This window comes from Mustelus asterias, chromosome 20 (assembly GCF_964213995.1).
Source record: "Mustelus asterias chromosome 20, sMusAst1.hap1.1, whole genome shotgun sequence".
Lineage (NCBI taxonomy): Eukaryota > Metazoa > Chordata > Chondrichthyes > Carcharhiniformes > Triakidae > Mustelus > Mustelus asterias.
The window spans coordinates 81,864-220,429 of NC_135820.1; the positions used below are offsets into that span (position 1 = coordinate 81,864).

Genomic DNA, 138,566 nt, shown 5'->3' on the forward strand with positions numbered 1-138,566 from the left:
CACCAATCACATGGGTATTCGCGCATCACATGGATATTCTCCGATCACACGGATATTCTCCAATCACACAGATATTCTCCGATCACAGGGATATTCTCCAATCACACAGATATTCTCCGATCACACGGATATTCTCCAATCACACAGATATTCGCTGATCACACGGATATTCGCTGATCACACGGATATTCGCCGATCACACAGATATTTGCCGATCACACGGATATTCGCTGATCACACGGATATTCACCGATCACACGGATATTCTCCGATCACACGGATATTCACCGTTCATACGGATATTTGCCAATCACACGGATATTCACCGATCACATGGATATTCGCTGATCGCACGGATATTCACCGATCACACGGATATTTGCCGATCACCCGGATATTCTCCGATAACACGGATATTCTCCGATCACCCGGATATTCTCCGATCACCCGGATATTCACCGATCACCTGGATATTTGCCGATCACCCGGATATTCTCCGATCACACGGATATCCTCCGATCACATGGATATTCTCCGATCACACGGATATTCGCCGATCACACGGATATTCCTCGATCACACGGATATTCTCCGATCACATGGATATTCTCCGATCATACGGATATTCGCCGATCACACGGATATTCGCCGATCACACGGATATTCACCAATCACATGGATATTCGCGCATCACATGGATATTCTCCGATCACACGGATATTCACCAATCACATGGGTATTCCTCGATCACACGGATATTCTCCGATCACACGGATATTCACCAATCACATGGATATTGGCGCCTCACATGGATATTCACCAATCACATGGGTATTCGCGCATCACACGGATATTCACCGATCACATGGATATTCCTCAATCACACGGATATTCTCCGATCACACGGATATTCACCAATCACATGGATATTTGCGCATCACATGGATATTCTCCGATCACACGGATATTCACCAATCACATGGGTATTCGCGCATCACACAGATATTCACCGATCACACGGATATTCGCCGTTCACACGGGTATTCTCCGATCACACGGATATTCTCCGATCACACGGACATTCTCCGATCACACGGATATTCTCCGATCACACGGATATTCACCGATCACACGGACATTCTCCGATCACAGGGATATTCTCCGATCACACGAATATTCGCTGATCACACGGATATTCGCCGATCACACGGATATTCACCGATCACCTGGATATTCGCCAATCACCTGGATATTCACCGATCACCTGGATATTCACCGATCACCTGGATATTCGCCGATCACCCGGATATTCGCCGATCACACAGATATTCTCCGATCACACGGATATTCGCGCATCACATGGATATTCACCGATCAACTGGATATTCACCGATCACCTGGATATTCTCCGATGACACGAATATTCTCCGATCACACGGATATTCTCCGATCACACGGATATTCTCTGATCACACGGATATTCTCCGATCACACGGATATTCACCGATCACCTGGATATTCGCCGATCACACGGATATTCTCCGATCACACGGATATTCCCGGAACACACGGATATTCTCTGATCACACGAATATTCGCCAATCACACGGATATTCTCCGATCACACAGATATTCTCCGATCACACAGATATTCTCCGATCACACGGACATTCCTCGATCACACGGATATTCTCCGATCACACGGATATTCTCCGATCACATGGATATTCTCCGATCATACGGATATTCGCCGATCACACGGATATTCGCCGATCACACGGATATTCACCAATCACATGGATATTCGCGCATCACATGGATATTCTCCGATCACACGGATATTCACCAATCACATGGGTATTCCTCGATCACACGGATATTCTCCGATCACACGGATATTCACCAATCACATGGATATTCGCGCATCACATGGATATTCACCAATCACATGGGTATTCGCGCATCACACGGATATTCACCGATCACATGGATATTCCTCAATCACACGGATATTCTCCGATCACACGGATATTCACCAATCACATGGATATTTGCGCATCACATGGATATTCTCCGATCACACGGATATTCACCAATCACACGGGTATTCTCCGATCACACGGATATTCTCCGATCACACGGACATTCTCCGATCACACGGATATTCTCCGATCACACGGATATTCACCGATCACACGGACATTCTCCGATCACAGGGATATTCTCCGATCACACGAATATTCGCTGATCACACGGATATTCGCCGATCACACGGATATTCACCGATCACCTGGATATTCACCGATCACCTGGATATTCGCCAATCACCTGGATATTCACCGATCACCTGGATATTCACCGATCACCTGGATATTCGCCGATCACCCGGATATTCGCCGATCACACAGATATTCTCCGATCACACGGATATTCGCGCATCACATGGATATTCACCGATCAACTGGATATTCACCGATCACCTGGATATTCTCCGATGACACGAATATTCTCCGATCACACGGATATTCTCCGATCACACAGATATTCTCTGATCACACGGATATTCTCCGATCACACGGATATTCACCGATCACCTGGATATTCGCCGATCACACGGATATTCTCCGATCACACGGATATTCCCGGAACACACGGATATTCTCTGATCACACGAATATTCGCCAATCACACGGATATTCTCCGATCACACAGATATTCTCCGATCACACGGATATTCACCGTTCACCCGGATATTCCTCGAGCACACAGATATTCACCGATCACACAGACATTCTCCGATCACAGGGATATTCTCTGATCACACGAATATTCTCCGATCACACAGATATTCTCCGTTCACACGGATATTCTCCGATCACACGGACATTCACCAATCACATGGGTATTCGCGCATCACATGGATATTCTCCGATCACACGGATATTCTCCGATCACACGGACATTCTCCGATCACACAGATATTCTCCGATCACAGGGATATTCTCCGATCACACGAATATTCGCCGATCACACAGATATTCACCGATCACACAGATATTCATCGTTCAAACGGATATTCGCCGTTCACACGGATATTCACCGATCACATGGATATTCGCCGATCACACGGATATTCGCCGATCACATGGATATTCACCGATCACCTGGATATTCACAGATCACACGGATATTCACTGATCACACGCATATTCACTGATCACACGGATATTAATCGATCTCCTGGGTATTCGCCGATCACCCGATATTTGCCGATCGCCTGGATATTCACCGATCACACAGATATTCACCGATCTCCTGGATATTCGCCGATCACCCGATATTTGCCGATCACACGGATATTCGCAGATCACACGGATATTCACCGATCACACGGATATTCGCCGATCACACGGATATTCACCGATCACACGGATATTCACCGATCACCTGGATATTCTCCGATCACACGGATATTCACCGTTCATACGGATATTTGCCAATCACACGGATATTCACCGTTCACATGGATATTCGCTGATCACACGGATATTCACCGATCACACGGATATTTGCCGATCACACGGATATTTGCCGATCACACGGATATTCGCCGTTCACACGGACATTCGCTGATCACACGGATATTCGCTGATCACACGGATATTTGCCGATCACACGGATATTCGCTGATCACACGGATATTCACCGATCACACGGATATTCACCGATCACATGGATATTCCCCGATCACATGGATATTCACCGTTCATACGGATATTTGCCAATCACACGGATATTCACCGATCACACGGATATTCACCGATCACCCGGATATTCTCCGATCACACGGATATTCACCGATCACCCGGATATTCTCCGATCACATGGATATTCTCCGATCACACGGATATTCGCCGATCACACGGATATTCCTCGATCACACGGATATTCGCCGATCACACAGATATTCTCCGATCACACGGATATTCACCAATCACATGGATATTCGCGCATCACATGGATATTCTCCGATCACACGGATATTCACCGATCACATGGTTATTCGCGCATCACACGGATATTCACCGATCACACGGACATTCGCCGTTCACATGGATATTCATGAATCACACGGATATTCGCCAATCAGACAGATATTCTCCGATGACACGGATATTCTCCGATCACACGGATATTCTCCGATCACACGGATATTCGCCGATCACATGGATATTCACCAATCACATGGATATTCGCCGTTCACACGGACGTTCACCAATCACATGGGTAATCGCGCATCACATGGATATTCTCCGATCACACGGATATTCTCCGATCACACGGACATTCTCCGATCACACAGATATTCGCCGTTCACACGGATATTCGCCGATCACACAGATATTCACCGATCACACAGACATTCTCTGATCACAGGGATATTCTCTGATCACACGAATATTCTCCGATCACACAGATATTCTCCGATCACAGGGATATTCTCCGATCACACGGACATTCACCAATCACATGGGTATTCGCGCATCACATGGATATTCTCCGATCACACGGATATTCTCCAATCACACGGACATTCTCCGATCACACAGATATTCTCCGATCACAGGGATATTCTCCGATCACACGAATATTCGCCGATCACACAGATATTCACCGATCACACAGATATTCACCGTTCACACGGATATTCGCCGTTCACACGGATATTCACCGATCACATGGATATTCGCCGATCACACGGATATTCACCGATCACATGGATATTCACCGATCACACGGATATTCGCCGATCACGTGGATATTCACCGATCACCTGGATATTCACAGATCACACGGATATTCACTGATCACACGGATATTCACTGATCACACGGATATTAATCGATCTCCTGGGTATTCGCCGATCACCCGATATTTGCCGATCGCCTGGATATTCACCGATCACACAGATATTCACCGATCTCCTGGATATTCGCCGATCACCCGATATTTGCCGATCACACGGATATTCGCTGATCACACGGATATTCACCGATCACACGGATATTCACCGATCACCTGGATATTCTCCGATCACACGGATATTCACCGTTCATACGGATATTTGCCAATCACACGGATATTCACCGTTCACATGGATATTCGCTGATCACACGGATATTCACCGATCACACGGATATTTGCCGATCACACGGATATTTGCCGATCACACGGATATTCGCCGTTCACACGGATATTCGCTGATCACACGGATATTCGCTGATCACACGGATATTCGCCGATCACACGGATATTTGCCGATCAGACGGATATTCGCTGATCACACGGATATTCACCGATCACACGGATATTCACCGATCACCTGGATATTCTCCGATCACACGGATATTCACCGTTCATACGGATATTTGCCAATCACACGGATATTCACCGATCACACGGATATTCACCGATCACCCGGATATTCTCCGATCACACGGATATTCACCGATCACCCGGATATTCCTCGATCACACGGATATTCGCCGATCACACAGATATTCTCCGATCACACGGATATTCACTAATCACATGGATATTCGCGCATCACATGGATATTCTCCGATCACACGGATATTCACCAATCACATGGTTATTCGCACATCACACGGATATTCACCGATCACACGGACATTCGCCGTTCACATGGATATTCCTGAATCACACGGATATTCGTCAATCAGACAGATATTCTCCGATGACACGAATATTCTCCGATCACACGGATATTCTCCGATCACACGGATATTCGCCGATCACATGGATATTCACCAATCACATGGATATTCGCCATTCACACGGACGTTCACCAATCACATGGGTATTCGCGCATCACATGGATATTCTCCGATCACACGGATATTCTCCGATCACACGGACATTCTCCGATCACACAGATATTCTCCGATCACAGGGATATTCTCCGATCACACGAATATTCGCCGATCACACAGATATTCACCGATCACACAGATATTCGCCGTTCACACGGATATTCTCCGATCACACGGATATTCTCCGATCACACGGATATTCTCTGATCACACGGATATTTGCCGATCACACGGATATTCTCTGATCACACGGATATTAACCGATCGCACAAATATTCGCCGATCACACGGATATTTGCCGATCACACGGATATTCACCGATCACACGGATATTCACCGTTCACACGGATATTCGCCGTTCACACGGATATTCACCGATCACATGGATATTCGCCGATCACACGGATATTCACCGATCACACGGACATTCCTCGATCACACGGATATTCACCGATCACCTGGATATTCACAGATCACACGGATATTCACTGATCACACGGATATTCATCGATCACCTGGGTATTCGCCGATCACCCGATATTCGCCGATCACCTGGATATTCACCGATCACACGGATATTCACCGATCTCCTGGATATTCGCCGATCACACGGATATTCGCCGTTCACACGGATATTCGCTGATCACACGGATATTCGCTGATCACACGGATATTCGCCGATCACACGGATATTTGCCGATCACACGGATATTCGCTGATCACACAGATATTCTCCGATCACACGGATATTCACCGTTCATACGGATATTTGCCAGTCACACGGATATTTGCCGATCACACGGATATTCACCGATCACACGGATATTCACCGATCACACGGATATTCATCGATCACCTGGGTATTCGCCGATCACCCGATATTCGCCGATCACCTGGATATTCACCGATCACACGGATATTCACCGATCTCCTGGATATTCGCCGATCACATGGATATTCACCGATCACACAGATATTCTCCGATCACACGGATATTCACTAATCACATGGATATTCGCGCATCACATGGATATTCTCCGATCACACGGATATTCACCAATCACACGGATATTCACCGATCACCTGGATATTCTCCGATCACACGGATATTCACCGTTCATACGGATATTTGCCAATCACACGGATATTCACCGTTCACATGGATATTCGCTGATCACACGGATATTCACCGATCACACGGATATTTGCCGATCACACGGATATTTGCCGATCACACGGATATTCGCCGTTCACACGGATATTCGCTGATCACACGGATATTCGCTGATCACACGGATATTCGCCGATCACACGGATATTTGCCGATCAGACGGATATTCGCTGATCACACGGATATTCACCGATCACACGGATATTCACCGATCACCTGGATATTCTCCGATCACACGGATATTCACCGTTCATACGGATATTTGCCAATCACACGGATATTCACCGATCACACGGATATTCACCGATCACCCGGATATTCTCCGATCACACGGATATTCACCGATCACCCGGATATTCCTCGATCACACGGATATTCGCCGATCACACAGATATTCTCCGATCACACGGATATTCACTAATCACATGGATATTCGCGCATCACATGGATATTCTCCGATCACACGGATATTCACCAATCACATGGTTATTCGCACATCACACGGATATTCACCGATCACACGGACATTCGCCGTTCACATGGATATTCCTGAATCACACGGATATTCGTCAATCAGACAGATATTCTCCGATGACACGAATATTCTCCGATCACACGGATATTCTCCGATCACACGGATATTCGCCGATCACATGGATATTCACCAATCACATGGATATTCGCCATTCACACGGACGTTCACCAATCACATGGGTATTCGCGCATCACATGGATATTCTCCGATCACACGGATATTCTCCGATCACACGGACATTCTCCGATCACACAGATATTCTCCGATCACAGGGATATTCTCCGATCACACGAATATTCGCCGATCACACAGATATTCACCGATCACACAGATATTCGCCGTTCACACGGATATTCTCCGATCACACGGATATTCTCCGATCACACGGATATTCTCTGATCACACGGATATTTGCCGATCACACGGATATTCTCTGATCACACGGATATTAACCGATCGCACAAATATTCGCCGATCACACGGATATTTGCCGATCACACGGATATTCACCGATCACACGGATATTCACCGTTCACACGGATATTCGCCGTTCACACGGATATTCACCGATCACATGGATATTCGCCGATCACACGGATATTCACCGATCACACGGACATTCCTCGATCACACGGATATTCACCGATCACCTGGATATTCACAGATCACACGGATATTCACTGATCACACGGATATTCATCGATCACCTGGGTATTCGCCGATCACCCGATATTCGCCGATCACCTGGATATTCACCGATCACACGGATATTCACCGATCTCCTGGATATTCGCCGATCACACGGATATTCGCCGTTCACACGGATATTCGCTGATCACACGGATATTCGCTGATCACACGGATATTCGCCGATCACACGGATATTTGCCGATCACACGGATATTCGCTGATCACACAGATATTCTCCGATCACACGGATATTCACCGTTCATACGGATATTTGCCAGTCACACGGATATTTGCCGATCACACGGATATTCACCGATCACACGGATATTCACCGATCACACGGATATTCATCGATCACCTGGGTATTCGCCGATCACCCGATATTCGCCGATCACCTGGATATTCACCGATCACACGGATATTCACCGATCTCCTGGATATTCGCCGATCACATGGATATTCACCGTTCACACGGATATTTGCCGATCACACGGATATTCGCTGATCACACGGACATTCTCCGATCACACGGATATTCACCGTTCATACGGATATTTGCCAATCACACGGATATTTGCCGATCACACGGATATTCACCGATCACATGGATATTCGCTGAGCACACGGATATTCACTGATCACACGGATATTTGCCGATCACACGGATATTTGCCGATCACACGGATATTCGCCGTTCACACGGATATTCGCTGATCACACGGATATTCACCGATCACACGGATATTCACCGATCACCTGGATATTCTCCGATCACACGGATATTCACCATTCATACGGATATTTGCCAATCACACGGATATTCACCGATCACATGGATATTCGCTGATCACACGGATATTCACCGATCACACGGATATTCACCGATCACCCGGATATTCTCCGATCACCTGGATATTCTCCGATCACACGGATATTCGCCGATCACACGGATACTCTCCGATCACACGGATATTCTCTGATCACACAAATATTCGCCGACCACACGGATATTCTCCGATCACACAGATATTCTCTGATCACCGGGATATTTGCCAATCACGCGGATATTCTCCGATGACACGAATATTCTCCGATCACACGGATATTCTCCGATGACACGAATATTCTCCGATCACATGGATATTCTCCGATCACACGGATATTCGCCGATCACACGGATATTCCTCGATCACACGGATATTCGCCGATCACACGGATATTCACCAATCACATGGATTCACCAATCACACGGATTCGCCGTTCACACGGATATCCCTGAATCACACGGATATTTGCCAATCACACGGACATTCCTCGATCACACGGATATTCACCGATCACGCGGATATTCTCCGATCACACAGATATTCTCCGATCACACGGATATTCTCCGATCACACAGATATTCTCCGATCACACAGATATTCTCCGATCACACAGATATTCTCCGATCACACGGATATTCTCTGATCACACAAATATTCGCCGACCACACGGATATTCTCCGATCACACAGATATTCTCTGATCACCCGGATATTTGCCAATCACGCGGATATTCTCCGATCACACAGATATTCTCCGATCACACAGATATTCTCTGATCACACGGATATTCTCTGATCACACGGATATTCACCAATCACATGGGTATTTGCGCATCACACGGATTCGCCGTTCACATGGACATTCGCCGTTCACACGGATATTCCTGAATCACACGGATATTTGCCAATCACACGGACATTCCTCGATCACACGGATATTCACCGATCACGCGGATATTCTCCGATCACACAGATATTCTCCGATCACACGGATATTCTCCGATCACACAGATATTCTCCGATCACACAGATATTCTCCGATCACACAGATATTCTCCGATCACACGGATATTCTCTGATCACACAAATATTCGCCGACCACACGGATATTCTCCGATCACACAGATATTCTCCGATCACCCGGATATTTGCCAATCACCCGGATATTTGCCGATCACCCGGATATTCTACGATCACACAGATATTCTCCGATCACACGGATATTCACCAATCACATGGATATTTGCGCATCAGATGGATATTCTCCGATCACACGGATATTCACCAATCACATGGATATTCGCCGTTCACACGGATATTCCTGAATCACACGGATATTCGCCAATCAGACAGATATTCTCTGATGACACGGATATTCTCCGATGACACAGATATTCTCCGATCACACAGATATTCTCTGATCACACGGATATTCTCTGATCACACGGATATTCACCAATCACATGGGTATTTGCGCATCACACGGATTCGCCGTTCACATGGACATTCGCCGTTCACACGGATATTCCTGAATCACACGGATATTTGCCAATCACACGGACATTCCTCGATCACACGGATATTCACCGATCACGCGGATATTCTCCGATCACACAGATATTCTCCGATCACACGGATATTCTCCGATCACACAGATATTCTCCGATCACACAGATATTCTCCGATCACACAGATATTCTCCGATCACACGGATATTCTCTGATCACACAAATATTCGCCGACCACACGGATATTCTCCGATCACACAGATATTCTCCGATCACCCGGATATTTGCCAATCACCCGGATATTTGCCGATCACCCGGATATTCTACGATCACACAGATATTCTCCGATCACACGGATATTCACCAATCACATGGATATTTGCGCATCAGATGGATATTCTCCGATCACACGGATATTCACCAATCACATGGATATTCGCCGTTCACACGGATATTCCTGAATCACACGGATATTCGCCAATCAGACAGATATTCTCTGATGACACGGATATTCTCCGATGACACGAATATTCTCCGATCACATGGATATTCTCCGATCACACGGATATTCTCTGATCACACGGATATTCACCAATCACATGGGTATTTGCGCATCACACGGATTCGCCGTTCACATGGACATTCGCTGTTCACACGGATATTCCTGAATCACACGGATATTTGCCAATCACACGGACATTCCTCGATCACACGGATATTCACCGATCACGCGGATATTCTCCGATCACACAGATATTCTCCGATCACACGGATATTCTCCGATCACACAGATATTCTCCGATCACACAGATATTCTCCGATCACACAGATATTCTCCGATCACACGGATATTCTCTGATCACACAAATATTCGCCGACCACACGGATATTCTCCGATCACACAGATATTCTCCGATCACCCGGATATTTGCCAATCACCCGGATATTTGCCGATCACCCGGATATTCTACGATCACACAGATATTCTCCGATCACACGGATATTCACCAATCACATGGATATTTGCGCATCAGATGGATATTCTCCGATCACACGGATATTCACCAATCACATGGATATTCGCCGTTCACACGGATATTCCTGAATCACACGGATATTCGCCAATCAGACAGATATTCTCCGATGACACGGATATTCTCCGATGACACGAATATTCTCCGATCACATGGATATTCTCCGATCACACGGATATTCGCCGATCACACGGATATTCCTCGATCACACGGATATTCGCCGATCACACGGATATTCACCAATCACATGGATATTCGCGCATCACATGGATATTCTCCGATCACACGGATATTCACCAATCACATGGGTATTCGCGCATCACACGGATATTCACTGATCACATGGATATTCGCTGTTAACACGGATATTCCTGAATCACACGGATATTCGCCGATCACGTGGATATTCTCCGATCACACAGATATTCTCCGATCACACAGATATTTTCCGATCACACGGATATTCTCCGATCACACGGATATTCTCTGATCACACGAATATTCGCCGATCACACGGATATTCTCCAATCACACAGATATTCTCCGATCACACAGATATTCTCCGATCACACGGATATTCTCCGATCACACGGATATTCTCTGATCACACGAATATTCGCCGATCACACGGATATTCTCCGCTCACACAGATAATCTCCGATCACACGGACATTCCTCGATCACACGGATATTCACCGATCACATGGATATTCTCCGATCACACGGATATTCACCGTTCACCCGGATATTCCTCGATCACACAGATATTCTCCGATCACACAGATATTCTACGATCACACAGATATTCACCGATCACACAGACATTCTCCGATAACAGGGATATTCTCTGATCACACGGATATTCTCCGATCTCACGGATATTCTCCAATCACACGGACATTCTCCGATCACACAGATATTCTCCGATCACACGGATATTCTCCGATCACACAGATATTCTCCGATCACACAGATATTCTCCGATCACACGGATATTCTCTGATCACACAAATATTCGCCGACCACACGGATATTCTCCGATCACACAGATATTCTCCGATCACCCGGATATTTGCCAATCACCCGGATATTTGCCGATCACCCGGATATTCTACGATCACACAGATATTCTCCGATCACACGGATATTCACCAATCACATGGATATTTGCGCATCAGATGGATATTCTCCGATCACACGGATATTCACCAATCACATGGATATTCGCCGTTCACACGGATATTCCTGAATCACACGGATATTCGCCAATCAGACAGATATTCTCCGATGACACGGATATTCTCCGATGACACGAATATTCTCCGATCACATGGATATTCTCCGATCACATGGATATTCGCCGATCACACGGATATTCCTCGATCACACGGATATTCGCCGATCACACGGATATTCACCAATCACATGGATATTCGCGCATCACATGGATATTCTCCGATCACACGGATATTCACCAATCACATGGGTATTCGCGCATCACACGGATATTCACTGATCACATGGATATTCGCTGTTAACACGGATATTCCTGAATCACACGGATATTCGCCGATCACGTGGATATTCTCCGATCACACAGATATTCTCCGATCACACAGATATTTTCCGATCACACGGATATTCTCCGATCACACGGATATTCTCTGATCACACGAATATTCGCCGATCACACGGATATTCTCCAATCACACAGATATTCTCCGATCACACAGATATTCTCCGATCACACGGATATTCTCCGATCACACGGATATTCTCTGATCACACGAATATTCGCCGATCACACGGATATTCTCCGATCACACAGATAATCTCCGATCACACGGACATTCCTCGATCACACGGATATTCACCGATCACATGGATATTCTCCGATCACACGGATATTCACCGTTCACCCGGATATTCCTCGATCACACAGATATTCTCCGATCACACAGATATTCTACGATCACACAGATATTCACCGATCACACAGACATTCTCCGATAACAGGGATATTCTCTGATCACACGGATATTCTCCGATCTCACGGATATTCTCCAATCACACGGACATTCTCCGATCACACAGATATTCTCCGATCACAAGGATATTCTCCAATCACACGGACATTCACCAATCACATGGGTATTCGCGCATCACACGGAGAATGTCCGATCACACGAATATTCTCCGATCACACGGATATTCATCGATCACACAGATATTCTCCGATCACACGGACATTCTCCGATCACACAGATATTCTCCGATCACAGGGGTATTCTCCGATCACACGAATATTCGCCGATCACACGGATATTCACCGATCACACAGATATTCGCCGTTCACACGGATATTCTCCGATCACACGGATATTCTCTGATCACACGGATATTTGCGATCACACGGATATTCGCCGATCACACGGATATTCTCCGATCACACGGATATTCTCTGATCACTCGGATATTTTCCGATCACACGGATATTCTCCGATCACACAGATATTAACCGATCACACAAATATTCGCTGATCACACGGATATTCTCCGATCACACGGATATTCGCCGTTCACACGGATATTCACCGATCACACGGATATTCGCCGATCACACAGATATTCACCGATCACACGGATATTTGCTGATCACATGGACATTCACCGATCACCTGGATATTCACAGATCACACGGATATTCACTGATCACACGGATATTCATCGATCACCTGGATATTCGCCGATCACCCGATATTCGCCGATCACCTGGATATTCACCGATCACACGGCTATTCACCGATCACCTGGATATTCACTGATGACACGGATATTCGCTGATCACACGGATATTCACCGATCTCCTGGATATTCGCCGATCACCCGATATTCGCCGATCACACGGATATTCGCCGATCACTTGGATATTCGCTGATCACACGGATATTCGCCGATCACCTGGATATTCACCGATCACCTGGATATTCGCCGATCACACGGATATTCGCCGATCACACAGATATTCCTCTATCACACGGATATTCGCTGATCACACGGATATTCACCGATCACACGGATATTCCTCGATCACACGGATATTCACTGATTACATGGATATTCGCCGATCACCCGGATGTTCACCAATCACACGGATATTCTTCCTCTGGCTGCGGTTTTTCAGATCCTGCTGGATATCTGACCTACCATGCAGCTGACTCTGCGGCAATTGCAAATGAGCCTCGAGCGATGAAGTGACACCTCCAACCTGGAGAATTCCATCTTCCACCTCAGCGAGCCTCTTGCTGAGAATCGGCAGTTCATCCTAGTGAGAGTTAATGTTCTGTGCTGAGACACTCTCTTTGTTGTCTGTAACTCTGACGATGCTTGCAGTCATCTCCTTTTAAAATTGAGGATGTTCTCGACATTCTGCAGCGCTGTTGTCATAGAAGTCCACCAGAAATGCTCCATGGACAGAGCACAGAACATACACGACAGGAAAACGCAATTATAAGCCGTATATAAGAGAAAAAGGATTAAAAAATGAGGGGCACCAGAGCTTTCAGGAACATGCCGTTTCACACGTGAACCCCCCCTTCCTTCTCCACCGCCACTGCCATGAGCTGCCATTTTAATGACAGCTCATGACATCCAAGTCTGGTTCCCGACATGACGTGGCGAGCTATCCAATGCGCCATGGGAGTTGGCAGCAGTAAAGTGCGAATGTCTTCCACGCCGGTGGGAAAGTGACCATTTGCGGTTGTCTACATTTTCACATGGCACCAACCATGACACCAAAGTCTCACGTTCCTTCCAACACCAGACTCAGCGATACTCATTGCTTCCCCACTTCCTCGTTTTGACTCACACTGACTCATCAACCCTTTCTAATTAAACACACATAGAGAGCAGCACAGGAAGAGGGCATTCAGCCCAAGCAGAGCGGGTCAGCAATAACTCCCCAGGCGAGCAGACAGGTCCTGGGTAAGTGCCGGAACGATTGGAATTCACTTCCACGACCAACATTGTCCTTTGTTGATGTTGTGACTTTATAAAGACAGATTCCAATGATTGATGCCTTTGAAAGATTTCTACTGATTATTGAGATCTAGCTGTGAGGCTCAAGTCTGTCGTACAGAACATTGTTCTAGATCAAGGGAATTTTGATTTGATTTGATTTGATTTATTATTATCACATGTATTAGTATACAGTGAAAAGTATTGTTTCTTGTGCGCTATACAGAGCATACCGTTCATAGAGAAGGAAAGGAGAGAGCGCAGAATGTAATGTTACAGTCATAGCTAGGGTGTAGAGAAAGATCAACTTAATGTGAGGTAGGTCCATTCAAAAGTCTGACAGCAGCAGGGAAGAAGCGGTTCTTGAGTCGATTGGTACGTGACCTCAGACTTTTGAATCTTTTTCCCGACAGAAGAAGGTGGAAGAGAGAAGGTTCGGGGTGAGTGGGGTCCTTAATTATGCTGGCTGCTTTGCCGAGGCAGCGGGAAGTGTAGACAGAGTCAATGGATGGGAGGCTTGCATTGGCGTGATGGATTGGGCTACATTCACAACCTTTTACAGTTTCCTGTGGTCGTGAACAGAGCAAGCTGTGATACAACCAGAAAGGATACTTTCAGTACTGAGGGAGTGCCGCACTGTCAGAGGGTCAGTACTGAGAGAGTGCCACACTGTCAGAGGGTCAGTACTGAGAGAGTGCCGCACTGTCAGAGGGTCAGTGCTGTGGGAGTGCCGCACTGTCAGAGGGTCAGTACTGAGAGAGTGCCGCACTGTCAGAGGCTTAGTACTGAGGGAGTGCCGCACTGTCAGAGGGTCAGTGCTGTGGGAGTGCCGCACTGTCAGAGGGTCAGTACTGAGGGAGTGCTGCACTGTCAGAGGGTCAGTGCTGAGGGAGTGCCGCACTGTCAGAGGGTCAGTACTGAGGGAGTGCTGCACTGTCAGAGGGTCAGTACTGAGGGAGTGCCGCACTGTCAGAGGGTCAGTGCTGAGGGAGTGCCGCACTGTCAGAGGGTTAGGACTGACGGAGTGACGCACTGTCGGAGGATCAGTGTTGAGGGTGTGCCGCACTGTCAGAGGGTCAGTGATGAGGGAGTGCCGCACTGTTTGAGGGTCAGTACTGAGGAAGTGCTGCACTGTGAGAGGGTCAGGACTGAGGGAGTGCTGCACTGTCAGAGGGTCAGTACTGAGGGAGTGCCACACTGTCAGAGGGTCAGTACTGAGGGAGGGCCGCACTGTCAGAGGGAGAGTACTGAGAGAGTGCTGCATTGTCAGAGGGTCAGTACTGAGGGAGTGCTGCACTGTCAGAGGGTCAGTGCTGAGGGAGTGCTGCTCTGTGAGAGGGTAAGTACTGAGGGAGTGCTGCACTGTCAGAGGGTCAGTACTGAGAGAGTGCCGCACTGTCAGAGGCTTAGTACTGAGGGAGTGCCGCACTGTCAGAGGGTCAGTACTGAGAGAGTGCCACACTGTCAGAGGGTCAGTACTGAGAGAGTGCCGCACTGTCAGAGGGTCAGTGCTGTGGGAGTGCCGCACTGTCAGAGGGTCAGTACTGAGAGAGTGCCGCACTGTCAGAGGCTTAGTACTGAGGGAGTGCCGCACTGTCAGAGGGTCAGTGCTGTGGGAGTGCCGCACTGTCAGAGGGTCAGTGCTGAGGGAGTGCTGCACTGTCAGAGGGTCAGTGCTGAGGGAGTGCCGCACTGTCAGAGGGTCAGTACTGAGGGAGTGCTGCACTGTCAGAGGGTCAGTACTGAGGGAGTGCCGCACTGTCAGAGGGTCAGTGCTGAGGGAGTGCCGCACTGTCAGAGGGTTAGGACTGACGGAGTGACGCACTGTCGGAGGATCAGTGTTGAGGGTGTGCCGCACTGTCAGAGGGTCAGTGATGAGGGAGTGCCGCACTGTTTGAGGGTCAGTACTGAGGAAGTGCTGCACTGTGAGAGGGTCAGGACTGAGGGAGTGCTGCACTGTCAGAGGGTCAGTACTGAGGGAGTGCCACACTGTCAGAGGGTCAGTACTGAGGGAGGGCCGCACTGTCAGAGGGAGAGTACTGAGAGAGTGCTGCATTGTCAGAGGGTCAGTCCTGAGGGAGGGCCGCACTGTCAGAGGGTCAGTACTGAGGGAGTGCTGCACGGTCAGAGGGTCAGTACTGAGGGAGTGATGCACGGTGAGAGGGTCAGTACTGAGGGAGCGCCGCACTGTCAGAGGGTGAGTGCTGAGAGAGTGCTGCACTGTCAGAGGGTCAGTACTGAGGGAGTGCCGCACTGTCAGAGGGTCAGTGCTGAGGGAGTGCCGCACTGTGAAAGGGTCAGTACTGAGGGAGTGCTGCACTGTCAGAGGGTCAGTACTGAGGGAGTGCTGCACGGTCAGAGGGTCAGTACTGAGGGAGTGATGCACGGTGAGAGTGTCAGTACTGAGGGAGTGCTGCACTGTCAGAGGGTGAGTGCTGAGAGAGTGCTGCACTGTCAGAGGGTCAGTACTGAGGGAGTGCCACACTGTCAGAGGGTCAGTCCTGAGGGAGGGCCGCACTGTCAGTGGGAGAGTACTGAGAGAGTGCTGCATTGTCAGAGGGTCTGTACCGAGGGAGTGCTGCACTGTCAGAGGGTCAGTACTGAGGGAGTGCTGCATTGTCAGAGGGTCAGTGCTGAGGGAGTGCTGCACTGTCAGAGCGTCAGTGCTGAGGGAGTGCTGCACTGTCAGAGGGTCAGTACTGAGGGAGTGCTGCACTGTCAGAGGGTCAGTGCTGAGGGAGTGCTGTACTGTCAGCGGCTTAGCACTGAGGGAGTGCTGCACTGTCAGAGGGTCAGTACTGAGGGAGTGCCGCACTGTCAGAGGGTCAGTACTGAGGGAGTGCTGCACTGTCAGAGGGTCAGTACTGAGGGAGTGCCGCACTGTCAGAGGGTCAGTGCTGAGGGAGTGCCGCACTGTCAGAGGGTCAGTGCTGAGGGAGTGCCGCACTGTCAGAGGGTCAGTGCTGAGGGAGTGCTGCACTGTCAGAGGGTCAGTGCTGAGGGAGTGCCGCACTGTCAGAGGGTCAGTACTGAGGGAGTGCCGCACTTTCAGAGGGTCAGGACTGAAGGAGTGCCGCACTGTCAGAGGGTCAGTGCTGAGGGAGTGCCGCACTGTCAGAGGGTCAGTACTGAGGGAGTGCCGCACTGTCAGAGGGTCAGTACTGAGGGAGTGCTGCACTGTCAGAGGGTCAGTACTGAGGGAATGTCGCACTGTCAGAGGGTCAGTACTGAGGGAGTGCTGCATTGTCAGAGCGTCAGTGCTGAGGGAGTGCCGCATTGTCAGAGGGTCAGTGCTGAGGGAGTGCCGCACTGTCAGAGGGAGAGTACTGAGAGAGTGCCGCACTGTCAGAGGGTCAGTACTGAGGGAGTGCCGCACTGTCAGAGGGTCAGTGTTGAGGGAGTGCCGCACTGTCAGAGGGAGAGTACTGAGAGAGTGCCGCACTGTCAGAGGGTCAGTACTGAGGGAGTGCTGCACTGTCAGAGGGTCAGTACTGAGGGAGTGCTGCACTGTCAGAGGGTCAGTGCTGAGGGAGTGCTGCACTGTCAGAGGGTCAGTACTGAGGGAGTGCTGCTTTGTGAGAGGGTCAGTACTGAGGGAGTGCTGCACTGTCAGAGGGTCAGTATTGAGGGAGTATCGCACTGTCAGAGGGTCAGTACTGAGGGAGTGCCGCACTGTCAAATGTCCAGTGCTGGGGAATGCTGCACTGTCAGGTACAGTAAGAAGTCTCACAACACCAGGTTAAAGTCCAACAGGTTTATTTGGCAGCAAATACCATAAGCTTTCGGAGCACTGATCCTTTGTCAGATGGAGGGCACTCCCTCAGTCCTGACCCTCTGACAGTGCGGCATTCCCCCAGCACTGACCATCTGACAGTGCGGCACTCCCTCAGCACTGACCCTCTGACAGTGCGGCATTCCCCCAGCACTGACCATCTGACAGTGCGGCACTCCCTCAGTACTGACCCTCTGACAGTGCAGCAGTCCCTCAGTACTGACCCTCTGACAGTGCAGCACTCCCTCAGTACTGACCCTCTGACAGTGCTGATGTAGAGATGCCGGCGTTGGACTGGGCTGAACACAGTAAGAAGTCTCACAACACCAGGTTAAAGTCCAACAGGTTTATTTGGTAGCAAATACCATAAGCTTTCGGAGCACTGCTCCTTCGTCAGATGGCTGACATTTCCTCTCCACTAATTCCTTGTCAGTAAGTGTCCCTCTGAGCAGAAATATGATAATAAGGAGTTTAACAACACCAGGTTAAAGTCCAACAGGTTTATTTGGTAGCAAAAGCCACACAAGCTTTCGGAGCTCTAAGCCCCTTCTTCAGGTGAGTGGGAATTCTGTTCACAAACAGAGCTTATAAAGACACAGACTCAATTTACATGAATAATGGTTGGAATGCGAATACTTACAACTAATCAAGTCTTTAAGAAACGAAACAATGTGAGTGGAGAGAGCATCAAGACAGGCTAAAAAGATGTGTATTGTCTCCAGACAAGACAGCCAGTGAAACTCTGCAGGTCCACGCAACTGTGGGAGTTACAAATAGTGTGACATGAACCCAATATCCCGGTTGAGGCCGTCCTCGTGTGTGCGGAACTTGGCTATCAGTTTCTGCTCAGCGACTCTGCGCTGTCGTGTGTCGTGAAGGCCGCCTTGGAGAACGCTCACCTGAAGATCCAAGGCTGAATGCCCGTGACTGCTGAAGTGCTCCCCCACAGGAAGAGAACAGTCTTGCCTGGTGATTGTCGAGCGGTGTTCATTCATCCGTTGTCGTAGCGTCTGCATGGTTTCCCCAATGTACCATGCCTCGGGACATCCTTTCCTGCAGTGTATCAGGTGAACACAGTAAGAAGTTTAACAACACCAGGTTAAAGTCCAACAGGTTTATTTGGTAGCAAAAGCCACACTTCTCCAGCTACCAAAAAGCTACCAAATAAACCTGTTGGACTTTAACCTGGTGTTGTTAAACTTCTTACTGTGTTTACCCCAGTCCAACGCCGGCATCTCCACATCAGAAATATGATCACAGGGACAGGACACAAAGGGTTAACCGTTTGTCAACACCTCAGAATAGCAGCTGTTGTCTCATATTGTCCCCTCCCCCATTTGGACTCAGAGTCACACATCAACCCTTTCTAATTAAACACACAGAGGGAGCAGCACAGGAAGAGGACATTCAGCCCAAGCAGAGCGGGACCGCAGTTACTCCCCAGGTGGGCAGTCGGACAGGTCCTGGGTAAGTAACAGAACGATTGGAATTCACTTCCACGATCAACATTGTCCTTTGTTGATGTTGTGACTTTATAAAGACAGATTCCAATGATTGATGCCTTTGAAAGATTTCTACTGATTATTGAGATCGGGCTGTGAGGCTCAAGTCTGTCGTACAGAACATCTTTCTGGTTTAAGATCAAGGGAAGCGCAGGGACATGAGCTTTGGGATGTCCTGAGGTGGTGAAAGGTGCTATAGGAATGCAGACCCTTCATTGTTTTTCTTTCTTAAAGCCTTGTGTCTCTCTGCAGAGCACCTATCATCCCACACAGAATCAAACTCGTCTGTGAAGACATTGTCTAAAAGCAGTTTCTGGTCTCTCGAGAGCTGTCGGACAAGAGGTGAGGTCTCATTAACTCCTTTCTCTTTCAGAGCCTGAGAGTGAGAAGCTGGTGAAATATCTGGGACTGGACAATGATCGGGAAATCTTACTTCCTCCTGTCACTTCTCCAAGGTAATATCATCGCCAGCTTGGACAGATTTATGGTTAATAGCCTTTGTAAAAGATCATTCTTATTGAGCTCTGATTGGGAAGCAATTCAGCAGTGACCCAGTGTACAAACTTACACCCAGTCCCATTCACCCATCACCCCTGCGCTCACTGACACACACTGACTCCCCGTCAGAGAACACCTCAAAATTCAAATTGAAGTACTCATGTTGTATCGCTCCAGGATGTTGCAGTTGTTCATTATTTGATTTGATTTGATTTATTATCGTCACATGTATTGAGATACAGTGAAAAGTATTGTTTCTTGCACGCTATACAGACAAAGCATACCGTTCATAGAGAAGGAAACGAGAAAGTGCAGAATGTAGTGTTACTGTCCTAGCTAGGGTGTAGAGAAAGATCAACTCAATGCAAGGTAAGTCCATTCAAAAGTCTGACAGCAGCAGGGAAGAGGATGTTCTTGAGTCGGTTGGTACGTGACCTCAGACTTTTCATTCTTTTTCCCAATGGAAGAAGATGGGAGAGCATGTCCGGGGTGCGTGGGGTCCTTAATTATGTTGGCTGCTTTGCCGAGGCAGCGGGAAATGTAGACAGAGTCAATGGATGGGCGGCTAGTTTGCATGATGGATTGGGCTACATTCAAGACCTTTTGTAATTCCTTGCAGTCTTGGGCAGAGCAGGAGCCAGACCAAGCTGTGATACAACCAGAAAGAATGCTTTCTATGGTGCATCTGTCAAAGTTGGTGAGAGTCGTAGCTGACATGCCAAATTTCCTTAGTCTTCTGAGAAAGTAGAGGCATTGGTGGGCTTTCTTAAGATAGTGTCGGCATGTGGAGACCAGGACAGGTTGTTGGTGATCTGGACACCTAAAAACTTGAAGCTCTCGACCCTTTCTACTTCGTCCCGTTGATGTAGACAGGGGCATGTTCTCCACTACGCTTCCTGAAGTTGATGACAATCTCCTTTGTTTTGTTGACATTGAGGGAGAGATTATTGTTGCTGCACCAGTTCACCAGATTCTCTGTCTCATTCCTGTACTCTGTCTCGTCATAATTTGAGATCCGATCTACTACGGTGGTGTCATCAGCAAACTTGAAAATCGAATTGGAGGGCAATTTGGCTACACAGTCATAGGTGTATAAGGAGTATAGTAGGGGGCTGAGAACACAGCCTTGTGGGGCACTGGTGTTGAGGATGATCATGGAGGAGGTGTTGTTGCCGATCCTTACTGATTGTGGTCTGTGAGTTAGGAAGTTCAGGATCCAGTCGCAGAGAGAGGTGCCGAGGACCAGGCCATGGAGTTTGGAGATGGGTTTTGTGGGAATAATCGTGTTGAAGACTGAGCTGTAGTCAATAAATAGGAGTTTGACATAAGTGTCCTTGTTATCTAGGTCTTCCAGGGTTGAGTGTAAGGCCAGGGAGATGGCGTCTCCTGTGGACCTGTTGCGGCGATAGGCGAACTGTAGTGGATTCAGGTAGTCCGGGAGGCTGGAATTGATTCGTGCCATGACTAGCCTTTCGAAGCACTTCATAATGATGGATGTCAGAGCCACCGGCCGATATGCATGAAGGCTGCTTGGCTTTTCTTAGGTACCAGGATGATGGTCGTCTTCTTGAAGCAGAGAGGGACCTCAGATTGTTGTAAAGAGAGGTTGAAGGTGTCTGTGAATACCCCCGCCAGCTGATCCGCGCAGGATCTGAGTGCACATCCGGGTACCCCATCCAGGCCAGTCGCTTCCTGTGGGTTGACCTTTGAGAAGGCTGTTCTGACATCTGCAATGGTGACCCCAGATATAGGTTCATCCAGGGCTTCTAGGGGTTATCTCTGTAACCTCCTCCAGCCCGTACACCCATCCCTATCTCTGTAATCTCCTCCAGCCCCTACAACCCTCTCTAACTCTGTAACCTCCTCCAGCCTCTCCCCCCTCCCACCATCGCAAGTGGGAATATTCTCCTGCTATCCACTCCATCAGAATCGGTCAGAATTTTAAAGACCTTGATTAGGTCACCAGATCTCGAGATCGCTCCCTCATTTTCCTTCTACAGGGAATTACCAATCACCAGACCTCTTGTTTTGCTGTTCTCCACAAGTGGAAACATTCTCTCTGTGCCCACTCAATCAGAACCCTGCAATGCTCGAAGATCTCTGCGCTCCTCTAATCCAGCCTCTTGAACATCCCCAAATCCCCATCGCTGCACTATTGGCGGCCGGACCTTCAGCTGCGGGACCCTAAGCTCTCGAATTCCCCCCACTCCATCTCCCCCCGACCCCCGCCCCACCGCTAAACCCTGGTCATGGACAAGTGGGCAGACTCTGAGGATCTCTAATTTAGTCATTTCAGTGGGGAGCTACCTTGACCACAATGCAGAAAGCCGTTAGAACTGACAGGCAATTAAACTGTTGCACTTCCTGCTCAGGTTCAGCAACGGGGTAAGTACAGTTAGGAAGTAACTCACTGAATCATAAACAGGAACCAAACCACTCAGTGTGTGCAAAGGTGTTAACCTGACAGAATTCCCCTGTTTGCTTCTGAACTGTCCTGCAATCAAAATAAGTGTGTGGCTTTTGCTACCAAATAAACCTGTTGGACTTTAACCTGGTGTTGTTAAACTTCTTACTGTGTTTACCCCAGTCCAACGCCGGCACCTCCACACCATGACTGCAATCAAAAGCCATTCGATATCGGAGTGGGATACTCTGGCATTGATCACTCCTGGAATTTTCCAATCCCTCCCAAAGGCAATGGGTCTGGGAAATTCCGGCCTTAGAGTGACTCAGCTGTGGGCTGGCTTTGCAGGAAAATCTCTCCCATTTGTCCCACTTCCTCGCTGTTTTTTAACCCCATTCCCTTTCAAATGCTTCAGCTTCAAGTATTTGGTCATTGAATGAAAATTATTCTCCTCATCTCCCCTTGTCTTGGAGTGTAACCATCAGTGATCAGCCAGACTACCACCTTCTCCCCACTCGCTGGTTTCCCCTGAATTCCCCATTGGATTTAATAGTGACTGTCACATATTGATGGCCCCGAGTTGTGGCCTCTCTCCCCCATCGCAAGTGGAGAGATTCTCCTGCTATCCACTCCATCAGAATTGGTCAGAATTTTAAAGACCTTGATTCGGTCACCAGATCTCGAGATCGCCCCATTATTTTCCTTCTACAGGGAATCACCAATCACCAGAACTCTTGTTTTGCTGTTCTCCACAAGAGGAAACATTCTCTCTGTGGCCACTCGATCAGAACCTTTGAGAATTTTAAAGGCCTGTATTCGGACACCCGACTCTCAGTCTTTATCACAAGAGATAAGTGATCCAATCTTTTCCTGATATGTTTACCATACATGAGTGGGATTATCCTTGGAAATCTTCTGCAAGCCCTCCCTAATGCCTTCATATTCCTTTTATAATAGGGTGAACAGAACTGCATACAGTTCCCTCAGAGTGAGGTTCAGGACAAGTTAATATAACCTCACGACCTATGTTTCAATTCTTCTCTTCCTCCAGAAATTACTCACAGTACTTGGCTTGATAGTTTAACCACCTTGATAACCTAGCAATAGAACTGCACACGGTACTATTGTGGTCTAATCAAGATTCAAGGCAAGTTCAACGTAACTTTCCTAATTCTCAATTCTATTCCTGTGTTAGGTTTGGTTTTTTTCTGGCCTTTCCAAACTATGACGTTGCTTTTAGATCCCCGTCTTCTGTTTCCCACCCAGGCTGCCATCTTCCAAGTAAGAAGCAGCCTCCCTCACTCTCACCCGCCCTCGTTCTCATCGTGATAACTCCCATGATCTGCATGGGGGATCATTAACTGACCTCCCAGTTGGGCTCATCGAATACAAGCTCCCTGAGGACTGGTGATTAGCCCACCAGGTGGAGCTCGAATACTGAGCTCTCTATAAGCAGGACCCCGAGAGGGTCCATTAACCTTTTAGTCCCAGCTGGGACCTGCTGTGTTCACCACAAGCTTGTGGTTCTTGTTTATTTTCATTTGGTGCAATGAAAGCTTGGTTCCTTCACAGCTGGAGTAATTATATTGGCGATGAGGTAAAAGGAATGTTTAGGTAATCCTGCTCATCAGATCTTGGTGAGCCTGTATCATTCAGTTTTAGCAATGCCATTCTTTGGGAAGTTGGAGCCATACGGCGCAAGTATTGAGGACGGACCACAGTATGCTGAGAAAATTAGGTACTTCTTTCAAGCAAACAAATAGAAGGAAATACTCGGCAAAAGTCATTCAATTGACTGCGTGTGGGGCTGCAACATTCAGTATTATGAAAAGTCTGATGTATCCGGCAACACCAGAATCCAAGACCTTTGATGAACAAAGAACAAAGAACAATACAGCACAGGAACAGGCCCTTCGGCCCTCCAAGCCCGTGCCGCTCCCTGGTCCAAACTAGACCATTCTTTTGTATCCCTCCATTCCCACTCCGTTCATATGGCTGTCTAGATAAGTCTTAAATGTTCCCAGTGTGTCCGCCTCCACCACCTTGCCTGGCAGCGCATTCCAGGCCCCCACCACCCTCTGTGTAAAATATGTCCTTCTGATATCTGTGTTAAACCTCCCCCCCTTCACCTTGAACCTATGACCCCTCGTGAACGTCACCACCGACCTGGGGAAAAGCTTCCCACCGTTCACCCTATCTATGCCTTTCATAATTTTATACACCTCCATTAAGTCTCCCCTCATCCTCCGTCTTTCCAGGGAGAACAACCCCAGTTTACCCAATCTCTCCTCATAACTAAGCCCCTCCATACCAGGCAACATCCTGGTAAACCTCCTCTGTACTCTCTCCAAAGCCTCCACGTCCTTCTGGTAGTGTGGCGACCAGAACTGGACGCAGTATTCCAAATGCGGCTGAACCAACGTTCTATACATCTGCAACATCAGACCCCAACTTTTATACTCTATGCCCCATCCTATAAAGGCAAGCATGCCATATGCCTTCTTCACCACCTTCTCCACCTGTGACGTCATCTTCAAGGATCTGTGGACTTGCACACCCAGGTCCCTCTGCGTGTCTACACCCTTTATGGTTCTGCCATTTATCGTATAGCTCCTCCCTACATTATTTCTACCAAAATGCATCACTTCGCATTTATCAGGATTGAACTCCATCTGCCATTTCCTTGCCCAAATTTCCAGCCTATCTATATCCTTCTGTAGCTTCTGACAATGCTCCTCACTATCTGCAAGTCCTGCCAATTTTGTGTCGTCCGCAAACTTACTGATCACCCCAGTTACACCTTCTTCCAGATCGTTTATATAAATCACAAACAGCAGAGGTCCCAATACAGAGCCCTGCAGAACACCACTAGTCACAGGCCTCCAGCCGGAAAAAGACCCTTCTACTACCACCCTCTGTCTTCTGTGACCAAGCCAGTTCTCCACCCATCTAGCCACCTCCCCCTTTATCCCATGAGATCCAACCTTTTTCACCAGCCTACCATGAGGGACTTTGTCAAACGCTTTACTAAAGTCCATATAGACGATATCCACGGCCCTTCCCTCGTCAACCATTCTGGTCACTTCTTCAAAAAACTCCACCAGGTTAGTGAGGCATGACCTCCCTCTCACAAAACCATGCTGACTATCGTTAATGAGTTTATTCCTTTCTAAATGCACATACATCCTATCTCTAAGAATCTTCTCCAACAACTTCCCCACCATGGACGTCAAGCTCACCAGCCTATAATTACCTGGGTTATCCTTCCTACCCTTCTTAAATAACGGGACCACATTAGCTATCCTCCAATCCTCTGGGACCTCACCTGCGTCCAGTGACGAGACAAAGATTTGCGTCAGAGGCCCAGCGATTTCATCTCTCGTCTCACTGAGCAGCCTTGGATAGATTCCATCAAGCCCTGGGGATTTGTCAGTCTTTATATTCTCTAACAAACCTAACACTTCCTCCCTTGTAATGGAGATTTTCTCCAACGGTTCAACACTCCCCTCCGAGACACACCCAGTCAACACATCCCTCTCCTTTGTGAATACCGACGCAAGGTATTCATTTAGGATCTCCCCTACTTCTTTGGGCTCCAAGCATAATTCCCCACTTTTGTCCCTGAGAGGTCCGATTTTTTTCCCTGACAACCCCTTTGTTCCTAACGTATGAATAAAATGCCTTGGGATTCTCCTTAATCCTGTCTGCCAAGGACATTTCGTGACCCCTTTTTGCCCTTCTAATTCCCCGTTTGAGTAAGTAGAAATGGTGGCAAATCATTACGATCCTAAACCTTCCGTGATCTTGCAATAGTACAGGTTCAATATAGCCACTAGATTTGCAGCGGAACCAGGAACGGAATTCCTGACGCGGCTAAAAAAACTGGCGGAACATTGCGAATATATCGCAGCATTACCGGGATTGCTGAGACCGTTTAGTGTGCGGCATAAATGATCTAGTGACCCAAAGAAGGCTTTTCACAGAGCCAAACCTAGATTTAAAAAGAGCTGGCTCTCGCTCAGGCCAATGCAGGGAAAGGTGTCCCAGAGCTGCTAGCATCTTTAGATGGCAGCGTCCATAGGCTCGGGCAGTCCCCGACTGAAAACCCAGGTCCCCAGTTGAACATATTCATGAAACCCGGCCTTGGGCTAGGAAAAACAAGCAAGGAAACCAGGAAATCCCGACACTGGCCAAGAAAGAGTTCCACAATCTCAGGAGCGGCCAGCACAACAGCGCTGTGCATGCAGCCAGGGAGCCCACCTCAAGCAAGGATACCAAAGCAAAGAGAGCATGCAACACCCATATCGAAGGGCAAAGCTACCCTAAAATACAACGTACCGGATAAGTCAGGCTGAAGAGGAGGAACTAGCGTTACTAAATTGTGTCACCACACCAAAGGTGGCAGCATTAAGGATACAGCTCCAAGTGAATGAATATCCATTGGATATGGAGGTGGACATGTAGGCAGTGGTATATATTGTAGGAGATTTAGAAGGTTACGACTGAGTATCTCTACATTCAAGTTGAAGGACACTAAGGCAAGATTGGCAATTTATACAGGAGAACCATTATGAGTAGTAGGGACCACCATACCCCAGTCACATATGGGCAACAAAGAGTTCAACTCTCGTTGACAGTGGTACAAGGACCAAGCCCCAGCCTTTTGGGAAGACACTGCTTACAAAAAATCCAGTTGGATTCGAGGATAAGTTTCAAAATGGGCACTGGAAATTTATCTGCGTGTGATGACTTCAGACAGGCTATTGAGGTTGGCTTGCGAGAGTATGAACTACCTGATGAATCCACACCTGGTGCGGAGAGGGGCGGGTCGGGATGGCGACCTTCTCGTGAACCTGCTCCTGGCGAGGTGAGCCATCAACAGGTCCAGACAGCAGGCGATCGACGGGGTCGTCCATCCTGGCTGTCTGCCCCTCTACCGCACCTATATTCGCGACCAGGTGTCCCTGGAGGGAGAGCATGCAGTGTCCACGGGCGCAGTTGACGCCTTCTGCGCCCGTTGGGCACCGCAGGGGCTGGGGTGTATTATTGACCCCAACAATCACATTACGATTTGATGTTTCAAGTTTCCTTTTGACTTTGTTTTTTGTTCGGGCTGTTCCCCCTCCTTTTGGGGAGCTGCCCCTTTTAATTTCTCCCAAAGTTAATTTGAGTTTGTTTACTTTGTTGGTATGAAAAGAAATACCTGATAAGCCCTAATTGATGGTTAAATCAGGGAGCCTCATGCTCCCTTTTTCTTTTGACAGTCACATATTTATTTGCCACAATCAAATGAGTTAACGGTAAGATTTCTGGTAACGTACACGGTCACCAGGTCCACCAAATTTCTTGGCCTCACAACGGTGTGGATCAGCAGCCAGCAAGGTCCTGTCATACTGGATGAGGATGTCCTTGATTTCTTTCTTGGAGGCTTCATCTACATATTTTAAAGCAGGTGTATCAGACTCCCAGCCTGCATTCAGCAGGGAGCAACTGGAGAGGTGGCTGTGTACAGATGGATGGTGTGAAGAAAGAAAGAAAGTGACTTGGTGACGGGACTTTTGCTTTTGTGGAGTGTTCAACCTGAAGGAGGAAGGAAGAGCCATTGCCCCAAAACCTCCAGCCACTGGCACGTGCTCTCTTCTTGGGAGAGGAGAGGGAGAGAAAGAGAAAGAAAGGCCCAAAAAAGACCAGAGGCCTTGGGCCTGGAGGCTCAGGTTCCAGCCTTCATCTACAGGAGGAAGGACAACACCCAAAGGGGAGGAAATTACATCAAAGGACTGAGTTGTGGGGCTGGTGTCCCCATTCATCCGAGGTCTGTGCCTCAAAGGGAGGGGGGGAAAGAATACAGGAACATCGTTTTACAGAGGTGAGGGGTGAAAACAACTTGGACTTTATTGCTGGCCCAACAGGGCTGAAGAGGAGAAGTCCCCCCCCGCCCCCCCCCCCCCCCACCCTCTGCTGCTGCTGCCCCAACACCGGCAACCCCCCCTCCTTCCTCCTGACTGGGGCACCAGCCCTCCTCGGTGCCCTGTCCTTCGTCCTCCCACCTGCCCCTCTGTCCCCCTCTCTCTCCCTCTCTGATATCTGAGGAGAGAGTGCCTGAACCCTCACCCACCCCTCGTTCCCTCTCTGTCCCCCACTACCAGGGCAGAGACACCACCCCGCCCCCCCCCCCCACACCCATACTCCCTACCCTCTCTACCCCCCTCTCTGTGCCTCACGTAAAGGACAGGGAGGCCCCTCACCCAACCCTCACTGCACCCCCCCTGCCCAACGGACATTTTAAGTCTCAATACGCCCTGCTGTACATCTGAGCAGTCTCGGGGTGGGCGTAGCACCAGTGATTACATCATGGCGACCACGACACCGTCGCCGGTGGCAGGGCCCTCCAGGCCCACCCATGCAGGTGTGGCGGCAGCCAGAGACCCCGCCGCTCCCAAGGCCCTGCCACCATTCAAATTGATCACTAAACAACTCGGGGTAAAGTGCTACGCCCACCCCGACATGACCATCGAGGCGTGCGTTCGGGCAATGGCTGGGGTTGTCGGCCCCTCAGCCATTGTCGCAGCCTCGAAGATGTACGGCAAGGCCGTATTCTTCCTGAAGGCCGAGCGGGCGGTCCACCTCGCCCTGGAAAAGGGGCTCACGGTGGGCGGGACGTTCTTGGCGGTGGACCCCCTGGAGGCCACCGCCCATCGAGTGGTCATCTCGAACGTCCCGCCCTTCATCCCCGTGGAGCTCCTCCTCCCCCACCTCCATCTACTGGGGGAGGTCAGGTCCGAGGTGGCCAGGCCCTCCGGCACGTGTACTCCTTCCGGCGCCAGGTATATGTCCGCCTGGCCCGGGAGGAGTGCCTGGAAGGGGGCTTTAATGTCCCCTTCGATGGGGCTACTTACCGGGTCTTCTGGTCCGCGGACAGCGTGCGGTGCCATGCCTGTAAGGAGGCGGGGCACATTAAAAAGAACTGCCCCGTCTCCAAGGCGGCCGCCGACCCCCAATCCAAGGCGGCCGCAGCTGGCGCCGCAGCCCCCTCTCCCCCCAAGCAAACACCACCTGGCCCCCCGCAAGGGGAGACCACGCCGGCAGCAGCCGCCACCTTGGCTGCCGGCGGGGGGGGAGTGGAGCCTCTGCGAGGCCAGATGACCCCAAGAAAAGGCAAGAAAAATGCGACCCCGACCCCCTCCACCCCAGTCACCCCGGCTGCCGGCTCGGGGAAAACATCCACCTCCGGCCCCCCTCCCAAACCATCTCCCGGGCCCGTGGGCGCCTCAGCGTCCTGTGCTGGGCCCGGCGTCGCGGGTGCGCGCGCTCCCGGGTCCGGGTGTGGGGGGGTACGTGACCCCGAGCCGGCACAGACAACAGGGGACGTGACGGGGAGAAAGAAGGGGCGTGGCAAGGTTAAGAGGGGCGGGGTGCGGGCAGCGTCTCCCACCCACGGGCACAACAGCAAGAAGAGGCGCTGCCCCTCGGGAGCCGTGGGTTCGAGGGTTGTGCGCCCCGCCCCCCGTTCATGTCATCGCCTGCCATGCCCCCGTCCCCGCCTGTTTTCTACACCTTGTCCCCAGACCGGGGGCAAGAAAAAATTTAAAACGAAACAGGTGCTGCTGCAGTCCCCCGGACGGGTCTCCCCGAGGCCGGGTGTGAGCGGGGCCCTCGCGGCTCCGTTCAGCCCGGTCGAATTCGACCCGTCCTTCTTCGACAGCTTGCCGGGGGACTGGAGCAGCACCCCAATTTTCGGGTCCCTGGGCGGCGGTGGCGAGGAATTTATCTCCCCCTCTCTGTCCCAACCTTTGATGCTGGGCACCCCCAACATGAATCCGGAGGGTTCTCCGGGCTTGGGGGGTGTCCAGGCATTCGGGACGGGGGGGGGACGGAGCCGCCGCCGCCCACGGACCCACAAACCCAGGATCGAGAGCCCGGGGGGAACCCCTCCTCCGCCGATCCTGGGGGTGGGATCGGGGGGGAGTCAGGACTAGTCGGTGGCTCCGTGCCGCACGCCCTGCGGCGGGGGACTCGGAGTCGAAGGGCGACGGCCCCGAGGAGGTAAGCTGCTCGGTGGTGGGCACGGGGATCATTTCAGGGTCCACCTGTAGCGAGGCAGGGGACTCCCTCGTGCCCCTCACCGAGTCGCCCCTCATCCCCTTTGGGGAACTCAGGGCTTTCATCGAGGACCATTCTGGTCGCCCTGACAGCGTCCGACTGGCCCTCGGCCGTTGGTCGGACCTGGCGCTGCTCGTCCGGTCCACGCGGGCCTGCTCCCAGGCCGCGTCGGACCTGACTGAAAGAGAGCGGCGTCGGGTACGGGAGTTCCTCGACGGGCTCGAGGGGGAGCGGACTGGCGCGTCTTGCGCCAGCGCCCCCCACGCACTTAGATAAGTGGTGACGGTGGCACAATGCTACTGACATGAAGGTAATTATAGCCAGCCTCAACGTCAACGGCAGCAGCGAGCCACTCCGCAGGTTCCAGAACTTCTCGGTCCTCCGTGACGGGAAGTATGCGGTGTGCTTCCTGCAAGAAACCCGTACCATTCCGGGAGACGAAGCCCGATGGCTCCTGGAGTGGCGAGGGGGGGGTCTACATGAGCCACCTCACTCTCGCTTCTAGCGGGGTGGCTATCTTGTTGGCCCCGAATTTTCAGCCGGAGATCTTGGGGGTCAAGGAGCCGGTGCCAGGCCGGTTGCTGCACTTGACGGTCCGTGTGGGGGGCGTGGTCATTCACTTGCTGAACGTCTACGCCCCGGGCGCCGGACCGCAGCAAACGACTTTCTACGAGAAAGTGTCCGCTCACCTCGACACCATCGCTGGGGGCGAATGCATCATCCTCGGGGGGGATTTCAACTGCACCCTCGAGGCACGGGACCGCGCCGGCTTCTGGCAGCGCACCCCAGCGATGATGAAGTTGCGGGACCTGCTCGGGACCCATGACTTGGTGGACGCCTGGAGCCATCTCCATCCTGGCTCCAGAGCTTTCAGTTTCGTGAAGCCTGGAGGCGGAGCGTCCAGAATCAACCGCCTTTACATTTCGAGGGCGCACGTGTCCGGCGTGCCGTCGGCCTCCATACGGCAGGTGCCGTGCACGGACCACCACCTGGTGTGGGCAGAGTTTGCGCCGTCTCGCGTCCGGGGGGGGTCCGCGTACTGGCACTTCAACAACACGCTGCTGGAGGACGAGCGCTTCCTGGACTCGTTCCGTCGATTCTGGGCCGGCTGGAGAAGGAAGCGGGGAGGCTTCCCCTCCTTGAGGCTATGGTGGGACGTGGGCAAGACTCACGTCCGGACCTTCTGTCAGGAGTACGCGAGGGGGTCGACGAGGAGGCGGAAATCCAGGCTCGAGGAGTTGGAGAAGGAGCTTTTCGACCTGGAGGCACGTCTCAGTCAGCCCGACGCGGACCTGGCCCTGCGGCTAGAGTACAGGGAGAAGAAGGGCGCGCTGCGGGACCTGCAACTGGTCGGGTCCCGCGGCGCGTACGTGAGGTCGCGGCTCCAGTTCCGGGTGGACCTGGACCGCGGCTCCCCCTTCTCCTACTCGCTGGAAAAAGGGCGGGCTAACCGTCAGCAGCTCCTTACGCTGCTGGCCGACGACGGTTCCCCCGTCTCGGATCCGGAGGGCATCCGGGCCATCGCCCGGGATTATTACACCTCCCTCTTCTCTCCGGATCCGTCCAGCGAGGATGCCCGCAGACTTCTGTGGGAGGACCTTCCGCAAGTCAGCCTGGAGGGCGTCGGCAAGCTCGAGGCCCCCATCACCGTGGCCGAGCTGACCGGCGCCCTCAATGGCCTCGGTCGGGGCAAGGCCCCGGGGCTGGACGGGCTGACGGTAGAGTTCTTCAGGGCGTTCTGGGACGTCCTGGGGGGCGACTACGCGGGGGTCCTGGAGGAGAGCAACGCCACCGGGGAGATGCCCCTTTCGTGGCGCAGGGCCGTCATTGCCTTGCTGCCAAAGAAGGGGGATCTCCGGTGCCTTAAAAACTGGCGCCCGGTCTCCCTCCTCAGCACGGATTATAAAATCTTTGCCAGGGCATTAGCTTCACGCCTTGGGTCCGTGCTGGACCACATGATCCACCCTGACCAGTCCTACACGGTCCCGGGCCGATCGATTCACGATAACCTCCATCTGGTCCGGGACCTGATCCACCATTCCCAGAGGGCTGGTCTGTCGAGCGCCTTCTTGTCCTTAGATCAGGAGAAGGCGTTCGACAGGGTGGAGCACGAGTATTTGCTCGGGACTCTGCGGGCATTCGGGTTCGGGACGCAGTTTGTCGCCCGGATTCGATTACTCTACTCTGCCGCAGAGTGTCTGATTAAGGTTAACGGGTCCCTGACGGCGCCCCTTCGCTTCGGGAGAGGAGTGCGGCAGGGCTGCCCCTTGTCCGGCCAACTTTATTCTATATGCGTGGAGCCATTCCTGCGCCTCTTGCGGAGGAGGTTGTCGGGTTTGACTCTGCGCGGCCCGGACGTAGGGGTGGTCCTGTCTGCTTACGCCGACGACGTGCTCCTCATGTTCACGGACCCGGCTGACCTGCGGAGGATGCGAGAATGCCAGGCGGTGTACTCCGCCGCGTCCTCCGCCAGGATCAACTGGGCCAAGTGCTCCGGACTCCTGGTCGGTCCGTGGGAGACGGACCCCCTTCCGGAGGAGCTCAGGCCTTTCACCTGGAGCAGGACCAACCTCCTCTACCTGGGGGTCCATCTCTGCCCAGCCGAGGAATCCTGGCCGGCGAACTGGCGGGAGTTGGAGGCCAAAGTCTCCGCCCGCCTGGGTCGCTGGACAGGACTGCTCCGAGTGCTGTCCTACAGGGCGCGAGTTCTCGTCATAAACCAGCTGGTCGCCTCCATGCTGTACCGGCTGGTCACTTTGACCCCTCCCCCTGGCTTTGTCACCGATATGCAGAAAGCCCTCGTGCGGTTTTTCTGGGACAACCGACTGCACTGGGTCGCTGCCGAGGTTCTGCATCTCCCGATTGAGGAGGGCGGACAAGGTCTGGTGTGCCTCCGCACTCAGATAGCGACCTTCCGCCTCCAGACCCTGCAGCGATACCTTTACGTCAAGCCTCCTCCACAATGGCGTGCGATGGCGACGTATTTTTTCTGCCACTTGCACGGCCTCAATTACGACGTGCAGCTCCTGCACATCAACCTGGGGCGTATTCCCACCTCCCTGCGGGAGTTGCCCGTCTTTTACCAGGACCTCCTCACGGTCTGGAACACGGTCGCCTCGCGACGCAGCTCTCCCCCGTCAGGAGTAGCGGCTCTCGTGCGAGAGCCGCTGCTCAGGAATCCGCACCTCCAGCCTTACGACTTCAGGTGGCTGGCGGAGAGGAGGGCCGTGGACGCCGGGGTGACCAGGATCGGGGACGTGCTGGATGGCGGAGGAGCGGGCTGGATGAGCCCCGACGTGCTGGCTGAGCGCGCGGGGGTGACCGTCCGGCGCGCGGCCAAAGCCATCCAAGACCTTAGGACGGTCGTGCTCGGCCCCGAGTGCGCACGCGTTCTGGAGGTGGCGCAGGCGTGCGGTGGGATCCCGTCCGAGCGTTCCCCTGCTCGGACGGAATTTCACATTGGCCCGAAGCCTAGACCTCCCCCCCCGGGTCAGGTGCCCCACTGCGTGTGCCGCCTCGCGGAAATGCCCTCCGTGCCCTTTTCCACCGCGCGGAGGCGTTTCCTGTACGGGCTGCTGCTGCACACCCTTCACTACCGCGTCCTTGCCCGTCGCCCGGATACACCTTGGCGGACCTTGTTGCCGCCGGGCGGCGGAGGTCCCCAGTGGAGGTCCCTCTACGGAGGGATCTCCCCCAATTATCTCGGGGACCTGGGGTGGAGGGTGCTGCATGCAGCAGTGCCATGCAACCGTAGGTTTTTCCGGTACACGGGCTCCCGAGACTGCCCTTTCTGTGGCCTTGTGGAGTCCGTGGACCATGTCTACGTTCTGTGTTTTAGGCTGCACACCCTTTTTGGTTTCCTCAAACACCTCTTATTGATGTTTTGTTTGCACTTCAGTCCCACGCTCCTGATCTACGGGCACCTGGTGCGGAGAGGGGCGGGTCGGGATGCCGACCTCCTCGTGAACCTGCTCCTGGGCCTGGCGAGACGCGCCATCAATAGGTCCAGGCAGCGGGCGATCGAGGGGGCCGTCCATCCCGACTGTCTGCCCCTCTACCGCGGCTACATTCGCGGCCAGGTGTCTCTGGAGAGGGAGCATGCGGTGTCCACGGGCGCGGTTGACGCCTTCCGCGACCGCTGGGCGCCGCAGGGGCTGGGGTGTATTATCGACCCCGATAATCACCTTTTGGTTTGACGTTTTAAGTTTCCTTTTGACTTTGTTTTTGGTTCGGGCTGTTCCCCCTTCCTTTTGGGGAGCTGCCGCCCCTTTTACTTTGTCCCTAAGTTAATTTGAGTTCGTTTACTTGATTGGTATCAAAAGAAATACCTGATGAGTCTGTTTTAAGTTTCCTTTGTGATTGATTTTTGGTTCGGGCTGTTCCCCCTCCTTTTGGGGAGCTGCCCCTTTTAATTTGTCCTTCGGTTAATTAGAGTTTGTTTATTATGTTGGTACCCGAAAGAAATACCTGATAAGCCCTAATTGATGGTTAAATCAGGGAGCCTCATGCTCCCTTTTTCTTTTGACAGTCACATATTTATTTGCTACAATCAAATGAGTTAACGGTAAGATTTCTGGTAACGTACACGGGCACCAGGTCCACCAAATTTCTTGGCCTCACAACGGTGTGGATCAGCAGCCAGCACGGTCCTGTCATACTGGATGAGGATGTCCTTGATTTCTTTCTTGGAGGCTTCATCTACATATTTTAAAGCAGGTGTATCAGACTCCCAGCCTGCATTCAGCAGGGAGCAACTGGAGAGCTGGCTGTGTACAGATGGATGGTGTAAATAAAGTAACTTGGTGATGGGACTTTCACTTCCGTGGACTTATTACACTGAGGGAATAGGAATGGACCCAGAGGTTTTCAAGACAGGCCTTGGAAGAATAAAAAAGGGTCAGGGCGAACATTTACGTCGCCCCAGACGCTCAACCGAGATCTTTAAAGGCAAGGCCAGTTCCATACGCGTTACATGCACCCTCGCTCCCCCCCGCCCTCGCTCCCCCCCCGCCCTCGCTCCCCCCCCGCCCTCCCTCGCATTCACACGCCCTCACTCACTCTCACCCAGCATCGCTCCCACCCTCACTCCCACTCAGCCTTACTCACTCCCACCCACCCTCACTCCCACCCACCCTCATTCACTCCCACCCACCCTCATTCACTCCCACCCACCCTCACTCCCTCACTCGCACCCACCCTCATTCACTCCCACCCACCCTCACTCCCTCACTCCCACCCACCCTCACTCACTCTCACCCACCTTCACTCACTCTCACCCACCCTCACTCACTCTCACCCACCCTCACTCACTCTCACCCACCCTCACTCCCACCCACCCTCATTCACTCCCACCCACCCTCACTCACTCCCACCCACCCTCGCTCCCACCCTCACTCACACCTACCCTCACTCACTCTCACCAACCCTCACTCTCACCCACTCTCACTCCCACCCACCCTCACTCACTCCCACCCACCCTCACTCACACCTACCCTCACTCAATCCCACCCACCCTCACTCACTCGCACCTACCCATCCTCACTCCCATCCACCCTCATTCACTCCCACCCACCCTCACTCGCACCCACCCTCATTCACTCCCACCCACCCTCACTCGCACCCACCCTCATTCACTCTCACCCACCCTCACTCACTCTCACCCACCCTCACTCACTCTCACCCACCCTCACTCCCACCCACCCTCATTCACTCCCACCCACCCTCACTCACTCCCACCCACCCTCACTCACTCGCACCTACCCATCCTCACTCCCATCCGCCCTCACCCACCCTCGCTCGCTCTCACCCATCCTCACTCATCTCTTAGGTCCCTGCGGCTCTGGCTCTTCTTGGGACCTACAGCTGAGGTGAGTGTGGAACCCCTGCAGGGGTCCCGCGGAACCCTGGGGATTCACAGAACCCAGTTTGGGAGGCCTTGCCTTAGACAATTAGGATTAAAAGAGATTCTGTTGACATTGTGGACCAGTGTTAAATAGTGATATTTCTCTCCCCAGTTGGACTGTCACAGGAGTGGAAAGGTGACGCTCCACGAGAGGTGACAGCGCAGGAAGGTGTGTGTGTACAGATTCCCTGTCATTACACTTACCCATCACATTTGGCAAACCAGCCGCGAGTCGGAATCTGGTTTAATAATAAGAAACAGTCATCATCATCGATCGCCTTTCACTCCGAGGATCACAATCAGGAGGCACCACAATTCCGCCATCGGACCCGGCTGTCTGGAGACCTGAAAGATGGCGACTGTTCCCTGATTATAAACAGCGTCACACGGGGAGATGCTGGACCTTATTATTTCAGAATAGAATTTGACGGAAGGAATCGTTACAACTACCACCCTGTAACCCAGCTTCAGGTTTCTGGTAAGTTCTGTGTTATAATTACTCAATAATTCACATTCATCACTCAATTGGAAATAACACAAACTGTGATGTTTACAAATTAACACAAAACACAGCTTATTATAACCCAGTGTCTGATTATCAATAACCTGGTGATAGCTTCCAGTTCAGTCCTGAAGCAACCTCTAATACTCACTTTAATATCAATGATTAAATGTACTGACTGCGTTCATCAATGTTACCGAGTTATCCAATCCCATCGATCTCTCTCATCCTGTTAAAAAATCTTACATCCACAAAAGAAAGACTCACATTTCTATAGCGCCTGTCACCACCTCAGGACATCCCGAGTCGATTCACAGACAATGAAAAAATCCTCAAAATGTGGCCCTGCTGTGGTGATGGAGACGCAGCAGTCAATATGTGCACTGCAAGATCCCACAGACAGCAATGTCATCAATAACCTCATCATCTGTTTCAGGTGCAGGTTCAGAGATTGCTTCAGTCCTGAATTGTACTGACTGCTGCAATATGGGAAACACAGCAGCCAATTTGTGCACAGCAAGCTCCCACAGACAGTGCCTTTCACCACCTCAGGGCTGTCCTGAAGAGCTTCGAAGGCCAGTGAAGTTATTGTCGAGGTGTAGTCACAGTGCAATGTGGGAGTCACAGTGGTTAATTGAGGCACAGGAAGATCCCGCACACAGCAGTGTGAACAATAACATAACCAACTGTTTCCCGAGATTGTTTCAGGACCGCTGAGGACAGGAATGCATCTTAATTTTTGGATGAGAATTCTGAGCGAGTGATGAACCTGTTCTCCCCGAGCTGTGAGCTGTCGCTCCACCCTCACCCCAGTCTGGTCAAATCAAGGGTCACTGAGTAAAAGTGCATTAAGCTGCTGACAGAGTTTCAGCAAGTCTGAAAATAGGAAATTCTATAATGATCACGGTAATCTCTCAATTCTGATTTCCTCCTTATAACAATGCTTTCTCTTGTGGGGCTGTGATTTCTATTTGAACTGATGCTTCATGTTATATTGATCTAAAAGGATCCATTCTCTGTGTGTTAGATTTCACAGATAAACCCACGATATTCCCTGCTGAAATTATTGCAGGAAAGCGTGTGGACATCAGCTGCACCTTCAACACAACGTGCAATGGAACAGCACCTGTCTTAACCTGGGACACTCCCACTGACGTACCTGGGTCAGTCTCAAACACTGTAACTCAGCATGGTGTCACTCTGACCTATACTTCTGTTCTGATCCTCATCCCATCACCCAAACACCACGGACACAATCTCACCTGTAGAGTGAGATATCCATCTGTTTCATCGGAGCAGACCCTCGGACTGACTGTACAATGTAAGTAAGGACATCCATCATTCTTCTGCACAGCAAGATCCCACAAACAATAACATGGTGAGGACCAGATCACCTGTTTTAGACTGACTTCAATAGGCCAGTGAAATGTCTGCTCTGAATATTATTGTGGGGAGGGGAGGTGGGAACTTTGCGTAACTCATACAAAAAACAGCACCTGCAACAATGCAGCACTCCCTCAGTACTGACCCTCTGACAGTGCGGCACTCCCCCAGTAATGACCCTCTGACAGTGCGGCACTCCCTCAGTACTGACCCTCTGACAGTGCGGCACTCCCTCAGTACTGACCCTCTGACAGTGCGGCACTCCCTCAGTACTGACCCTCTGACAGTGAGGCACTCCCTCAGTACTGACCCTCTGACAGTGCGGCACTCCCTCAGTACTGAACCTCTGACCGTGCGGCACTCCCTCAATACTGACCCTCTGACAGTGCGGCACTCCCTCAGTACTGACCCTCTGACAGTGCGGCACACCCTCAGTACTGACCCTCTGACAATGCGGCGCTCCCTCAGTACTGACCCTCTGACAGTGCGGCGCTCCCTCAATACTGACCCTCTGACAGTGAGGCACTCCCTCAGTACTGACCCTCTGACAGTGCGGCGCTCCCTCAATACTGACCCTCTGACAATGCAACACTCCCTCAGTACTGACCCTCTGACAGTGCGGCACTCCCTCAGTACTGACCCTCTGACAGTGTGGCACTCCCTCAGTACTGACCCTCTGACAGAGCGGTACTCCCTCAGTACTGACCCTCCGACAGTGTGGCACTCCCCCAGCACGGACCCTCTGACAGTGCAGCACTCCCTCAGTACTGACCCTCTGACAATGCGGCACACCTTCAGTACTGACCCTCTGACAGTGCGGCACTCCCTCAGTACTGACCCTCTGACAGTGCGGCACTCCCTCAGTACTGACCCTCTGACAGTGCGGCACTCCCTCAGTACTGACCCTCTGACAGTGCGGCACTCCCTCAGTACTGACCCTCTGACAGTGCGGCACTCCCTCAGAACTGACCCTCTGACAGTGCGGCACTCCCTCAGCACTGACCCTCTGACAGTGCGGCACTCCCTCAGTACTGAACCTCTGACCGTGCGGCACTCCCTCAGTACTGACCCTCTGACAGTGCGGCGCTCCCTCAATACTGACCCTCTGACAGTGCAACACTCCCTCAGCACTGACCCTCTGACAGTGCGGCACTCCCTCAGTACTGACCCTCTGACAATGCAGCGCTCCCTCAGTACTGACCCTCTGACAGTGCGGCGCTCCCTCAATACTGACCCTCTGACAGTGCGGCGCTCCCTCAGTACTGACCCTCTGACAGTGCGGCACTCCCTCAGTACTGACCCTCTGACAGTGCGGCGCTCCCTCAGCACTGACCCTCTGACAGTGCAGCACTCCCTCAGTACTGATACTCTGACAGTGCGGCGCTCCCTCAGCACTGACCCTCTGACAGTGCAGCACTCCCTCAATACTGACCCTCTGACAGTGCGGCACTCCTTCAGTACTGACCCTCTGACTGTGTGGCACTCCCTCAGTACAGACCCTCTGACAATGCAGCGCTCCCTCAGTACTGACCCTCTGACTGTGTGGCAGTCCCTCAGTACTGACGCTCTGACAGTGCGGCACTCCCTCAGTACTGACGCTCTGACAGTGCGGCACTCCCTCAGTCCTGACCCTCTGACAGTGTAGCACTCCCTCAGTACTGACCCTCTGACATTGCAGCGCTCCCTCAGTACTGACCCTCTGACTGTGTGGCACTCCCTCAGTACTGACCCTCTGACAGTGCAACACTCCCTCAGTACTGACCCTCTGACAGTGCGGCACTCCCTCAGTACTGACCCTCTGACAGTGCGGCGCTCCCTCAGTACTGACCCTCTGACAGTGCGGCGCTCCCTCAGTACTGACTCTCTGACAGTGCAGCACTCCCTCAGTACTGACCCTCTGACAGTGCGGCACTCCCTCAGTACTGACCCTCTGACAGTGCAGCACTCCCTCAGTACTGACCCTCTGACAATGCGGCACTCCCTCAGTACTGACCCTCTGACAATGCGGCACTCCCTCAGTACTGACCCTCTGACAGTGCGGCACTCCCTCAGTACTGACCGTCTGACAGTGCGGCACTCCCTCAGTACTGACCCTCTGACAGTGCGGCACTCCCTCAGCACTAACCCTCTGACAGTGCGGCACTCCCTCAGTACTGACCCTCTGACAGCACGGCACTCCCTCACTACTGACCCTCTGACAGTGCGGCACTCCCTCAGTACTGACCCTCTGACAGTGCAACACTCCCTCAGTACTGACCCTCTGACAGTGCGGCACTCCCTCAGTACTGACCCTCTGACAGTGCGGCGCTCCCTCAGCGCTGACCCTCTGACCGTGCGGCACTCCCTCAGTACTGACCCTCTGACAGTGCGGCACTCCCTCAGTACTGACCCTCTGACAGTGCGGCGCTCCCTCAATACTGACCCTCTGACAGTGAGGCACTCCCTCAGTACTGACCCTCTGACAGTGCGGCGCTCCCTCAATACTGACCCTCTGACAATGCAACACTCCCTCAGTACTGACCCTCTGACAGTGCGGCACTCCCTCAGTACTGACCCTCTGACAGTGTGGCACTCCCTCAGTACTGACCCTCTGACAGAGCGGTACTCCCTCAGTACTGACCCTCCGACAGTGTGGCACTCCCCCAGCACGGACCCTCTGACAGTGCAGCACTCCCTCAGTACTGACCCTCTGACAATGCGGCACACCTTCAGTACTGACCCTCTGACAGTGCGGCACTCCCTCAGTACTGACCCTCTGACAGTGCGGCACTCCCTCAGTACTGACCCTCTGACAGTGCGGCACTCCCTCAGTACTGACCCTCTGACAGTGCGGCACTCCCTCAGTACTGACCCTCTGACAGTGCGGCACTCCCTCAGAACTGACCCTCTGACAGTGCGGCACTCCCTCAGCACTGACCCTCTGACAGTGCGGCACTCCCTCAGTACTGAACCTCTGACCGTGCGGCACTCCCTCAGTACTGACCCTCTGACAGTGCGGCGCTCCCTCAATACTGACCCTCTGACAGTGCAACACTCCCTCAGCACTGACCCTCTGACAGTGCGGCACTCCCTCAGTACTGACCCTCTGACAATGCAGCGCTCCCTCAGTACTGACCCTCTGACAGTGCGGCGCTCCCTCAATACTGACCCTCTGACAGTGCGGCGCTCCCTCAGTACTGACCCTCTGACAGTGCGGCACTCCCTCAGTACTGACCCTCTGACAGTGCGGCGCTCCCTCAGCACTGACCCTCTGACAGTGCAGCACTCCCTCAGTACTGATACTCTGACAGTGCGGCGCTCCCTCAGCACTGACCCTCTGACAGTGCAGCACTCCCTCAATACTGACCCTCTGACAGTGCGGCACTCCTTCAGTACTGACCCTCTGACTGTGTGGCACTCCCTCAGTACAGACCCTCTGACAATGCAGCGCTCCCTCAGTACTGACCCTCTGACTGTGTGGCAGTCCCTCAGTACTGACGCTCTGACAGTGCGGCACTCCCTCAGTACTGACGCTCTGACAGTGCGGCACTCCCTCAGTCCTGACCCTCTGACAGTGTAGCACTCCCTCAGTACTGACCCTCTGACATTGCAGCGCTCCCTCAGTACTGACCCTCTGACTGTGTGGCACTCCCTCAGTACTGACCCTCTGACAGTGCAACACTCCCTCAGTACTGACCCTCTGACAGTGCGGCACTCCCTCAGTACTGACCCTCTGACAGTGCGGCGCTCCCTCAGTACTGACCCTCTGACAGTGCGGCGCTCCCTCAGTACTGACTCTCTGACAGTGCAGCACTCCCTCAGTACTGACCCTCTGACAGTGCGGCACTCCCTCAGTACTGACCCTCTGACAGTGCAGCACTCCCTCAGTACTGACCCTCTGACAATGCGGCACTCCCTCAGTACTGACCCTCTGACAATGCGGCACTCCCTCAGTACTGACCCTCTGACAGTGCGGCACTCCCTCAGTACTGACCGTCTGACAGTGCGGCACTCCCTCAGTACTGACCCTCTGACAGTGCGGCACTCCCTCAGTACTAACCCTCTGACAGTGCGGCACTCCCTCAGTACTGACCCTCTGACAGCACGGCACTCCCTCACTACTGACCCTCTGACAGTGCGGCACTCCCTCAGTACTGACCCTCTGACAGTGCAACACTCCCTCAGTACTGACCCTCTGACAGTGCGGCACTCCCTCAGTACTGACCCTCTGACAGTGCGGCGCTCCCTCAGCGCTGACCCTCTGACCGTGCGGCACTCCCTCAGTACTGACCCTCTGACAGTGCGGCACTCCCTCAGTACTGACCCTCTGACAGTGCAGCACTCCCTCAGTACTGACCCTCTGACAGTGCGGCACTCCCTCAGTACTGACCCTCTGACAGTGCAGCACTCCCTCAGTACTGACCCTCTGACAATGCAGCACTCCCTCAGTACTGACCCTCAGACAATGCGGCACTCCCTCAGTACTGACCCTCTGACAGTGCGGCACTCCCTCAGTACTGACCCTCTGACAGTGCGGCACTCCCTCAGTACTGACCCTCTGACAGTGCGGCACTCCCTCAGTACTGACCCTCTGACAGCGCGGCACTCCCTCAGTACTGACCCTCTGACAGCGCGGCACTCCCTCAGTACTGACCCTCTGACAGTGCGGCACTCCCTCAGTACTGACCCTCTGACAGCGCGGCACTCCCTCAGTACTGACCCTCTGACAGTGCGGCACTCCCTCAGTACTGACCCTCTGACAGTGCGGCACTCCCTCAGTACTGACCCTCTGACAGTGTGGCACTCCCTCAGTACTGACCCTCTGACAGCGCAGCACTCCCTCAGTACTGGCTCTCTGACAGTGCCGCCACTCCCTCAGTACTGACCCTCTGACAGTGCGGCACTCCCTCAGTACTGACCCTCTGACAGCGCAGCACTCCCTCAGTACTGACCCTCTGACAGTGCGGCACTCCCTCAGTGCTGACCCTCTGACAGCGCAGCACTCCCTCAGTACTGACCCTCTGACGGCGCAGCACTCCCTCAGTACTGACCCTCTGACAGTGCGGCACTCCCTCAGTACTGACCCTCTGACAGTGTGGCACTCCCTCAGTACTGACCCTCTGACAGCGCAGCACTCCCTCAGTACTGGCTCTCTGACAGTGCCGCCACTCCCTCAGTACTGACCCTCTGACAGTGCGGCACTCCCTCAGTACTGACCCTCTGACAGCGCAGCACTCCCTCAGTACTGACCCTCTGACAGTGCGGCACTCCCTCAGTACTGACCCTCTGACAGCGCAGCACTCCCTCAGTACTGACCCTCTGACGGCGCAGCACTCCCTCAGTACTGACCCTCTGACAGTGCAGCACTCCCTCAGTACTGACCCTCTGACAGTGCTGCGCTCCCTCAGTACTGATCCTCTGACAGCGCAGCACTCCCTCAGTACTACCCCTTTAACAGTTTACCGCTCCCTCAGTAATAAACTGGAATGTCTGTCTGGTTTCCCTGCTTTGTGGGGAAGGGACCAATATTGATATCACACCTTTCACATTCTTACGGTCTCTCAAAATAATTCACAGTCAATGTCAGTTAACTGATCCTGATTTGTTTTTAGATTCACCACGGAATCTCTCAATAACGTCTCCTGATATGATTGACTCTTCATGGATCAGTGTAACTGAGGGGAATTCAACAGTGATAATCTGCTCTGTCGAGAGCTTCCCAGCTTCTAACCTGACCTGGAGACATCTTAATGTCCCAATGAACAGAACAAGTTCCAACAATGAGCTGTGGTTGGTGATTCCTCACGTTACATCCTGGGACACTGGAGACTATCAGTGTGTGGCAGAGAATGAACATGGAGCAGTGGAGGGGTCCATCACCATCACTGTGGAACGTGAGTGTACACAGACTGCAACAACTCTCCTAATACGAGCAAATTCAAATCTGCAAGGAAAGAGGATTGGCAAAAACACTTTGGTGAATCTGTGTTGCTAACTGTAACAAACAGTTCTGTGGGACGGAGGAGTCTCTGGCAGGTGTACCGCCACACTGTAGTGCACACACATGGTGAAATATCCATACGCAGGTGCAGAAATAGAAGATACACACACACTTACACGCACACGCACACACACTCACGCACACACACACACACACACACACACACTCACTCACGCACACACACACACACACTCACACGCACTCACGCACACACACACACTCACGCACACACACACACTCACTCGCACACACACACTCACGCACACACACACACACACACTCACACGCACTCACGCACACACACACTCACGCACACAAACTCACTCACGCACACACACACACACTCACGCACACACACACACTCACACGCACTCACACACACACACACTCACGCACACTCACTCACGCACGCACACACACACACTCATGCACACACACACACACACTCACTCACGCACACACACACACTCACGCACACACACGCACACACACACACACACTCAGATAAAAGATGCACGTGCATGCACACACCACATGGAGACATTGTGTGGAAATTTACTGGATTTTTTCTCAATGTCCAGCTCGTGTGAAAAATGTTTTTACAGGTCGAGTTTCCAATGAATGGAAAGCAGGACTGCTTGGAGCTGGGATCTCATTGTGTGTTGGACTGAGTGGACTCTTCATCTTCCAGTGTGTGAGAAAGTAAGTGCGAGGGTTCAATTTGCTGTTCATCAACATCCTCAGCTCAAACCTCTCTCCTTCCAAGAAGAAGCGGAATTTCTGCCTCACCTTTCACAAGCTCACGGGGAAGTAAATACTTTTGGAAGTGTGGTGATGAGTGATTCATTCCAGCTGTGGTCCTGGCATTAGGATTTCACACACATACTTTTTCTCTTTCTCTTCGCCTGTCTCATTCACTCTCTCCTTGCTTCCCCCCCTCCTCTACTTCTCACCCACTCTCTTCCACCCTTTCTTGCACGATCTCCAATCCCTGATATCATAACACCTTACGTTACAGGAACAGAATTAAGCCATTCGCCCATCGAGTCTCATTCAATCATGGCTGATGTGATTCACATCCCCATTCTCCTGCCTTCTCCCCGTAACCCTTGATCCCCTTATTGATCAAGAATCTATCTGTCTCTGTCTTAAAGACACTCAATGACCTGACCTCCACAGATGAGTTCCACAGAGTTCCTGGCAATGAGTCCCACAGATTTACCACCCTCTGGCTGAAGAAATTCCTCCTCATCTTAGTTTTAAAGGAGCGTCTCTTCACGCTGAGCTTGTGCGCATGAGTTCTAGTCTTTCCCACTAGTGGAAACATCCTCTCCACGTCCACTTTTTAGGGAAGGCGATGGCCTAGTGGTATTATCGCCAGACTATTAATCCAGTAACTTAGCTAATGTGCTGGGGAATCCCACCACGGCAGATGGTGGAATTTGAATTCAATAAAAAATATCTGGAATTAAGAATCTACTGATGACATGAAACCATTGTCAGTTGTCGGAAAAAAACATCTGGTTCACTAATGTCCTTTAGAGAGGGAAATCTGCCGTCCTTACCTGGTCTGGCCTACATGTGACACCAGATCCACAGCAATGTGGTTGACTCTCAACTACCCTCCAAAGGCAACTAGGGATGGACAATAAATGCTGGCCAGCCAGTGACACCCATATCCCATGAATGAATTAAAAAAACACTCGATCCGGGCCTCTCAGTATTCTGTAAGTTTCAATTAGATCCCCCCTCATCCTTCTAAACTCCATCAAGTACAGACCCAGACTCCTCTACCGCTCCTCATACGACAAACCCTTCATTCCTGGGATCATTCTTGTGGATATCCTCCGACCCCCTCAAAGGCCAGCACATCCTCCCTTAGGTATGGGGCCCAAAACTGCTCACAATACTCCAAATGGGGTCTGACCAGAGCCTTATACAGCCTCAGAAGTACATCCCTGCCGACTGAACCTGCACATTAACCTGAAGAGAGTCCTGAACCAGGACTCCCAAGTCCCTTTGTGCTTCAGATTTCCGAAGCCTTTCCCCATTTAGAAAATAGTCTACGCCTCTATTCTTCCGACCAAAGTGCATAAGCTCACACTTTCCCACATTGTATTCAATCTGCCACTTCTTTGCCCACTCTCTTAGCCTGTCCAAGTCATTCTGCAGCCTCCCCACTTCTACATATCTTTGTATCATCTGCAAATTTAGCAACCATGCCCTCAGTCCCATCTTCCAGATCATTCGTGTATACAGTGAAAAGTTGTGATCCCAACACTGACCCCTGTGGAACACCACTAGTCACCAGTTGCCATCCTGAAAAGGACCCCCTTATCCCCACTCTCTGCCTTCTGCCTTTTAGCCAATCTTTTATCCATGCCAGTAGCTTTGATTTGCTTTGATTTATTTGATTTGATTTATTATTGTCACATGTATTGGGATACAGTGAAAAGTATTGTTTCTTGCATGCTATATAAAGCATACCGTTCATAGAGAAGGAAATGAGAGAGTGCAGGAAGTAGTGTTACAGTCATAGCTAGGGTGTCGCGACTTAATGCAAGGTAGGTCCATTCAAAGATTTGATGGAAGCAGGGAAGAAGCTGTTCTTGAGTCGGTTGGTACGTAACCTCAGACTTTTGTATCTTTTTCCTGACGGGGAAGGTGGAAGAGAGAATATCTGGGGCGCCTTGCCTCTAACACCATTGGCTCTTCGAGTATTTAGCAGCCTCCTGTAAGGCACCTTGTCAAAGGGTTTCTGGAAATCCAAATAAATCACATCTACTGGCTCTCTATTGTCTAACGTCTTCATTACCTCCTCAAGGAATTCTAACAGATTTGTCAGACATAACCTCCCCTTGACGAAGCCATGCTGACTCAGCTCTATTTTACATACACTTCCAAGTACTCCACAATTTCATCCTTAATAATGGACTCCAAGATCCAACCCAAACTGAGGTCAGGCTAACTGGCCTATAAGTTCCCATCTTCTGCCTCCCTCCCTTCTTAAACAGGTGTTACATTAGCCTTTTTCCAGTCCTCTGGGACCCTCCCTGACTCCAGTGATTCTTGAAAGATCACCACCAATGCCTCCACAATCTCCTCAGCTATCTCCTCCAGAACCCTGGGGTGTAGTCCATCCGGTCCGGGTGATTGATCCACCTTCAGACGTTTCAGCTTCCCTCGCACCTTCTCCTTAGTGATGGTCACTACCATCAGTTCTGACATGTTACTGGTGTCTTCCACCGTGAAGACTGATACAAAGTGCCCATTCTGTTCCTCTGCCATTTCTTTGTCCCCACATTACTACCTCTCCAGCCTCATTTTCCAGCGGTCCAATGTCCATTCTAGTCTTTCTCTTACCTTTTATATACCTAAAGAAAATCTTGCAATCTTCTTTTATATTACTAGCTAGCTTACAATCATATTTCATCTTCTCTACCCTTATTGCTTTTTTAAAGTTGTCCTCTGCCTGCTTTTAAAGGCTTCCCAAGCCTCTGGCTTCCCACTAATCCTCACCACTTTGCATGCTTTTCCTTTTGCCTTTATGCTGTCCCTGACTTCCCTTGTCAGCCATGGCTGCCTCGTCCTCCCCTTAACATGCTTTCTCTTAGAATTAATTTATGTTGTGCCTCCTGAATTATTCCCAAACACTCCTGCCATTGCTGTTCCACAGTCTTTTCTGCTAGGCTCCTTTTCCGATCAAATCTGGCCAGCTCCTCCCTCATGGCCGTTTAGTTTTCTTTACTCAATTGTAGCACCGTTACAGGTAGTATTGAGGAAGCAGGGGGCTGCAGAAGAACGTGGACAGACTAGGAGAGTGGACAAAGAGGTGGCAGATGGAATATAATGTGGAAAAGTGTGAGGTTATGCAGTTTGGAAGGAGGAATGGAGGCATAGACTATTTTCTAAATGGGAAAATGCTAAGGAAATCAGAAGCACAAAGGAACTTGGAGACCTTGTTTAAGATTCTCTTAAAGTTAACGTGCAGGTTCAGTCGGTAGTTAGGAAGGCAAATGCAATGTTAGCATTCATGTCAAGAGGGCTAGAATACAAGAGCAGGGATGGACTTCTGAGGCTGCATAGGGCTCTGGTCAGACCCCATTTGGAGTATTGTGAGCAGTTTTGGGCCCCGTATTTAAGGAAGGATGTGCTGGCCTTGGAAAGAGTCCAGAGGAGGTTCACAAGAATGATCCCTGGAATGAAGAGCTTGTCGTATGAGGAACAGTTGAGGATTCTGGGTCTGTACTCGTTGGAGTTTAGAAGGATGAGGGGGGATCTGATTGAGACTTTAGGATATTGCGAGGCCGGGATAGAGTGGACATGGGGAGGATGTTTCCATTCGTAGGAAAAACTAGAACCAGAGGGCACAACCTCAGGCTAAAGGGACGATCCTTTAAAACACAGGAGAGGAGGAATTTCTTCAGCCAGAGAGTGGTGAATCTGTGGAACTCTTTGCCGCAGAAGATTGTGGAGGTTAGGTCATTGAGTGTCTTTAAGACAGAGATAGATAGGTTTTTGATTAATAAGGGGATCAGGGATTATGGGGAAAAGGCAGGAGAAAGGGGATGAGAAAAATATCAGCCATGATTGAATGGCGGAGTAGACTCGATGGGCTGAGTAGCCTCATTCTGCTCCTATGTCTTATGGTCTTCTGGTTCTTTCCGATTCCAACGTCTCCCTCTCAAACTGCAAGGTGAATTCTATCATATTATGGTCACTGCCTCCTGGGGGTTCCTTCACCTTAAGTTCCCTGATCAAGTCGGCCTTATTACACATCACCAGATCCAGAAGTGCTTGCTCTGTAGTGGGTTCTGTCACAAGCTGCTCAAAAACCATCCGGTAGAAACTCCACACATCTTTATCTTGGGGTTCGCTACCAGCTTGATTTTCCCAATCCACCCGCATATTGAAATCCCCCAAGATTGCTGTAATATTGCCTTTCTTACATGCCTTTTCCATCTCCTGATTTATTTTCTGTCCGATATCCTGACTGCTGCAAGGGGGCCTGTACATAACTCCCATCAGGATCTTTTCTCCATTGCGATTCCTCGACTCTACCCACACAGGTTCTACGCCGTCCGACCCAATACCACTTCTTGCTAATGATTTAATTTTGTTTCTTGCCAACAAGGCAGCCTCGCCTCCTTTACCCATCTGCCTCTCCTTTCGATAGGACACATATCCTTGGATATTCAGATCCCACCTCTGATCCTCCTGCAGCCATGTCTCTGTGATGCCCACAGCAACATACCCACCAAATACAAGGTGTGCTTCCAGCTCATTTGCCTTGTTCTGTATACTGTGTGTATTTAGGTGCAGCACCCTCAGTGCTGTGTTGACTGTCCCCCTTCCCATAGTTGTCCCTTTACCTGCTGTGCCTGAAGCTTTATTCCTGCCAATTTCCCCACGCTCCACTCTATGACTAGTTCTGGAAACTTTACTAACTTTGACCAAGCCTTGCCCCCATTAACGAGTTTAAAGTCCTTGTGACTTGCCTGTTTAGCCTTTCCAAGAGTCCTGAGCAATATCTTCTCCTTCAGAGGATCCACTTCAGCCTCTGGAGTGTGACTGAACAACAACTGCCCAACTTTACACTGGAATCCTGACACTGCGTCAGGACACAAAGGGATAACAGCCTGACTATAAAAATGATAAAACCATTATTTGAAACGAGATGGTGCTTCCCCATTTGATCCCCAATTCCTAATTTGCCTCACAGTGATATATGAACTCTTTCTAATTAAATACACAGAAGGTGCAGCTCAGAGAGAGAACATTCAGTCCCTGCAGAGCATGTCGGCAGTGACTCCCCAGGCAAGCACTCAGACATTCCCCGGGTAAGTAACATAAGGATTGGAAATTACTTCCATGACCAATGCAAAAAAACAGAAACTGTATTCTCGGGAGTGCAAAGACCAGAACAAAGCGGCAGAAACTTAAAATTCAGGCCAGGCTGAATACGGGTGATGTCAGGAAACACTTCTTCACACAAACGGGAGTGGAAATCTGGAACTACAACCCCCAACTCCATTCAGTTTCAATGATCAAACCCCGTTCAGTATCAATAATCAAACCCCATTCAGTATCAATAATCAAACCCCATTCAGTATCAATAATCAAACCCCATTCAGTATCAATAATCAAACCCCGTTCAGTATCAATAATCAAACCCCGTTCAGTATCAATAATCAAACCCCATTCAGTATCAATAATCAAACCCCGTTCAGTATCAATAATCAAACCCCATTCAGTATCAATAATCAAACCCCGTTCGGTATCAATAATCAAACCCCGTTCGGTATCAATAATCAGACCTGTTCCAGTATCAATAATCAAACACTGTTCAGTTTCAATAATCAGACCCCATTCAGTATCAATAATCAAACCCCATCCAGTATCAATAATCAAACCCCGTTCAGTATCAATAATCAAACTCAGTTCAGTATCAATAATCAAACCCCGTCCAGTATCAATAATCAAACCCCGTTCAGTATCAATAATCAAACCCCATCCAGTATCAATAATCAAACCCCGTTCAGTATCAATAATCAAACTCAGTTCAGTATCAATAATCAAACCCCGTCCAGTATCAATAATCAAACCCCGTTCAGTATCAATAATCAAACCCCGTTCAGTGTCAATCATCAAACCCTGTTCAGTGTCAATAATCAAACCCCGTCCAGTATCAATAATCAAACCCCGTTCGGTATCAATAATCAAACCCCGTTCGGTGTCAATAATCAAACCCCGTTCAGTATCAATAATCAAACCCCGTTCAGGATCAATAATCAAACCCCGCTCAGTGTCAATAATCAAACCCCGTTCAGTATCAATCATCAAACCCCGTTCAGTGTCAATCATCAAACCCCGTTCAGTGTCAATAATCAAACCCCATCCAGTATCAATAATCAAACCCCGTTCAGCATCAATAATCAAACCCCGTTCAGTGTCAATAATCAAACCCCGTTCAGTATCAATAATCAAACCCCGTTCAGTGTCAATCATCAAACCCCGTTCAGTGTCAATAATCAAACCCCGTCCAGTATCAATAATCAAACCCCGTTCGGTATCAATAATCAAACCCCGTTCAGTGTCAATAATCAAACCCCGTTCAGTGTCAATAATCAAACCCTGTTCAGTGTCAATAATCAAACCCCGTTCAGTGTCAATAATCAAACGCCGTTCAGTATCAATAATCAAACCCCGTTCAGGATCAATAATCAAACCCCGCTCAGTGTCAATAATCAAACCCCGTTCAGTGTCAATAATCAAACCCCGTTCAGGATCAATAATCAAACCCCGCTCAGTGTCAATAATCAAACCCCGTTCAGTATCAATCATCAAACCCTGTTCAGTGTCAATCATCAAACCCCGTTCAGTATCAATAATCAAACCCCATCCAGTATCAATAATCAAACCCCGTTCAGCATCAATAATCAAACCCCGTTCAGTGTCAATAATCAAACCCCGTTCAGTATCAATAATCAAACCCCGTTCAGTGTCAATCATCAAACCCCGTTCAGTGTCAATAATCAAACCCCGTCCAGTATCAATAATCAAACCCCGTTCGGTATCAATAATCAAACCCCGTTCGGTGTCAATAATCAAACCCCGTTCAGTATCAATAATCAAACCCCGTTCAGGATCAATAATCAAACCCCGCTCAGTGTCAATAATCAAACCCCGTTCAGTATCAATCATCAAACCCTGTTCAGTGTCAATCATCAAACCCCGTTCAGTATCAATAATCAAACCCCATCCAGTATCAATAATCAAACCCCGTTCAGCATCAATAATCAAACCCCGTTCAGTGTCAATAATCAAACCCCGTTCAGTATCAATAATCAAACCCCGTTCAGTGTCAATCATCAAACCCCGTTCAGTGTCAATAATCAAACCCCGTCCAGTATCAATAATCAAACCCCGTTCGGTATCAATAATCAAACCCCGTTCGGTGTCAATAATCAAACCCCGTTCAGTATCAATAATCAAACCCCGTTCAGGATCAATAATCAAACCCCGCTCAGTGTCAATAATCAAACCCCGTTCAGTATCAATCATCAAACCCTGTTCAGTGCCAATCATCAAACCCCGTTCAGTATCAATAATCAAACCCCATCCAGTATCAATAATCAAACCCCGTTCAGCATCAATAATCAAACCCCGTTCAGTGTCAATAATCAAACCCCGTTCAGTATCAATAATCAAACCCCGTTCAGTGTCAATCATCAAACCCCGTTCAGTGTCAATAATCAAACCCCGTTCAGTGTCAATAATCAAACCCCGTTCAGTGTCAATAATCAAACCCCGTTCAGTGTCAATAATCAAACCCCGTTCAGTATCGATGATTTTTTAGGGAACATTAAAACTGACAAAGCCCCAGGGCCTGATGGCATCTATCCTAGACTGCTCAGGGAGACGAGAGATGAAATTGCTGGGCCTCTGACGGAAATCTTTTGTCGCTTCTTTGGACACAGGTGAGGTCCCTGAGGATTGGAGGATAGCGAATGTGGTCCCGTTGTTTAAGAAGGGTAGCAGGGATAACCCGGGAAATTATCGGCCGGTGAGCTTGACGTCCGTGGTAGGGAAGTTGTTGGAGAGGATTCTTTGAGACAGGATGTATGTGCATTTAGAACGGAACAATCTCATTAGTGACAGACAGCATGGTTTTGTAAGAGGGAGGTCGTGCCTTACAAATTTGGTGGAGTTTTTTGAGGAAGTGACAAAAACGGTTGACGAAGGAAGGGCCGTGGATGTCGTCTATATGGATTTCAGTAAGGCATTTGACAAAGTCCTACATGGCATGTGGCTAGAAGGGTGGAGAACTGACTTGGCCACAGGAGACAGAGGGTAGCGGTCGAAGGGTCTTTTTCCGGCTGGAGGTCTGTGACCAGTGGTGTTCCGCAGGGCTCTGTACTGGGACCTCTGCTATTTGTGATATATATAAATGATTTGGAAGAAGGTGTAACTGGTGTTGTCAGCAAGTTTGCGGATGACACAAAGATGGCTGGACTTGCGGATAGCGATGAGCATTGTCGGGCAATACAGCAGGATATAGATAGGCTGGAAAATTGGGCGGAGAGGTGGCAGATGGAATTTAATCCGGATAAATGCGAAGTGATGCATTTTGGAAGAAATAATGTAGGGAGTTGTTATACAATAAATGGCAGAGTCATCAAGAGTATAGAAACACAGAGGGACCTAGGTGTGCAAGTCCACAAATCCTTGAAGGTGGCAACACAGGTGGAGAAGGTGGTGAAGAAGGCATGTGGTATGCTTGCCTTTATAGGATGGGGTATAGAGTATAAAAGCTGGAGTCTGATGATGCAGGTGTATAGAATGCTGGTTAGGCTACATTTGGAGTACTGCGTCCAGTTCTGGTCGCCGCACTACCAGAAGGACGTGGAGACATTAGAGAGAGTGCAGAAAAGGTTTACCAGGATGTTGCCTGGTATGGAGGGTCTTAGCTATGAGGAGAGATTGGGTAAACTGGGGCTGTTCTCCCTGGAAAGACGGAGAATGAGGGGAGATCTAATAGAGGTGTACAAGATTATGAAGGGGATAGATAGGGTGAACGGTGGGAAGCTTTTTCCCAGATCAGAAGTGATGATCACGAGGGGTCACGGGCTCAAGGTGAGAGGGGCGAAGTATAACTCAGATATTAGAGGGATGTTTTTTACACAGAGGGTGGTGGGGGCCTGGAATGCGCTGCCAAGTAGGGTGGTGGAGGCAGGCACGCTGACATCGTTTAAGACTTACCTGGATAGTCACATGAGCAGCCTGGGAATGGAGGGATACAAACGATTGGTCTAGTTGGACCAATGAGCGGCACAGGCTTGGAGGGCCGAAGGGCCTGTTTCCTGTGCTGTACTGTTCTTTGTTCTTTGATTAATGTCTAGTATGGATGGAATTTTCAATTTGGATCAACATTGCTAACCATGAAAGGGAAAATGCTGGAAAATCTCAGCAGGTCTGGCAGCATCTGTAAGGAAAGAAAAGAGCTGACGTTTCAAGTCCAGATGACCCTTTGTCAAAGCTAAGAGACGTAGAAAGTGGGAGATATTTATACTGCAGGGGGAGGGAATGAAAGATGAGTCATAGCCACAGAAACCAGGGGAAAGGCTGCTGATGGTCCCATGGTTTCTGTGGCTATGACTCATCTTTCATTCCCTCCCCCTGCAGTATAAATGTCTCCCACTTTTTATGCCTTTTAGCTTTGATAAAGGGTCAGCAGGACTCGAAACGTCAGCTCTTTTCTCTCCTTACAGATGCTGCCAGACCAGCTGAGATTTTCCAGCGTTTTCTCTTTTGGTTTCAGATCCCAGCATCCGCAGTAATTTGCTTTTATTTTAATACTAAACACAGATGACTCTGATTATCTCTGTGACCATTATTGTTTCTATTACAGAAGAAAGATGAGAAGGTTCTGGAAATGAAATCTGGCCAGGGCCTCAATCCTGATCCAGATGATAATGTTTATGAACCCTACAAGGCTGACAACGACTCAGTCTATGCAAATGTATAAATGAAGCAAGAATGAGACGTACACACTTGGGAAGAATGTAGAACAAGAGAATCATTCAAGACTCCAATTTACCTCCTTGTAAATCACACAAACTCCCCTCTTTCAACTTTGCCCATGTTATCTGGACTTGCCTGGGAGCTGGTTGACCAATTCAACACATTTTGGATATGCCAGCTCATTTTACATGCTATTCTTCTCCATTTTCTCATCCTGGGTCTGGCACTGTTATATGCTGGCTTACTGCACCAATGGCTGGGTTCTTTCATATGCAGCTAGTCCTGTAAGTGGGGGTATTTAATCCAGGGATCTCCTGGCTTCAGAACGTGCCTATTGAGCTACTCCATCTCCCTGCAAAAATCGCAGGGTCTCAAAATGCCGTAAGTAGTTTTGAAACTTCTTGATCTGAGCTTTTAGTGCTGGTGTGATGGCCGGTACATTGTCCCAGTGACTGGATGATCAATTCAAAGGACATATAGACAGATTACAGGTTGTACTCCATCAGCCCAATCTCGCAAAACCCCCCAAAAATTGTCTACTGTTAGATGTGATTCTGCGATTGGGCAGCACTTACTGAATAATCCCGAGTGTGCTAATAGCAACACAACCAATTTCAGATAATTATTCAAAATTGTAAAGTGGCTCATTTACACTTGCTAAAAGTGACATACATTCAGACACGGTGATACATTGTCTGCAAACAAAAGGAATATGATCAAGCCTTGTACCTCATCTAAATAACCCAGGAACTTGGCAAGCCAATAATTACCTGTTGCTTTCTGCATGGCAGCATGTCATCCAGTTATAGGTGGCGTAGTGGTACTGTCACTGGACTAGTAATCCAGAGACGTGGGGTAATGTTCCAGGGACCTGGGTTCAATTCTCACCACGGCAGGTTATGGGATTTGAATTAGAACATAGAACATAGAAAAACTACAGCACAAACAGGCCCTTCGGCCCACAAGTTGCGCTGGTCATGTCCCTACCTACCTAGGCCTATATATAGGCTTACCTATAACCCTCAATCCTATTAAGTCCCATGTACTCATCCAGAAGTCTCTTAAAAGACCCTATCGAGTTTGCCTCCACCACCATTGACGGCAGCCGATTCCACTCACCCACCACCCTCTGAGTGAAAAACTTACCCCTGACATCTCCTCTGTACCTACTCTCCAGCACCTTAAACCTGTGTCCTCTTGTATCAGCCATTTCAGCCCTGGGAAAAAGCCTCCGAGAATCCACCCGATCTATACCTCTCAACATCTTGTACACCTCTATCAGGTCACCTCTCATCCTTCGTCTCTCCAAGGAGAAAAGACCGAGCTCCCTCAGCCTATCCTCATAAGGCATGCCACCCAATCTAGGCAACATCCTTGTAAATCTTCTCTGCACCCTTTCAATAATTTCTACATCCTTCCTGTAGTGAGGCGACCAGAACTGAGCACAGTACTCTAAGTGGGGTCTGACGAGGGTCTTATAAAGCTGCATCATTATCCCCGGACTCCGAAACTCAATCCCTCGATTGATGAAGGCCAGCACACCATATGCCTTCTTAACCACCTCCTCTACCTGCGAGGCCGATTTAAGAGTCCAAGGTCCTTCTGATCCTCTACACTGCTAAGAGTCTTACCCTTGATATTATACTCCTTCATCCCATTTGACCTGCCAAATGTACCACGACACATTTATCCGGGTTGAAGTCCATCTGCCACTTCTCCGCCCAGTCTTGCATCCTATCGATGTCACGCTGCAGCTTCTGACATCCCTCCAAACTATCCACAACACCACAAACCTTTGTGTCATCGGCAAACTTACCAACCCATCCCTCCACTTCCTCATCCAGGTCATTTATGAAAATGACAAACAGCAAGGGTCCCAGAACAGATCCCTGGGTACACTATGGGTACTGAACCATAGATGGTTATCACTATGGGTAATTGTACATATGTTACTCTTGTTACTGTTGGGGTTAGGGTTGGGGTGTTCCACCTGTTGGTATTGTTCTGTGGTACACTCCGGTTGGCTCCGCCGACCTGTAGGAGTATAAAGGTCACTGCACTGCCTAGTGACCCTTTAGTCTGGGATTGTATTGTTAAGCAGTATGCTCCATTCTTGTTGCTAATAAAAGCCTTTATTTCCCGGATACGATCCAGCCTCCCGAGTGAATTAATCGCGCATCAATTTTATTAGCAACAATTTTGGTTGAAGAAAAAAAAACCATGGAGCAAATGTTAAAACCCGATCGGCTTACCTTAGATCCGCGTGCAGCGGGAGCGTCGAACACTTTCGACCATTGGTTGAAGTGTTTCCAGGATTATATCGACGCCTCAACAGCAATTCAAAACAACGCCGATAGATTGCGGGTCCTCCATGCAAGGGTAAGCGACACTGTGTATGCAACAATCCGTGATGCCCAAGACTACAAAGGGGCCATCGAACTACTTAAGAAGCTGTACAATAAACCGCCAAACGAGATTCATGCTCGGCACCTACTAGCCACTCGACGGCGGCAGCCCGGCGAAACGACGGGACAGAACCTGCGCGAACTTCAGCAGCTAGCCAGAGCCTGCAATTGCAAGCCAGTGTCGGCTACTCAATATACTAACGATCTGATCCGAGATGCGTTCGTGGCGGGAATCGGCTCATCCTATATTCGCCTGCGGCTGCTAGAGCAAGGTAACTTAGACCTAGCTAAGATGGTGGAATTGGCTGATGCGATGGAAACGGCCTCCAGAGGTCTTGAAACTTGCCCCACCGACCACGTGGGAATATTGTGGCAAGTACAGCCACCGACTCAACTCTACCCAGCAGCTCCGAGGAACTGCGCGATCGTGCTTTCAACCTCGGACCTGACGGCGGCGGCAGCTCCAGGTGGCCGCGGTGCTATTTCTGTGGATTGGCAAAGCACCCTCGTCAGCAATGTTCGGCCAGAACGGTATTTTGCTCCGCGTGTGGGAAGAAAGGGCACTATGCTAAAGTGTGCCGAGCTAAACCACCTTCGAAGCCAAGCAGTGCGGCGTGTGACTCTCCAGGATCTGTCTCCTCATTTCCGGCTTCATCGAGGTCTTCAACCACGTGCGATTCACGAGCGCCGCCATTCCTGAGGACGACGATGCAAGACACGTGCGACCTGCGAGTGCCGCCACTTTCAACGCCATCGACCACGTGCGATCCATGGGCACAGCCATTTTGGTCAACACCGACCGCAGACGACCAGCAGGGGTCACCATCATCGACCATCTCAGCTGCCTGCAGTTGCACTCAAGATTCAACGGTGGCGTCAATCATCCTGGACCAGGCCAAGCCTCACAGACTCGACAAGTCCATGATGGACATAGAGGTAAACGGACGCCTGATACATTGTCTGTTTGACAGCGGGAGCACGGAGAGTTCGGTCTCCGAGTACAGACTGTCAGACAGACAATTTCTATGGCGTCGAGGTCCCGATCTGTTACCGTTCTTGGGAGCTGCGTGGTGAACCTAACGGTGCGGGGCACAGTTTATGAGAACTTCAGGCTCCTCGTGTTACCGCACCTTTGCGCTCCGATACTCCTGGGACTAGACTTTATGGTCCACCTGAGGAGTGTGACCCTGCAGTACGATGGGCCACTCCCTCCACTTTCAGTGGGAGAACAGCAGCCTCCAAATTGCCCAGCGCGCTCCACGTGCAGTCTCTCGACACTCAGAATCACCCCGCCATCTTTATTTGAAAATCTCGTGCCAGGCTGCAAGCCCATCGCAACTAAGAGCAGGCGTTACAGCGCTGAGGATCGGTTCTTTATTCGATCTGAGGTTCAGCGGCTCCTCAGGGAAGGGATCATTCAACCTAGCACTAGCCCATGGAGAGCACAAGTCGTGGTGGTTAAGACTGGAGACAAGCCCCGGATGGTCACAGACTATAGTCAGACCATTAATAGGTACACGCAGCTGGACGCGTACCCTCTCCTGCGCATATCTGACATGGTCAACCAGGTTGCGCAGTACCGGGTGTTCTCCACCATTGACTTGAAGTCAGCCTATCACCAGCTCCCCATTCGCCCAGAGGACCGAAAATATACGGCCTTTGAGGCGGATGGTCGTCTCTACCACTTCTTAAGGGTCCCCTTTGGCGTCACTAATGGGGTCTCGGTCTTCCAGCGTGCAATAGACCGAATGGTGGACCAAAACGGGCTACGGGCTACCTTCCCGTACCTGGACAACGTCACTATCTGCGGCCATGACCAGCAGGACCACGATGCCAACCTCCTAAAGTTTTTACGCACTGCGTCTCGCCTGAATCTGACCTATAACGGGGAGAAGTGTGTATTCAGCAAGCGCCGCCTAGCAATTCTCGGATACGTGGTGGAAAACGGGGTCCTTGGCCCTGATCCAGATCGTATGCGTCCCCTCCTTGAACTTCCCCTACCCACTAGTGTCAAAGCACTGAGAAGATGCTTAGGCTTCTTTTCGTATTACGCACAGTGGGTTCCCAATTATGCAGACAAAGCCCGTCCGCTCATAAAGTCTACCTCTTTTCCCCTGGCAGCAGAGGCTCACTTAGCCTTTGAAGGGATAAAAGCTGACATCGCGAAAGCCACGATGCACGCTGTCGATGAGTCCATCCCCTTCCAGGTGGAGAGTGATGCATCTGATTTCGCCCTGGCCGCCACACTTAACCAGGCGGGCAGGCCCGTCGCCTTTTTCTCTCGCACCCTCCAAGGCCCTGAAATTCGGCACTCCACTGTGGAAAAAGAGGCTCAGGCCATTGTGGAGGCCGTCCAGCATTGGCGCCATTACTTGGCTGGAAAACGATTTACCCTGCTCACGGACCAGCGGTCCGTGGCCTTCATGTTCAACAACACGTTAAGGGGTAAGATCAAAAATGATAAAATCTTGAGGTGGAGAATCGAACTCTCCACCTACAACTATGATATCATGTACCGTCCGGGGAAGCTCAATGAGCCTTCAGATGCTCTGTCGCGTGGAACATGTGCCAGTGTGCAGGAGGACCGGCTACAGGCCCTCCACAATGATCTCTGCCATCCGGGGATCACTCGGCTCTTCCATTTTGTAAAGGCCCGGAATCTACCCTACTCCGTAGAGGATGTCAGGTCGATAACTCGAAGCTGCCAGGTATGTGCTGAATGCAAGCCGCACTTCTACCGACCTGACAGGGCACACCTCATTAAGGCCACTCGCCCTTTTGAAAGACTGAGTGTTGATTCCTTCGACAGACCGGAATGTGTACTTCCTCAACGTGGTTGACGAGTACTCCCGATTCCCTTTTGCCATTCCCTGTTCAGACATGACCGCTGCCACGGTTATCAAAGTTTTGCAGGATCTTTTCACCCTGTTTGGTTACCCCAGTTATATCCACAGTGATAGGGGTTCATCGTTTATGAGTGACGACTTGAGGCAATACCTGCTCTCTAAAGGGATTGCCTCAAGTAGGACTACGAGTTACAACCCAAGGGGTAACGGGCAGGTCGAAAGAGAAAACGCTACAGTCTGGAAGGCTGTTTTACTGGCGTTGAGGTCTAAGGGTCTTCCAGTCTCCCGTTGGCAAGAGGTACTTTCTGATGCGCTCCATTCAATCCCGTCCCTCCTGTGTACGGCAACCAACGCTACCCCTCATGAGCGGATGTTTACCTTCCCTAGGAAGTCTTCCTCTGGGACCTTACTGCCGTCTTGGTTGACGTACTCAGGACCTGTCCTCCTGCGGTGGCATGTTAGGACCCGCAAGTCCGACCCTTTGGTTGAACAGGTCCATCTCCTCCACGCCAACCCTCAATATGCCTATGTAGCATATCCTGACGGGCGAGAGGACACGGTCTCTATTCGAGATCTGGCGCCTGCAGGGGACCTGGAAACCCCCGTCGCTCCCGCATCCTTGGTTAGGGACCCCTTGCCCTTTATCTCCCCTCCTGACACGGCGCGGGCAGTATCGGGACCACCACTTAATCCTCTTACTCCCGTGTACAGCTTGCCTGAGTCCAGGAGATTGTCGCCACCTCGTGGTCCACCCGTCCGTGAGGAGCTGGAGGAGTCACTGGACACCGCCATGGAGAGAGGGTCATCACGGTCACCAGAACCGGCGCTACCGCCAGTGTTGAGGAGGTCGCAGAGATGGTGCGGCTCTCCAATACGACTGAACTTGTGAATATATGGACAGTTCGTACTGTTTTTTTGCCCCACCGGCCTTTGTTTTAAAGGAGGGGTGAATGTGGTGAACCATAGATGGTTATCACTATGGGTACTTGTACATATGTTACTCTTGTTACTGTTGGGGTTAGGGTTGGAGTGTTCCACCTGTTGGTATTGTTCTGTGGTACACTCCGGTTGGCTCCGCCTACCTATAGGAGTATAAAGGTCACTGCACTGCCTAGTGACCCTTTAGTCTGGGATTGTATTGTTAAGCAGTATGCTCCATTCTTGTTGCTAATAAAAGATTTTATTTCCCGGGTATGATCCAGCCTCCCGAGTGAATTAATCGCGCATCAGACTTTCTCACCTTCACATTTTATAGGTCCTATTCCTTCACATCTCATCCTTTTACTCTTCACATATTTATAGAACGCCTTAGGGTTCTCCTTAATCTTACCTGCCAAGGCCTTCTCGTGACCCCTTCTGGTTCTCCTAAATTCCTTCTTAAGTCTCTTCCTACAAGCCGTATACTCATCTAGATCCCCATCATCGCCTAGCTCTCTGAATCTTTCGTCCGCTTTCCTTTTCCTTTTGACTAGGTTCAGCCCAGCTTTCGTGCACCACGGTTCCCGTAACCTATCAAAACCTCCCTGTCTCATCGGAACATTGTCATGTAGAACTCCAGACAAACATTCCTTGAAAATCTGCCACCTTACTTCGGTACTTTCCCTTGAGAATACCTCCTTCCAATTTACGCCTCTAATCTCCTGCCTGATGGCTTCATATTTCCCTTTACTCCAGATAAACACTTTCCTAGCTTGCCTGATCCTATCTCTTTCCAACATTAGCGTAAAGGAGATAAAGTTATGATCACTATCCCCAAGATGCTCCCCTACTGAGAGATCCGACACCTGTCCAGGCTCATTAGCCAGTACCAGATCGAGTACAGCCTCTCCTCTTGCAGGTTTATCCACATGCTGTGTCAGGAAACCCTCCTGAACACACCTCACAAACTCCTCCCCATCCAAACCCCTTACCCTAGGGATATTCCAATCGATGAATTGAATAAAAAAAGGAATTAAAGGACTAAAGGACGACGAAACCATTGTCAGTTGTTGTAAAAACCCATCTGGTTCACTAACATTCCTTTAGGGAGAGAGCGAAGAAAGGACTAATGTCCTTTAGGGCAAGAAAATTGCCATCATTATCTGGTCTGGCCTACATGTGACTCCTGACCATAGCAATGTGGTTGACTCTTGAACGGTCGAATAAAACACTCAGTTGTATCTAAGGATTACAAGCCCTCAATGGAATGAAACTGGACAGCCCACCCGACATTGAGCTAGACACATGGAATTACATTAGCATTTGCCCTGTCAGCCCTATAAAGTCCTCCTTACTAAACATCTAGAGGCTAGTGCCAAACTTGGGAGAGCTGTCCCACAGACTAGCCAAGCTGCAGCCTGATATAATAATCCTGACGGACTCATACCTCACACACACGGTGCCAGACACCACCACCACCATACCTCGTAGAGTTAGCGGCACACTGGTTGGTATACAGTCGGGACAGAGATTCCCTGGAAATCCTCACATCCACTCTGGGCCCCATGAAGTCTCATAGCATCAGGTAAAACATCGGCATGCTGATTACCATGTACCTCCCTCCCGCTCAGCTGATGATTCAATATTCGTCCACGTTGAACACCACTTTGAGGAAGCACTGAGGGTGGGAAGGGTGCAGCATGTCCTCTGGGTGGGGGGGATTACAATGACCATCAACAAGGGTGGCTCGATAGTACCACCACAGACCGAGCTGGCCGGGTCCTAATGGACATAACTGCTAGACTGGGTCTGCAGCAGATGGTGAGAAAACAAGAGGGAAAAACATACTTGACCTCATCTTTACCAACATGCCTGATGTAGATGCATCTGTCAATGACAGTATCGGGAGAAGTGACCGCAGCTCAGACTTTGTGGAGGCAAATTATCATTTTCACAATGAGGATAGCCTCCTTCGTGTGGTGATAAATAGGACAGACTTTGAACAGATCTAGCAACTCAAAGCTGGACATCCATGAGGCGCTGTGGACAGAACTGTACTCAACCACAATCTGTAACCTCATGGCCTGACATATCTCCTGATCTCCTTTATTTCTACGAAACCCATCTCCAAACTCCGTGGCCTGGGCCTCAGCTCCTCCCTCTGCGACTGGATCCTGAACTTCCTAACCCATGGACCACAATCAGAAAGGATAGACAACAACACCTCCCCCACGATCATCCTCAACACCGGTGCCCCACAGGCTGTGTTATCAGCCCCTCACTATACTCCTTATACACCTGCGACTGTGTGGCCAAATTCCCCTCCAACTTGACTTTCAAGTTTGCTGACAACACGCACGGTAGCACAGTGGTTAGCACTGCTGCTTCACAGCTCCAGGGTCCAGGGTTCGATTCCCGGCTCGGGTCACTGTCTGTGTGGAGTTTGCACATTCTCCTCGTGTCTGCGTGGGTTTCCCCCGGGTGCTCCGGTTTCCTCCCACAGTCCAAAGATGTGCGGGTTAGGTTGATTGGCCAGGTTAAAAATTGCCCCTTAGTGTCCTGAGATGCGTAGGTTAGAGGGATTAGCGGGTAAATATGTGGGGGTAGGGCCTGGGTGGGATTGTGGTCGGTGCAGACTCGATGGGCCGAATGGCCTCCTTCTGCACTGTGGGATTTCTATGATTTCTATGACCACCGTAGTGGGTCGGATCTCAAACAATAACGAGACAGAGTACAGGAATGAGATAGAGAATCTGGTGAACTGGTGCGGCAACAATAATCTCTCCCTCAATGTCATCAAAACGAAGGAGATTGTTATCGACTTCAGGAAGCTTAAACGAGAACATGCCCCTGTCTACATCAATAAGGATGAAGTAGAAATGGTCAAGAGCTTCAGGTTTTTAGGTGTCCAGATCACCAACAACTTATCCTGCTCCCTCCATGCCAACACTATAGTTAAGAAAGCCCACCAACGCCTCTACTTTCTCAGAAGACTAAGGAAATTTGGCATGTCAGCTACGACTCTCACCAACTTTTACAGATGCACCATAGAAAGCATTCTTTCTGGTTGTATCACAGCTTGGTATGGCTCCTGCTCTGCCCAAGATCGCAAGAAACTACAAAGGATCGTGAATGTAGCCCAATCCATCACCCGAACCAGCCTCCCATCCATTGACTCTGTCTATACTTCCTGCTGCCTCGGCAAAGCAGCCAGCATAATCAAGAACCCCACGCATCTCGGGCATTCTCTCTTCCACCTTCTTCCCTCGGGAAAAAGATACAAAAGTCTGAGGTCATGTACCAACTGACTCAAGAACAGCTTCTTCCCTGCTGCTGTCAGACTTTTGAATGTACTTACCTTGCATTAAGTTGATTTTTCTCTACACCCTAACTATGACTGTAACACTACATTCTGCACTCTCTCCTTTCCTTCTCTATGAACGGTATGCTCTGTCTGTATAGCGCGCAAGAAACAATACTTTTCACTTTTTCCAATACGTGTGATAATAATAAATCAAATCAACTATAACAACTATAACAACGACATGCAAAATAGCATATGCAGCAAGTGATAGTCAGAGAGAAGTGATCTAAGCTTTACAATACTACCACATCCACTCAGAATAGTGGTGGATAATTAAACAACTGACTGGAGGAGGAGGCTCCACTGAAATCGCCATCCTCAATGGTGGAGGAGCCCAGTGCATCAATGCAAAAGGTAAGGCTGAAGCATCTACAACAATCTTCATTCAGAAGTGCCGAGTGGATGATCTATTTTGGCCTCTGCTGGCGGTAACGGTTGTCTACCTGATACGCTGCAGGAAAGGATGTCCCAAGGCATGGTACATTGGGAAGACCATGCAGAGGCTACGACAACGGATGAATGAACACCACTCGACAATCACCAGGCAGGAGTATTCTCTTCCTGTCGGGGAACACTTCAAGAAGTTTAACAACACCAGGTTAAAGTCCAACAGGTTTATTTGGTAGCAAAAGCCACACAAGCTTTTGGAGCTCCAAGCCCCTTCTTCAGGTGAGTGGGAATTCTGATCACAAACAGGGCATATAAAGACACAAACTCAATTTACATGAATAATGGTTGGAATGCGAATACTTACAGCTAATCAAGTATTTAAGATACAAACAACATGAATGGAGAGAGCATCAAGACAGGCTAAAAAGATGTGTATTGTCTCCAGACAAGACAGCCAGTGAAACTCTGCAGGTCCACGCAACTGTGGGGATTACAGACAGTGTGACATGAACCCAATATCCTGGTTGAGGCCGTCCTCGTGTGTGCAGAACTTGGCTATCAGTTTCTGCTCAGCGACTCTGCGCCGTTGTGTGTCGTGAAGGGGAACACTTCAGCGGTTACGGGCATTCAGCCTCTGATCTTCGGGTAAGCGTTCTCCAAGGCGGCCTTCACGACACACGACGGCGCAGAGTCGCTGAGCAGAAACTGATCGCCAAGTTCCGCACACACGAGGACGGCCTCAACCGGGATCTTGGGTTCATGTCATACTCTCTGTAACCCCCACGACTTGCCTGGACTTGCAAAATCTCACTAACTGTCCTGTCTGGAGACAATACACATCTCTTTAACCTGTGCTTAACCCTCTCTTGACTCACATTGTCTGTACCTTTAAGACTTGATTACCTGTAAAGACTCGCATTCCAACCATTATCTTGTAAATTGAGTTTGTGTTTATATGCCCTGTTTGTGAACAGAACTCCCACTCACCTGAAGAAGGGGCTTGGAGCTCCAAAAGCTTGTGTGGCTTTTGCTACCAAATAAACCTGTTGGACTTTAACCTGGTGTTGTGGGACTTCTTACTGTGCCCCACCCCAGTCCAACACCAGCATCTCCACATCATGGTAAGCAGCATCACAGATGTCAGACCTCCACCAATTCAATTCACTCCACGTGATATCTAGAAATGGCTGAAGGCACTGGATGCTGCAAAGGCTATGAGCTCTGACAATATTCCAGCAATAGTACTGATGAATTGTGCTCCAGAACTTTCCGTATCCCTCGCAAAGCTGTTCTAGTGCAACTACAACACTGGCATGTTCCTGGTACTGTGGTAACTTGCCCAGCTATGTCCTGTACACAAAAAATAGGACAAATCTAACCTGACAAATTACTGCCCCGTCAATCCACTCTCGTTCATCGTTAAAGTGATGGAAGAGGTGATCAACAATGTAATCAAGTGGCAAGAACAGGAGGAAGCCAATTCAGCCCCCTCGAGCCTGTTACACAGGAACAGGAGGAGGCCCCATTCAGCCCCTCGAGCCTGTTACACAGGAACAGGAGGAGGCCCCATTCAGCCCCTCGAGCCTGTTACACAGGAACAGGAGGAGGCCCCATTCAGCCCCTCGAGCCTGTTACACAGGAACAGGAGGAGGCCCCATTCAGCCCCTCGAGCCTGTTACACAGGAACAGGAGGAGGCCCCATTCAGCCCCTCGAGCCTGTTACACAGGAACAGGAGGAGGCCCCATTCAGCCCCTCGAGCCTGTTACACAGGAACAGGAGGAGGCCCCATTCAGCCCCTCGAGCCTGTTACACAGGAACAGGAGGAGGCCCCATTCAGCCCCTCGAGCCTGTTACACAGGAACAGGAGGAGGCCCCATTCAGCCCCTCGAGCCTGTTACACAGGAACAGGAGGAGGCCCCATTCAGCCCCTCGAGCCTGTTACACAGGAACAGGAGGAGGCCCCATTCAGCACCTCGAGCCTGTTACACAGGAACAGGAGGAGGCCCCATTCAGCCCCTCGAGCCTGTTACACAAGAACAGGCGGAGGCCCCATTTAGCCCCTCGAGCCTGTTACACAGGAACAGGAGGAGGCCCCATTCAACCCCTCGAGCCTGTTACACAGGAACAGGAGGAGGCCCCATTCAGCCCCTCGAGACTGTGACAGAGGAACAGGCGGAGACCCCATTCAGCCCCTCGAGCCTGTTACACAGGAACAGGAGGAGGCCCCATTCAGCTGCTTTTGAGCCTGTTACACAGGAACAGGAGGAGACCACTCAGCCCCCCTCGAGCCTGTTACACAGGAACAGGAGGAGGCCCATTCAGCCCCCCTCGAGCCTGCTACACAGGAACAGGAGGAGGTCCATTCAGCTCCCCTCGAGCCTACTACACAGGAACAGGAGGAGGCCATTCAGCCCCTCGAGCCTGTTACACAGGAACAGGCGGAGGCCCCATTCAGCACCATTGAGCCTGTTACACAGGAACAGGAGGAGGTCCATTCAGCCCCTCGAGCCTGTTACACGGGAACTGGAGGAGGCCCCATTCAGCCCCTCGAGCCTGTTACACAGGACCAGGAGGAGGATCCATTCAGCCCCATGAGCCTGTTACACAGGGACAGGAGGAGGCCCCATTCAGCCCCTCGAGCCTGTTACACAGGAACAGGAGGAGGCCCCATTCAGCCCCCTTCGAGCCGGTTACACAGGAACAGGAGGAGACCCCATTCAGCCTCCCTCGAGCCTGTTACACAGGAACAGGAGGAGGCCATTCAGCCCCTCGAGCCTGTTACACAGGAACAGGAGGAGGCCCCATTCAGCCCCCTTCGAGCCTGTTACACAGGAACAGGAGGAGACCCCATTCAGCCTCCCTCGAGCCTGTTACACAGGAACAGGAGGAGGCCATTCAGCCCCTCGAGCCTGTTACACAGGAACAGGAGGAGGCCCCATTCAGCCCCCTTCGAGCCTGTTACACAGGAACAGGAGGAGGCCCCATTCAGCCCCTCGAGCCTGTTACACAGGGACAGGAGGAGGCCCCATTCAGCCCCTCGAGCCTGTTACACAGGAACAGGAGGAGGCCCCATTCAGCCCCCTTCGAGCCTGTTACACAGGAACAGGAGGAGACCCCATTCAGCCTCCCTCGAGCCTGTTACACAGGAACAGGAGGAGGCCATTCAGCCCCTCAAACCTGTTACACAGGAACAGGAGGAGGCCCCATTCAGCCCCCTTCGAGCCTGTTACACAGGAACAGGAGGAGGCCCCATTCAGCCCCTCGAGCCTGTTACACAGGAACAGGAGGAGGCCCCATTCAGCCCCCTTCGAGCCTGTTACACAGGAACAGGAGGAGACCCCATTCAGCCTCCCTCGAGCCTGTTACACAGGAACAGGAGGAGGCCATTCAGCCCCTCGAACCTGTTACACAGGAACAGGAGGAGGCCCCATTCAGCCCCCTTCGAGCCTGTTACACAGGAACAGGAGGAGGCCATTCAGCCCCTCGAGCCTGTTACACAGGAACAGGAGGAGGCCATTCAGCCCCTCGAGCCTGTTACACAGGAACAGGAGGAGGCCCCATTCAGCCTCCCTCGAGCCTGTTACACAGGAACAGGAGGAGGCCCCATTCAGCCCCTCGAGCCTGTTACACAGGAACAGGAAAAGGCAATTTCAGCAAAAGTTTCAGCATTGAAAGGGTTACCAATTTGCTCACATGGCAAGGTTTTCTCACTTTATTACCAAGCAATTTTGTCTCTCAGTGACACATCAACCCTTTCTAATTAAACACACAGAGGGAGCAGCACAGGAAGAGGACATTCAGCCCAAGCAGAGCGGGTCAGCAGTTACTCCCCAGGCGAGCAGACGGACAGGTCCTGGGTAAGTAACGGAACGATTGGAATTCACTTCCACGACCAACATTGTCCTTTGTTGATGTTGTGACTTTATAAAGACAGATTCCAATGATTGATGCCTTTGAAAGATTTCCACTGGTTATTGAGATCTGGCTGTGAGGCTTAAGTCTGTCGTACAGAACATCTTTCTGGTTCAAGGGACGAGGGAAGTGCACGTGGACAAGCTTCAGTGAATAATCGAGTCAGTTGCTTTCAGCACTTTGACTGAGGGAGTGCTGCACTGTCAGAGGCTCAGTGCTGAGGGAGTGCCGCACTGTCAGAGGCTCAGTACTGAGGGAGTGCTGCACTGTCAGAGGGTCAGTACTGAGGGAGCGCTGCACTGTCAGAGGCTCAGTACTGAGGGAGTGCTGCACTGTCAGAGGCTCAGTACTGAGGGAGTGCCGCACTGTCAGAGGCTCAGTACTGAGGGAGTGCCGCACTGTCAGAGGCTCAGTACTGAGGGAGTGCTGCACTGTCAGAGGCTCAGTACTGAGGGAGTGCTGCACTGTCATAGGGTCAGTGCTGAGGGAGTGCTGCACTGTCAGAGGGTCAGTACTGAGGGAGTGCTGCACTGTCATAGGGTCAGTGCCGAGGGAGTGCTGCACTGTCAGAGGGTCAGTACTGAGGGAGTGCTGCACTGTCATAGGGTCAGTGCTGAGGGAGTGCTGCACTGTCAGAGGGTCAGTACTGAGGGAGTGCTGCACTGTCATAGGGTCAGTGACGAGGGAGTGCTGCACTGTCAGAGGCTCAGTGCTGAGGGAGTGCCGCACTGTCAGAGGCTTAGCACTGTGGGAGTGCTGCACTGTCAGAGTGTCAGTGCTGAGGGAGTGCCGCACTGTCAGAGGGTCAGTACTGAGGGAGTGCCGCACTGTCAGAGGGTCAGTACTGAGGGAGTGCCGCACTGTCAGAGGGTCAGTACTGAGGGAGTGCCGCACTTTCAAAGAGGGTCAGTAATGAGGGAGTGCCGCACTGTCAGAGGGTCAGTACTGAGGGAGTGCCGCACTGTCAGAGGGTCAGTGCTGAGGGAGTGCCGCACTGTCAGAGGGTCAGTGCTGAGGGAGTGCCGCACTGTCCGAGGGTCAGTGCTGAGGGAGTGCCGCACTGTCAGAGGGTCAGTGCTGAGGGAGTGCCGCACTGTCAGAGGGTCAGTGCTGAGGGAGTGCTGCACTGTCAGAGGGTCAGTACTGAGGGAGTGCCGCACTGTCAGAGGGTCAGTACCTAGGGAGTGCCGCACTGTCAGAGGGTCAGTACTGAGGGAGTGCCGCACTGTCAGAGGGTCAGTACCTAGGGAGTGCCGCACTGTCAGAGGGTCAGTACTGAGGGAGTGCCGCACTGTCAGAGGGTCAGTACTGAGGGAGTGCCGCACTGTCAGAGGCTCAGTACTGAGAGAGTGCCGCACTGTCAGAGGGTCAGTGCTGGGGGAGTGCTGCACTGTCAGAGGGTCAGTACTGAGGGAGTGCTGCACTTCAGAGGGTCAGTACTAAGGGAGTGCCGCACTGTCAGAGGGTCAGTACTGAGGGAGTGCTGCACTGTCAGAGGGTCAGTGATGAGGGAGTGCCGCACTGTCAGAGGGTCAGTGCTGAGGGAGTGCTGCACTGTCAGAGGGTCAGTGCTGAGGGAGTGCCGCACTGTCAGAGGGTCAGTGCTGAGGGAGTGCTGCACTGTCAGAGGATCAGTGCTGAGGGAGTGCCGCACTGTCAGAGGGTCAGTGCTGAGGGAGTGCCGCACTGTCAGTGGGTCAGTACTGAGGGAGTGCTGCACTGTCAGAGGGTCAGTACTGAGGGAGTGCCGCATTGTCAGAGGGTCAGTACTGAGGGAGTGCCGCACTGTCAGAGAGTCAGTACTGAGGCAGTGCCACACTGTTAGAGAGGCAATATTGAGGGTCAATGCAGCACTGTGAGCATGTTTTCTTGTAGCAGTTCTGATCTCTCGAGAGCTGTCGGACAAGAGGTGAGGTCTCATTAACTGCTTTCTCTTTCAGAGCTTGAGAGGGAGAAGCTGGTGAAATATCTGGGAGTGGACAATGATCGGGAAATCTTACTTCTTCCTGTCACTTCTCCAAGGTAATATCTTCGTCAGCTCGGACAGATTTATGGTTAATAGTCTTTGTAAAAGATCATTCTTATTGAGCTCTGATTGGGAACCAATTCAGCAGTGACCCAGTGTGCAAACTCTCACCAAGTCCCATTCACCCATCACCCCGCGCTCACTGATACACACTGACTCCCCGTCAGAGAACACCTCAAAATTCAAATTCAGTTCCTTATGTTAAACGCTCTCCAATATCTCTGTAACCTCCTCCAGCCCCTACACCCCCCCCCCTTTCTCTGTATCCTCCTCCGCTCACTACACCCCTCCCTATCTCTGTAACCTCCTGTAGCCCGTACACCCCCTCCCTATCTCTGTAACCTCCTGTAGCCCGTACACCCCCTCCCTATCTCTGTAACCTCCTGTAGCCCGTACACCCCCTCCCTCTCTCTGTAACCTCCTGTAGCCCGTACACCCCCTCCCTATCTCTGTAACCTCCTGTAGCCCGTACACCCCCTCCCTATCTCTGTAACCTCCTGTAGCCCCTACACCCCCTCCCTATGTCTGTAACCTCCTCTCGCACCTGTAATGCTCCGGGATCTCTCCACTCCTCCAATTCCAGCCTCTTGACCATCCCCTTATTTCTTCACTCCACCAATGGTTGCAATGCCTTCAGCTGCCTGGCGGGGCCCTAAGCTCTGCAATTATCTCAAACATTTTGAGTGGGTGCTGGGGGAGGTGCAATGTGAAATTCAGTGCGAAGTTGCTCAGACCACAGAGCAGCAACACTTACAAGAGGCAGTCAGTCTGGCCTTCAAACTTCCTGCCCAATCTGACCATGCTCACAGCCAAGATCAAGCAAAATAACTGAAAGATCGTAAAGACAAGGTGTGAGAGCAAATGCACAAAGGTATCAAATTTATAGAACTTGGCTGTTGTCTCTTAACTGTTGCGTAGTTAAAATTCAGACAATTATGGAAGATAGGTTGGAGAAGGAGCCATTCAACCCATCGTGTTTGGCCATCGTGTCCAATCAGTCACACATTCCTACGCTGTAAGAATTTACAAATTCCCTTGTTTGAAAGAGTTGACTGAAACCCTGAAACCTCGGACTCTGAACTGAGGGATCGACTCACTGGAGCACTGATCACTGAGTATTTTGTCCAGGAGATGGCTGGTGATAAGTTGCTGAGTTGTTCGAATCCCAGATAACTGGCCTCAACTTCACTTTTGCAATAATGCGAGAGAAGGTTTGAAATCCAGAGAATGATAATTTTCCTGGACGTTTTGTGATGATTTTAACAAAATAAATGTTTATTAAGAGATATGGAATATCTCAAAGGAATATGCTGGAAAAACCCAACAGGACTGGTAGCATCTTTGAAGTCTGTATAACTGAAAGGGCGGCACGGTAGCACAGTGGTTAGCACTGCTGCTTCACAGCTCCAGGGTCCTGGGTTAGATTTCCGGCTCGGGTCACTGTCTGTGTGGAGTTTGCACATTCTCCTCGTGTCTGCGTGGGTTTCCTCCGGGTGCTCCGGTTTCCTCCCACAGTCCAAAGATGTGCGGGTTAGGTTGATTGGCCAGGTTAAAAATTGTCCCTGAGATGTGTAGTTAGAGGGATTAGAGGGTAAATATGTGGGGGTAGGGCCTGGGTGGGGTTGTGGTCGGTGCAGACTCGATGGGCCGAATGGCCTCCTTCTGCACTGTAGGGTTTCTATGTTTCTATAACTCTTCTTCAGAGTTAAAGAAAGGACCTGGAAATACATTTAACTAAGACAAAGGACGGAATTCTCCCAAATTGAGCGAGGGCCGAAAGCAGGTGAGAAAAACGTTGTTTAGCTCACTGACAGCGATGACAGGTTGCCATGCCACATCGCATAGCACTTAGGCAAAAGAATTTTAGGCCACGGGATTCATACCGGCTCTGTGGTAGGTCGCAGTCTCTAATTTGCTTGCACTGCCATTACCTCAGCGCATTAATGATGGGGGCGCAACATTTAAAGGTCACCCCAGCTCTCACCAGCCACTTCTCCTTGGTCATCAGCAATCAGACTTTAAGGAAGGCTGCCCCCCGGGTTTATTGATGACTTGCCCTGGAGACTGCTGGGTAGTGTGGAGGAGAGGCGTGATGTCCTCTACATATTTTTTTTATATAGAAAGCCACAGCACAAACAGGCCCTTCGGCCCACAAGTTGCGCCGATCACAGCCCCACCTCTAGGCCTATCTATAGCCCTCAATCCCATTAAATCCCATGTACTCATCCAGAAGTCTCTTAAAAGACCCCAACGAGTTTGCCTCCACCACCACCGACGTCAGCCGATTCCACTCACCCACCACCCTCTGAGTGAAAAACTTACCCCTGACATCTCCTCTGTACCTACCCCCCAGCACCTTAAACCTGTGTCCTCTCGTAGCAACCATTTCAGTCCTTGGAAATAGCCTCTGAGAGTCTACCCTATCCAGACCTCTCAACATCTTGTAAACCTCTATCAGGTCACCTCTCATCCTTCGTCTCTCCAGGGAGAAGAGACCAAGCTCCCTCAACCTATCCTCATAAGGCATGCCCCCCAATCCAGGCAACATCCTTGTAAATCTCCTCTGCACCCTTTCAATGGCTTCAACATCTTTCCTGTAATGAGGTGACCAGAACTGCGCGCAGTACTCCAAGTGGGGTCTAACCAGGGTCCTATAAAGCTGCAGCATTATCTCCCGACTCCTAAACTCAATCCCTCGATTAATGAAGGCTAGTACGCCGTACGCCTTCTTGACCGCATCCTCCACCTGCGAGGCCGATTTAAGAGTCCTATGGACCCGGATCCCAAGGTCCTTCTGATCCTCTACACTGCTAAGAATGGTACCCTTCATATTATACTGCTGCTTCATCCCATTGGATCTGCCAAAATGGATCACTACACACTTATCCGGGTTGAAGTCCATCTGCCACTTCTCCGCCCAGTCTTGCATTCTATCTATGTCTCGCTGCAACTTCTGACATCCCTCCAAACTATCCACAACACCACCTACCTTGGTGTCGTCAGCAAACTTACCAACCCATCCCTCCACTTCCTCATCCAGGTCATTTATGAAAATGACAAACAGCAAGGGTCCCAGAACAGATCCCTGGGGCACACCACTGGTCTCCTTCATATGTTCCACATATGAAGGAGACTCGTGAGCCAGGACACCAAACCAGCATGGGAGGCGGTGGCAACAGCGTTCAATACCAGCGTATTGCAGAGGTGGATTGGATTTGATTTGATTTATTATTGTCACATGTATTAGCGTACAGTGAAAAGTATTGCTCCTTGCACGCTATACAGACAGAGCATACTGTTCATAGAGAAGGAAAGGAGAGAGTGCAGAATGTAGTGTTACAGTCATAGCTAGGGTGTAGAGAAAGATCAACTTAATGCGAGGTAGGTCCACTCAAAGGTCTGACAGCAGCAGGGAAGAAGCTGCTCTTGAGTCGGTCGGTACGTGACCTCAGACTTTTGTATCTTTCTCCCCAACGGAAGAAGGTGGAAGAGAGAATGTCCGGGGTGTGTGGGGTCCTTAATTATGCCGGCTGCTTTTCCCCGAGGCAGCGGGAAGTGTAGACAGAGTCAATGGATGGGAGGCTGGTTTGCGTGATGGATTGGGCTACGTTCACGACCTTTTTGTAGTTCCTTGCGGTCTTGGGCAGAGCAGGAGCCATACCGAGCTGTGATACAACCAGAAAGAATGCTTTCTATGGTACATCTGTAAAAGTTGGTGAGAGTCGTAGCTGACATGCCGAATTTCCTTAGTCTTGTGAGAAAATAGAGGCGTTGGTGGGTTTTCTTGACTATAGGGTCGGCATGGACAGGTTGCTGGTGATCTGGACCCCTTAAAACATAAAGCTTTCGACCCTTTCTACTTTGTCCCCATTGATGTAGATAGGGGTATGTTCTCCACTATGTTTCCTGAAGTCGATGACAATTTCCTTTTTGTTGACATTGAGGAAGAGGATTATTGTTGCCGCACCAGTTCACCAGATTCTCTATCTCATTCCTGTTCTCTGTCTCATCATTGTTTGAGATCTGACCCACTTTGGTCGTGTCGTCAGCAAACTTGAAAATCGAGTTGGAGGGGAATTTGGCCGCACAGTCATAGGTGTATAAGGAGTATAGTAAGGGGCTGAGAACATAGCCCCCTACTATATTTACGGATGGGCATCCGGTGCCGGAAAAAGATGAACGATTTCCCCAGTTCTGCCAGGGTAGGTTACTCTTCTCATCACTCTCAATTCACACACCCATCACATCCACAGGGAGCTCACTTACTGCCAGCTCAAGGGACACCACCACTCGCTCTCCCACACAATTCTTCCTCTTCCCCACAGGTAGTTTCCTTATCACCTTGCTGCTTCCATTCACCATTCACACATGTCAGGCATCTTATCATCTGCCTTAGCATGCAGCCTCCTTACATTCTCTCCATCTGTATTCAGACACAATAAGTTGGAACAATAATCAAAAGATCCCAAATGGATGTCTGAGAGGAAAATCCTCACAGATTCTGAAGAAAGAGCCCTCTCGCTGTGCGGGGAGGAAGACAATCACTCCTGTGTCGATGGTGAGGTGGGCGGTGATAAACCCAGTGAGAATCTAGCACAGCACCGTCCATCACACAATACTGATGTGAGTCATGTCTCCTGTATCTGAAGACCCCTGTCATACACTCATCAAATCTTCGTCTCACATAAGGAGAATAGCTCCGAGCAGCTGAAGCGCAACCCGGGACCATTCACCCTGGTGACTCCGAGAGCCTGTTGCCTATCCAAGTCCCCTCTTCTTCTGAGTGCCTCAGCTCCAGCTCGACAGGCCGAGGAGGGTGGCTCTGCCACACAGCAGGCCCCGAAAGCAGACCGGGGCCCTCCAGGTATCAGCCCTCCAGAGGGTGCCTGCCAAGGCCATTACAGACAACAGGGTGTGGCAAACAGCAGGGCACCCCACCTCTGCTGTGGATTTTGGGAAAGCACCTAGACATGGCAGTGGGGTTGGAAAGATTATGAAGATCTTGTTACACAGCATGGGCACAGGCATTAAGCACTTGTAGATAGTGTCCACCTCTTAATAAACTCTCACTTATTGTATCCTCTCAATAATGGCTCCTTGTTCTGCTGTGGTGTCTTCCTGTAGGGCCGAAAAGAAAAGCTGATTCCTGTACCACAGAGAGGCCATGTGCTCAGTCCAGAGCTTCCTCTGTGTCATCTCTGCAAGATTGCCAGCACATTGGTGGCAATCCCTCACAGTGACTGAACATATCAGTCATGTCTATTTCTCGCAGGGAATGAGGACCTCTCCCACATTGTACAGGGATACCGTCACTCATCCCAATCATTGTCAATATGTGCTCTCTGTATGTTACCCAGCTCCTTGTCTCCAAATTCAATTTTCCTCAGCCTCTGGTGACACCGAACCTCAAGGTTCACCTTGATCACCAAGGATGAACTTAGACCAGGAGAGCTGAAACTCTCCACATGACATGATGCTGGTCATTGAGTGCAAGTGAGTTCCAACGGCCAGATAGGAGTCAGACACTCACAGTATCTCTTTGAGGATCTGTCCCCACTGCAGGTCATCATCTTCCTCCTGCAGCATAGGGACTATGGTCAATGCTCCTTCCCCAGGTCACGAGCCTTATCACTGACGGTACGACCTTCCAGCAGTCAGACGGGAGAGCAATGCTCACAGAAAGGACATGAGGATGATGGGATGTCCTCACTGGCTGACCTCATCACCCTCCATGAATCTGCTGGCAATGAGCCCATCCCAAGCTCGTCTGCCCCCTCCGACCATCGCCATTGCCTCATGGCCTGCATCCTCTCCCTCCAGGATCTCCTCTTTCTCATCCATCTCAACGTCCTCCTCATCCAAGTAAATGTGCCACTCCACCATCTCCCCCTCGGGGTGTTCCTCCTCTCATTGAAGCGCCAGGTCGTACAGGTCCCAGTAGATGACCAGAATGCGTCACAGCCTCTGCAGGGCTCCACCAAGCTGCTCCAGGCACTGGAACTAGCTCTTCATTATCCCTATGGTCTGTGTTCCACCTCATTGTATCTAGTCTCAGCTGCACTCTGCGACCTCAGCATAGGCGTCATTCGCTACATCCTCAGTGGGGATCCCTTGTCCCTGAAGAGTCAACCCTGCAGCTGACGTAGACTCTCAAACATGCCAGGGATCTTAGATCAGCTCAGGGTGTATATGTTCTTCCCAGAGAACAGAGCACACATCTGGAGGATTGATTGTGTGCGATCAGCTGAACATTCGGAGCGGAAGCCCTTGCGGTTCACACTGCACTCCTTGAAGCCATGGGGATCTGAGAGCCGTGTGAGTGCAGTTGATGGCACCCGGCACTTGTGGAAACCCAGGCATCTGGGTGACTCTCAATGTTCCTGCCTAATCCGAGTCAAAATGGACAAAGTTGTGTGCCCTCACAAAGTTCTTCACCTCCTGGATACACTTCTCTGCAGAGGCTTATGGGATGTCACAAAAGTCACTCATGGAGCCCAGGAAGGAACCAGACACATAAAAGTTGAGAGAAGCGGTGACTTTCAAAGCCTCAGGCAGTGGATGTCCCTCCAGGTCAACTTTGCTCCAGGCAACTTGACAGAGGGACCACAACTTTGGCCACTCTACTGCATCCTGAGCTCTCATCTCAGGTGCAGGCTTGTCTCAAGCTTCACTCCAAAGCTTGTGCCCAACGGGTCATCAGGGGCATCCGTCAAAATGCACCTCAGTGCACCTTTTAACATTCAGAGGGTTCTCCTCAGGCAGTGTGCCTTTCAAAATGGTTCAAGGAGATGTATGTACCTGCACAGTTGAACAAGGTGCAGCACTCACTGCACGATAGCACTCACTCAATGTGGAGGTCAGCGGAGCACAAGTTAACTGCTGTGCAGCAATCAGTGGCACTCACACAAATCAGTTCTGCTGTAGTGGGCATAATTGGATGAGTAGTTAGACAATCGGCTTGCTAATTGAGTTGTAGCTGAATGATCTGAGCTGCAACAGAATGTTAATTACTGACACAACTCATTATTAGACTTACACTTGTCAGTAATAAGCCTGCAGACTGCCCCCCCCCCACCCCCATTCCCCCTCCCACAAAATGTGAGTGCATCCATCAGCCCCTGATGACTGGCCACCCACCGGCCCACGTTTCTCATTGTGGCGTATGGCCCAGGAGCAGAAGGCAGCCTCAGGAACTGTGATTTTAACACTTGACGGTCTTCCCCCTTTGGCCTGGAGTCTTTCTCCCACTGCCCCCTAATCTTCTCCCCAAAGGGCCAGAGTCATCCACCCTCACCCTGAATCTCCCTTCTGTCGCCCCAAGGCCTTTGCCCCTCATCATCAAGACATTTGCCGCTCATCTCCGAGGAACTTTGCGCCTTAGCCCTGTGGCCTTTTCCCTGATCCACGTGTGGCCTTCCCTGATGCCCATATGAAAAATTGGTGCCGCTTCATGAGCTGTCTGCTCATCTGCGAACTCCCCCCGGAGGTCCTCGCCATTGGTCGCCAGAGGGGTCTTCCAGTTCCGCCCAAGTTTATGTTATTTTGCACGGCTCGCTCACCCTGCCACCAGGGAATCCATCCCCAGTGCCACCTTCGACACGACTAGAAGATCTCACTAGCGGGAAGAGCTGGAAAATCCCATCCACAGTATCACCAATTTAAAGGGTTGCAAATAATCTTAACTACCTTCAGAACTAACTTGCCCCAGACTGCTGCACAACACCTTGTAGATTTTAAGATTTATAAAATTCCAGTAACTGTTACCGCATAAGGCAGCTATGTCTGTTGGGGTTGCTTCTGAGGTAAACCAGCAGCTTGCTTTTCAAATCAGGCTTTCTCCGCAGAAACTACTCACTGTGAGTTCCTTTTTGTTCGGGGAGGTCTACAAAACAGCCCTCTGCAGAGGTTTAAGTTTTTTCCCCTTTGATCTTTCCCTTACTAGAGATTGGGGGGGAAGGGAAAGTCAGGGAACCAAGAGGTGAAGGAATCAGTGGGAAGCGTAGCTGCTTAGGATTACAAAAAATCATGAAAAGACAGCACTCAGGAGAGGTTACGATAGTCCCCATCTCACAAAATATGACACAGTGTCTGGAAAGGCTCAGTAGACCAAGGTCCACCACACTACGAAAACAAAAAGGGACGGTCAATAGGGAATTAAAGGTGCTATATTTAAATGCCCGCAGTGTCCGGAACAAGATAGATGAGCTTGTGGCCCAGATTGTGACTGGCAGGTATGATGTGGTAGGCATCACAGAGACGTGGTTGCAGGGGGTTCAGGACTGGCAGTTAAACATCCAGGGATTCACAACCTATCGAAAAGACAGAGGGGTGGGTAGAGGGGGCGGGGTTGCCTTGTTAATTAGAAATGAAATTAAATCAATAGCACTAAACGACATAGGGTCAGACGATGTGGAGTCTGTGTGGGTAGAGTTGAGGAACCACAAAGGCAAAAAAACCATAATGGGAGTTATGTACAGGCCTCCTGACAGTGGTCAGGACCAGGGGCACAAAATGCACCACGAAATAGAAAGGGCATGTCAGAAAGGCAAGGTCACAGTGATCATGGGGGATTTCAATATGCAGGTGGACTGGGTAAATAATGTTGCCAGTGGACCCAAAGAAAGGGAATTCATTGAATGTTTACAGGATGGCTTTTTGGAACAGCTTGTGATGGAGCCCACGAGGGAACAGGCTATTCTGGACTTAGTGTTATGTAATGAGCCAGACGTGATAAAAGATCTTAAAGTAAGGGAACACTTAGGAAGCAGTGATCATAATATGGTAGAATTCAGTCTGCAATTTGAAAGAAGGAAGGCAGAATCAGATGTGAAGGTTCTACAGTTAAATAAAGGTAATTACAGGCGCATGAGGGAGGAACTGACAAAAATCGACTGGAAGCAGAGCCTAATGGGAAAGACAGTAGAACAGCAATGGCAGGAGTTTCTGGGAGTAATTGAGGACACAGTGCAGAGGTTCATCCCAAACAAAAGAAAGGTTATCAGAGGGGGGATTAGGCAGCCATGGCTGACAAAGGAAGTCAGGGAATGCATCAAGGCAAAAGAGAGAGCCTATAATGTGGCAAAGAGTAGTGGGAAGTCAGAAGATTGGGAAGGCTATAAAAACAAACAGAGGATAACAAAGAGAGAAATAAGGAAGGAGAGGATCAAATATGAAGGTAGGCTAGCCAGTAACATTAGGAATGATAGTAAAAGTTTCTTTAAATACATTAAAAACAAACGGGAGGCAAAAGTAGACATTGGGCCGCTCCAAAATGACGCTGGTAATCTAGTGATGGGAGACAAGGAAATAGCTGAGGAACTTAATAAGTACTTTGCGTCAGTCTTCACAGTAGAAGACATGAGTAATATCCCAACAATTCAGGAAAGTCAGGGGGCAGAGTTGAATATGGTTGCCATCACAAAGGAGAAAGTGCTAGAGAAACTAAAAGGTCTGAAAATTGATAAATCTCCGGGCCCAGATGGGCTACATCCTAGAGTTCTAAAGGAGATAGCTGAAGAAATAGTGGAGGCGTTAGTTATGATCTTTCAAAAGTCACTGGAGTCAGGGAAAGTCCCAGAGGATTGGAAAATCGCTGTTGTAACCCCACTGTTCAAGAAGGGAACAAGAAAAAAGATGGAAAATTATAGGCCAATTAGCCTAACCTCAGTTGTTGGCAAAATTCTAGAATCCATCGTTAAGGATGAGATTTCTAAATTCTTGGAAGTGCAGGGTCGGATTAAGACAAGTCAGCATGGATTTAGTAAGGGGAGGTCGTGCCTGACAAACCTGTTAGAGTTCTTTGAAGAGATAACAAATAGGTTAGACCAAGGAGAGCCAATGGATGTTATCTATCTTGACTTCCAAAAGGCCTTTGACAAGGTGCCTCACGGGAGACTGCTGAGTAAAATAAGGGCCCATGGTATTCGAGGCAAGGTACTAACATGGATTGACGATTGGCTGTCAGACAGAAGGCAGAGAGTTGGGATAAAAGGTTCTTTCTCAGAATGGCAACCGGTGACAAGTGGTGTCCCGCAGGGTTCAGTGTTGGGGCCACAGCTGTTCTCTTTATATATTAACGATCTAGATGACGGGACTGGGAGCATTCTGGCCAAGTTTGCCGATGATACAAAGATAGGTGGAGGGGCAGGTAGTATTGAGGAGGTGGGGAGGCTGCAGAAAGATTTAGACAGTTTAGGAGAGTGGTCCAAGAAGTGGCTGATGAAATTCAACGTGGGCAAGTGCGAGGTCGTACACTTTGGAAAAAAGAATAGAGGCATGGACTATTTTCTAAACGGTGACAAAATTCATAATGCTAAAGTGCAAAGGGACTTGGGAGTCCTAGTCCAGGATTCTCTAAAGGTAAACTTGCAGGTTGAGTCCGTAATTAAGAAAGCAAATGTAATAGAACATAGAACATAGAAAGTCACAGCACAAACAGGCCCTTCGGCCCACAAGTTGCGCCGATCACATCCCCACCTCTAGGCCTATCTATAGCCCTCAATCCCATTAAATCCCATGTACTCATCCAGAAGTCTCTTAAAAGACCCCAACGAGTTTGCCTCCACCACCACCGACGTCAGCCGATTCCACTCACCCACCACCCTCTGAGTGAAAAACTTACCCCTGACATCCCCCCTGTACCTACCCCCCAGCACCTTAAACCTGTGTCCTCTCGTAGCAACCATTTCAGCCCTTGGAAATAGCCTCTGAGAGTCCACCCTATCCAGACCCCTCAACATCTTGTAAACCTCTATCAGGTCACCTCTCATCCTTCGTCTCTCCAGGGAGAAGAGACCAAGCTCCCTCAACCTATCCTCATAAGGCATGCCCCCCAATCCAGGCAACATCCTTGTAAATCTCCTCTGCACCCTTTCAATGGCTTCAACATCTTTCCTGTAATGAGGTGACCAGAACTGCGCGCAGTACTCCAAGTGGGGTCTAACCAGGGTCCTATAAAGCTGCAGCATTATCTCCCGACTCCTAAACTCAATCCCTCGATTAATGAAGGCTAGTACGCCATACGCCTTCTTGACCGCATCCTCCACCTGCGAGGCCGATTTAAGAGTCCTATGGACCCGGACCCCAAGGTCCTTCTGATCCTCTACACTGCTAAGAATGGTACCCTTCATTTTATACTGCTGCTCCATCCCATTGGATCTGCCAAAATGGATCACCACACACTTATCCGGGTTGAAGTCCATCTGCCACTTCTCCGCCCAGTCTTGCATTCTATCTATCTATGTTGTCATTTATCTCAAGAGGCTTGGAATACAAAAGCAGGGATGTACTTCTGAGGCTTTATAAAGCACTGGTTAGGCCCCATTTGGAGTACTGTGAGCAATTTTGGGCCCCACACCTCAGGAAGGACATACTGGCACTGGAGCGGGTCCAGCGGAGATTCACACGGATGATCCCAGGAATGGTAGGCCTGACATACGATGAACGTCTGAGGATCGTGGGATTATATTCATTGGAGTTTAGGAGGTTGAGGGGAGATCTGATAGAAACTTACAAGATAATGAACGGCTTAGATAGGATGGACGTAGGGAAGTTGTTTCCATTAACAGGGGAGACTAGGACGCGGGGGCACAGCCTTAGAATAAAAGGGAGTCACTTTAGAACAGAGATGAGGAGAAATTTCTTCAGCCAGAGAGTGGTGGGTCTGTGGAATTCATTGCCACAGAGGGCTGTGGAGGCCGAGACGTTGAGCGTCTTCAAGACAGAAATTGATAAATTCTTGATTTCTCGAGGAATTAAGGGCTATGGGGAGAGAGCGGGTAAATGGAGTTGAAATCAACCATGATTGAATGGTGGAGTGGACTCGATGGGCCGAATGGCCTTACTTCCGCTCCTATGTCTTATGGTCTTATGGTCTTATTTGACCTAACTTCTTTAGAACTGCACTCCCTCAGACTTAATTACCTTGATCTCTTGATTTTAGCTTTTGGATTTTAAAAGTGAAGTAAACTCACTCTGTGCATCTCTTCTTCGCATTGCTTTTTCACACCTTGTATCTCTTCCTTTGAAACCTTAACAACCTCAAATCTATTCTGTCCCCCATTGTTACTAACTTGCCTTTGGTAGACATCTTTTGCAGTGTAGACACTTTCAGCCAAATATCAAATGAACTATTTCCATTCACAATCACTCTGTCCCTGACTTAATTAGGTTACATTTCCCCCACAGTTTTACAATATATAACCAGAACATTAATAACAGAAAATATTCTGATTTATTGGGTTTCCCTGATATTTTCATGATGCCAATATGTTCCTGCCAATATAAAAGCATAGAATGATGCAGTGCTGAAGGAGGCCATTTGACCCATCATTCTTGGGTTTAACTGTCAGTGAGTAATTTCTGTTAAAAAAGCCTGATTTGAAAAGTAAGCTGCTGGTTTACCTTAGAAACATCCCCAAGAGACATAACTGCCTTGAGTGGTAACAGTTACTGGATTTTTATAGATTTTAAAATCTTTGAAAGAGCTTTCCAATTATTCCCATTCCACCCTGCTCTTTCCCCCATGGAGCTGTGAATGTTTTTTTCAAGTATTTATCCAATTCCTTTAAGTTCCGATTGAATCTGCCTCCACTGCCCTTTCAGGCAGCACCTTCCAGATCACAGCAAATCGCTGTGCAGAGTAAAACGTAGTCCACCTGCTCAGTGGTGGTTGCACTTACAGTTAAGGGAAGATGTGGAGAATTATTCTCATTCAAGTGGATCGTCAGAATGGTTACATCAAGACACTATTCGGCCCACTGTCTCTGTGCTAGCTCTCTGAAAAAGCAACTCACCCAGCCCCACTCTCCCCCTCCGCCTTCTCATTCCCCTGCACATTCTGATCCAATTCTCTTTTGAAATCTTTAATTGAATCTGCCTTTCCCATGCTCTTAGACAGTGGATTCCTGATCCTAACCACTCGCTGGGTGAAAAAGTCTCTCCCCGTGCTGCCGTCACCTCCTTCACCTTTGATCTGCATCCCTCTGGTTCTTGATAACTCTACCAATGAGAACAGTTTCTTCCTCTCTACTCTTTCCCAGAGCCCCTCGTGGTTTTTGAACACTTTGATCATCTACTTCAGACAATGTGAATCCAAAGAGATTCCTTAAACATTGAGGATCCAAGAGATTCTTCAGACAATGTGAATCCAAAGAGATTCCTCAGACAATGAGGATCCAAGAGGTTCCTCAGACAATGAGGACCCAAAGAGATTCCTTTGACAATGAAGGGTCCTGAGGACCATGAGTTAATGCAGAATGAACTTGTCCACTCCTGTGTCCAGGATTCTCTTTCATCCATTGTGAAACCTTGGGTAGTTCCTTATGTGTCCTGTAGATGGTCCACACTGTGGCCACTGTGCACCAGTGACGGGAGGCGGGGGGAGGGGAGGGTAGGTGGGCTGGATATTGAATCTAGTGGATCTACAATCCATCCAGTATTAAATGTTGATATTTCTCTCCCCAGTTGGACTGTCACAAGAGTGGAAAAGGAACACTCCACGAAAGGTGACAGCACAGGAAGGTTCATGTGTACAGATCCCATGTCATTACAGTTATCCATCACATTTGGAAAAACAGACGCGAGATGGAGTCTGGTTTTATGCTGAGAAACAGATTCCCTGGGCTCCCCTAGCCTTTCACTCCAAGGATCACAATCACGAGTTGCAACAATTCCGCCATCGGACCCGGCTGTCTGGAGACCTGAAAGATGGCGACTGTTCCCTGATTATAAACAACGTCACACGGGGAGATGCTGGACCTTATTTTTTCAGAATAGAGTTTGACACCGGCCCCAGCCATAACTATTACCCAGTAACCCGGCTTCGCGTTTCTGGTAAGTGCTGTGTTATAATTACTCAACAATTCACATTCAAACTGTGACATTTACAAATTAACACAAAACACAGCTTATTATAACCCAGTGTCTGATTATCAATAACCTGGTGATAGCTTACAGTTCAGTCCTAAAGCAACCTCTAATACTCACTTTAGTATCAATGATGAAATATATTTATTGTGTCCATCAAGGTTATCAGGTTATGTGCTTCGATGGTTCTTTCTAATCCTGTTTAAAAGTTTTACATATTGACAAAAGAAAGACTCGGGGTAATCTTACTGACTCGTCACACTGATCGATCGGCGTGGTGGGCCAGTAAGATTGGGCGAGAGTCGGACAATTGGGCCTGCGTCCGGTTTCTAGCCTGCCTCTCGTGGTGTTACCGGCTCCATTTTGTCAGCTATATTAGCCTTGCGCCTGGGAAGGGAGTGAGGCTGATTTAAATATTAACTTGTTAATTTAAATGTTATTATTGAGTCCTGGACGCAATTTTCCGGGCTCATTTGTCTTTTCTTGCTCATCGGTGGTGGTTCTCACTGGCGAGGATCACCCATGGTCCCCACCAACAGGGTCGCTGGTGGAACGGGAGGCCATTGAGGGCCCCTGGGTGGCTGGGGCAGGGGTGTTCAGTGTCCTTTGGGCAGTGCCAGTCTGGCAATCTGGCAATACCCACTGGGAACCTGGCACTGTCCACCAGGCACCAGGTAGTGCCGAGTGGGCGGAGCTTAAGGAGAGAGGATAAAGCCTTAAAGGAGCAGGGCTTGAAGGGGACAGGCCCATGACAGGGGCAGGGTCATGGGCGGAGGCAAGGGGGGAGGTCAATAGGGGCGATGTACTCTGCATGGGGGGGAGGGGGTTTGGAAATTGACTGGGACGGCGCTTGGTGGTGGGGGGGGCGGGGGGGGGGGGGGGGGGGGGGGCGGTCAGGGGTGGCAATCGGCCAGTACACCGATCATCCAGGGCGTCGATTGGCAGGTGGTGGGGCGGGGGGATCGGGGAATGGGGGGAAGTGATAGATCTGCCAGTGCATGCACAATGGTGCCCTCAGAGTTCAGCACCAGCTTCCCCGCCCACCCCCCTTACTGGCGAGAATCACATTTTGCCTAATGTATTTTCTATGTGCTGTACGATTGCGACTGGGAGCTCGACTGAAAAATGGAAGCAATTCTCTCCCATTTTCACGTTTGTTAGAATTTGTTTGGTAATATTGCCCCCTCACATTTCTGCAATACATTTCACCACCTCAACACATCCCAAATCAATTGAAAAACAATGAAATATTTAGGAATGTATTCAGTGTTTGAGACGTAGCAACAAATCTGTGTGTCGCTTTATCCCACAAACAGCAATGAGATAAATAACCTGATCATCTGTTTTTGCTCCTGGGTTAGGGATGGTGGTTTTGAACTATTTCTTTCCTGCCATGGACAGAGTTGATTTTAACTGTGGAAGTGATTTTTGAGGAAGTGATGAGCTGGTGCTGTCCAAGGTGGAACTATTCCTCCACCCTATTATTGTCAATTCAAGGGACTCTGGGTGAAAGTGTATGAATCTCAATGACAGACACTGAAATTAGCAAATTATTTGGTTTGATTTATTATTGTCATGTGTATTGGTACACAGTGAAAAGTCATGGGGATGATTCTCCCCCTGGAGATTTCAGCGGCGCCCAATGCGTGGGGTCTGCACTGGGCGTCCCGTCCCGCTAGCATCTCCCTGTGCCGGGTTTCCAGCAGCGTCACATCTGCATTGGAAATCAGCGGGGAAACACAGATATTATGGAAATGACATCGAGCATCTCCCCTCCCCCACCAGAATGGTTCACTCCAGCGGCATATAAGGTAGCTCCCCACTTTTGGGGAGCTGGAGGCCCAACTCCACTGGAGCGAAGGGAGAGAAATCGGAACCCCCCCCAACGGGTGGACAGCGAGGAGGGTGCCTCCTGCACATTGGCACCTTGGCAATACCAGCCTGTGATCCCTGGCACAGCCCAAGGGGCAAAGTGCCAATGCCCAGGGGGCACCTTAGCACTGCCCATTGGGCATGAGGCAGGGCATGGTGGGGTGAGACCCGCTGCCAATCTGCATAGGGATCGGTGGGGGAGGGAGGGAGGCCAGTGATCGGGGCTGGCCATCGGGGGGGGGCGAGGGTGTGTGTCGGGATTGTCGAGGAGGGTTCCGGACTGTCACGGTGGGAGTGGGGGAAACTTAGGGGCTGGCCCGGGGAGGTCTGGGAGGCCAGCGATCAGGGGGTCGGAGGGGGCATCGGAAGGCCAGCAATTGGGCTATCCAGCGATCTGGATGCCGGCAATGGGGGACAACTGCGCTTGCGCAGATCTCCGCGCTGACAGATTGGCACATGCACAGTTGCCCACTCAGCGCTATGCTGCCGGCCTCTTGGGCAGGAATAGGTCTCGCCCACAGATTTCCAGAGTGAATCATGCTGTGTGATCAGAATGTCGGACATTCATTCTGGAAATCATGCTAAAAAAAACAGTGGGATTTACTCCCATTATCCTGCACCTTGGAAACTTAGAATTTTTTTGGGGAGAACCCACATTTCCCAATAAATAAAACTGTAATTAAAGATGGGTTCTCGGAGTTATGATACGATTTTGTGAATTAAATCAGTTTCATAGAATTCCTACAGTACAGAAGGGGGCCATTCGGCCCATTGAGCCTGCACTGACAACAATCCCAGTCCCTATCCCTGTAACTCCGCGTATTAACCCTGCTAATTCCTCTGACACTAAGGGACAAGTTAGCATGGCCAATCCATCTAACCTACACACCTCTGAACTATGGGAGAAAACCGGAGCCCCCAGAGGAAACCCACGCAGACACAGGGATAACGTGCAAACTCCACACAGACAGTGACCTGACCTGGGTTCCTGGCGTTGTGAGGCAGCAGTGCTAACCACTGTGCCACCGTGCACAAAGAGAGCAAAGATAATATTTTTGAAATTTTCTCACTGTGGGTTCTGCTAGCGCACAAATTAAACTTTATTGACACCTTCTTTGCAAAAGTGTCAATTTGCAAATACAGTTGGAAGATGACTAACTAAATTACCACAAGCTCTTATTTGGAACTGTGAATAGACACTGATGCACAGTCAGAAGATACAGTGGCCTTATTGGCTCCTTGCTACAAGAAACAGCAGAACATTCAAACAGATTTTTAGAGACATATTCAGAGTGTTCGGGGCCAGATCAGAAACTCTAAGGTATTTATGAAGTTAGACCCCAACTTCTCCTTTTGATTTTAGCATTAGGGTGTTTCACTCCAGGTATGATTTAATTGACTCACTAGGAAGCTTTTATCAAAACAAACTTTATTTAAGAACACAGTTAAAATATAACCAAATTAATTAGCCCACCTTTTACCGATCAAAACACTTAAACATGATAAAGTATAGAACATAGAACAGTACAGCACAGTACAGGCCCTTCGGCCCTCGATGTTGTGCCGAGCTTTGTCCGAAACCAAGATCAAGCTGTCCCACTCCCTATCATCCTGGTGTGCTCCATGTGCCTATCCAATAACCGCTTGAAAGTTCCTAAAGTGTCCGACTCCACTATCACAGCAGGCAGTCCATTCCACACCCCAACCACTCTCTGAGTAAAGAACCTACCTCGGACATCCCTCCTATATCTCCCACCATGAACCTTATAGTTATGCCCCCTAGCAACAGCTACATCCACCCAAGGAAATAGTCTCTGAACGTCCACTCTATCTATCCCCCTCATTATCTTATAAACCTCTATTAAGTCGCCTCTCATCCTCCTCCGCTCTAAAGAGAAAAGCCCTAGCTCCCTCAACCTTTCCTCATAAGACCTACCCTCCAAACCAGGTAGCATCCTGGTAAATCTCCTTTGCACTCTTTCCAATGCTTCCACATCCTTCTCATAGTGAGGTGACCAGAACTGAACACAATATTCCAAATGTGGTCTCACCAAGGTCCTGTACAGTTGCAGCATAACCCCACGGCTCTTAAACTCAAACCTCCTGTTAATAAACGCTAACAAACTATAGGCCTTCTTCACGGCTCTATCCACTTGAGTGGCAACCTTCAGAGATCTGTGGATATGAACCCCAAGATCTCTCTGTTCCTCCACATTACTCAGAACCCTGCAGTTGCCCTGTAATCCACATTCAAATTAGTCCTACCAAAATGAATCACCTCGCACTTATCAGGGTTAAACTCCATCTGCCATTTTTTGGCCCAGCTCTGCATCCTATCAATGTCTCTCTGCAGCCTCCAACAGCCATCCACCTCATCCACTACTCCACCAATCTTGGTGTCATCAGCAAATTTACTGACTCACCCTTCAGCCCCCTCCTCCAAGCCGTTGATAAAAATCACAAAGAGCAGAGGACCCAGCACTGATCCCTGTGGTACACTGCTGGTAACTGGTCTCCAGTCTGAAAATTTTCCATCCAACACCACCCTCTGTCTTCTATGGGATAGCCAGTTACTTATCCAATCAGCCAAATTTCCTTCTATCCCATACCTCCTTACTTTCTTCTTGAGCCGACCATGGGGAACCTTATCAAATGCCTTACTAAAATCCATGTATACGACATCAACTGCTCTACCTTCATCTACACACTTAGTTACCTCCTCAAAGAATTCAATCAAATTTGTGAGCCAAGACTTACCCTTCACGAATCCGTGTTGACTATCCCGGATTAAGCTACATCTTTCCAAATGGTCATAAACCCTATCCCTCAGGACCATTAACTTACCGACCACCGAAGTAAGACTAACTGGCCTATAATTTCCAGGTTCATTCCTATTTCCTTTCTTGAACAGAGGAACAACATTCACCACTCTCCAGTCCTCTGGCCGAGTGAGACAGTGGACAGTGAGGACCCAAAGATCAAAGCCAAAGGCTCTGCAATCTCATCCCTTGCCTCCCAAAGAATCCTAGGATATATCCCATCTGGCCCAGGGGACTTATCGACCCTCAGGTTTTTCAAAATTGCTAATACATCTTCCCTCAGAACATCTACCTCCTCCAGCCTATCAGCCTGTATCTCACACTCATCCTCAAAAACATGGCCCCTCTCCTTGGTGAACACTGAAGAAAAGTATTCATTCATCAGCTCTCCTATCTCTTCTGACTCCATGAACAAGTTCCCACTACTGTCCTTGACCAGCCCTAACCTCACCCTGGTCATTCTTTTATTTCTCACATAAGAGTCAAAAGCCTTGAGGTTTTCCTTGATCCGACCGCCAAGGACTTCTCATGCCCCCTCCTAGCTCTCCTAAGCCCTTCTTTTAGCTCATTCCTTGCTACATTGTACCCCTCAAGCGACCCAACTGAACCTTGTTTTCTCATCCTTACACACGCTTCCTTTTTCCTCTTGACAAGACATTCAACCTCTTTTGTGAACCATGGTTCCCTCACATTTCCTCTCTGCTTGACAGGGACATACCTATCAAGGACACGCAGTATTTGTTCCTTGAACAAACTCCACTTTTCATTTGTACCTTTCCCTGACAGTTTCTGTTCCCATCTTATGCTCCCTAATTCCTGCCTAATCGCATCATAATTACCCCTCCCCCAATTATAAACCTTGCCCTGCCATATGGCCCTATCCCTCTCCATTGCAATAATGAAAGACACCGAATTGTGGTCACTATCTCCAAAGTGCTCTCCCACAAACAAATCTAACACTTGGCCCGGTTCATTACCCAGTACCAAGTCCAATGTGGCCCCACCTCTTGTTGGCCTATCCACATATTGTGTCAGGAAACCCTCCTGCACACACTGTACAAAAACTGCCCCATCCGAACTATTTGACCTATAAAGGTTCCAATCAATATTTGGAAAGTTAAAGTCACCCATCACAACTACCCTGTGACTTCCACACCTATCCATAATCTGCTTTGCAATTTCTTCCTCCACATCTCTATTACTATTTGGGGGCCTATAGAAAACTCCTAACAACGTGACTGCTCCTTTCCTATTTCTAACTTCAGCCCATATTACCTCAGTAAGCAGATCCCCCTCGAGCTGCCTTTCTGCAGCCGTTAAACTATCCTTGACTAACAATGCTACTCCTCCACCTCTTTTACCACCTTCCCTACTTTTACTGAAACATCTATACCCCGGAACGTCCAACAACCATTCCTGTCCCTGTTCTCATCATGTCTCCGTAATGGCCACAACATCGTAGTCCCAAGTACCAATCCACGCTCCAAGTTCACCTACCTTATTACGGATGCTCCTTGTATTGAAGTAGACACACTTCAACCCACCTTCCTGCCTGCCGGTACACTCCTGCGACCTTGATACCCTCCTCAGTACCTCACTACACTCAACACTGACTTCTGGACTGCAACTCCTTTTCCCACTCCCCTGACAAATTAGTTTAAACCCCCCCGAAGAGCCGTAGCAAATTTCCCTCCCAGGATATTGGTGCCCCTCTGGTTCAGGTGCAAACCGTCCTGTTTGTACAGGTTCCACCTTCCCCAGAATGTGCTCCAATTATCCATGTAACTGAAACCCTCACTCCTACACCATCCCTGCAGCCACGTGTTTATCTGCACTCTCTCCCTGTTCCTCAACTCGCTATCACGTGGCACCGGCAACAAACCAGAGATGACAATATGGTTTGTCTTGGCTCTCAGCTTCCACCCTCGCTCCCTAAATTCCTGTTTTAAATCCCCATCCCTTCTCTTACCTATGTCGTTGGTACCGATGTGTACCACGACTTGTGACTGTTCCCCCTCCCCCTTAAGGATCCTGAAAACACGGTCCGAGGCGTCACGGACCCTGGCACCCGGGAGGCAACATACCACCCGTGAGTCTCGCTGCCACAGAACCTCCTATCTGTCCCTCTAAATATCGAGTCCCCAATAACTATTGCTCTCCTGCTCTCCCCCCGTCCCTTCTGAGTATAGTTTTTAACAGCTCGATATCTCTATTGTTCCAATGTAACCAATATCCCCATAGTCATAGACTCTTCCTCTATTAATTAGCAAATTAACAATAATTAACAATCCAGGATGCCGGTTATAGACAGAATGAAACCGATAATACAAGAAACTGTGAAAACAGATCGTGCACAAGAATCATGACAAAAATACATTTCTTAAAGGCACAGTATTGTCACAAGAGACACAGTCAGAATTCCATCAGAGAGAGGAAGACCATTGACCACTGCAGCCAGTTAAGCAGCGAAGTAACTACCCACAATATCTTGAAAGCGAAATTAAGCCTCTCTCTCCCCTCAATGGTTGTACCTGGAAGGCAACCTGTGAAATCCATCTCTGGGCAGATCAACTTGAGGAACATTCACAACCACTAAAAAATCTCTGCATTTTAGAAATTTTCATTTGAGGTAAAACTTGACTATGAAACATTAAGCTTGCACTGAAATAGAGACTGATTTAAATTCCATTTTCACTGATTAGTTTCTTTGTGTATGAGGATGAGTCGTGTGAGTGAGATGTCAACCTTTTTGTTAACTTCTGGAGCAAATGCACGAGAAAGAAACAAATCTTCATTTTTAAATACATGAGCTTGCTGCTGCCTTGTTTAAATTGATGCAAGTCCTCCATGGGTAAGAAACCACACATATCCATACACAAATCTATTTGATCATGGGCAGTGAGAGGGACCACTTCAAACTGTCCTTGACATGGGCGGCACAGTGGCACAGTGGTTAGCACTGCTGCTTCAGTGTCAGACCCGGATTTAATTCCAGCCTTGGGTGACTGTCTGTGTGGAGTTTGCATGTTCTCCCCGTGTCTGCGTGGGTTTCCTCCGGGTGCTCTGGTTTCCTCCCACAGTCCAAGGATGTGCAGGTTAGGTGGATTGGCCATGCTAAATTGCCCCTTAGTATCACAGGATGTATAGGTTAGGGGATTAGCAGGGTAAATATGTGGGGTTATGGGAATAGGGCCTGCATAAAATGTTCTTTTGGAGTTGGGACAGACTCAATGAGCTGGATGGCCTCCTTCTGTCGGAGTCCGATGACTGAATATCTTATATTGATGACTCCTAGCTCTGGTCAGCTCTACAAGTGGAACTATCTTCTCTATACATGCCACATTGACTTGTTTTATATAAGGTCAACCTTCAGCTTCTCATTTCTAGAAAAAAGAAGCCCAGCTTGGTCTTGCCTGATCACGGTAATCTCAGTTCTGATTTCATCCTTGTAACAGTGCTTTCTCTTGTGGGGCTGTGATTTCTATTTGAACTGATGCTTCATGTTATATTTATCTAAAAGGATCCATTCTCTGTGTGTTAGATTTCACAGATAAACCCACGATATTCCCTGCTGAAATTATTGCAGGAAAGCGTGTGAACATAAGCTGCACCTTCAACACAACGTGCAATGGAACAGCACCTGTCTTAACCTGGGACACTCCCACTGACGTACCTGGGTCAGTCTCAAACACTGTAACTCAGCATGGTGTCACTCTGACCTATACTTCTGTTCTGACCCTGATCCCATCACTCAAACACCACGGACACAATCTCACCTGTAGAGTGAGATCTCCATCTGTTTCATTGGAGCGGACCCTCATACTGACTGTGCAATGTAAGTACAGATATAATTCATTCTGCATGAGGTGTAATGGTCTAGGTTATGCACAGCAAGATCCCATCAACAACAACGTGGTGAGAAGCAGATCATCTGTTGTTGACTGGTAACAACTGACCCGAGAGAACTCTGTATTGCATATTATCAGGGGATTAATTGCCTGAAAAAGAGGGAAATTGGTTTACCATCCTCTGTGACCATGTAATGTTCCATCACCTCTGACCCTCTGACAGTGCGGCACTCCCTCAGTACTGACCCTCTGACAGTGCGGCAATCCCTCAGTACTGACCCTCTGACAGTGCGGCAATCCCTCAGTACTGACTCACTGACAGTGCGGCCCTCCCTCAGTACTGACCCTCTGACAGTGCGGCACTCCCTCAGCACTGACTCTCTAACAGTGCGGCACTCCCTCAGTACTGACCCTCTGACAGTGCGGCACTCCCTCAGTACTGACCCTCTGACAGTGAGGCACTCCCTCAGTACTGACCCTCTGACAGTGCGGCACTCCCTCAGCACTGACCCTCTGACAGTGCGGCACTCCCTCAATACTGACCCTCTGACAGTGCGGCACTCCCTCAGTACTGACCCTCTGACAGTGCGGCACTCCCTCAGTACTGACCCTCTGACAGTGCGGCACTCCCTCAGTACTGACCCTCTGACAGTGCGGCACTCCCTCAGTACTGACCCTCTGACAGTGCGGCACTCCCCCAATACTGAACTGAAGTGTCTGTTTAGATTACATGCTTTTTGTGAAAGTAACCTAGATTGATATCACACCTATCACATTCTCAGGGTCTCTCAGTGTGCTTCACAATGCAAGTTAACTGATATTTATTTGTTTTTAGATGCACCACAGAATCTCTCAATGACTTTTCCTGATACAATTAACCCTTTATCGATCAATTTAATTGAGGGGAGTTCTACAGTGATAATCTGCTCTGTCGAGAGCTTCCCAGCTTCTAACCTGATGTGGAGACATCTTAATGTCCCAATTAACAGCACAAGATCCAACAATGAGCTGTGGTTGGTGATTCCTCACGTTACATCCTGGCACACTGGAGACTATCAGTGTGTGGCAGAGAATGAACATGGAGCAGTGGAGGGGTCCATCACCATCACTGTGGAACGTGAGTGTACACAGACGTTGACATCCTGTTTTCATTAGCTTATGCAATTTGTACATTTTTGGCAGAATCTGAAATGATTGCATTTGGAAGGTGGGGGTGAACCTTTGATGCAGTCTGTATTGTGGAGGTTGGCGCACAGGGCTGCTCTGTCCTGGATGGTGTCGAGCTTCTTGATTGTTGTTGGGGCTGCACTCATCCAGTCGTGGCGAGTACTCCAACACACCCCTGACTGGTGCCTTGTAAGAATGTGGACAGTCTCTGGTGATTCAACAGGTGAGTTACTCGCTGCAGAATTTCCAGCCTCTGATCTGCTCTTTTAGCCACAGTATTTATGAGACTGATCCAGTTCAGTTTCTAGTCAATGGTAACAGGATGTTGACTGTGGGGGTTTATATGGTGACAACATCTTTGAATGTCAAGAGGTGAAGGTTAGATTCTCTCATACGAACATCTGGATTCGGAGCAGAAGTAGGTCACTCCCGCCATTGAACCTGCTCCTCTATTCAATAAGATTGTGGCTGATCTTACTCTAACCTCCCGCCTATCCCCGATAGACTTCAATCGTCTTGCTTATCAAGAATCTATCTATTTCCACTTTTAAAATATTCAAAGACTTTGCTTTAACTGCTTTTTGAGGAAGCGAGTTCTGGAGACTCACCACCCTCTGAGAGAAAAATGTTCTCATCTCTCTCTTAAATGGGTGACCCCTCACAATAAACAACAACATTCTAATAGCTGTCCTATTTACTTGCTGGACCTGTACACCAGCCTTTTGATTCATGCACTAGGACACCCAGATCCCTCTGCACTTCAGAGCTCTGCAATCTCTCACCATTTTAATAATAAGCTTCTTTTATTTTTGCTACCAAAATGGACAAATTCACATCTTCCTGCTTTGTACTGAATTTGCCAGGTCTTTGCCCACTCACTTAATCTATCTATATCCCTTTGTTGCCTCAAAGTGTCCTCATCACAACTTACTTTCCTACCTTTTTTGGGTCATCAGCATGTTTAGCAACCGTACCATTGGTCCCTTCATCCAAGTCTTTGATATAAATTATATGAAGGTGAGACTCTTGCACTGATCACTGTTGTACACTATTCATCACATCCTGCCAACCAGAAAAAGGTTCATTTATGCCTACTCTCTGTTTCCTGTACACTAGTAAGAAGTCTCACAACACTAGGTTAAAGTCCAACAGGTTTATTTGGTAGCAAATACCATAAGCTTTTGGAGCACTGCTCCTTCGTCAGATGGAGTGGAAATGTGCTCTCAAACAGTGCACAGACACAGAAATCAAGTTACAGAATATTAATTAGAATGCAAATCTCTACAGCCAGCCAGGTCTTAAAGGTACAGACAATGCGGGTGGAGGGAGCATTCAACACAGGTTAAAGAGATGTGTATTGTCTCCAGACAGAACAGCTAGTGAGATTCTGCAAGACCAGGTGTGAGGTTTGAGAGCACAGTTCCACTCCATCTGACGAAGGAGCAGTGCTCCGAAAGCTTATGGTATTTGCTACCAAATAAATCTGTTGGACTTTAACCTAGTGTTGTGAGACTTCTTACTGTGTTTACCCCAGTCCAATGCCGGCATCTCCACATCCTGTACACTAGCCAATCTTCCATCCATGTCAATGAGTCACCCACCAACACCAGCATTTCACTTCCTTAATAACCTTAGATGTGGCACCTTATCAAATGCCTTCTGAAATCCAAGTACGACACATCCACCAATTCCCATTGAGCTACATCACGTGTGACTCCTTCAAAGAACTCCAATAAATTAGATCAACGTGATTTCCATTGCACAAAACCTGCTTGTCTTGACTTTTTCTAAGTGCCCTTTTTTGAGTTCCTCCCTTCCTTCCAATTCCTGATTTACAACTATTTCTGGAATGTTCCTTGTATCCTTTATAGTGAAGACTGATGCAAAATACCTGTTCAATTCATCTGCCATCTCCCTGTTTTTCATTATTAGTTCCCCAGACTCACTTTCTATAGGACCAACACTCACTTTGTTAGTTTACTTCTTATTTAAATATCCATGAAAACTCTTCCTATCCATCTTTATATTTCTAGCCATCTTTCTCTCATACTCTTATTTTCCTCCCTTATTGTTTTTGTTGTTCTTTGCATTTTGTTCAATAATCTAACCTGCCATCCATCTTTGTGCAATTATATGCCTTTTCTTCAAGTTTAATTATGTCTTTAACTTTTTTTAGTGAATCACGAATGATGGATCCTCCCCTTGGAATCTTTCTTTTTCACGGGAATGTCCCTATTCTCTGTATTCTGAAATATCCTTTTCAATGTCTGCCTCTGCATCTCTATTGACTTCTCTTCACCTCATTAGCCAGTTAACTTTAGCCAGCTCTGCATTCATGCCCTCGTAATCCCCCTTATTTCAATTTGAAACATTAGCCTTGGACCCACTCTTCTCTCCCTCAAACTGAATGTCAAATTCAATCATATTATGATCATTACTACCTTCACTATAAACTTATCAATTAATCCTATCTTATTTCACAATACCAGGTCTGGCATAGTCTACACTCCGGTTGGCTCCAGAAGATGCTGTTCTAAGAAACTATCCTGTAACCTTTCTATGAACTCTTCATCTACCTTTACCCATCTGTTTTTCCATTCTATATATAGATGAAAATATCCCATGATTAACGCTGTAGCTTTCTGAGAAGCTCCAATTATGTCTTCCTTTCACACTGTGCTCTATCTTGTGGTTACTGTTAAGAGGCCTGTACACAACTCCCACAAGTAACTTCTTGCCCTTATCATTTCTCATCCCAATCCAAACCATTTCTGCATCCTGGTTTCCTGAACATAGGTCATCTCTCTCTAAAATGCTAATGTTATAATCAACTAACAGAGCCACATTTCCCCCGTTTTTTTACTTGCTGTCTTCCTAAAGAGTGTACCCTTCAATATTCAGGTCATCCTGTACCCATGTCTCTTTTATGGCTTTCAGATTGTACATATTTATTTCTATTTGTGCTCTCTGTTCATTTGTTTTATTCCAAATGCTACATATCCATTCAGATACAGAGCCTTTTATGATTTTTCTAACGTCTAGCCTTATCTGTGAATTTACTCTTAGATTTGTGCTCTCCGTCCCTTCCTGTCATGGTCCGTTTATTATTTCCCATGTTAGTAACATTCTCTCCTGCTTTGTGTGTACTGTTTGATTTACCACATCTTCTCAAATTTGATCACTTGTGACCACTGCTTCGTTCAAACCCCGATTTACATTTCTAATTATGTGGCTCACTAGAACACCAGTCCCTGCATGGTTCAGATTCGACCCATTGGGTCTGCTCCACCAGTCAATGAGATCATGACTGATATGATGTGATAATCCACAACTCCACTTTCCCCACTAATCCCTATAACCCTCAATTCCCTTACTGATTAAAAATCTGTCGATCTAAGCCTTGAACATACCTAATGACTCTGTCTTGATAACTCTCTGTGGTAAAGAATTCCATAGCTTTACTACTCCCTGAGAAAAGAAATCCCTCCCCATCTCTGTCTTAACCCATTACTCTGAGATGATGCCCCTCTGGTCCTAGACTCTCCCACAAGGGGAAACAGCCTCTCAGCATTGGCCCTGTCAAACCGCTTGAGAATCCAATATGTCTGAAAAGGTCGCCTTTCATTCTTATGAACTCCAGTGAGTACAGGCCCAATCTACCCAACCTCTCCTCATTAGAAAATCCCTCCATACCTGGGATCAACATAGTGAACCTTTTCTGGACTGCCTCCAATGCCAGTATATCTTTCCTTAGATAAAGGGACTAAAACTGTTCACAGTATTCCAGGTGCGGTCTAACTCGTGCCATGTATAGTTTTAGCAAGACTTCCTTATTTTTATACTCCATTCCCTTCGAAATAAAGGCCAACAATCCATTTGCCTTCTGCATTCCTACTGAACTTGCATGCTAGCTTTTAGTGATTTATATACGAGGACCCCCAAATCCCTCTGAGCCAATCCTCTATCCATGCTACCCCCGACACCCTGGGCTCTACCATATTACGTAGCCTTTTGTGCGGTATCTTATCGAACTTTATGTAATTTGCCCTACATGGACCATGACCACCAGATCCTCTCCAGCCCTGAGCAAATGTCCTGAACCCTGGCACCGGACAGGCAACATAGCCACCTGGACTCTCTCTCTTTGCTGCACAGAACAGTATCAATCTCCCTCACTATACTGTCCCCGACTACCACAACATTCCTTTTTGCTCCCCCCAACCTGAATGACTTCCTGTACCATGGTGCCCTGGTCTGTCACCTTTACCCACCCTGCAGCCCCCACGCTGATCCAAACAAACTGAAAGAACCTCAAACCTGTTGGTGATCGCAGAGGCTGATGCTCTGGGGCCCCTCACCTCCCTCAGATGCAATCACCTCCTGTCCATGACCACTTTCCAAATCAGAAGTGCCTATCCTAAAGGGTATGGCCAGCTTCTGGAACAAAGAAGCCCTGAGATGAACATGTGAAATAGCAGCAGGGGGGTAGGTAGGCCTTTCAGCCTCACAAGCCTGCTCCACATTCATTAAAATCATGACTGACCTGTTTGTGTTTTGAATTCCACATTCCCCATCTTTGATTCCCTTGTATTACAAGAATCCTTCTGAGGCAGAGAATTCTCAAGTCGGGCAATCCTCAGAGAAAGGCATTCCCCCGATTTCTGCTCTAAAAGGGGGAGCGTTAATTTTAAAACAGTGCCCACGAGTTCTGGGCTCAGCCACAAGAGGAAACATCCTTTCCACGTCCATCTTGTCAAGTATTTTACATACTTCAATCAAGTCACACCTCACTCTTCTAAACTGCAGTAGAAACAAGCCCAGCCTGTTCAACCGACTCACATAAAACAACTTGCTCATTCCAGGTATCAATCTAGCAAACTGCCTCTGATCTGCCTCCAATGCATTAATAACCTTCGTTAAGTAAACAGATTAGAATCCCACAGTATTCGAGATGCGATGTGTCGCAGTGTCTGCAGCTCAGCCTCCAGCTAATTGACTCAAGGCCAAAGCTGCTCATGCCCCAGAGACGACTGGAGACGTGACCGTACTGGCATCCAGGAGCTCCCACATGCGGCAGCCATGACACATCCCTTGTCGTGCCATCGCTCTGTGTTTTAATTAACTACGTAATTATTTTATTCAATTATTTATTTTGTTTTATATACTTTGCCACAAATTCCAGCACTAGTTTAAACATTAGGAATAGAATAGATCTTCACCACTCAACATACAGGGGCGATTCTCCCAACCTGCTGCGCTTTGTTTTAGCACAGCAGCCCGGGAACAATGTACGTCGGCCGATTCACGGGATTCCTGTGAGTGTTCGCACCGTGCTTGCATCTCCCAGGCCCGGATTTCCAGTGGCGTCTGAAATCAGCTGGGAGGTGGGGCTAGTATTTAAATAGTATTTTACATACTATTTAAATGCTATTAGCAGGCCTGGGACTGAATTCTCCGGGCCCGCTAGCCTCTCCCACCCCGCCAAAGTGTTTCAGGGGTGGGAGAGGCTAGCAGGGGCAATCAGGGCCACCCAGGGGGTGGGCGGTGGGGGTGGGGGGATGGTGCCCACCAGGCATGGGGCAGTGCCAAGGGGGCTTTGCTTAGGGGGATTGGTGGAGGTGGGGGATCCCGCTGCCACACTGCATTGGGATCTGGATGGAGCTGGAGAGAGGCCAGCGATCGCAGCGGGCTGGGGGATGGGGTCTGCCTGTGGGGGGGGGGGGGGGGGGGGGGGGGGGTGGGGGCGGTGGGGGGGATCATCACTGCTTGGGGCGGGGGGGGGGGTGGTTCTGGAGATTGGGGTGGTCTGGATGGTGGGGGGGGGTTGATGGTTGGCCTGTGAATGGACGGAGGGGGCTGCGATCAGGCCGTGGAGAGTTGGGCGGTCAGAATAGCAGGGGATAATGCGTATGTGCAAAGGATCACTGGTTTCAGCCTCTCCAGTGTGAATAGGTCCCACCCCCTGAAATCTAATGAGATTCACACTGGTGGCCTCTGCAGTTCACAACATGTGGGGGATTCTAGTCTGATCTCCCACTGAAAAAACCAGCGTGAATTACTCCAGTTTTCCCACAAATTCGACACTTAGAATTTTTCTGGGAGAATCGCTCCCATACTTTCGAGATACACACCAGTCCTGTTTGCATGTATTTAGCAATTGCTAAGTCCCCAAGCCAAGCAGTTTCCTCCGGTCCTGTTGTGGTGAGTGCGGATAGACCTTCGCTGAGTCTGTGGATTGGACACCCTTCTATAATATAGAAACATAGAAAACTACAGTACAAAACAGGCCCTTCGGCCCCACAAGTTGTGCCGAACATATCCCTACCTTTTAGACTTACCTATAACCCTCCATCCTATTAAGTCCCATGTACTCATCCAGGAGTCTCTTAAAAGACCCTATTGAGTTTGCCTCCACCACCACTGACGGCAGCCGATTCCACTCGCCCACCACCCTCTGTGTGAAAAACTTCCCCCGAACATATCCCCTGTACCTACACCCCAGCACCTTAAACCTGTGTCCTCTCGTAGCAGCCATTTCCACCCTGGGAAAAAGCCTCTGAGAGTCCACCCGATCTATGCCTCTCAACATGTTATACACCTCTATTAGGTCTCCTCTCATCCTACGTCTGTCCAAGGAGAAAAGACCGAGCTCCCTCAGCCTATCCTCATAAGGCATGCCACTCAATCCAGGCAACATCCTTGTAAATCGCCTCTGCACCCTTTCAATCTTTTCCACATCCTTCCTGTAATGAGGTGACCAGAATTGAGCACAGTACTCTAAGTGGGGTCTGACGAGGGTCTTATATAGCTGCATCATTATCCCCGGACTCCTAAACTCAATCCCTCGATTGATAAAGGCCAGCACACCATACGCCTTCTTAACCACCTCCTCCACCTGCAGGGCCGATTTTAGAGTCCTATGGACCCGGACCCCAAGGTCCTTCTGATCCTCTACCGTACTAAGAGTCTTTCCCTTTATATTGTACTCCTTCATCCCATTTGACCTGCCAAAATGGACCACTACGCATTTATCTGGGTTGAAGTCCATCTGCCACTTCTCCGCCCAGTCTTGCATCCTATCTATGTCCCTCTGTAACTTCTGACATCCCTCCAGACTATCCACAACCCCACCAACCTTTGTGTCGTCGGCAAACTTACCAACCCATCCCTCCACTTCCTCATCCAGGTCATTTATGAAAATGACAAACAGCAAGGGTCCCAGAAGGGTCCCTGGGGCACACCACTGGTGACCGACCTCCAATTAGAAAGTTAGAAAAAGACCCATCTATACACACTCTCTGCCTCCTTTGGGCAAGCCAGTTCTGGATCCACAGGGCAGCAGATCCTTGGATCCCATGCCCACTCACTTTTATGGTGCATTGCTTTCTCTCTCCCACAGGCACATAGGGAAAAGGCACTTTTTACCCCTGTAGTGGAGCAAGAAGCAATTCTAGAGGGTGAAAAAGTTAGTCAAAACAAAGGACTGTCCCCCACCAGCCCCCGCAACTTCCACAACCCACCAAACTCCCAGTATTCCACTCAGGTCGCACTCCAGTGCTGGGTTGTACTGAAATATCTGAATTTATATGTTTTGAATGTAAAGGCACGAGTTGAGCCCAGGTACAGAAAAAACAGCTCATGTAGTTTCCTTCCTTAACTATCTGCAGCTGCTCCACAGTGCACACCTTCTCTCTGCCTGCTGGGTCACCTAGATGTGATTTAGAATTTAAATGGCACTTGCAGTTAAATATTAAATACAAACAATATTAGATAATTAGAAAGAGAATTAATAAATCCACTCAACTCACCAAACTCACAGCACTCTAGTGCGAGGTCACAAAGACATGTCTGAAATTATATGTTCTGAAAATAAAGGCACTAGCTTGTTGGAGATGGTCATTAGTTGGCAATCATGTGGCATGAATGTTATTTGCCACCGATCAGTCCAAGCCTGAATGTTATAGAAGTAGAAGTTTATTTATTAGTCACAAGTAGGCTTACATTCACACTGTAATGAAGTTACTGTGAAAATCCCCCAGTCACCACATTCTGGCACCTGTTCAGGTACACTGAGGGAGAATTTAACATGGCCAATCCACCTAACCTGCACATCTTTGGACTGTGGGAGGAAACCCACACAGACATGGGGAAAATGTGCAAACTCCACACAGACAGTGACCCAAGCCGGCAATCGAACTTGGGTCCCTGGCGCTGTGAGGCAGCAGTGCTAACCACTGCGCCACCATGCCGTCTCACTTATCCACTTCTTACTGCATGCAGGCATGGACTGTTTCATTGTCTCAGGAGCCAACGATGGTGCTGAACATGGTGCAAATTCAGACATCATCCCAACATCTGACCTTATGTTGCGGGGGAGGTCAGTGATGTAGATGGTCAGGCCTTGGACACCACCCTGAGGGATTCCTGCAGTGACGTCCTGGAGTGGAGATGGTTGACCTCCAACCACCACATCCATCTTCCTTTGCGTCAGGTATGACAGGGCTCCTTGACGCCACACTCAAATGCTGCCTTGACACCAAAGGCAGCCACTCTCACCTCACCATTGGAATTCTGTTATTTTGTACATGATTGGGCCAAGGCCATCAGGAGTGAAGATAAGTGGTCTTGGCCAGAATCCAAGGAGCAGGTTATTTCACAGTAAGTGCCGCTTGATAGCACTGTTGATGACACCTTCCCCCGCTTTGCTCATGATTGAGAGTAGACTGATGGCGCAGTAATTGGCTGGGTTGGTTTTGCAGTAAGTTCTGGAGCACAAGCTTCAATACCATTGCCAGGGTGTTATCAGAGCCCATAGCCCAGGCAGCAGCCAGTGCCTTTAACCATTTCTTGCTAACACATGGAGTGAATCAAATTGGCTGAAGACTGACATCTGCGATGCTGGAGACCACTGGGATAAATCATCCACTCGACATTCCTGGCTGAAGAAGGTGCAAATGCTTCAGCCTGAACAAAGAAGAGTACAGCACAGTACCGGGCCCTTTGGCCTACCAAGTCTGTGCCGACATAGATGCCTCTCTAATCTAATATTTTCTTGCCTCAAGGTGGTCCATATCCCTCTATTCTCTGCCTATTCATGCATCTATCCAGATGGCTCTTGAACGTTATTATAGAATCTTTGCACTGCACTCCCTCATCATTGAGAATGGGGATATTTGTGGAGCTTCTTCCTCTAGTTAGTTCTTTAATTATCCACCGCCATTCACGACTGGATGTGGCAGGACTGCAGAGTTTGGATCTGATCCGTTGGTTATGGGATCACTTAACGCTGCCTATAACATGCTGCTTCCACTATTTAGCATGGATGTGTCAGCTCAGCTATTTGGCACCTTAGTTATATATGATTCCTACTTACAGAAACCAGCGTATACAAATATAGGATATAAATATTGTTGAGGTAAATGCAACTTGTCTCGACCTTACACGTATAGACAGATATCACTTTACAAGCTCAGAATGACTACATGTACATCTGAGAACCATTCTAAAACTGTACTGGAATCACTCATTGGCTATTTTTACAGATCAAAATTTCAACCAATGGATAACAGGATTGCTTGGAGCTGGAATCACTTTGTGCGTTGGACTGATTGGATTCATCATCTACAAGTGTGTGAGAAAGTAAGCGTGAAGGTTTAATTTGTTGGTTTGCACCAATCTTCTCTCTCTGTTGTGTGATGACACTGTGTTATTGATATATTCTATGTTTCTGTGGAATGTTTTAAAGTTCAGTTTTTCTTCCGACAGTGAGTCATTGTGTCTGGGAAACATACAGTTCAGATGCTGGAAAAGCAGGATAATTACTCATCTTGGCCATGTGTTACAGCTAATAGGCTGGTGTTTGTAACTATATTTAAAGTGGGTTTAAGTCTATGGGAAGACTGATGCTGACTTGGAACTGAAATAGTGATAAGTTAGAACTTATAGAAAAACTGTTGGAGTCTAGTCTGGCTTCATAATATACCTTGGTGTTCTGGTCCAGGAACCTAACAGTAGAAATAACTTGCATTCTGATAGCACCTTTCACATTATAGCCATTGAGGTACTTTTCCAGTGTTGCAATGTAGGAAACGCAGCAGTTAACTTGTGTACAGCAAATTCCCACAAATAACAAAGTGACCATGACCTAGATAATATTTTGTAACCAATGTTAGTTTTGGAATACACTTTGGCCTCAGGGTGCTGGGGAGTGCTTCTCCTCACTCTTCTCCTATTAGTGATTGTGGAATCTTTAACAAGAACATTTGGATTAATATCTCGGTTATATATCTCATCCAACAATGCAGCCCTCAATCAGTATCTGGGACTTCTATTGTTGTGAAAGGGGCTATATAAATGCAACCCTTTCTATCCTCAGTGGTTCAGTTGATGCAAGCCCTTTCCATTTTCTCAGTCTCACTCACTCTCTCTCCTTTCTTCACCACTGCTCTCCTTCTCATTCTCTCTCTCGTTCTCTCACACATTGTCCAGATTCTCACATTTTTAAACAGTGCTGAGCAAGATCTGCTCCTTCCAAAGATCCACCTTCATATCTGGAGTGAGCAGTGAAAGAAAACTCTGTCAACGACTGCCCAGCTTTACACTGGAATCACGTCACAGCATCAGCACACAAAGAGTTAACATTATGCTCACGGTGCAAGACATTTCAATAAAAGGCTTTTCACTCATTCCCCACTTCTTCATTTCAACTCACAGTGACACATCAACCCTTTCTAATTAAACACACAGAGGGAGCTGCACAGGAAGAGGACATTCAGCCCAAGCAGAGCAGGTCAGTTACTCCCCAGGCGAGCAGTCGGACAGGTCCCGGGTAAGTAACGGAACGATTGGAATTCGCTTCCACGACCAACATTGTCCTTTGTTGAAGTTGTGACTTTATAAAGACAGATTCCAATGACTGATGCCTTTGAAAGATTTCCACTGATTATTGAGATCTGGCTTTGAGGCTCCAGTCTGTCGTACAGAACATCTTTCTCGTACAAGGTTGCACCATGAGGTTTGTTACCCTTGGGTACAGAAGGGATAGTCTAATTGAAGGATTTGAGATGATTAAAGGATTTTATAGGGTTGATAGAGAATACCCATTTCCTCTGGGTTGCGGGGGGGGGGGGGGGGGGGGGGCGGGGCTGGGGGGTGGTGGTTTGGAGGGGTTGGTGCTGGGGGGATTCCAGAATCTAGGGGGCAAGTTATGAAAATTTGAGCCAAGCCGTTCAGGAGTGATATCAGGAAGCACTGGCTGCACAAAGGGGAGTGGAAATCTGGAACTTACTCCACCAATAATCGCTGCCAAGACGAAGGACAGATCATGTTGACTGTTACTCTGTCCATATTTATTTCTATTACAGAAAAGAGGCGATGGGAAACAGGAAACTAAACTGAACAGTCGTATCGATGAATGTCGGGGTCCTTTTTATGAAAACTGTGAGGTGACAGGGGCTCTGAGAAATCAGAAGGTAAGTTAAATGCTTCAGGATACACATAGAATCCCGACAGGGCAGAAGGATACCATCCAGCCCATCGATTCACACCGGCTCTCTGACAGGGCATCTCACCCGGGTTCACCCCTCGCCCCCTCCTCTTCCCGTAACCCCACACATTTACCGTGTTCAATCCACCTAACCCGCACATCTTTGGACACTAAGGGGCAATTTACCATGGCCAATCCACCTAACCTGCGCATCTTTGGACACTAAGGGGCAATTTAGCATGGCCAATCCACCTCACCTGCGCATCTTTGGACACTAAGGGGCAATTTAGCATGGCCAATCCACCTAACCTGCGCATCTTTGGACACTAAGGGGCAATTTAGCATGGCCAATCTGCCTAACCTGCGCATCTTTGGAAACTAAGGGCAATTTAGCACGGTCAATCCACCTAACCTACACATCTTTAGACACCCAGAGGAAAACTACGCAGACACGGGGAGAACATGCAGACTCCACACTGTGACCTGAGGCCAGAATTGAACCTGGGTCCAAGACGCTGTGAGACAGCAGTGCTAACCACTGTACCACAATACTCAGCCCCTCACGTTGCCGGTTATTCATGTGGTTGCTCCAGTTGTGCCTCTGTGATGATTGGCACACCAAAACTGAGCACACCTCAAACCCAACACCAATTGGGTCGAGGGAGACTTAGCAATGCAAAGAGAAAGGTCAAGGTCGTAATGTTGTTAAAGGCAGGCAGAGTGGGACTGTTAGGGAAGGAGAGTTTAATAAGAAAAACATACATTTGTGAATAAGGTCATTCCTGGAAATAGAATTTATAAATGAAATTAGGGCTTCTTTATCTGAATGTATGAAGCATGCATAATAAGATGAATTAGTGGCATTAATAGAGGTCAATGAGTTTGATCGAATTGTCATTACAGAGACAGACAGGGGAATTTTGCCTGTACTGTATTTGGTGGAGTACGGCAGCAAAGGGGAAAAGCGATGTTGGCGCTGTCCGCACTTTCTCCAACATATTATTGGGAGCATAGAAAAAGAAATGGCAAGCGAAGGGTCCCAATAAGTCATGCTCGTGAAGCAACCTGAACTGAGACTGCCCGCCAGCAACTTAGTGCTTTATAGATCGTGGCCCCAGTGCACAAAAGATCATATGGAACCCTCCCCCACTCAACAGCCCTTCCCCAGCACTGTCCATGCACTGCCTCTGGCACTGTCCATGCACTGCCTCTGGCACTGTCCATGCACTGCCTCTGGCACTGTCCATGCACTGCCTCTGGCACTGTCTGGGCACTGCCCCCTGGCTCTATCTGGGCACTGCCCCTAGCACTGTCTGGGCACTGCCCCCTGACACTGTCTGGGCTCTGTCTGGACAGTGTCTGGGCATTGAACCCCTGGCACTGTCTGGGCACTAACCCCTGGCACTGAACCCTGTCACTGTCTGGTCATGATCCTCTTCCCCATGAGCAATCCCTCACCGGAGCTCCTCTGGGGAGGGTCTGCTTCAGGTGCGCACTGTGTGAGGTCAGTCACAGTTCATGCCATTCTACCTTCATGCTGACGTGAATGAATGTTATTATGGGGGCAGGAGTGGTGTGTGCAGAGAGGCTGGTGATGATAATGTAGCACAGTGATGTCCCAGATGTTGAACGTTGAGATTTCCCGTTACGTCACTGACGAAAAGGTGAGTGAAAAGTCCCCCCTCTCTGGTCACAAACATGATCATGGTTGTGAAATAAATATTCCAGGGTGCGGAATATTTCAGAAAGACAGACAAAAGGGAAAAGGAGGTGGAATAGTCCTGACAATAAAGGATGACATGAGGATATTAGTGAGAAAGGATTCTGGAGTCGAGTCAGTATGAATGTCAGAAATTGAGAATAGCGAGAGTCAAAACACGAGTGGGAGTAGTTTGCAAGTCCTCCAACAGTAGTTATTCCGTTGCCCGAGCATGAAACAAGAAATTATTGGAGCCTGCAATGAAGGACATTTAGGAATTTTGGGGGCTGTTCATCTTCACATCAAGCAAGACAACCAAATTGACAAGAATGTTCTAGAACAGGCTTGTTTCACCTTTTCACTCAGGGAGCCACTTTGCATTTTGTTCTCACTCCAGGGCGGATGAGTACATTTCAGAGTGAAAAGGTTTGGCAGACTATTAAACTGAATCTCAAACCAATGTTGTGGCATTGAGAAAAGAAACAATTGTTGAGCAAAAAGAAAGCAACATCACAGCAATAAATCGTGAATTTAACAACAGAGTCACGAGCAAAAGTGACCAGATTGTGAGAGGATTGGTCGTGTGCATGTCCATCTCATCCCCAATCTCAGGGTGCTCACTCACCCTGAGTGTGAGTGCGTGTGTGAGTGAGTGTGTGAGTGATTGTGTGTGTCTACGTGTGTGCGTGCGTGTGAGAGTGAGTGAGGGTGAGTGTCTATGTATGTGTGTGTGTATGTGCGTGTGTGTGTGCCTGTGTGTGTGCCTGTGTGTGTGTATGTGTGTTTGTGTGTGTGTGTGTGTATCTGTGCGAGCACGCAAGTGTGTGTGTGCGCGCGTACGTGTGTAAATGTGAGTGTGTGTGTGTCTTTGTGTGAGTATGTGTGTGTGTGTGTTGAGAGTATGAGTGTGTGTGTGCTGGTGAGAGTGAGGAACCTGAGAGATTGGGAGTAAGGCAGACACTCACTCCCACACGTTCCTGCACGCTCACTCACTCTTCCTCACACTCATTCACTCACTCACTCAATCTCACACACACGCTCAGTCTCACACACACGCTCAGTCTCACACACACGCTCAGTCCCACACACACGCTCAGTCCCACACACACGCTCAGTCTCACACACACGCTCAGTCTCACACACACGCTCAGGTCCCACACACGCTCATTCTCACACACGCTCAGTCTCACACACACGCTCAGTCTCACACACACGCTCAGTCTCACACACACGCTCAGTCCCACACACACGCTCATTCTCACACACACGCTCATTCTCACACACACGCTCAGTCCCACACACACGCTCATTCTCACACACACGCTCATTCTCACACACACGCTCAGTCTCACACACACGCTCAGTCTCACACACACGCTCAGTCTCACACACACGCTCAGTCCAACACACACGCTCAGTCCCACACACACGCTCAGTCTCACACACACTCACATTCTCACACACACGCTGAGTCCCACACACACGCTGAGTCCCACACACACGCTCAGTCCCACACACACGCTCAGTCCAACACACGCGCTCAGTCCCACACACACACTCAGTCTCACACACACGCTCAGTCTCACACACACACTCAGTCTCACACACACGCTCAGTCTCACACACACTCAATCTCACACACACGCTCAGTCCCACACACACACTCAGTCTCACACACACGCTCAGTCCAACACACACGCTCAGTCCCACACACACACTCAGTCTCACACACACGCTCAGTCTCACACACACTCAATCTCACACACACGCTCAGTCCCACACACACGCTCATTCTCACACACACACTCAGTCTCACACACACGCTCACTCTCACACACACGCTCAGTCTCACACACAAGCTCAGTCTCACACACACGCTCATTCTCACACACATGCTCATTCTCACACACACGCTCAGTCCCACACACACGCTCAGTCTCACACACACGCTCAGTCCCACACATAAGCTCAGTCTCACACACACGCTCATTCTCACACACATGCTCAGTCCCACACACACGCTCAGTCTCACACACACGCTCATTCTCACACACACGCTCAATTTCACACACACGCTCAGTCTCACACACACGCTCAGTCTCACACACACGCTCAGTCCCACACACACGCTCAGTCTCACACACACGCTCAGTCCCACACACACGCTCAGTCCCACACACACGCTCAGTCCCACACACGCTCAGTCTCACACACACGCTCAGTCTCACACACGCTCAGTCCCACACACACGCTCAGTCCCACACACACGCTCAGTCTCACACACACGCTCAGTCCCACACACACGCACAGTCTCACACACACGCTCAGTCTCACACACACGCTCAGTCTCACACACACGCACAGTCTCACACACACGCTCAGTCTCACACACACGCTCAGTCTCACACACACGCACAGTCTCACACACACGCTCAGTCTCACACACACGCTCAGTCTCACACACACGCTCAATCTCACACACACACTCAGTCTCACACACGCTCAATCTCACACACACGCTCATTCTCACACACGCTCAGTCTCACACACACGCTCAATCTCACACACACGCACAGTCTCACACACACGCTCAGTCTCACACACACGCTCAGTCTCACACACGCTCAGTCTCACACACACGCTCAATCTCACACACACGCTCAGTCTCACACACGCTGAGTCCCACACACACACTCAGTCACACACACACGCTCAGTCCCACACACACGCTCAATCTCACACACACTCAGTCTCACACACACGCTCAGTCTCACACACACGCTCAATCTCACACACACGCTCAATCTCACACACACGCTCAGTCTCACACACACGCTCAATCTCACACACACGCTCATTCTCACACACACGCTCAGTCTCACACACGCTGAGTCCCACACACACACTCAGTCACACACACACGCTCAGTCCCACACACACGCTCAATCTCACACACACTCAGTCTCACACACACGCTCAGTCTCACACACACGCTCAATCTCACACACATGCTCAGTCCCACACACACGCTCAGTCTCAGACACACGCTCAGTCCCACACATGCCCAGTCCCACACACACGCTCAGTCTCACACACACGCTCAGTCTCACACACACGCTCAGTCTCACACACACGCTCAGTCTCACACTCACGCTCAGTCTCACATACTCACCCTCTCACATTCACCCACTTTTTTTCTCACTCCCACACATTCTCAGTGCCTGCAGATATGCACACTCTCACTTCGACACATTCACACACACACACACACACACACACACACACACACACACACACACACAATCATTCTCTTACACCTGCACGCAGGGTCCTTCTCGATTGCAGACTTGCACGCCAGCAAAAACTCACACACCTCACCAAAATCACTCTCCCTCACTCCCATATCCTCACCAAGACACTGCCTCCTCTCTGAACTCCAGGCTGAAACTTCATCGCTTCCAGGCCTGACACAACCTCATCTTCCCCGAACCCGGCACAACCTCATCTTCCCCGAACCCGACACAACCTCATCCTCCCCGAACCCGACACAACTTCATCCTCCCCGAACCCGACACAAACTCATCCTCCCCGAACCCGACACAACCTCATCCTCCCCGAACCCGACACAACCTCATCCTCCTCGAACCCGACACAACCTCATCCTCCCCGAACCCGACACAAACTCTTCCTCCCCGAACCCGACACAACCTCATCCTCCCCGAACCCGACACAACCTCATCCTCCCCGAACCCGACACAACCTCATCCTCCCCGAACCCGACACAAACTCATCCTCCCCGAACCCGACACAACCTCATCCTCCCCGAACCCGACACAACTTCATCCTCCCCGAACCCGACACAAACTCATCCTCCCCGAACCCGACACAACCTCATCCTCCCCGAACCCGACACAACCTCATCCTCCTCGAACCCGACACAACCTCATCCTCCCCGAACCCGACACAAACTCTTCCTCCCCGAACCCGACACAACTTCATCCTCCCCGAACCCGACACAACCTCATCCTCCCCGAACCCGACACAACCTCATCCTCCCCAAACCCGACACAACCTCATCTTCCCCGAACCCGACACAACCTCATCCTCCCCGAACCCGACACAACCTCATCCTCCCCGAACCCGACACAACTTCATCCCCCTGAACCTGACACAACCTCATCCTCCCCGAACCCGACACAACTTCATCCCCCTGAACCTGACACAACCTCATCCTCCCCGAACCCGACACAACCTCATCCTCCCCGAACCCGACACAACCTCATCCTCCCCGAACCCGACACAACCTCATCCTCCCCGAACCCGACACAACCTCATCCTCCCTGGGACCGACACAACCTCATCCTCCCCGAACCCGACACAACCTCATCCTCCCCGAACCCGACACAACCTCATCCTCCCCGAACCCGACACAACCTCATCCTCCCCGAACCCGACACAACCTCATCCTCCCCGAACCCGACACAACCTCATCCTCCCCGAACCCGACACAACCTCATCCTCCCCGAACCCGACACAACCTCATCCTCCCCGAACCCGACACAACCTCATCCTCCCCGAACCCGACACAACCTCATCCTCCCCGAACCTGACACAACCTCATCCTCCCCGAACCCGACACAACCTCATACTCCCCGAACCCGACACAACCTCATCCTCCCCGAACCCGACACAACCTCATCCTCCCTGGGACCGACACAACCTCATCCTCCCCGAACCCGACACAACCTCATCCTCCCCGAACCCGACACAACCTCATCCTCCCCGAACCCGACACAACTTCATCCTCCTCGGGCCCGACACAATTTTGCTCTCCCGGGCAACAGCCCTGCCACAGCATTGTGTCCCTTGCGCTTGGCAATCCTCAGCACACTCAGTGCACCTCCAATCGGAGACCATTTCTCTCCCTCATTTTCTGCTGATAGGGGCCCATCAGCAGCAAACTCAGGGAAGGAACAGCCTCTGTTCAATTGCAAAGTCTTGAATTTTACTTGCTTGAATTTTCAACCTACTAGTCTGTCTCACCAGCCCATGAGTAATGGTCCTGGGGGACACAGAGGGGCTTCCCTGATCAAATCATTTCACCATGTATTTCGTGCAAAATCATGAGCGGCCTAAGGCTGTCATTTTCAGCTCTGAAATGTGCCCAGTCTAGCTCAGATTACCCTGGAGGGGGAAGGTATCTCAAGCATTTGTGCAACAGGTGAAGCTCGCTTTTGCTAAGCTGCTGCAATGCTGTAGCAACACGAGTGGAATTCGTCTCTGACAAGTTGCCATCGAGCCAAACAGACATTCTGCCCATCACACAAATGAGCAAGTTGAGATATGAATTTCAGTGACGATGTGATGCCAGATATGTTGGCCGAACGGCCCAAAGACTGATGGATCGTATCAAGTAGTATGCCCATTCACCAGTTTGCAATGGACAAACCGCACCCAAGCAGCTTGCAAAACTCAAAAAACAGTGTTTGACGTCGGATGTGATTCCGCAATTGGACAGCATAATACTAAACACAGATCACTCTGAGCGTCATTCTGATCATTTCTGTTTCTCTTACAGAAGAAAGATGTGGAAATGAAACCCACCCATCGAGTCAATTCATATCAAGTGGATGATGTCTACGCAAACTGTGATACTGATAAGAATTCTATTTATGCAAATAAATAAACAGCAAGGATGAGATACAGTGTGGGGAGAGCACAGGAAGAATCATTCAAAACTTTCTACAAGTTTATCTTCCTACAAACCACAAGTCCTCATTCCCAAGAAATAGTTCATCTCCACATAATCAGATGGAATTTCCTCACATTAATGTTATCTCACAGAGTTGAAAGAAGATCTATGTGAGATGATTCTCTGTGTTTTAATTTGTACCTGCTCCTTCAGGGTTGTCCCTCACTGTTGGAAAACACCTTCCCGTAATGGTTCAGCAGGTGGTAACTGCCGTGCAAATCAAATCCCAAAGGAAAACCTGGGCAAGTTCATCACAACTGTTTCCTTTTTGCATTTTGACCACGAGGAGATACATGTGCTCAAGTCAGCAGCCACACCCTAAATTCCAGTAAAAAGATGGGGATTTTAAATATTAAATTAAAACATTTAGCAATAAAAGAAAACTTAAATGCACAAGATTACATTTACAAAGTTAAAATTAGTGTTAAAGAACATTTCCCCCCCAAAAAAACTTCCTACTTAGCCGACTCACAAATAAACACCCCTTTAGGCAACAATCCCTTGTAGATATTTAATCTGTTAGATATTCCAGTAATTTTGCCACAAGGCAAACTTATTGTTACTATAGGGAAGGTATCTCACAGGACTTCCAGCTTACCCCCACTCTGCTGTGAATATTTAAGAAACTTAAAAACAAAATCTTGCTTTCTGAATGAAAGTAGACAGTGCTCTGTGTTGGCGGAAGGATGCTTCCCTTTGTCACTTCACAGCACTTTTCACAGCAGAGAGCAGCATTGCAAGAAAGCTTATATGTCCTCCCCTTCGCTCTCCCACCCACAGCTTTCACATCTCTCCTTAGCTAGCTTTTCCTTCATTCATTTTTATTCCACTATCCTTATCCTTTCCCAGAAGAAAGGATAATCTTTTCTGTTCTCCTTCCTGCGCCCAATTTCAGATAAAACACAATTCAATAACCAATCACTTTTTTGTTGTAAATCTCTTTGAACGTCCCTTGAAATATAACAATCTGTGATGACACTGTGCTTTATAGAAATGTATTTTAATCATTTATCTCTGCAGGATGTTTCTAGCAGTCCCTGCCATTCTATTGGTGCTGTTACGTCTGCAGCTGTGTCCTCTATGGCTACTGAAGCAGTATAATTGACATTAATCTGAACTAATGCAGTGGTCTGTTCTTTTAGTATTCCCCTGGGATTGCAGATTAGAGCTTGATTGTGATGATTGACAGGTGAGGTGATATGACTGGGGACAGCTAGGCTTTCACAGACAATTCCAGCTTGGTTGTTTTCAGATGCTGGTTGGACTTGAGAGAGAGAGAGAGAGCAGTGTCTCTGTTTTCCCCTCTCTGGATTTGGAGATTCTGTTGTCTAAGTGCTGCTGTTTTGGAAGCTCTAGAGAGAGAGAGGGAGGTATCCTTTACTGTCTCTGAAGTCTGAAGACTGGGAGCTGTTAGAGATTAGATTTACTTCTCTGGTTTGCTGTCTTGAGGGTATATTCTACTCTGAAAATGTCTGTTTGGATTTCTGTCTATAGGTGTTAAAAGCTGGAAATCTGGAATCGTTTGAGCATATTTCTATTAGTGCTAACTAATTCTGAAGAAAGATGTATACCTATGGGGTATTGCTTTTATATTGGAAGAACAGAGATAGCTAGCTGTTATGCATTATACTGTGTCATGTTTAAGTCTTGTAATGTGTGAAATATATGCTAATTCTTTCTGTATATTCTCCAGGTGTTTTTAAATAAACTTTGTTTGATAAAAGCTTCCTCGTGGGTTACTTGAATCATACCTGGAGTTAAACATCTTATGCTCAACATTGCCAAAATCAAAGGGTCTAGGCTAACTTCACAAAACACCTTGGAGTTTCTGGCCTGGGCCTTAACAAACCAAACACAACAACCTTCTTTAACTCCAAATGCAAATTTCTACCCACGTCTTACTTCCTTGCAAAAAATTCAACTTGTCCATATTTACTTCAAGTATCGTTCACACCTAGAACCCTTTGGTATCCTTAGCCTTGCAGCCCACATACACACACACACCTGCAAGCCTGCTTCATATCATAACACAACAATCCCCAAAAATATCAAAAATAATACCCTTTCTTCACAGCACATGCCTCATGGAAAAATTAACCATCATATTTCCAACAAGGTGGGTAAATTTCCTCAATCTATTTCCAATCACTTACTATATTTATCGATAAAGACAAAACTATTACACTATCAGGTACACGCACCAATCATGAAAATATACACAAGTGTTTTGTGAACACAGAGTTTACTCCCGTCCATTCTGCATTTTTCGACTGTCCAAGCTCTTTTGAATTGTAAACTCCAGACAATGCATCTGCAATTTGTCTGTCCAGTCACATGGATAATTTGTGAACAGTTGCAGAAATGATCTCCACCAGACTGGCATTATGCTTTCAAAACTTTTCCACAAATTTGAAAGGATTGTCGTCAGTATATGTATGATTGCCTGTGAAGAATGGCTTGCAAAAGAAATTTTGAAAGGCTGCAAGGGTAATAACAGACTTGGAATCTCTTCCTCAATGGTTGAATGTTTCTTCTAATGTAAATTCAACTTACCTGAGAAATATCCTACTGGCTTCTCAATTCCTAATTAATCTTCTTGTAATAATACGGCACCGATACCCATGTCACTTACCAGAATGATAATGGTAACTGTCCTGGTCCCCCCATGCCGACACTATAGTTAAGAAAGCCCACCAACGTATCTACTTTCTCAGAAGACTAAGGAAATTTGGCATGTCCGCTACGACTCTCACCAACGTTTATAGATGCACCGTAGAAAGCATTCTTTCTGGTTGTATCACAGCTTGGTATGGCTCCTGCTCTGCCCAAGACCACAAGGAACTACAAAAGGTCGTGAATGTAGTCCAATCCATCACGCAAACCAGCCTCCCATCCATTGACTCTGTCTACACTTCCCGCTGCCTCGGAAAAGCAGCCAGCATAATTAAGGACCCCAAGCACCCCGGACATTCTCTCTTCCACCTTCTTCCTTCGGGAAAAAGATGCAAAAATCTGAGGTCACGTACCAACCGACTCAAGAACAGCTTCTTCCCTGCTGCTGTCAGACTTTTGAATGGACCGCCCTCGCACTAAGTTGATCTTTCTCTACACCCTAGCTATGACTGTAACACTACATTCTGCACTCTCTCGTTTCCTTCTCTATGAACAGTATGTTTTGTCTGTATAGCGCGCAAGAAACAATACTTTTCACTGTATGTTAATACATGTGACAATAATAAATCAAATCAAAAAATGGCCAACTTGAATTGCTTTGTATAAGCAGGTGCTGCTTGAACAGTCGTGGTTGTAGTTAGTACAGTTTTCAAGCTGTCAAATGCATTCTGACACATTGGAATTTTCTGTTCTTTTTTAATAATCCAGTCAATGAAGAAACCACGCCGCTAAAATTTGACACAAATGTCTCATAAAATCCACTCATGGCTAGAAATCTCAAAACTTCCTATTTGGTGTAGGTACTGGGCATCTCGTGGGACTAGTTGACCGTGTCTGACAGTACGGCTTTTACAAACTCACCATCAGCCAAGTTCACCACCAAATTGGTTTCTTGTAGTCAAAACAGTTCCTTTAAATATAGCAAATGCTCTTCCCATATTTGACTGAATACTATTAAGTCATCAATATAATCTGCACAGTTACTCAGTTCACGAAGTCTCTGAAATGTTGCTGGTGCATTCTTCATATTGGATGGCATGTCTTTGAATTGATATAGCTCACCTGGCGTTACAAAAGCTGACATCTCTTTCACCCTTTCCGAGAAAGGGACTTGCCAATATCCTTGCAGCAAATGAATTTTTGTGATAAACTCGAACTGTCCCACTTTCTCAAACTAATGTTCCAATTGTGGAATAGGATATTAATCTGCTTTTGTTACTGTGTCCACTTTGCTGTAATCAATAGTTTTAGTGATTGATCCGGTTTCACGATGGGTTAACATCAATAACTGCAGATTACCTCTATGATATCATTCTGTATTTCCTTCTGGTTATCCTCCCCGTCCAACTATTTTAAAGCATACTTACATAGAAACATAGAAACTCGAAGCAGGAGGAGGCCATTCGGCCCTTTGAGCAAGCTCCCATTCATCTTGATCGTGGCTGATCATCAAATTTAACACCCTCTTCCCCCATATCCCTTGATCCTTTGAGCTCCAAGAGCTATATCTAATTTCTTCTGGAAATCACACAACATTTTGGCCTCAATTACATTCTGTGGGAATGAATTCCACACATTCACCGCCCTCTGGATGAAAAAATTTCTCCTCACCTCAGTCCTAAAATGTTTGTCCCTTATCCTCAAACTATGACCCCCTAGTTCTGGACTCTCTCACCATTGGGAACATTCTTTCTGAATCGACCCTGTCTAACCCTGTTAGAATTTTATAAGTTTCCATGAGATCTCCTTTCACTCTTCTCAACTCCAATGAATACAATCCTAACCGATTAATCTCTCCTCACATGATGGACAGGGATTCTTTCTTCTATCTGGGGTATATACTCGGCCTCTTTTCAATTTGATAAGGTCTAATGGTTAGCCTGGCACTGGCAACAATACTAGCAGCTTTACCCCAACCATAAAATTACCAACTTTTGTTCTTTTATCCACATCTGCCTTCATCACTTCCTGTGACACCTTTAAATGTTCCCTACCCAACTCAGGCACCCTGCTTAATATTTCTCTGAATGTTGTCACATAGTCCAGCAGAGTAGTTCAAAACAATACTCATTAATTTCTCCTGAATCGACATCTGTGAACGTCTTACTTCAGGACCATAAACTAATTCGAAAGGACTGAATCCTGCTGACTTATTGTGTGGCTTTTGCTACCAAATAAACCTGTTGGACTTTAACCTGGTGTTGTTAAACTTCTTACTGACTTATTTAATAGCAGACAACAAGAATGGAATCCCTCCTTCCCAATCCTGTGGGTATTCTTGACAATATCCTCTCATCAGAGTCTTTAAAGTCTGATGACATTTGGCCTCTGCTTCACAATAAGTTGTCTGGTATAACTTGCTGCTGTAATGCTACTCATTTCACTGGACTAAACGCTTCAGCTTCACTCTGTCCAACCTTCCCCTCCTGAACAATCTTCTCAAGAACACATCCAGATGAGTGAATTTCAACATCCTCCTCCTCTCCTTTGGTCTTTCAGATTCTTCCTCTTCCTGTTTAAGCTTGTGAGCCTGTGACCTCGTCACGACACAACGTGAAAACAATGCAGGATGCTCTTTGTGAAAAATCCCTGTCGGTCGTCTCTCAAAAGGCTGTTTGATTACAGTCGGCATTGTCAACATCTGTGACCCAGCTATATAATTTCTCAAGATAAAGTGAAGCTCTGCAATGGGCAATTTCTCCATGTCCCAACAACTACTCCCGTTCTCAAGTTACTTTTCAAATGTACCTTATACAATGACATAAGTTTCACTTCCCCAGGCTTTTTTTTGATGTATTAGTGAGACATGGGCATCGCTGGCTGACCAGTAGTTATTGCTCATCCCTAGTTGCCCTTGAGAGTCGACCACATTGCTGTGGCTCTGGAGTCACATGTCGGCCAGACTGGGTCAGGACAGCAGATTTCCCTCCCGAAAGGACTGAACCAGATGAGTTTTTCTGACAATCGGCAATGGCCATCAGTACATTCTTAATTCCAGATATTTTTTATTGAATTTAAATTCCACCACCTGCCGAGGAGAGATTTGAACCCAGGTCCCCAGAACAGAAGGTGAGTTTCTGGATTAATAGTCTAGCGATAATACCACGAGGCCATCACCTCCCACTGATCAATACTCTTTCCTGTAATACTCCTTTTGATGTGGAGATGCCGGCATTGGACTGGGGTAAACACAGTAAGAGTTTTAACAACACCAGGTTAAAGTCCAACAGGTTTATTTGGTAGCAAATACCATTCCCTTTCGGAGCGCTGATCCTTCGTCAAATGGAGTGGAAATCCTTGGAGATCCTCTCCACTTGGAGCCAGCAGTTTGCGGTGTCGATGGTAGTCATGATGTGGAGATGCTGGCGTTGGACTGGGGTAAACACAGTGGAGAGGATCTCCAAGGATTTCCACTCCATCTGACGAAGGAGCAGCGCTCCGAAAGCTAATGGTATTTGCTACCAAATAAACCTGTTGGACTTTAACCTGGTGTTGTTAAAACTCTTACAGTATTTACTCCTTCTGGGCAGCAGATAGCACTAGCACACATCATTTAGGGCTGACAAGTCACCAAGGCCCTTAAAACCTGAACACAAAATATATCAATGATTTGGAACAAGAGAAGTGAAAGTCATATTGCCAAGCTTGCGGATGACACAAAACTAGGTGGGAAGGCAAGTACTGAAGATGACACAAAGAGTCTACTGAGAGATATAGACAGGTTAAGTGAATGGGAAAAAAACTTGGCAGATGGAATATAAAGTTGGAAAACGTGAAACTATGCAGTTTGGTAGAATAAAGGAGCTGAATATTATTTAAATGGAGAAAGACCGCAGAAAGCTGCAGCACGGAGGGATCTGGGGATCCTCATGCATAAATCACAAAAAGCTAGAATGCAAAAGATCAACGAGTAATTGTGAAAGCAAATGGAATGTTGGCCTTCATTTAAAAGGGAATGGAGATAAAAATAGGGAAGTCCTGCAAAACCGATACAAGGCATTAATTAGACCACACCTGGAGTACTGTGATCAGTTTTGGTCTCCTTATCTCAGGAAAGATGTACTGGTACTGGAGGCAGTCCAGTCAAGGTACACTAGGTTGATCCAGGTTAGGGAGGGATTTTCTAATGAGGAGAGTTTGAGTAAGTTGGGTCTGTACTCATTGGAGTTTAGAAGAATGAGAGGTGACCTTATTGAGACATATAGGTTTCTCAGGGGGTTGGACAGGGAGGATGCTGAGCGGCTGTTTTCTCTTTTAGGAGAGTTTAGGATCAGCCAACAAAATCTCAGAATTATGTGTCGCCCATTTAAGACAGAGCTGAGGAGGAATTTCTTCTCTCAGTCAGTATCAATCTGTGGAATTCTTTATCACAGAGGACGGTAGAGGCTGGGTTGTTAAGTATGTCCAAGGCTGAGATAGACAGATTTTCAATCAGTGAGAGGATCAAGGGATGTGGGGATAAGGCAGGAATGTGGAGTTGAGGATTCTCGTGTCAAATCTGTGATGATCTCATTGAATGACAAAGCAGACTCGATGGGCCGAATGGCCTACTTAAGCTCCTACATCTTATGGTGTTAGCTGGCAGCCTCCCTGGCAATCCTCACCATTGACTCCCGACCCCATGAAGTCATGTGGCATCAGGTCAAACATGGGCAAGCTGATTACTACTCACTGTGTCCCTGCCCCTCCTCAGCTGATGAATCAGTACTTCTCCATGTTGAACACTACTTGAAGGTAGCACTGAGGGTGGCAGAATGTACTCGGGCAGATGCATCTGTACATGGCAATAAATGTAGGACTGACCACAGCACAGTCCTTGTGGAGACAAAGTCCCGTCTTCACCTTGAAGATACCCTCTATCCTGTTGTGTGATACTATGTACATGTTAAATTAGATAAATTTCAAACAGATCTCGCTAGTCAAGACCGATCAAGCATGCGGCACTGTAAACCATTAGCGGCAGCAGAATTGTACTCAACCACAATCTGTAACCTCATGGCCCTCGCTCTACAATTGCCACCAAGCTAGGGGATCAACCTTGGTTCAAAGAAGAGTGCAGGAGCAGCACCAGCCATATTTAAAAATGAGGAATCAACCTGGTGAAGCTACAACACAGGACCATTTGCGTGCCAAACAGCACAAGCAGCAAGTGATAGACAGAGCTAAGTGATCCCAAAACCAACGGGTCAGATCTAAGCTCTGCAGTCCTGCCACATTAATCGTGAACAGTAGTGGGCAACTAAACAACTCAGTGTACCCAAACAGGCGCCGGAATGTGGTGACTAGGGGATTTTCACAGTAACTTCATTGCAGTGTTAGTGTAAGCCTACTTGTGTGACACTAGTAAATAAATAAACTTGAAAAACTTTTAAAACTTGCCGTGTTCCCAGCCAAGCGTTTCCAGTACAGCTACAACAGTGGCATCTACCCAGCAATGCAAAAAATTTGCCCAGGTATGTCCTGTACATAAAAAGCAGGACAAATCCAGGCCAATTATCGCCCCATCGGTCTTCTCTTGATCATCAGTAAAGGGATGGAAGGGTTAAAGTTTTGTTAAACTGATGTTTTTTCAAGAGGTTGAGTGATAATTTATCGAAGGACATACTCTGGGTTTAATTTATCATGTCCTCTTTCAAGGTTGCCCATTATTGTCAGGACTATCCCATTCTCTGTCCTGATGGTAAATACCTAGAGATATTCTTCAATCCTCTGGCTGCGCATCTGAATTAATTTTCATCCTCTTGTTGAACATCCCTAATCGCTGAGTGGCTTTCTCAGCCACGTGACTTGGTATGGATGGCAGTTTTCCTTCCCTCCAAGATCCAGATGGGTTCTTGATGACAATTGACAGCATTAGTTTAATTTAGACAAATGCGAGGTGATGCATTTTGGTAGATTGAACCAAGGCAGGATTACTCAGTTAATGGTAGGGCATTGGGGAGAGTTACAGAACAAAGAAATCTAGGGGTACAGGTTCATAGCTCCTTGAAAGTGGAGTCACAGGTGGACAGAGTGGTGAAGAAGGCATTCGGCATGCTTGGTTTCATTGGTCAGAACATTGAATACAGGAGTTGGGACGTCTTGTTGAAGTTGTACAAGACATTGGTAAGGCCACACTTGGAATACTATGTGCAATTCTGGTCACCCTAAGAGAGAAAGGATATTATTAAATTAGAAAGAGTGCAGAAAAGATTTACGAGGATGCTACCAGGACTTGATGGATTGAGTTATAAGGAGAGGCTGAATAGACTGGGACTTCTTTCTCTGGAGCGTAGGAGGCTGAGGGGTGACCTTATAGAGGTCTATAAAATAATGAGGGGCATAGACAAGGTAGAAAGTCAATATCTTTTCCCAAAGTTAGGGAAGTCTAAAACTAGAGGGCATAGGTTTAAGGTGAGAGGGGAGAGGTACAAAAGTGTCCAGAGGAGCAATTCTTTCACACAGAGGGTGGTGAGTGTCTGGAACAAGCTGCCAGAGGTAGGAGTAGAGGCGGGTACAATTTTATCTTTTAAAAAACATTTAGATAGTTACATGGGTACGATGGATATAGAGAGATATGGGCCAAATGCGGGCAATTGGGATTAGCTTAGGGGTTTAAAAAAAAAGGGCGGCATGGACAAGTTGGGCCGAAGGGCCTGTTTCCATGCTGTAAACCTCTATGACTCTATTATGTTTTTAGCTCCAGATTTGTGATTGAATGGTGGGATTTGAACCCAGAGTATTAACCTTGGTCTAGGATTACTCGTCAAGTGACAATACCACTACACCATCACCTCCCCTGATCATTGCAAAGCTCAGACTTCAGGGAAAGCAGGGAGAGTGGGTATTTGGTATCGGTATAATTTATTCATTTTCATGTAATATTTAGATGTTATATGAATTTATTAAACAATAGCAAAGCTATCAACAATTTGAAAAGCAGTAGAAAAGAGTTGGCTGCAGGTTTGAGAATCTTTCCTGGAATTACTGGCAGATAAGGCAAAGGAGAATCCAAAGAGGTTCTACAAATATATAAAGACCAAAAGAGGAACTAGGGAGTAGGGCCTCTTAAGGATCAACAAGGTAATCTATGTGCAGATCCACAAGAGATGGGTGAGATCCTAAATGAATATTTCTCATCAATATTTACTGTTGAGAAAAGCATGGATGTTAGGGAACTTGGGGAAATAAATAGTGATGTCTTGAGGAGTGTACATATTACAGAGAAGGAGGTGCTGAAAGTCTTAAAGCGCATCAAGGTAGATAAATCCCCGGGACCTGAGGAAGTGTATCCCAGGGCATTGTGGGAGGCTCGGGAGGAAATTGCCGGTCCCCTAGCTGAGGTATTTGAATCATCGATAGTCACGGATGAGGTGCCTGAAGATTGGAGAGTGGCAAATGTTGTGCCTTTGTTTAAAAAGGTCTGCAGGGAAAAGCCTGTGAACGACAGGCCAGTGATCCTCATATTTATGGTGGGTAAGTTGTTGGAAGGTATTTCGAGGGACAGGACCTGTAGGCATTTCGAGATGCAAGGACTGATTAGGGACAGTCAGCGTGGCTTTGTGAGTGGAAAATCATGTCTCACAAATTTGATTGAGTTTTTTGAAGGGGTAACCAAGAAGGTAGATGAGGGCAGTGCAGTTGATGTTGTCTACATGGACTTTAGCAAAGCCTTTGACAAGGTTCCGCATGGTAGGTTGTTGCATAAAGTTAAATCTCACGGGATCCAGGGTGAGGTAGCTAAATGGATACAGAGGGTGGTTGTTGAGGGTTGTTTTTCAAACTGGAGGCCTGTGACCAGCGGTGTGCCTCAGGGATCAGTGCTGGGCCCACTGTTATTTGTCATTTATATTAATGATTTGGATGAGAATATAGGAGGCATGGTTAGTAAGTTTACAGATGACACCAAGATTGGTGGCGTAGCGGACAGTGAGTTAAGTTATCTCCAATTGCAACGGGATCAATTGGGCCAGTAGGCTGACGAATGGCTGATGGAGTTTAATTTAGACAAATGCGAGGTGATGCATTTTGGTAGATTGAACCAGGGCAGGACTTACTCAGTTGATGGGAGGGCATTGGGGAGAGTTACAGAACAAAGAGATCTAGGGGTACAGGTTCATAGCTCCTTGAAAGTGGAGTCACAGGTGGACAGAGTGGTGAAGAAGGCATTCGGCATGCTCGGTTTCATTGGTCAGAACATTGAATACAGGAGTTGGGACGTCTTGTTGAAGTTGTACAAGACATTGGTAAGGCCACACTTGGAGTACTGTGTACAGTTCTGCTCACCCTAAGAGAGAAAGGATATTATTAGACTAGAAAGAGTGCAGAAAAGATTTACTAGGATGCTACCGGGACTTGATGGTTTGAGTTATAAGGAGAGGCTCTCTGGAGCGTAGCAGGTTGAGGGGTGATCTTATAGAGGTCTATAAAATAATGAGAGGCACAGATCAGCTAGATAGTCAATATATTCTCCCAAAGGTAGGGAGTCTAAAACTAGAGGGCATAGGTTTAAGGTGAGAGGGGGGAGATACAAAAGTGTCCAGAGGGGCACTTTTTTCACACAGAGGGTGGTGAGTGTCTGGAACAAACTGCCAGAGGTAGTAGTAGAGACGGATACAATTTTGTCCTTTAAGAAGCATTTAGACAGTTACATGGGTAAGGTGGGTATAGAGGGATATGGGCCAAATGCGGGCAATTGGGATTAGTTTAGGGGTTAAAAAAAAAGGGCGGCATGGACAAGTTGGGCCGAAGGGCCTGTTTCCATGCTATAAACCTCTACGACTCTATGACTGGGGAACTGGCAGATCTGAAACAGGGGTGCTACACTGCCACCACTGGTGGGAAGACATCACAACGTGACGTGTTTACATTGATGTGACCAATGTAACTGTGAACAGAGGAAATGATGATGTGAAAAGTCGGTTGCAGATGTACCTTGTTTCAATATGTGATGGATGAATGAGACAGGCTTTGATTACGGAATGAGCTGAAGGTTCATGAACAATCATTTCAGTCTTTCACTCTGAGGGGACAATTAGCATCCGTCCTATGTTACAGGGCACAGAGACCAACATCCTAAATCCTGTATCTGTTCTACATTTGATGAAAAGATCTCAACCAGATGCTGGAATCAGAGACTGGGAAAATAAATAACTCTCTGCAGTAATCTGCAACTGGTCATTCCCTTTGTTAATCACGGGAGAACAGAATTGTGCTTGAGGGAGCTACTCTCCGGGGTCAAACACATTCACTGAGTGTCATTAAATAGGAACAGGGGCAGGACATTCAACCCCCTCGAGCCAGGAAAAGGGGGAGGCCCATTCAGCCCCACACACGTGAGCCTGTTACACAGGAACAGGAAGAGGTCCGTTCATCCCCTTCGAGGAGGCCATTCAGCCACAGCCGAGGCATTCAAAGGCTTAACAGCTTGCTCACAGGGCAAGGCAAAGCGTTGATTTCTAACTTTGACAACAAGCACCTCCCATTTCTACTCACAGTGACACATTAACCCTTTCTAATTAAACACACAGAGGGAGCAGCACAGGAAGAGGACATTCAGCCCAAGCAGAGCGGGTCAGCAGCTACTCCCCAGGCGAGCAGACAGACAGGTCCTGGGTAAGTAACGGAACGATTGGAATTCACTTCCACGATCAACATTGTCCTTTGTTGAAGTTGTGACTTTATAAAGACAGATTCCAATGATTGATGCCTTTGAAGGATTTCTACTGATTATTGAAATCTGGCTGTGAGGCTCCAGTCTGTCGTACAGAACATTGTTCTCGTTCAAGGGAATTTTGATTTGATTTGATTTGATTTATTATTATCACATGTATTAGTATAGTGAAAAGTATTGTTTCTTGTGCGCTATACAGAGCATACCGTTCATAGAGAAGGAAAGGAGAGAGTGCAGAATGTAGTGTTACAGTCATAGCTAGGGTGCAGAGAAAGATCAACTTAATGCGAGGTAGGTCCATTCAAAAGTCTGACAGCAGCAGAGAAGAAGCTGTTCTTGAGTCGATTGGTACGTGACCTCAGACTTTTGTATCTTTTTCCCGACGGAGGAAGGTGGAAGAGAGAATGTCCGGGGTGCCTGGGGTCCTTAATTATGCTGGCTGCTTTTCCGAGGCAGCAGGAAGTGTAGACAGAGTCAATGGATAGGAGGCTGGTTTGCGTGATGGACTGGGCTTCGTTCGCGACCCTTCGTAGTTTCTTGCAGTCTTGGGCAGAGCAGGAGCCAGACCAAGCTGTGATACAACCAGAAATAATGCTTTCTATGGTGCACCTGTAAAGGTTGGTGAGAGTCGTGGCTGACATGCCAAATTTCTTTAGTCTTCTGAGAAAGTAGAAAAGAGGGAAGCACAGAGACATGAGCTTCAGCCAATAATCTGGTTAGCTGTTCTCAGTGCCGTTACTGAGGAGTGCCGCACTGTCAGAGGGTCAGTACTGAGGGAGTGCTGCATTGTCAGAGGGTCAGTACTGAGGGAGTGCCGCACTGTCAGAGGGTCAGTACTGAGGGAGTGCCGCACTGTCAGAGGGTCAGTGCTGAGGGAGTGCCGCACTGTCAGAGGGTCAGTACTGAGGGAGTGCCGCACTGTCAGAGGGTCAGTACTGAGGGAGTGCTGCACTGTCAGAGGGTCAGTACTGAGGGAGTGCTGCACTGTCAGAGGGTCAGTACTGAGGGAGTGCCGCACTGTCAGAGGGTCAGTGCTGAGGGAGTGCCGCACTGTCAGAGGGTCAGTGCTGAGGGAGTGCCGCACTGTCAGAGGGTCAGTGCTGAGGGAGTGCCGCACTGTCAGAGGGTCAGTACTGAGGGAGTGCCGCACTGTCAGAGGGTCAGTACTGAGGGAGTGCTGCACTGTCAGAGGGTCAGTACTGAGGGAGTGCTGCACTGTCAGGGGGTCAGTACTGAGGGAGTGCTGCACTGTCAGAGGGTCAGTACTGAGGGAGTGCTGCACTGCACCAAATGGCCCGATTTTACCATTTGGAGTCTAAGTGCCGAATCCAGGCGTCAAATAGATCCGAGCCTGGAATCCTCTTTCCAGCGCGCCCATACGCTTTTTGCCGTCTCCAGTCCGATCCGCACTGTGGGCGGGGCTTAGCGCTGCCGGACCGATCGGAGCTCTGGACTGCGCATGCGCAGTTCGAAAAAAATCTGAAAAAGCGCGCCCGCGTCAGATCGCAGATCTGAGGAGTAGAAATGATGCCTTGACTTAAAATCATACCTGCGAGTAAATTTCTCACTCAGAATGACAATTATTTGTTAGTTTAAAAATATAACCTGTTCCTGTGCAAGCCACTCCGAAGCAATAAACACAGCCGCATGTATTTAACTACATTTGCAATTTGCATCATTCTTGCTGATCAGAAGTAACTTTTAATATTTCCACGATGCCGCAAATCTGTGTTGTTAAACACAGATAATGAGTGGGTGCCGAAAGATTTCCACGGACTAGTCTGTCAGTCAGTGCTCCCACTGATCCATCCTGTACCAATATCTCTGTCCAGCTGCCTGGAAACCGTCGAGTCTCATCTGGAACAACTGAATTTGGTCCATAAATTATCTTTTTTGCCTTTGGTGCTGAAATAAAAATCTCACCATTCACCGGACTCTAAAATGTCTTACTGCACTTTACACGAGAGGCTGTCAGCTCTCTTCCAACTGGTCCGATGTTGGCCACTTCAGTCATTACTGCAGTTGAAGAAAAGTCTATGGTGACTGTATATTTCATCGAAAAGAATGCTGGCTTTTCACACTGTGGTATATGTGCGTTCAGTCTTTTGAGTTATGCCCCCAATTCCAAACATTAGATAAACATCTATCTGAAGCTTTTGTGGAGAAGCAAGGTCACATGACCCAGGACACCTACCTTTTGGCTAGTTTAATAATACAGACCCCCCTGGGAGGCAGGCCCCCCTCGGCAGACCCCCCCCCCAACCAGAGATCCATCTGAGCCCCCTCCTCCCCCCCACAACCAGATATCCATCTGAGCCCCCTCCTCCACCCCCCCCAACCAGAGATCCATCTGAGCCCCCTCCTCCCCCCCACAACCAGAGATCCATCTGAGCCCCCTCCTCCACTCCCCCCAACCAGAGATCCATCTGAGCCCCCTCCTCCACCCCCCCCAACCAGAGATCCATCTGAGCCCCCCCCACCCCCCCCCCCCCCCCCAACCAGAGATCCACCTGAGCCCCCTCCTCCGGCGGACGCCAGCGGAACGGTGTGAAGCCCGGTAACTTTAGCCGTGGCTCCAAGTCTGTGGCCAGGAAGGTGCTGCAGGCTCTCAAAGGACTGAAGATGGTCGAGAAGGATGGTGGAGGGAGACCAGCGATCGAGGCAGGTTGGGGGTGTGGTCTGCCGAGGGGGGCCTGCCTCCCAGGGGGGTCTGATCCAGGGGGGTGGGTGGGGGGGAGGTCAGAAGGGGGTGGGATGCTCTGCCGGGGGGGTCTGCCTCCCGTTGGGGGGATCTGCCTCCAGGGGAGGGGGGGGTGGTCTGACGAGGTGGTTAGCGGAGGGGTCTGCCAGGGTGAGGGGGGTGGAGGGATTGCCACTGCTGGGGGGCGTGGGCTGGATATCGGGGCGCTCTGAGAAGGATGGTCGAGAAGGATGGTGGCCGCAGACTGACTTCACAAGGGCAGCGAGAGCTTCGGAGGTTCCCCTGCAGAATAGAAATCCGCTTCGGACTTTTATTTAGCAGGTCGCTAAAAGCGCGGATCCGGATCGGGCCGCGCGGTGGTAAAGTGGGATTTGGTGGTAGAGTTGGGCGCGCGGTTCATTAAATCGATTTAAATGCATGCTAATGCATTTAAATTGTTGGGGGGCCCGATTCGGGTGCGGACCGGATCCGTGCCCGAATCGGGTGTCGGTAAAGTTGCGATTTGCTCGGATTCGGGTGCAGATCGCGTTAAAGGCCCGACGCCCGAATTTACTGCGATTTCGCGCCCAAAAACGGGCGCAAATTGTTGGTAAAATCGGGCCCAAAGAGTCAATACTGAGGGAGTGCCACACTGTCAGAGTGTCAGCACTGAGGGAGTGCCGCACTGTCAGAGGGTCAGTACTGAGGGAGTGCTGCACTGTCAGAGTGTCAGCACTGAGGGAGTGCCGCACTGTCAGAGGGTCAGTACTGAGGGAGTGCTGCACTGTCAGAGGGTCAGTACTGAGGGAGTGCTGCACTGTCAGAGGGTCAGTACTGAGGGAGTGCCACACTGTCAGAGTGTCAGTACTGAGGGAGTGCCGCACTGTCAGAGGGTCAGTACTAAGGGAGTGCCACACTGTCAGAGTGTCAGCACTGAGGGAGTGCCGCACTGTCAGAGGGTCAGTACTAAGGGAGTGCCACACTGTCAGAGTGTCAGTACTGAGGGAGTGCTGCACTGTTGGATGGACAACTTTGAGGGTCGATGCAGCACTGTAAACACGTTTTCTTAAAATAGTTCTGATCTCTCGAGAGCTGTCGGACAAGAGGTGAGGTCTCATTAACTCCTTCCTCTTTCAGAGCTTGAGAGTGAGAAGCTGGTGAAATATCTGGGAGTGGACAATGATCGGGAAATCTTACTTCCTCCTGTCACTTCTCCAAGGTAATATCATCGTCAGCTTGGACAGATTTATGGTTAATAGTCTTTGTAAAAGATCATTCTTATTGAGCTCTGATTGGGAACCAATTCAGCAGTGACCCAGTGTACAAACTCTCACCAAGTCCCATTCGCCCATCACTCCTGTGCTCACTGTTCCACACTGACTCCCTGTCAGAGAACACCTCAAGCCTAAAATTCAGCCTCATTTTAAAGGTCCCCAAGATCTATGCATGTAACCTTCTGCAGTCCCTACAATCTCGTAATTTTGCTCTCCATTCCTCCATCCCCTTCAACCCACCCTATCTCTGTAATCTGCTCCAGTGGGGGTGGCATGGTGGCAGAGTGGTTAGCGCTGCTGCCTCACAGCGCCAGGGACCCAGGTTTGATTCCCAGTTTGGGTCACTGTTTGTGCGGAGTCTGCGCGTTTTCCCCGTGTCTGCGTGGGTTGCCTCCGGTGCTCTGGTTTCCTCCCACAAAGATGTGCGAAAGATGTGCTGGTTAGGTGCATTGGTCATGCTAAATTCTCCCTCAGTGTACCCGTACAGGCGGTGGTGGAGTGTGGAGACTAGGGGATTTTCACAGTAACGTCCTTGCAGTGTTAATGTAAGCCTACTTGCGACATTAATTGATAAACTTTTAAAAAAACTTTAAAAGGCTCCTACTTTCCTCCCTGTAACTGTAGTCTCCTCCAGCCCCTACAACCCTCCCTTTCTCTGTAACCTCCTCCAGCCCCTTCACCCCTCTCTATGTCTGTAACCTCCTCGCCCCTACACCCCTCCCTGTCTGTAACCTCCTCCAGCCCTGACACCCCTCCCTATCTCTGTAACCACCTCCAACCCTACACCCCTCCCTATCTCTGTAACCTCCTCCAGTCTCTACACTCCTCCTTATCTCTGTAACCTCCTCCAGCCCCTACACCCCCTCCCTATGTCTGTAACCTCCTCTCGCACCTGTAATGCTCCCTATCTCTGTAACACTCCTCCAATTCCAGCCTCTTGACCATCCCCTTATTTCTTCACTCCAGCAATGGTTGCCGTGCCTTCAGCTGCCTGGGGGGGGCCCTAAGCTCTGCAATTATCTCAAACATTTTGAGTGGGTTGTGGGGGAGGTGCAATGTGAAATTCTGGATCAGGAAATAAAGTTTATAAGGGGAAATATTTGTACTGTTTATTTGTGATAGTATTTGTTATAGTGACAAGTACTAACTGCTGATAGTAATAAATAACTGTGATTTGTGCTGATCGACAAAAGGACAAGGTAGTGCCTGTCTCAAAACCTCTGCCTTAGACTGGCTATTAAGAGCAGAAATCTGCCACGTGAAGGTTAGGAATTGAAGTGAGTGAGAGACACCAAGGGCGCTAAAGGATTGTGAAGCACAAAAGGGCAGAAGTCGGTTTAACATCACCCTCTATAGTGGCGAACAGACGCAGAGGTGCCAGCTGATTGCATGAAAGTTTGAAAAGTTGGGAACTGTACTGTCAATGTTGTGAAAAGCGGGGCGGAACAGGAGTTTGATCAACTTTGACCTAAAGCGGACTCCGGTGGAGAAGCACATTGCCGAAGTGGTAATCGTGGAAGCCGTGAGTATAACTTAAAACCCTGTAACGGCAGTGAAACACGGTGTGAGAATAGCAATAGTGGCCGGGGGTAGTGAAGTCCCTACGGTAGTTAGCACACTTTGCTAAGAGTAGTAATAGTGACTTTACTAAAGAATAATCGTGGCCGGGGTGAGTGAAATCTGCGAAATGGCAGATAGTGAAGTTAAAAGGGGATCTGCAGGTTCCCTGATTGAAATCTACATGACAGACAGGAAGGAGTTAATAAAGAGAATGCAAAAGGATGGTTGGGATACTTCTCAAACCTTAGAGCAGCAGAGAAAGTGGATAGATAAAGAAAAAAGAAACAGAACAAAGAAAATAGGAATAATGTTAACACATCAGTTAGCAGGTCTAATTGAACAGACAATTGCCTCAACAAGGAAATGGAGAAAGGATAAAGAAAGAATTAGAGAACTAGAATCCCAAGTGAGGGAATTGGAAAAACGAAATCAGGTTTTAGAAAGGCAAGGGGGAGGAGAAACTGATCCTCTACCTTCTTATGAGTCCACCCAGCAAGGGCCAACGGCACCCTCAGGAGAGTGGGAACAGCTGGAACATAACTTAGCGCCCATAACTAGAGGGGGGACAGCAGCGCGACCCAAGGCAAATTATAAACCCTTTACCCCAGGGGAAAGACAGCAGATAATGGCTTCCCTGGGCAAATTACAAACCAGAAGCGCGAACACTACATTCTGGGAGGAATTAGACACAATCTGGGTAGGACATCAATTACACCTAAGAGACATACACCAGCTGGTCAGGGCAGCCTGTCCAGCGGATAAGTGGAGGCAGGTAGTAGGTGGACCCGCTGCCCCTATAGCACAGGATTATAGTGGGGGACGGTGGACACATGTAATCCCCCTAACAGCAGAAATAGATACCCAACAGGCACCCTTCTTACAGTTTAAAGAAGAAATTCAGAGGGTCTTAGGGAATGCCCCCACTAACTGGAGCAGAATTACCACCACAAAGCAGCTAAAAGGGGAAGGAGCTTCTGAGTACGGGGAACGATTGTTCCGAATATACCAAGAGTGCTCAGGACAAGGGGATCCAGGGCGAGGAGATCGAGCATTCATCCAAGCTCTTAAGGATGGACTCTCTAGTGCCCACCAGATCATCCTAAAAATGGGAGTGATCATGTCCCAAAATTACGATGAGCTGGTGGAGTGGGCTAGCGGCGTCCCAGGGGAAGAGAAACCCCAGGCAAGAGCAAGGTTAGAAAGAGTAGCAGCCTACAGTAATGGGAGTGGAACAAAACCCAAATTGATTTGCCACAATTGTGGGCGACAGGGGCACTTTGCGAGGGATTGCGGGACTCCACGGAGAAAGAACAAAACTGGGAACAGTGGTAAGCATTGCAGCCACTGTAATAGACACGGACATACGGAAGCAGTATGTTGGCATAAGCATGGGAGACTCCCAGCCCAATCCACGTCCCCAGCTGAACCCCAGGAACAAAAGGACACCCAGGGTCAGCAAGATTGACGGTCTGCAGCCCCCGTTCACAAGGGTAAAAAGGAGGGAAGGATTTATGTGTCAGCACTGGTAGGGGGCAGACAATGCGAGATGCTAGTGGACACAGGGGCATCCATATCCGTTACCGACCTACCCTTACCCACTACAAATAAAATGATTTATCTGACCGGGATAGGAGGGAACAAAACACCCGCCTACCTGAGCGAGACCACGTTAGTAGAAATAAATAATCTATATATCCCAATGAAGTTCTATGTGTGCAGAAATAACGAGGGAACCATAATGGGGAACGATTTAATGAAAGAATATGAGATCTTGATAGACTGTGGGAAGGGAGAATTAATTTGGCCAAGACAGGACGATCGAAAAACTAGAATAGGGAAACTCACAAGTCACCTCGAGACCATTACATAAGAACATAAGAAATAGGAGCAGGAGTAGGCCATCTAGCCCCTCGAGCCTGCCCCGCCATTCAATAAGATCATGGCTGATCTGACGTGGATCAGTACCACTTACCCGCCTGATCCCCATAACCCTTAATTCCCTTACCGCTCAGGAATCCATCCATCCGCGCTTTAAACATATTCAGCGAGGTAGCCTCCACCACCTCAGTGGGCAGAGAATTCCAGAGATTCACCACCCTCTGGGAGAAGAAGTTCCTCCTCAACTCTGTCTTAAACCGACCCCCCTTTATTTTGAGGCTGTGTCCTCTAGTTTTAACTTCCTTACTAAGTGGAAAGAATCTCTCCGCCTCCACCCTATCCTGCCCCCGCATTATCTTATAAGTCTCCATAAGATCCCCCCTCATCCTTCTAAACTCCAATGAGTACAAACCCAATCTCCTCAGCCTCTCCTCATAATCCAAACCCCTCATCTCCGGTATCAACCTGGTGAACCTTCTCTGCACTCCCTCCAATGCCAATATATCCTTCCTCATATAAGGGGACCAATACTGCACACAGTATTCCAGCTGCGGCCTCACCAATGCCCTGTACAGGTGCATCAAGACATCCCTGCTTTTATATTCTATCCCCCTCGCAATATAGGCCAACATCCCATTTGCCTTCTTGATCACCTGTTGTACCTGCAGACTGGGCTTTTGCGTCTCATGCACAAGGACCCCCAGGTCCCTTTGCACGGTAGCATGTTTTAATTTGTTTCCATTGAGATAGTAATCCCATTTGTTATTATTTCCTCCAAAGTGTATAACCTCGCATTTATCAACGTTATACTCCATTTGCCATATCCTCGCCCACTCACTCAGCCTGTCCAAATCTCTCTGCAGATCTTCTCCGTCCTCCACACGATTCACTTTTCCACTTATCTTTGTGTCGTCTGCAAACTTCGTTACCCTACACTCCGTCCCCTCCTCCAGATCATCTATATAAATGGTAAACAGTTGCGGCCCGAGTACCGATCCCTGCGGCACGCCACTAGTTACCTTCCTCCAACCGGAAAAACACCCATTTATTCCGACTCTTTGCTTCCTGTCGGATAGCCAGTCCCCAATCCACTTTAACACACTACCCCCAACTCCGTGTGCCCTAATCTTCTTCAGCAGCCTTTTATGGGGCACCTTATCAAACGCCTTTTGGAAATCCAAAAACACCGCATCCACCGGTTCTCCTCCATCAACCGCCCTCGTCACATCTTCATAAAAATCCAACATGTTCGTCAAGCACGACTTTCCCCTCATGAATCCATGCTGCGTCTGATTGATCGAACCATTTCTATCCAGATGCCCTGCTATCTCCTCTTTAATAATGGATTCCAGCATTTTCCCTACTACAGACGTTAAGCTGACCGGCCTATAGTTACCCGCCTTTTGTCTCCTTCCTTTTTTAAACAGCGGCGTAAGGTGGCCACAGTCACCACCAGAAAATGGGAGTTAGAGACAGGAGGGTTCGGAGCCATTTGTGCTTCTGTTCTCGGAGTATGGGATGAAACAAAGTTAGATACCGGTTTAACCAAAACGGACCCAATAAAGGTACCGGGACCAGAGCATAAGCCACACCGGCAGTACCCAATCAAACCAGAAGCAGAGAAAGCTGTAGTAGAAATTGTGAAAGGGTTAGTGGAAAAGGGGATCCTGAGAGAAGCCACGAGCACCACTAACTCCCCAACATGGCCAGTGAGTAAACCTGACGGGAGCTATAGGCTCACGATAGATTACACCGGACTTAATAAAGTCACGTCCAAGCTGCACCCCATTGTAGCAAGCCCTTCGACAATCCTGAATGGACTGTCACAGGAGCATAAAATATTTACAGTACTGGACATAGCTAATGGATTCTGGTCCTTACCCTTGGATCCTGAATCCCAAGACAAATTTGCATTTACAGTAGGGGACAAGCAGTACACCTGGACCCGTTTACCACAGGGATTCCACAACAGCCCCGCTATATTCCATCGAGTGATGAGTGACATCCTAAATAGGGTAGAACTGCCAGAGGGTAACACGACCTTACAATATGTAGACGACATCCTAATAGCTTCAGAGTCCAAGTCAGGACATCAAGAAGCCCTATACTTAGTACTGAACGAATTAAAAGCCGCAGGGTTAAAGGTCAGCCCCAAAAAGGCGCAGATCGGGAAATCACAGGTCCTATACCTAGGGCACCTTATATCCCAAGGACTTAAAGAAATGCCGGCGGGCAGGAAAGAGGCAATACAACAGATGCCGCGGCCGGTTAGTATAAGAGGGGTTAGAAAGGTGCTAGGACTATTCAACTACAGTCGGAGTTTCATCCCAGGGTTCTCAAAACTCGCAGAACCCATACAGAGACTCGCTAAAGGGGGGAAGCCAGCTTTAGACCCCGTAGAGTGGAGACCCGAGCAAGAACAAAGAACAAAGAACAAAGAACAATACAGCACAGGAACAGGCCCTTCGGCCCTCCAAGCCCGCGCCGCTCCCCGGTCCAGGATTGAATCCTGAATCCAGGATCCCCGCCCAATTTTCCAGCCTATCTACATACCAATATCCTATCCACCGAGCTGTCCCTCACAGCTATGATGCTTTGTTCATTACACCCATTAACTTACCCCCACCCCCCCATTCCAGACCATGTGATCTCCAGGGAGAGGCGAAAACCCAGAGTGAAAAACCCCAGGGCCAATATGGGGGAAAAAAAAAAAAAAATCTGGGAAATTCCTCTCCGACCCCCTGAGGCGATCGAAACGAGTCCAGGAGATCACAATGGCCCCGATCGGAAAATGCTTCCCAACCCTAGTCATTTCCACTTCCACGAACACCATATGAATTCCCTGCCCCCGAGACAGGTTCCCAACTATCCGCAGTCTCACTCTGTACTGGCACCAGCAAGATGATCGTAGAATGAAGCCTTGAAACGAGAAACCAGGAACAATTAGCCCGCGCCGCTCCCTGGTCCAAACTAGACCACTCTTTTGTATCCCTCCATTCCCACTCCGTTCATATAGCTGTCTAGATAAGTCTTAAACGTTCCCAGTGTGTCCGCCTCCACCACCTTGCCCGGCAACACATTCCAGGCCCCCACGACCCTCTGTGTGAAATATGTCCTTCTGATATCTGTGTTAAACCTCCCCCCCTTCACCTTGAACCTATGACCCCTCGTGAACGTCACCACCGACCCGGGGAAAAGCTTCCCACCGTTCACCCTATCTATGCCTTTCATAATTTTATACACCTCTATTAAGTCTCCCCTCATCCTCCGTCTTTCCAAGGAGAACAACCCCAGTTTCCCCAATCTCTCCTCATAACCAAGCCCCTCCATACCAGGCAACATCCTGGTAAACCTCCTCTGTACTCTCTCCAAAGCCTCCACGTCCTTCTGGTAGTGTGGCGACCAGAACTGGACGCAGTATTCCAAATGCGGCCGAACCAACGTTCTATACATCTGCAACATCAGACCCCAACTTTTATACTCTATGCCCCGTCCTATAAAGGCAAGCATGCCATATGCCTTCTTCACCACCTTCTCCACCTGTGACGTCACCTTCAAAGATCTGTGGACTTGCACACCCAGGTCCCTCTGCGTCTCTACACCCTTTATGGTTCTTCCATTTATCGTGTAGCTCCTCCCTACATTATTCCCACCAAAATGCATCACTTCGCATTTATCAGGATTGAACTCCATCTGCCATTTCCTTGCCCAAATTTCCAGCCTATCTATATCCTTCTGTAGCCTCTGACAATGTTCCTCACTATCTGCAAGTCCTGCCAGTTTTGTGTCGTCCGCAAACTTACTGATCACCCCAGTTACTCCTTCTTCCAGATCATTTATATAAATCACAAACAGCAGAGGTCCCAATACAGAGCCCTGCGGTACACCACTAGTCACAGGCCTCCAGCCGGAAAAAGACCCTTCCACTACCACCCTCTGTCTTCTATGACCAAGCCAGTTCTCCACCCATCTAGCCACCTCCCCCTTTATCCCATGGGATCCAACCTTTTTCACTAGCCTACCATGAGGGACTTTGTCAAACGCTTTACTAAAGTCCATATAGACAACATCCACGGCCCTACCTTCGTCAACCATTTTGGTCACTTCTTCAAAAAACACCACCAGGTTCGTGAGGCATGACCTCCCTCTCACAAAACCATGTTGACTATCGTTAATGAGTTTATTCCTTTCTAAATGCGCATACATCCTATCTTTAAGAATCTTCTCCAACAACTTC

General features: G+C 49.0%; 1 protein-coding gene across 1 annotated transcript; it reads left to right on the plus strand.

The window, feature by feature from the left end:
* Positions 1-21,364: 21,364 nt before the first annotated feature.
* Positions 21,365-116,331, plus strand: LOC144508366 (sialic acid-binding Ig-like lectin 13). Its single transcript, XM_078236220.1, has 9 exons — positions 21,365-21,404; positions 37,966-38,331; positions 85,569-85,937; positions 94,203-94,496; positions 95,345-95,626; positions 105,219-105,315; positions 106,423-106,465; positions 107,040-107,147; positions 114,439-116,331. Exons 1-9 carry the CDS (start codon positions 21,365-21,367, stop codon positions 114,544-114,546), a joined length of 1,707 nt encoding a protein of 568 aa, XP_078092346.1. The 3' UTR covers positions 114,547-116,331.
* The last annotated feature ends 22,235 nt before the right edge of the window (positions 116,332-138,566 follow it).

What these genes read in the sequence shown, in the direction of transcription:
- LOC144508366 (XM_078236220.1), top strand. Translation starts at nt 21,365, where the DNA reads ATGATCGGGAAATCTTACTTCCTCCTGTCACTTCTCCAAG. An exon ending in AACCCGGCTTCGCGTTTCTG is followed by an intron (nt 85,938 to 94,202) that starts GTAAGTGCTGTG and finishes TCTGTGTGTTAG; the next exon opens with ATTTCACAGATAAACCCACG. An exon ending in CATCACCATCACTGTGGAAC is followed by an intron (nt 95,627 to 105,218) that starts GTGAGTGTACAC and finishes CTATTTTTACAG; the next exon opens with ATCAAAATTTCAACCAATGG.